The sequence below is a fragment of the Rissa tridactyla genome, chromosome 4, assembly GCF_028500815.1.
Source record: "Rissa tridactyla isolate bRisTri1 chromosome 4, bRisTri1.patW.cur.20221130, whole genome shotgun sequence".
NCBI lineage: Eukaryota > Metazoa > Chordata > Aves > Charadriiformes > Laridae > Rissa > Rissa tridactyla.
The window spans coordinates 17,496,189-17,627,094 of NC_071469.1; the positions used below are offsets into that span (position 1 = coordinate 17,496,189).

The 130,906-nt window shown below is 48.7% G+C and overlaps 3 protein-coding genes across 3 annotated transcripts; 2 read left to right on the top strand and 1 right to left on the bottom strand.

Moving 5' to 3' along the window:
- The first annotated feature begins 15,015 nt into the window (after window positions 1-15,015).
- On the top strand, window positions 15,016-16,496 carry PHLDA2 (pleckstrin homology like domain family A member 2). Its single transcript, XM_054199941.1, has 2 exons — window positions 15,016-15,529; window positions 16,063-16,496. Exon 1 carries the CDS (start codon window positions 15,096-15,098, stop codon window positions 15,492-15,494), a length of 399 nt encoding a protein of 132 aa, XP_054055916.1. The 5' UTR covers window positions 15,016-15,095; the 3' UTR covers window positions 15,495-15,529; window positions 16,063-16,496.
- A 1,431-nt stretch (window positions 16,497-17,927) lies between these two features.
- Window positions 17,928-80,881, bottom strand: SLC22A18 (solute carrier family 22 member 18). Its single transcript, XM_054200270.1, has 10 exons — window positions 80,386-80,881; window positions 78,771-78,868; window positions 75,936-76,081; window positions 74,389-74,521; window positions 43,468-43,583; window positions 42,865-42,975; window positions 37,350-37,450; window positions 27,229-27,330; window positions 23,312-23,432; window positions 17,928-18,250 (listed from the first exon to the last, which is right to left on the bottom strand). Exons 1-10 carry the CDS (start codon window positions 80,566-80,568, stop codon window positions 18,063-18,065), a joined length of 1,299 nt encoding a protein of 432 aa, XP_054056245.1. The 5' UTR covers window positions 80,569-80,881; the 3' UTR covers window positions 17,928-18,062.
- Window positions 80,882-100,537: 19,656 nt separating this feature from the next.
- On the top strand, window positions 100,538-102,231 carry CDKN1C (cyclin dependent kinase inhibitor 1C). The gene is made up of 3 exons (XM_054200036.1): window positions 100,538-101,118; window positions 101,240-101,366; window positions 101,498-102,231. Exons 1-2 carry the CDS (start codon window positions 100,668-100,670, stop codon window positions 101,359-101,361), a joined length of 573 nt encoding a protein of 190 aa, XP_054056011.1. The 5' UTR covers window positions 100,538-100,667; the 3' UTR covers window positions 101,362-101,366; window positions 101,498-102,231.
- The last annotated feature ends 28,675 nt before the right edge of the window (window positions 102,232-130,906 follow it).

Sequence of the window (130,906 nt, forward strand, 5' to 3'; positions counted from 1 at the left end):
AAAAAAAAAATTAAAAAAAAATAATTCGCCCCTCTGCTCGGGGCAGAAACCAAACAGCAGAGGATATGCTGGAAAAGAAGGCCCCTTGGTCTGTCACCGCTGCAAATCTTTGCGCCATGCAAATATTCCTTGTGAGCTATTAAACTGATCTTTTCGCAAAGGAAATTCACTCCTGGCGGTTCTTGAGTCCACTTCATCCACATTTTAGGGGTAAAGGAAGAACTTGTCTCGGTGTTTTAGCATTAATGTCTAATTGACCAAGAGTGGTAAGGTCACACTTAGGAAAAAAAGAACAACAAACCCTTCCTTTTTTTGTATTATTTTTTATTTCATCCAATTATCTAGTCTTCCTTCTTCCTTTTCATGCTCATGACTTAAGGCACATTTCAAACTCTTTGATTTGCCTGGACAGAAAGAGCACGAGGAGGGTTGGGTACAAAATTAGTATCGGAGGCACTACCAAAGCAAACTCCTGAAGTCGGCGATGGGATGTAACTTGTTAGGGGAGTTAAAGCACTTGCTGTAAAGGTCACGTAGAGCTCCTGCACGCAAGTGAATAGTTCAAGGCGTTTTGATGCAGAGAAAACCAATTAAGATATAACTGCTGCTGACATTCCCCTAAGCCGTTTCATCTCTTACCGCTTCAAAAAAGTAGGGAAAAACAAATTATGTACTTTCAATCTGAGATTTATATAGGATGAATTGTTGCTTAGCCTATGAAAAGATCAAAAAGGAGATCTTTGAAGGCAGATCGCCTACAAAGAACGCTGGACTGTTATTATACCCAAAAAAAAAAAAAAGAGGTTAATAAGCACGGTTCAGGTCAAAATGTAGGCAAGTGCGGTGTGTGCAACAAAGCGTTCGCAAGGGCTGCTTGCTCAGGTGTTTCAAAGCCGGACAGCAAGAGGGTAAATCCCTGAGCCGGCACCTCGAGCAGCAACGCTGCGCGTGTATTCAGCTCTGCGCTCGTAGACTTGGTAGAGCTTCTTTGGCTGGAAACTCCTGCAGTCACGGAGATGGCGTGGCTCGCGTCAGGATCTCCTGGCCAAGGAGAAGACGGGATGGAGCCCTCCTCCTGCCACCCCCAGCTTCACCTTGTGCCTTCTGTGAACCAGGATTTTTGGTCCCTTTCGCCCAGTGAGGCTGAAGAGGCTGAAAATACCCTGTTCTGTTTGGGACTGAACCCCCTGTGAACTCATTTTTCTCGTGCCTATGGACAGCAAACGAGGCGCCCTCCGAACCGGCACCTCGCAGGGTGAGGTCAGTGCGGTTCCCAAAACCAAGCAGGGGTGGGGACCGCTCCTGCGGGCACTCCTGGCCCCGGTAAAGAACTGCTGCCAGCTTTGAAGCATCCCTGAGAGATGGAGACCGAAAGGCAGAGCTGCAGTAGCCATCCCAGCTCCAGTCCGGCGAGATCCCAGCGCAGGGCGTTCCTCTGCCAGGCATGGGGAGCGCTGCCCCCAGGTCTCGTTCTCCATCCCTCATCCCCTTGAGCATCCCTCCCCTGCAATTCGCCCTGTCTGCAGGCACAGGGCAGGAGGAGGAGGAGGAGGAGGAGGAGGAGGAGGGGGAGGAGGAGGCAGCGTGGCCTCCCTTTCCCACCGCAGCGTGCGGCGGCCTCTCCCAGCACCCGGCCCAACCAGTACGCGGGGTTTGCTGGGCACGAGGAACCCGCCAGCGCCGTTTCACCCAGGGTCCGATTTCAAAGCCAGCCCTGATGAAGACGTTGGGTGAAGGCAAAGCAAACAGACACCGTAATTGCGGTGTGCTCTTTCTCATCTCCGCGGCAAGTTGCAAAATGTGCCGCCTCCTCCCTTGTCAGCCGGGCTTTAATTGGCTTTAATGAAGAGGCAATTACGTGATTTCAATTTTTAATTAAAGGGGGTGGCGGTGCAGGGGAGGGGGGGACCGGCCCCCTTTGAGCATGTCGGTGGTACCATGGGAGATCTCTGGGCACGGTGTGCAGCAGGGGCTGGGGGGGGTCCCCTGTCCTCCCCCTGGGCTGGGAGGGTTCGTGGGGGGCTCTGGGGCGACTGGTGGGGGCAGATAGAAGCTGGCTGCCTCCCGGCCATGCTGCTGGCACTCTCGGATCCTGCCCCGGCACCCCCAGGCAAAGCTGCAATCGGCTTTTTTGGTGTCAGAGCCAGCACATCAAAGGGACAGCGAAGAGCTTAAAAAAACCCCAAGCCCCAAAACCCTCCGAAGCCAAACCAAGCCCTCCCCACACACTGCACCAGCCAGAAATGCCTCCTGGATAAAATACTGGGTGGTTGTTGGCAGGGGAAGGAGCTGCTGGGACGGGATGGGTGTCTGAAAGCAGCAGCAGGGCCACAATTAGGAACTCAAAAAGTAATTATTTTATTTATTTTATTTTAGCCAAGCAGTAGGCAGCTGTACCCTGACAGCGACACCTTCCCTGTGACCCCGCAGAGAGAGCACCAGGGTGGGACTGACCCACCCAGCCCCCATGTGCACCTTTCCTGTAGGCACCGCTTTGTCCGTCTGTCCTAATGTGTGACCAGGGAGGGAAAAAAGGAGGCACGTGGTAGAAATCTCCCTTGGGAAACAGTGATAATTGCAGGGACGCAACTGCCGGCTTAGTCCCACGGTGTCTCTGCCTTTTATTGCTCTCTCTGGCAGCCGGGAGGCCAGAGCTTTGGCCCTGACTTGGTCCCATGCACTGGGATGTCCTTCCTCCCCGTGTTTCAATGAGACGTAATCGCTTTACGACTTCGTCCTGCCAGAGATAAAAGAAATAATTAAGAAAAAAAGCCGGCAGCTTTGTGGCTGCACCGTGCCCTCGGCGTTTCCTCCAACCCGGACGGCACTGCTGGCCTTGCCCTCCATGGCAGCGGCTGGCAGGGGCAAGTGGCCCCAGGACCACTGGGCTGTTGGCTGTGGGCAACCTGGCTGGGTGGCCAACGCCTCGCCGCCCCGCAGGGCACTGGCCTCCGGCAGGCAGGGAAGCCGGGGCTGCTGCCCAGCTGGTGCCGCTGATGGGAGCGTGGCTCCAGTGAGGGGAAGGGAGAAAAAAAAAAAAGGGGGGGGGGGGGGGAGGGAAAGGAGTCAAGGTCCAAGGTCTTTCTGTGCAATGACTGATTCACCTGCTCGGCAAATATAGCTGGGGCTGGATGGCAGGCTGGCGTGGGTGGGCTGAGTCACCCCGCTGCTGCTGGCCGCCCCAGCCCCAGCCCCGCGCCAGATGGAAGAACAAGGTCGCCTTTAACCAAAGAGAAGTGAAACCTGCTTTTTATAAACGCCCGGATGGGAGTAACGTGCAAGAGCTGGGCTGGGTCCAGCAGTCAATGCCAAGCCAGCAGCCTCCTCCCTTTGAAGGTTGGGGTTGAGATCCCGCTCCAGGCTCCCCGCCAGCCCCCCACCGACACGAACCTCCCCCTGCCTTCCCGCTCCCCCTGCCCCGGCGTCCCAGGTGATCCACAAGAGCTCGCCGGCCTCCACACCCGCAGCAATCATCCATCCCAGCCTGGCTTTGCGGAGGGGACTTTTTCGCAGTGACCCACAACCTGTTGATCTCCCAGGAAATTGCAGTCCTGCTCCCGCAGGGATGGATGGCTGCATCCCCACCCCAGTTCCCAGCTTTCTCACGAGGCTAAGGCCTTTTTCAGGATGATTTGCAGCAACCGCTTGTGGGGAATGAAAATAAAATCGCCCTCCTGCATTTTAGGCTGGGGAGCAGGGTCCTGTGTGTCAGTGTCACTGAGCAGCCACCCTTCCCTCGGGGCTGCCCCATCCTCATCCTCATCCTCCTCATCTTCATCCGTGCATGGCCATCACCTGTGGCTAGTGTAGGTAAGGGGGTCCTGGGCTCCTGCCTTGGTACCTCGTGTGCACAGCACCTGCACATATGTAATGTGTGCGTGTGCGGAAATAAAAAGCCTTGCGTAGAAGACATGGCTGTAAGAAACCAGGGGGAAATATAAAATCTCCCCCCACTGCCCATCATGGTGGCAGCGCGGGGCGGTGACTAACCGGAAGGGTGTTTCTCCTCTGTGGCAGCACAACACCCCACACCTCCGGTGGGGCTGTGGAGCTCCCAAGCATCCCATCCCTTGCTGGAAAAAAAGTCTCCAGCGCCACTCAGATGCGTGTCCAGAGGTCCCCATTCCCAAACTGGGGGCAGCATGGGGACAAGCGGCCCCGCAGCACTAGGGAACCTGGAGATGCCTTTCAGGGACTGGGAAAGATGTGATGACTTTGCCCACTCAAGATCTTGGTCACCTGGCGATGGCGTGTGGCATGAATAAGAGAGGATTTTTATTTTTAATTAATAATTGTGCTGATGATCATTGCCACTCAGTTCTGAGCAGGGGTAAAGCTAACTGTCCCACGGCACTACTGTTACAGCCTTGCTTTATGCCGTGAGAGGAGCAGCAGAAGCAGCGAGTGAGGCACCGCAGGGCGATAAGCAACTGAATGACCGTGGCTAAAGGGGATTTCTGGGGGCGGTGTGATTCTGCTCCTCCTGCCCCCGATCAACGATCAACGCTTCAGAGCTTTCCCATGGAGGAGGCAACTGGCCCTTGACGCGCAAGTGAAGCAGGAGCAGCCATGAGTCACCAAAGATAAAGGTCAACTCCTTCTCTTATCAGCCGCGGGAGAGGCCGGGCTGAGGGCTGGGCGTGCTGTAAAGAAATGTGCTCAGAGGGCAGCAGGAGCCAAAAATCTTGGGAGACCTCCACCCAGGGGACCAGCCCGGGGGATGCTGGGGGCAACCGCCTGGTTGTCTTCTTCCATTGCCCGTTTCCCAGCAGCGCCTGATGATGATGATGATGGTTTTTGGTGGTGCTGTGAGCAGAGTGGCGCCGACAGGGCAGTTAAATAAGCCGTGGGCGGTGAAGCACCCTCACAGCTCCCCACAGGGTGCTTGGCTGCTGTCGCACATTGCTGGAGTGGCCGCAGGTCAGTCTCGCCTGGAAGGAAAGGGAATAAGTGATCCTGGCAACAGCCGAGAAAACAGTGGCTGCTGCCGCATCCCTCCTCCTTGGCCGGAGCAGGAGAAGGAAGAAAGGAGATGGACTCACTGAAATCAAACATTTCTCCTGCTCTCACATAGCTTTGCACTTCAGGGTCTTTTAAGAAAAGCTGAGGATGGAGAGGTGTCTGTGTGAGCCCTAAGAGGCTTTTCGAAAGACCTTAGCAATGAAACCAGACTGGCAGTGTCCATGTCGGAAACTCCGGCCTCGTTTGCCACTATTTTGGCCAAATGTGTGATTTGCCCTTTCTGTTCATTGGTTTCTTTTTTGCGAAGCAGACACACTCACGGATGTACGTCTCCCCTCTGGGGCTGCCCTGCCCGTGGCCCCTCTGGCCGCTCACAGCCTGCCACAGCTTTTGCTGTAGCCCTGGATCCCATGGTTCTGGCCAAGGGTTTCCAATTACGGGAAATGTGTCCAGCTCCGTCACTTTGACTCCTGCTCCAGTAAGGCTGGAAGAAATGACTTAGTCATCCCGGATGCCTGCCAAAGCATTTAACTCGTTTTGCTCTGTTTGAAGGTTATTTCCTGGCTCCAAAGGGTAGCCATACAGCAGGACTCAATACTTTAAGTATCCATTAGTTGAGGAAACAAGGCATTTAAAGCATTTTATCCCTGCTGCAGCAACCCCTTTGGTTACAGAACTTCCATAAAAGCTGGGGTGGTAAACACAAGTCAGTGCTACCTGTCTTTACTCACAGAAGGGACCCCTCTTCTAAAGGACACCAGTAAATTGGGGTTAGTAGCTAAGCTTTTATGACATTTGGCCCAGCGAGCCCTCAGCAATTACACCAGAGTAAGGAGGTTTCAGTGTTTTAAGCTATTACGCAGAATTAGGAGGGTTCCTGTGTTTTCAGCTCAATGAGAATAACTTTCCCCCCCACCGCTGCACCGGGCATCGGGCTGGAGCCCCACTGAGCTGATGGAGGGCATGCGAAGGGGAAAGCGTGGGCGCCAAGCTACTGAGGAAAACGCTGGGAAGGGGGGACAAAGCCACGCCCAGTAAAGCTATGGGATGCCCTTGGCCAAGCAATACATCTCTGGCTCCTCTCATCCCCTGTCTGTGCCGTGGCTGCTTCCCCCATCTCATCGAGCAGCAACTTTAACCTGGGCACTGGCTGGTCTGGTTCCAGGGAAATTTATTTTTGGCTCGTCCCCTGGGAGGAGAGCCCGGCCAAGGTTACGTGCCAAGCACTCTCATTTCCTCCCTTTAACTGCCTCCCTGCTTTATCACAAACTTTCTCCCTTCATCTTTTTTTCCACTCGTAAAGGCTGCAGTCACTGCTGCCTCCAGCAGCACTGGCAAAGCCTGCCCCTGGGCCACCGGGCCACTGGACCACCAGACCACTGGGCCACCAGACCACTGGGCCACTGGCTCGTGCCCATTTCCAAAAGCGACGGCTTTTGGTCTCTGCACAAAACACACAGAGGTTTCTGCAAACCCATTTTTCCCTGCCACCGAACTCTTTCCACTCTTTAACAGAGTGGGAAAAAAGCGAGTCCTCAGCTTTTGGTGACTTAGGATTTCCCCTTCCCGCCTCCTGGTTCAGCCGAGCAGCTCGGGGACCATCAGGAGGAGAATAACGGCATCACTGATGCTCGCTGCTCGCCCCAGCCCTCAGCCCAGCCCGAGTTCCCGCAGGACACCTGGGCTTGGCCCCAGGACCCAGGGCTGGGACATGTCCTGAGCCACTGACTGCAAATATTTGCCGAGGTGGGGCCGGGTGTTCGAACATGAGACAGGCTGAGTAACCGGCAGGAAAAAAGAAAGTTTGGCTCTTACATCAGCAAATATTATCTTGGGTACTGCAGAGCAAGCGGGCTGCCGCTATCCCCCTGCCGTACGACCCAAAAGGCAAAGGACAGGCACAAATTGGGTGGCACCTGGAGTTTATACACACCACATTCTACAGCTCAGGGCTGTTGAACACACCCCATACCCTTTTAATTGGTAGTTGGAGTGGGGAAATAAATCAACGACAGGTTAGATTTGGGAGAGTCGCTCAAAACTGGAAAAATACACAATGCTGATTCCCCTTCTACTTTTTACCCCATAGTTTTAGGATTTTTCATAGAATCATAGAATGTGTTGGATTGGAAGGGACCTTTAAAGGTCATCTAGTCCAGCCCCCCTGCAGTGAGCAGGGACATCTTTGACTAGATCAGGTTGCTCAGAGCCTCATCAAGCCTGGCCTTGAATGTCTCCAGGGATGGGGCCTCCACCACCTCTCTGGGCAACCTGGGCCAATGTCTCACCACCCTCATTGTAAAGAACTTCTTCCTAATGTCTAATCTAAACCTGCCCTGCTCTAGTTTAAAAACACTCCCCCTCGTCCTATCACTGTTGTTTCTTTCCCATGGTTTTTGGATTTCATTGAAGCACTTGAAACTGAGGTAGGAAGAGTATTTTTGGTTTTTTAATCCATTTCCCTCCAACCTTCCCCAGGCACTGCCAGCAAGGCAACGTGGCATCCTCAGCTCCTGCTGGCCTTCCAGGCGGAGAGCTGGCCACAGGTTGCAGGTTTAGGGGGGAGCAGCAGGGTAACGGTAGTAGGTAAAGGTCATGGCAGCGGGAACATTGTTAAGGAGGCAGAAAGCCTTGGGAGAGGACAGACAGTGCCAAAACCTGCTTCCCTTCGCACCTACCACGTTGCAGTGTCCCAGCTTCAGACAGAAAATGTGGTGGCCAAAGGACAATGTGAAACACAACATCAGGGCTACCACCTGTCCTGCTGTGCGTGCCGGCTGCCCAGGAGGGAAAGGATGCTCTTCCTCCCCACAGACCAGCCCTGGCCACTGCTGGGAATGTTGCGCTGGAGGGTTTTGTTTGGTTTTGGCTCTCCAGGCCGCCTGGAGACAGGAAACATCCCAAATCTGGACAGTACCATGACTTCATTCTGGACCCCAGCTCCCTCGTTTGCTGATGTTGTGGTTAGGCGGTCCTGCGACGCCTGTCAATGTTTACTCTAAAAGTTTACACACTGTTAGTTCATCAAAAAAAAAATAATGTGGAAAGCAGGAAGCAGGGCCAGGAGGATGCGCCAAGCGGGAAGCTCAATGATCCGCCGTCGGGACAGCTGGGACAGGAGGCTGGGACATGCGCCACGCTGACGCCAGGCAGCGCAGCCCAGCGATGCGCTCGGAGGTGACGCAGGACATCCCGCGCCTATGTGCTTGTCAGCGCTGGACCTGCCGGAGTCTCCACACACAGATAAAAATGGGAAATATATGGTTAAAAGCCACTTAACTGATCTCTGCAGATTTTGAAAGAGCAGGTTATCCGGAGCACTGACCTTAAATTTGGCATGTAGTGTCAACATATTACTATAAGGCCTGGCCCTTCATAATCTCTGGTAAATGTTATTGCTGTAGCACACCAGGGTAATAAAAGGTTGTCTGGTAGCAGACAGGCAACGTCAGGCTGAATGGCATGAGCTGTAATCACCGGAGACTTCAAATTGAAAGAGCACATCAACATCAGTCAGGACTGAGGTCTCACCCATTTGTTACTGCTGCTGCAAAATAAAGATATCCCAAATATTTAACCCAACAGATTTGGTTTGGAAGGGGGATGTCCCATCATTTTAAAATCTTGAGCTGCAGTCTAAACCATCTCCTGAGCTCACTAGACATGAAAAAATGTTGACAGCGTTCAAAGGGACCAGCAAATAACTGTGCTTGGCAAGATGCTGGTCTCTCCATGCTCTCAGCAGAAGGGGAAGGACTGACTCAGCACGGGTCCCACGGCAGCCATGCGATGGGGCGCTCTCCTCCCCGCTGACGTAAGTCTCAAGGTATTTGTGGATCCCCCCGTGATGCTCAACAAGCTGCTTCATGAAGATAATCATGAGAACAGGCTGTACCCAGGTCTGCCAGCGTTTAGACAGCAGTCCTGCACCAAACCCACCCAGGTGGGTCAATATCCTCTTTGCCCATGTGAGGATGCATCCAGGCACCTCCGAGCAGGGAACCAAGCTGTGCCCAGCTACACATGGGCCTTGCAGCAACTTTCCGCTTGTTGAAATTCTGCCATATGGGCTTGAAATTGGGCCGAGAGGCTCAAAGTTATGTATATAACATGGGCGACCACAGCAGGGAACTGAATGACCAACAGCTCAAGAGACCAGATAACACAAACCTCATTTTTCCCTTTTTTTTTTTTTTTGTAACCAAACTAAGCACCTACACAGTGTCCAAGAGTGGGGAACACACGGTTGTACTCAGGCTGCTGGGGAGAAACAGAGCAAAACAGCACCCCCACCCCCAATTTTTAACCCCAATGTTGAATTTAAGTGCCTGAAGCCCTCCTAAGCAGGTTCGAGTTGTCACATACCCACCCTTATTTGGAGATCTCCTTCAGAGCACAACCAAGGACCGGCTTACTGGAAATGACATCTTTATTCCCCAGCCCCTCACGCCTGCTCCATGACTGTCTGCAGTGGTTTACAACAGATAATGGTAACACACTGAGTCAGTGGGATGAGACGTTTCAAGTTGCTTAGGAAAAAAAGAGCCTTAGTCAGATAAATATTAGTAAATTGAGCAAGCGGGGCTACGTGATATTGCTGATTAATACATGGCTTGCGTACAGTACGAAAAAAATTCTCACCGATTGAGCAAAGATGCTTCCGCTGCTGCCCTTGTTTAAATTAACCCAAAAGCTGCTGCCCTTGTTTAAATTAACCCAAAAGCTCTAGCCTTGCTGCATTTCATTTGCTGTAATCATTAAACAACCTTGGTGGCCTTCATCTCTCTGGCCGAGACCTTCCCCAGTGAGCTGCCCCTAAGAGAAGAGCTTCTTCACCTCAACTTGGCCATCTCGGAGTGAAGTACCCGAGCTCCCTCTGTGCTCATGGAAAGACCTGGACACCCCCAAAGTGAGATTGAGCCCCCTCACAGGGTGTCTCCATCTCGGGCAGCTGCCCCTGATGGGCTCCACATGCCTCCAAGAGGTCCTGCCTGCAGAGGGACCGGCAACCCCCTCACAGGGTGTCTCCATCTCGGGCAGCTGCCCCTGATGGGCTCCACATGCCTCCAAGAGGTCCTGCCTGCGGAGGGACCGGCAACCACCACTTAACCAGTGGGGTTTGGGGAGAATCCAATGGCACCAGTTTGTCCCAGGACATTTCTGAAGGAAAATATTCTGAAAATAACAAGGAGAATAATAAAAACTTCCCAGAGATATTCTGTAATAGTCTAATTAAAAAAAAAAAAAGAAATACATTTTAAGGAGTATGAAAATGGGGAAAAATGGGGAAAAAAGTGAAAAGCATGGAAAAAAAGTGAAAAGCATGGAAAAAACCCACTCCTCCTCACAACCTTTCTGCAGTAGCAACCCACACCCTTTGATTACGGCTATTTAGGATATTTTTGAGTACAAGTTTCCTAGGAGACCTGGTGGTCACTATACTGAGCTCTAGCTAGACGTGCCTGAGGATACAGCTGCGCCCTAATATAAGCTTGGAGGGCAGCAATTTACAATGCAGGAGCGTATGTTCCTCTGTTACTGATCGACTTCAGCTGGCAGGGTTACAATGTCAGTCCTATAAACCAGCTTTTTTCCCTACAGATGTCATGTTTAAATCATTATAATACAAGAAGTTGTACGGCCTTGAGTCTCCACTTTCCTCTGCTGCCGAGAGGCTGGCATAACGCCGGGGTCCTTCTCCAGGGACAGACCCCTCGGAGAGGAGATGAACTGGGATGTCTCTGGGATTACAGAGCAACAACAGGAATAAAACCACAACGGCAGTGTGGATGCTGGTTACCCTGCAATGGCTGATAGCTGCAGTGTGAGCTCCTGCATCTCTTGGGAGGGAGATGCGATGTCGGGGCCAGCCGGAGAGCTCAGCTGGCTAAATGCGTTGCTGAATCCTGCAGGAAAGCTAGTAGGTCCCGCCGATGGGCATGTGGGGAGAGCTGCCGAGGAGGTAAATCACCAGCCCCCTTTTTTTTTTTCATTTTTTTCTGAGCCGTGACCTCAGACTGTGGGCTCCTCCTGGCAGCGCCTGTGTGGCTGCCGTGCTGTGTTACTGTGACTCACGTAGCTAAGGCAACCCGATGTTGCCAGCAGCAGGGTACATGACGCCTCAGACTCTGAAACGATGATCAAACCCCTTCTCCAGAGCAGGCATTCACTTAAGCGACATGTGCCGTGGCAGAGCCAGCGACCCAGCCTGCAAAAGCTGGTGCCGCCAGCACATCCATCGAGGCTGAGTGTGGCCACCCCACCCCACATCCATAGAAAGAATCCCTACACACAACACACACGTTACAAGCACCTCCCCACCGAGACCCAATGCTATTCCCTTTGCCGAGGAGGGGCCTGAAGCCATGCTTTCATGCCAAATTGCCACACAGGCTTTTAAAAACACCCTTACTATACTAGAAATTGCTTTGGGGCGAAGTGGAGTTATGGTACCAGCATCCCTCGTGAGCGCGGGAAGAGGGAGATGGCCACATGGGATGAGGCTCCAGTGAATGGTTGTCAGTGCATGTCCCATCACCTCCCTCCGGTTAACACTCCCCATTGCGTTATTTTCCCCCCTTTTCTAAGAATAGAGTCAAATTCCTAATTTTTCACATTCCTGCAGATTTCTTGTATTTTGGGGGGGTAGCAAAGGGCTGGTGACTGACAACCTTTTTTAATGGCAGCCACAGTAGTTGTATTTGGGAGCTCACACACTGCTGAGGCACAGGCGTCATGATGTGGTGGGCTGCAAGAAAAAAGTCTCTTCTCTTGCTCCTAGAATCACAGAATCATAGAACCATCTAGGTTAGAAGGCACCTTTCAGATCATCAAGATCATCAACCTAACACTGAGAAAAACCAGCACTAAACCATATCACTAAGCACTACATCTACCCCTTTTTTAAATGCCTCCACAGATGACAATTCCACCACTTCCTTGGGCAGCCTGTTCCAAGGCTTGATAACCCTTTCAGTGTAAAACTCTTTGCTGGTAACACGACGCAACCAAACTAAACTAAACCCGAACTAAAGGCAGTGTCAGGATTCTCCCAGCCACCAGCCCCAGCCGGGACAGAGACAGCAGCAGCCACCTGAACTGCAATCACCCAGCGCTCTTATTAGTCACAGCTGCGTCACGGCCCTTCATTAGCAAAGGCACCCACTACCTACATGTACTCAAACCTCCCTGTGACACTTGTCCCATGCTTGTCCCAGGCTTTGGTGCCAGGGTATGGTGCAGGGCTGCGTTGCATCTCTTACCCCACTCCACAAGCACTGGAGATGAAATTAGCACTCTGCTGTCACCTCCTCATGTAAGTTATTAACCCTTATTATTTAAAAAATAAGGCAATATACGTGTTTTTTTCTTTTTCCAAGCAAAGCTAATGCTACATACCTGTAACAGTAGTGACCAGCTACCACAGCATGCACTAGGACTGGGGCTGGGCTCTTTACCTGTAACCAATTGCCATGTTTCCCAGGTCCGATTGCTCTGAGCTCCTTGAACCTCTCTGTTCTTTCCTGAGACATGTTCCTATAGGAGATTGCCCATGATTCAACTTTGCTGCCCAGAGTCATCTTTGCTTTCTATCTCAGTAAAGGTAAATAGGCTTTAAAACCTACTTTATGGAATTTTTGCCTGGTCACAATGCCAGAGTCCTAAAATGATGCTATTTTAATGCACTGGACTTTCCTTTTATGAGGTTATCCTCTTAACAAGCCCGTGCTATTTAAAAAAGTGGAGCCTTCCTACAATGGACATACATTGGAAAGCAGGGTCCCCGAACCTACCTTTTTCTACACTGTGAGCATTTTTTTTTTCACATCTTTTTCCTAATAATGTCTTTTTCTAGCAGTTTTGTAATTTGGCCAGTGCTAAGACAAGTTGACTGCGGTGACAGCTGGGGGAGGCTTTGAATTTTTCAAAATGATGTTTAAATGTGTAAGAAAAATCACTCAGATGAAAGCAAAAGCGGAAAGACAGAGACCAAAGCGGGCTGTTGACCCCGCATCCACAGATGCGAGTTTCATTTAAAAGTGAATTCACTTTTTTTTAACCGGACCTTTTGAAGCAAGGTGTGCACAAACATGCCAAGTCCTGCAGCCTTTCCACACCGGGAGCCTTCCTCCAGATGTTCCTTGTATGCTCCTGACTTGCTGCCTTGTTTTTTTTGCTCTTTTTTGAAGTGGTGTCCCATTTCCTGTGCACAAAGACCATTCCCTGTTGTATTTTGGAGCCCCATTAAAAATATCATAACGATTTCTGCTTAAGATCCAGCTCTGCTCCTGGCTGGCTCTAGCTCCCTTGTTCTTACAGGGCCTTTTGGACAGGAACTTGCTGTTTTACAGAGCAGACCAGCATTTCGTCCAGAAAACGTAGCTGTGCAGCCTGATGGCTAGTCAATCAAAACAAACTGTATCACACTAAAAAGTGAGCTGTAGTGAAGGGAAAAGCCCGCAGCTCTTCACACCGGGACACAGCCACCCATATGGTCTGCGGCTGCTCCCCCACTCCCCGAGCAGTGATGGCCAGCGTGGTCTTCCCAGAGCGATCCCCGGCCCGTCCCACCCCGAGAGACTCAGTCAAACCGTTCCCGGCTCATTCATCAACCCCGAGAGCATCTTACAGACCCCCGCTTTGTTCTGGCCCTCCCCACAGATGTGCACGCTGCTGCGAATTATCAAAGCGTGGCTGTAAACGCCAGCCAATGAGTGATTTGCAGCAGAAACGGGTTTGGCTGTAGGTCTAATTTGTTCCCGGGAATGGGCTTCTGACCCTGCTGAAGTCCCCGGGAACGCCGCCAAGCTCTTCAAAGGGGCCAGGCCATGCTTTGTAAATTCACCTCTGGGGTTTGGCTTGCAAACACCTATAGAGGTGTCGGTCATTCATGAAAAATGATGGAGGGGAAGAGGGCTCAAAGTCCAAAAGGCGATGCTGAACAAAGTACGTAGCTGTGCAAATACTGCTTTGGAAACAGTGTGAATAAGTTCATTAAGTGCAGCCCTGCCCTTGGCAGCAGCATGGAGGCAATGGCTAGGAAGCTGGATCAGCCTTGTGTCAACTATCATAAAAGGGTGACAAAATGAATGGTGTACAAGAGGAAGGGACTGCAGGCTTGCACGTGCTTCTTAAATATCACTTCCAACCGCCACAGGCTTTACTGATTTCCCTGTGGCGCTGGGCTCTGGCCAGACTATAACAAACCATGGTGCCTTCCCTGGGAGGAGGGAGTGGGATGTGGGGAAGAAATGGGATAAATCTGGTGATTGCAGGGGACAAAAAGAAGATAAGGGGGAGCAGCGTTAATGCAAAACTGGAGTGGTGAGGTGCCCTGAGGAAAGGATGCAGGAAGGTCTGATGGTGGTGGCATGGAGCTGGCTGGATGCGAGACTTCAAATGAAGCTGGTGGGCTTGGCCAAGCCCTGGGGCAAGCAGGGGCTAGGGCCCAAGCCAGATGCCCATGGGGTGCCCGTGGGAGATGGCAGTGGCCTGCCACAGGCTGGGCTCAGGTCCCTCTGTGTCAGGTGGAGCTGGTGCCAGGGCAGACCCAGTGTGACAGAGGTGCCCGTGCCCAGGACCACAGGGATGTGGTTTTGGGAGCATCGTATAGCCCAGAGTGGACCTGAGATGCAGCGGGGAGCGCTCAGAGGGGAAAAATGGGGGCGCATCAGGTCACAGTGGCCCCATCCTCACCTCTGCTGGGCAGAGGAAACACATGGGGGGGCCAGAATTGGGGTCCCCTAACGGGGTGGCCGCTGTCCCCCAGCCCACTGCGGCAGCTGAGATGGGGGCCCTCGGGCAGGCACCCAGCCCCCGCGCTGAGGCGGGGCAGCACCCAGCATCCTCCCCTTTGCTCCCGGGGGACGCCCCCCCGCCGACCCCTCCCCGCCTCCCCGCAGCCCAGCGCCAACGGGCGGCGGCGGGCGGGGAGCGCGGCCCGGGGGGGCGGGCGGGAGGCGGGGCGGCGAGGGGGCGGCGGGCCGGGCTCCCCGGGGGAGGCACCGGAAGGCGCCCGGCGCTGATTCATTGCAATAAATTGTTCCCGTCGCGGCGAGGCTCGGTCATCGCCGCCCGAGACGGAGCCGGGGCCGCAGCCGGAGCCGCAGCGGAGCCGCCGCCGAGGAGGGAGGATGAAGATGCAAGCCGAGGTGATCCGCGAGGGCGAGCTGGAGAAGCGGAGCGACAGCCTTTTCCAGCTGTGGAAGAAGAAGCTGGTGGTGCTGACCAAGGACAGCCTCAGCCTCTTCCCCGACGGGCACAAGCGGGCCAAGGGCAAGGAGCTGGGCTTCGGCTCCATCCTCAAGGTGGACTGCGTGGAGCGCACGGGCAAGTACATCTACTTCACCATCGTCACCAAGGACCGCAAGGAGATTGACTTTCGGTGCCCGGACCAGAGCTGCTGGAACGCCTCCATCACCATGGCCCTCATCGACTTCCAGAACAAGCGGGCCATCCAGGACTTCAAGAGCCGCCAGGAGATGGAGCAGGCGGCGGGCGCCCAGGAGCGGCGGCTGGCCCGGGCGCCCTGAACCGCCGCCCCCCGCCCCGGCCGCACCGGCCCCAGGTGAGCCCCTCCGCCGCCCCCAACGCGCTCCTGCCTGGGCTTTTAATTTTTTAAAAAATTTTTTATTATTCTCCTCCCGCCCGTTTTGGGAAATCAGACGGGGACGGGTGGCGGGGGCTTCCATGGCACCGCTCACCCTTTTTTTTTTTTTTTTTTTTTTTTTTTTTTTTTAACCGGAGGGACCCCCCCCGGCCCCGCCGCCGCCTCTCCGGCCCGTCAGGGTGCCCGGCCGCACCCCGAAACCGGGTCATGCTGCCCGGCCGCTTCAGCACAGGAGTTTCGGGGCACGCTCCCCCTTTCCTGATGCGGTGCTGGGAATTTCTGGTGGGAGCCGAGCTTATGCCGGGCCCTGAGAATTGCGGCTACTGGGTGCGGAAATAGGAAATGGCAGTGCTTTCCTCACAGAATTTGCTAAAAATACACTATCAGCAGAAATAAATGCTGAATGCTTATTCTGCCTTTAAAGCCCCCCCTTTTTTTCTGCCCCGCTGTCCCGTTCATTTAACTAACCTGCTTTCTCTTGCTGCCTTTAGAGTATACCACTGGATGATAAACCAGATCAAGTGTCTTGGACTGAAATGGGACAGGGTACCAATGAAGGAAAGCGAAGAAGTGAGCTGGAAGCAGCTTGGTTTTCTCCAAGCCCGTTGAGGCTGCTGAGCAAAGAGCCCCGAGCTTTGCCTGAGATGCATTTAAAGAAAAACCAAAGACTTTCTTAAAGGACTTCTAGCGAAGCGTCCACGTGTTTGGAGTGGCACAGCTTTGCGAACAATTATCTTCTATTTATGAGACGCGAGGAAGATTGAACACTGACTGGTGGTGTTAAACACAACTTAAATTATTTGTAGTATCTATATTTGTATTTATTTTCATGAATGTCTTTTAGCAGTTACTGGTCTTAATATTGCTTTTGCATTAATATGTCCATTCCAAATAAATTACTTGAAATGTTCACTTTTTATTAGTATACTCTGGACTAGTGTAACTTTTGTTGATGCATGTTTGTGGAGTAGGCAGTGGTGTAGTGGCTTTAAAAGAGTGGGTAAGCTCAGCTTTTTGGTGCCTTGGACTGGGCAGCGGGAGGTGGCGAAAGCCCAGATAACCCCTTTGTGTTTGACCTCGTCTCCCAACCGGGGTTGAGGTCTGTCCAATTCTGGTTAGTGGTGGAAACAGAAAAGCCTACCACAACTTGGATAAGTGAGCTTTTGAAGCGTTTTCCCATATAATTGAGTAATGGCGGCTACAGAAGGCGCAAGAGCTCCCCGTGACGATAAAACGCTGCTGTCTGCTAACGCCCTGGCCCCCATAGCTTAGCGCTGTTCTAAGGCAGAAAACTCCATTCTTGATTTCAGACTAACACAGCGCTGACGCTCCATGGGATTCCTCAGCTTTGCAACAAAGCAAGCTGAACTCCTCGCTCCCTTCTCTTCCTCCACCTCTGCGCTCTCTAGATTGAGTTAAATTTCTACAGGATAACTGGGAAGAATGGAGACCGTCTTTTCTCTGATAGCACCTGGACCAAGAAGTTTGGAGAAAAAAGCAGCTTTTTTTTTTTTATAAAACTATTTTTTTTAAAAAAAAAAAGTTTTATCTTGTGGGGCTCAACTAGTTATCGCTAACTAACCTGGGCTTCCTCGAGAGTAATGCTGCAGCACATAACTCAGCTCCAGCAGGCAAAGTACTCACTACTAATGCTCCAGAGTTGGTAACGTCAATCAGGTAATTTCCCCCTCCCAATATCAGCGCAATCCTTGCAGGAGACTTTGTACTAGAGGAAGCTGCAAAGTACGTCATTCCAAGTAGCCTGTAGTAAGAGCAAGAGAGACTCAGTACAAGGCAAAAAAAAAAAAAAAAACCAACCTGGAAGGAGGGCTGGCCCCAGTTTCTGGAAGCAGCAGGGAGACTCTGGCACTGCAGTGTGCTATCGGGGCCTTGCATCCTCCTCGCACGCTGCTGGCGGCGGCTCTGTCAGGGGCAGGTTCTACATGAGTGAGCTGTGGATGTAGCAAACGCTTGGCCACGGCATTTGAAAGCCTTTGGCTTCAATTCTTCTCTAGCACAAGAAGGCCAGAGAGGCATCTAATGGAGCAAATTGACACTCTAAAGCAGATACGTTTTACCTTGATTTTCCTCAGTACCATTGCAGGGGGGTGAACTAAAAGGCCAAACCAGAACAGGGGCACTGGCTCCCAATCCCCTTAGTTTTGGTGACTCCAAGCAGGAATGCTGCCTGCCAACAGCTGAGGATCTGGAGCTATTGCCTAAAATGACAGCCACTGCTGCAGGGGGGAGAGGGGGGGAACCTGATAGCTCCCGGGGTCCCGCAGCCACCAGCTGCTCCAGCATGGCTCCAGGGCCTTTGCAAACCAATTTGTCCCTTACTCTAGATGCAAATGTTGATGAAAGGCAAGACATTGTTCAAACAGTTTTATTCCAGGTTGACCACGGCACAGGTTTATAGAATCAAAAATATGACTCAACAACATCTTTAGTTCTATGGAAAAAGTAAGGAGGTTACTTTCTTGAAGCTGAGTTATTCGCTTTTCATCTCTCTCAGTGGGATTTTACTCTTTAAGAGGTAAACAAACAACCCTATATTGACAATTAGCTGTAAATAGCCAAAGGAGGAGACTCCAAAATGTCTGTATAAAACTCCACCGATGGTGGGGCCCACGGTCCGGGTCAAGGGCTGCACCGAGGCACAAATCCCGAGCATGGTACCTAGGAGAGATGGCAGAGACAAGCAGACATCAGGGTGAGGGCAAGTCTTGGGATGGGAAAGTGGAGAAGAGCATATGGGATCCCCTTTGGCCCTGATGGCATTCCACTGCAGTAGTAGCAAATCACTTCAAATAATCTCTTGCATTAATTTATAGAGGTCCAATTAAGGTTTGTTAAGGCCAGGGACTCCTGGAGGCATGGGGACTAGTTTCCACCATGAGCCAGCTCAGCTCTTCACCGTGGTCCAAGGATGCTGTTGGCCCCAGAAGATCCATCTGAATGTTGCACACAGCAGGGCTGGTAACTACTGCATGGGGTAAGGGATGGAGAGCTAATTTCTAGGGTCATGTTCAAGACTTCCAAGCAAATTACACAGATTCTTCCAATATCATAATTACCCAAGCTGCTATTGCCATTTATTCTCTAGCGTGGGACAGAGGAACAGCTCTTGAGGGCTTAGCAGGAGTGAGAGGCTTAGGTCTAACTAGGTCTTTAAGAATAAATAAATAAAACCACAGATAAAGACTGAACCACCTTGAGATACTCCCCCCACCTCCCCCCTTGCAAAAAGAACGGATATTTCAATTTGGATGGAAATGCGAGCCCTTCACCTGGCTGGGCCGGTTTCCCCTCCAGCAGCTCTCCCATTTGCATCATTAACAGGAACCTGGTGGATGGGGAAGCACCTCCAGTTTGGCAAAGGCAGTCTTTTTTCCACGCGCAGTCGGATGGCCAGGACGTCCCATGAGATGCAAAAAGCTGTCCCCCATGCACTCGTCGCGCTCTTTGTCTTGCAGCCTTTGTGCAGGATGGCTATCGCTCAGGGGAGCAGAAAATACCCGGCTGGCCAGAAAATCATTAGACCCCAAAACTGAGAGGAAGGGCAAGCTGGCAGCGTAAGCAGGAAACTTGTGCCCTGCTCTGAAATGATATTTGCAATTATTTTTTTATTTATTTTAATATCAGTATAATTACTTGGGCTGTTGGCATCAATCTTCCACCAAGACATGCGTTGAGGCACTGTTACTGCACAAGGCCAACAGTGTCTGGGAAGGATGAGGAGGATGCTCTCCCGCATGTAAGAAGTTGTGGAGCCGAGTGCGGTATCTACCGTGGATAGCCATGGGGAAATGATCTCCGGCTCCAGGAGAGAAGAGGTAGCCAGGTGTTTGCGTAGTGCCGGCCAGCAACTGCTGGGCTTTTATCAGCATGCTTAAAATACTTGTGCAATGGGCCCGAGCTGAGGGCGTAGCCATGCGGAGAGGGAAATCTCCCGGGAAGCGCTGCCGAGCGCTCCTCCCGCGCATGGGAACACAAAGGTGATGGGTGGGACCTCGCCTTGACCCTTTGCCAATGGGAACCATCCCACAACCACCAAACTTTCTGGGCAGGTTTTGCAATTATTTTTTCCCCTCTAGGTATTTGAATTAAACTAATTACTACGTACAATTGTCAAACTGGCTCTTATGATTGAGAAGGCATTTTTTTTTCCTTTCCTTTTTCTTTTTTTTTTTCTTCTGGAGCAGAAATCCATCCTCTTAAAAGACTGGTCTCTCTCTCTGCACTTCTCCAACATGTTGCTGAGAAAGATAATTTCTATTTAATGGGCTTAAATTAGATCCCTCGTGTCAGACACCCTCGAGCTTTGGGACGTTGTAAATCTCGTCTCTGCAGCGTGGCCCCAGCTCTGTTTCAAAGCTGCACATGTGATGGGTCTTATTTGAGGCAAGACCTTTAACTGGGACAAAGTCACCACGTCAGCAGAAAAATTCCTGCGTGGCTTTGTGCAGCTCTGCCAACGAACATGCTCACCTTCCTCATCACGGCTATCCCACTTGCTGAACCTTCCCCGCCCTTTTTTTTCTCCCTCCCCAGCTTTTTTCCCCCCTTTTCGCATACCTGGCATGACCCGTCCCAGCTGGGCGCCCATCCTCCCCTCCTCTCTTCCCGCAGGTTTCAGGGTTGGGTGCTGGCATCTGCCCAAGCCGGGCGGCTCCATCCCTCCTCCCACCCTGCGCTGTGCCGGAGCGCCCCGGCTCGCCCTCCTTTCCAGCTCACATCCTGTTGCCGGGCTCAGATCATGGTGCTGGCCCAGATCAGCCCCGCGCCTGCAGGGCAATCGCGGGGCTTAATTTAACAATTAGGTCATCTCCGCCAGCGGCCCCCTTCAAAACCAGCAAAGCTGGAGCAAAGGTGGGGGGGTACAATGCTCCAAGAAGCCCTGCCTGGCTGCAAGCTCTCCTCCTAAGGTTTTGCCTCTGACATGCAAATAAAATCACAAAACGTGGGCCCGTTACGCAGGGAGGCTCCACAGGGCTTCCTCCCTCCCTCCATCCCCCGAGGGCGGGGGGCTCTGAGCAGGAACAAGACCTCCGTTCCTGGGGAGGGAGCGGGGTTGACAAGGAGTGCTTGTGTGGATGGAAGTCCCCCTGGGCTCGGGGCCACCCTCCCACCAGCTCGCACACCCCCAGCTGAACAGCACGTGCGCGTGGGGCGGAATTTTCCCTTCCTGCCTTTGAAGATGAGGAGAAGGGTGGGGGGGAAATATCAAAGGGAAACGAATTAAATCATTTCCGCTCTCTTGCCTTCAGTGCAAGGCCCCAGCCATAAGCAAAGAGCAAGTGACAAACTCATCAGTCTCGGTAGGAAGCGACCTTGGATCGATCCTGACAGCAGGATGATGGGTGCAAGGGAAGGTGCCACCCTACGTCCCACTGCTCCCTTTCTGAGACACCTATTTAAAAGGCAAGGATGAGTGACTCAGTGTCTAGCAAGGGCGGACAGGTTATCCCTCCTGCAACGCCCCATCCGCTCCAGCCCCACAATGAGACGGACATCTGAGCTCGGCCCAACCTCCAGCTCCTCGGAAAGCCTCTCCCTGGCCCAAAGAAAAACCTCCACGGGCTCTGCTGGCCCCAGGCTCGCAAAAACATCAAGAAAAGACAGCAGCGAGGCTCAGAAGTCGTGTTTCCAAAGGCAAATTCCCAACGTGTGATTTCCTTGCATTAACTAAAAGTTGTTACAAGCCAGCACTCAGGTTTTTTGACGCGGAGACAGCGGGGCTTTTTCACGAAGCCATAGTTTCACACTCTTACAAAAGTGTGGATTTCTAACGCACCACCAAAATGCTCGCTTTGCAGAGCCGGTCTTGGGCTCGCATAGGAAGGAGCAGCTTTTTAGGCTGCTGCACGGGTGGAGCAGCCGTTGCGGGGTGCCACCCACGGCCAGAGACGGATGGCAGGCATTTTAATAGCCGCATTTCTCTGCGAGACACCCACGCCACCACTGCCGCAGCTGCTGCGGAGAGGCAGCTCGCCGGGACGTGGCTCTGCTGTGTCAGGCATTCCTGCCTTCGCCCCGGTCCCTGCCCGGGTGCATTCAAAACAAGCACAAACCCATCGGATGCCTCTTCCCTCAGCAACATTGCAAGGAGGAAGCGGGATTTGAAAGCAAAGGGCCAGGGGGAAGCGGTGGAGACAAAGTTTTCCCCCAGCACCACGATCCCCCGTGCCAGCAGCATCCCTCCTCGGCATGCCCAGTTTTGAGCCAGCCGTAACTCTGCAATTTGTAGTAGCGCTTGTCATGGCATCAGCCCAGGATGGATGGGCAGAAGAAAGCCCTGCATAGCCCATGGCTCTCCCAATGTCCCGTGACCCCCTCCTGACTGTCCCCACCACCCCGCAGGCTGCCTCCGTCCTGCCCTGCTGTCCTGCCCTGCCATCCTGCCTGCCATGCGGAGACATCCGTCCCACCGAGGTGCAGGCTGACCTAACAACATACGCAAGCTGGGAGCAGGGTGAGGCAACTGAATCCATTTTCCTCTCTGACCGAATCTTGCCTCCGGGCTTTAAAAGCCAAGCAACGCTCTGGTTTTCCTCACAAAGCCCCTTTGAGAAGAGCCTGGATGAATTCCAGCTTGGCTATACATCGCAAAGCTGCTTGGTGCCCTTCCCCCCTGGCTCTCCCTCCTCACATGAACATCTCTCCAACTCATGAAACAGCAGATTTTCTTCCCATCTGAGCAGAGGGGCTGGGACATCCCCAGTCCTCACCTCCCCGGCACCTCACCGAAGTGGTCCTCCCAGGTAGAAGTGTCACACTCAGAAATCATGGGCTCCCAGCATTTGTAGGAGATACGGTCTTCAGCTCTACAAATAAACCACTGAAGTGACATTTAGAAAAGCTCTTCATCCAGAAGCATCTCAAAAGTGCTTTATAAACTTCACTAATGGGCTGTGCAAACTATAATTCCCATGCGTCTATGCAGAGGTATCTGCTGAGACGGCAGCTAGCGAAGATGAAGGGGGCTAGAGCAGAGACACTCTCAGATACCTGGTGAACGTGGCTTCGGGACCAAACCCTGAAAGAGCTTGAGCAAAAGCCACCAAACTGGGTCAACCCAGCTCCACTCTGGGACAAACTCAGCAAGGCTCCCGTGACAGTAACACAGGCATATTTCCTTTGTCGCCAGAAGAAAAAAACCCAGGTATAAAGATTTCTGCGTCTACCACTGCATCTCAGCCCCTTTGTATGGAGAAATACAGTAACTCTATGACTGAAATGGCCAAAATGTAGAGAGGGGGCCAATTACCGCATCAGGCAAAACGTTGTTTCCAAAGAGTGATCCAGAATACCTTCCTGAGATGCCCTAAGTTAAAAGGCGTGAATAAACAGCCCCCTCAGTCACCCCCACGGGTGGAAAAGCAGCTTCTTCTATTTTTTTTTCTTGAACTTATCTTGGGTTCATATGGAAAGGAGGGTTTGGGAGAGGCTTCCCTTAATGCGTCCAGCGCTATGGAGGTCAGCACAGGACTGGAAGACCCGGGTCGCGGGATGCCTGCTCAATGTTGTTCAAGCACATCCTGTATTAGCCCCACTGGTCCCCGTTCATCCGCTCTGCTGACACCCACTGCATGCAACTTGCCAAGTCAGATTTGCTGGGCAATTGGGCATTGGCCATGAATGTGCCCCAGTGCTCGATAGCAGTGGCGTGAGCTGGGAAGTACCCGGCGGACTCAAAAATGGGAAAAGACCAGCCTGATCTTTTTTGATGAGTCTTACCGGTGTCGGAGGAGGGGACGGCCTTGGTGAGGATGCTGTCGGTGATGGTGCCCAGCGTGCTGAAGGCGAACACCAGCGGCACCGCAACAATGCAGTAGTGCCACACGGTCCTCATCAGGGCCTAAGGGACAAGACAAAATGGACCGCAGATCATTAGAGAGCACAAGTGGTGGCTTTGTGGCAAGAAACAACCTAGAGAAACATCACGAGCCAAACCCATGACTTAGGTAAACTGTGGGAGCCACAACTTATGCATGATGGTGCAGCCCTGGCCATCGCAGGGTCTTTCATAGCCCACCATTTGTCTGCAGCAAATTATTCCGAGCATGCAGTGCAAGTAGCAAACGATACCCTACAATCTGGCAGCACGTTTCTCCGGCACTGCTGAGGGTATTTTTAGCGTCTGCGAATTAGTGACGTCCCCGCACCCTTCCCCCCCGTCTTCTGTCTCTTGTCCTGACTCCTGAGGAAACGTTGAACAGCAGATGCATGTGGTGTACTTCAGGAAGCCTCCATTACTTATACAAAACAGCCTAGAGAAGGCATTTCAGTTCATTATCATAAATAATTAAAGCTAAACTGAGCTTGTCAAAATAAATGAGCGCGGTGCATTGTGTAACGCCGTACCTTTGGGATTTCTAATCCTGTTCTGCTGCTTCCTTCCTAATAAATTCACCAAATTCAGTAATCTGGAATAGGTCTTCTGGCCATAAGTGCACATTAGCGAGCATAATTAGGGAGAGTAATGATTTTGTTATTGCACATATTCTTAGCGGAGACATCCCTCCAGCTGTTTAATACTGAAACAAAAGCGGTGAAGCTCCCTAAGCCGTGGGGCTAGAGCGGCTCTCGGCTCATTCACAAGCCCTGCTGGTCAAATGAATGGATTTCTCTGGGGCATGGAAAGGAAATTCCCCCTTTCTTGCAAGTCTCCTGCCCTCACCCATGTCTCAAGGTGTGTTATTGCGGCTGGAAAACATTTCTGTCGCTGGTTTAGCCAGAAGTTTCATTCTCCGGAGTTCTCTCTCCTAAGATCTGGTCCCTGCCTCTCGGCTACAGAAGATGGAGAAGCCCAGAGACATTCGCTCACTAATGACTTGGAAATACTGAGGTTTGTTTCTAGCTCCCCTCTAGACTCACACACAGCCAGGTTTCTCTCCTCGGAGGGGCTCTTTGCCTACGTTTTGGTTAAGACCTAGGCACTTCTGATTAAGGAACCGGAGAACAAAGTCAGAGGAACAGGTATTTGGTACATAAACATTTAGGCAGAGGGAGAATAATTCCTTGCTAGGGCAAATGTCATCACAGGATAACTTTTCAATGCTCATAGGAAAGAACAGCTTTAACTCTCCCCTGCCTTGTACGAGTTCCCTCATGGGCTGAAGCAAGTGGTCAGAAAAGAGCTGAGCCACATCTGTGCCTCCTGTAAAACCAGGGGAAACGGCTCCTCGCTCCTCTGGGACTCGGAAAGGACGGAGCCAGGCAGATCCCGGTCTCTGCTACTCCTCAGCCGGTGGGTAGGTAGCAGTCTTTTTGACCTGAGCAGATCTGATGGCATCTTTCAGGCGAGGGAGGCAGAACCAGGAGTTTCAGCAGACAGGCTCAAAAAGCAAACGCCTGGGAAACGCAGGCAGCGAGGCAGGAGGAGGCACAGCCGAGCCTTCAGACAAAGAGAAAAACTTCCCCGTCGCAACCGCCAAGCCCTCCTACACCCCTGCCCACGCGCTCCCGGCTTGCATCTGCACATCAGACACTGGCTCTCCCCTCCTCTCCTTTTCCAGGTGTTATTGTGAAGCTCCCAGCCCACTCCTTCCCTTCTCCAGCTGCCGATCGCTGGGAACATCCTGCAACCTCTTCCCAGCTGCACCGTCGTCTGTCTGTCTGTCTGCTGCCACTGGTGCCCACCTTCCAAAAACACCTCAGCCCACCTCCCAATGATATGAAGTTATGTTTCAGAGTGTCTTTTATTAACAGCTAGCTTTTCTCCGTACTTCCACCCTTTGGGGAGGGGAACTGCCTCGTTTGGAGGCCAGATGCAGCAAGGGCACAGCAGGCGGGATGCTCCGTCACCAGTGGCTGTGCAGGATTAAAAGCTTCATGCATTAATGTCTGCATTTGGGGCCTGCCGCTGTGACAGCAGTCATCCCCACCAAGACAGAAAGCCACCCCAGAAACGGATGTTTTCTCGGCAGCTGCTCAAACAGAGCGCTTTTTAATAAGGCGTCCCCGGTAAAGAGGATCACAGCTGCATTTGCCTATGAATAGTTCTCGTGGGAAGTCATCGCTGACCCTTGTCCCCAGGCCTGTGCTGCCAGGATGTCCATAGCCCTCCGGGCTTGGCGTAATTGCCAACTCTAAAATGATTTCCCTTCCCGGCTTCCCTCCCCGCAGAGCCGATGTGAGCCTCCCCGTGCTGAGGCACTAGGCACTGCAAGCAGGGCTGCCCCGTGTGTCTCTCCTCTGCCTTCGAGGTTTTCTCTCCTACGTCCATCCCCTCCAGCTTTCCCTTTCAGTGAGAGCTCAGTGCACAAAAGCCATTTATTTATTCCGTGTTGTCCCTCTGCCTGATCCCCATGGGACTGGGCTTCGGCGCAGGGAGCCAGTCCCAGCGGCACCTTGCTCTGCACCTGGTCGGGGGTGTTCCAGATGGGCCAGGTCCACCTTGGTCCCCCCTAATTGCTTCCACCTGTGACCAAAGAACAATGGCGAGACCTTCAAAGCCCTTCTTGCGCCATGCTCAGGAGCACCAAGCCCTGAGCAGATGTCCCATGCTAAGGTGGCACATGGATGTCAGCCAAAAACACATGACACCAGCCAGGAAGGACCCTTCCTGAGCATCCCACCGCCTGGTAGCACCTCCATGAGCCTCAGAGTCCCAGAGAGGGGGACCGCGTTCCATCTGCAAAGCCAATCGTTTCTATGCATCTACCCTCCCTTCCCAGTCTCGTTTCGGACACGTGATTTAGCCTCAGATTAGCAAAGGTGTGTAGTTGCCTCATCTCATCCATGTAGCTGGGAACCACGAGCCTCAATACCCTCCAGGATTTGTCCCTGACCTCCCCGTGGCTGTAGTGTGGTTGTGGGAATGACATCCATCCTACCCACACCGGTGGGAGCACTGGTGCCCTGGTAGCAAGGCTTGAGGCCAAATCCTGCAAGGAACGTCAAAAGGCTGACACAGCTCGGTTGTCCTTTGGGCCCATCTCACTGACGGGGACCGGTGTGCACCCTTCCCCTGTACCCATTGCCTGGGCAGAGCTATTGGTTCCCCAAATGTGGCTTATCTGAGCAAACACAATTACCGGCAGAGCTGCCTACGTCAACTTGGTTTTCCAATTACCATTTGAGATTGGCATCAACTGTCGCCCATGCAGACACAACTGGCAACGGGTAACATCACTCATCCCAAAAGGGAGGAACAAGATTATTGCCTTGCTACCTCCTTCCCCAAATACTCTCAGCTTGGGGGAATTAGGCAAAAATAAAGCCCCAGAAGAAAAGCACACAACTTCTTCTGTCTCGCAGCAGCGTACAACCGCAATGATTTTCCCCCCATAATCTTCATTTACTTTCTGGGTAGTTCAGGAAATGCAGTCACTGACAAGACTGAGGGCAGGATTTCTATGCAAATCCAGTGACTCAGGAGGGACTTAACGAGTTTCTGTGCGAGATTAATTTTTTTTTTAAAATCCCTTTAACTATTACTCACGTGGCTTTTTGTCGTTATTTGGCGTGGTGCTTACGCTGAGCGCCGCTCTGTTTGCACAGAGGCCCAGGAGAGCTGGTTTCCCCTGCAAGGACCACCCAGCAAAGCTGGTGGTGGCTTTTCAAGGGGTAGAGCTTGCAGCCAGGTCTCATGGACCTCATGTCGCTGTGTTGTTAAAAGGCACCATGGATGATTGGATGCCAAGCCTTACCATGCCTAGGCCCACACCGGCGAAGACGAAGACGCTGAGCCTGAGCAGGGTCCTCTCTGTGCAGTGGTTAGTGAGTTTTCCAATAACCAGACCCTGGATAACCTGGGAAAGAAGAACAGGAGCACACAATGAGGGTGGTGAGACATTGGCACAGGTTGCCCAGAGAGGTGGTGGAGGCCCCATCCCTGGAGACATTCAAGGCCAGGCTTGATGAGGCTCTGGGCAACCTGATCTAGTCAAAGATGTCCCTGCTCACTGCAGGGGGGCTGGACTAGATGACCTTTAAAGGTCCCTTCCAACCCAACAGATTCTATGATTCTATTATGCTATGATTAAGCCCAATGTATAACAGTTCAAACAAGCTCAGAAGAGAACTGCTAGAGTGCTTCAAGCAAAGGAAAGGCTGCAAATGGGTTATTCCTTTGCTTTTTTGGGGAGAAAAAGGGACCTCACTGTCACAGTAAATGACTGGAAGACACAATCCTTTATTTCAAGCATTTTGCATCCTAGGGATAGATCCATCCCATCAACTGAAAGTCTTTACTCAGGGTGCGTGCCTGAGTTTACCATCACTGCCTACTCACCAGTGGTGATTGAAACTTTCTAAAGATGCTTGCAGATACAAATGAATCTTTCTAACTAACTCGGCATGTTTTGTGAAATACAATTAATACTAAGGTCTTCATTCTTGGCAAGACCTGCCAAAGAAAAACTGTACATTTGTATGCAGAGGAGGAAAACGCCGCCTTTGCTGCACCTTCTCTTGCCATTATTTTAAACTATGAATATACAAATTGGGTGGTTCATCTTTTTTAGACAGGAAACAGTATGACGGAGATGTTAATACCCAGCCCCAGCAGTATGCGCAGATGTGAGGGACGGGGAACTGGTTTTACAGATTTTAAATAAAAACTGGGGGAGAGGGGGAGGGAAGGAGGAGCTGGAAAACATTAAAACCCAGGAAGTATTTGGCTTTTCCAGCGCTTTGTAGAGCTAAGATTCCCTTTTATTGCTCCGTTCAGCATCTCCCATACTTCAGGTGACACCAGCCCAAGCAGACATGAGAGGACAGAGGCTGGAAGAGGTCACTGTAAAAGAAGCCCAACAGACTGCATTTCACAGGAGGGACAGATAGGAATCTACCAAGTTTTCTCTGCCTTGAAAGGGTTTGTTTGATCCAAGTGAAAACCCCTCCAACATGAAAGAAGAGTTCTGGTTCAAAATGCTTTGTTTCGCACGATGGCTTCATTTCAATGGCAGTCCAGCCTGCAGAAAACCTCGGTGCTCCGCTGGGACCTGGAATGAAGCTACACCACGCTCAACCTTGCTGTGTTAGTCCTAAGGGTGAAATCCAAACTCAACTGAAAGGAAATGAGTGTATAATGAATAAGAAAATTATTAAAAAAGGAAGAAACATTAATCTATGACAAGCAGTCCAGAAAAAGCAATTTAATTATTAAAATAAAAAAGCAAAAAGTAAATAGTGATTGATAGAGTGAAAATAAAATAAAGTTGACATAAAGAATAGCTACAAATTGAATGTATCTCCAACAAGCTACAACTTAATGGAAAGCATCAAAATTTGACTTTTCACTTTGCTTCAGAGCACAAGCCATTTTTGACACAAGGGCACATTGCGCCAAGCAGACATTTTGGTTCCCAGTAAATGCTTTTACTGCCTCCTTTTTCTTCCCATCCCCACCCTCGGGCAGGGCTTGAGAGCTAGGCTCACGTGTGCCTGGCCACTGTGTCATGGTGGCACAGGCCTCACATGTCTCTCCTGTGTCGTGTCACCTGCTGAGTGTTGCTGGGGACACCGGTGGACCTGCTGTTATGCGATGCTTGGACAATGCATGGGGTGACACGAGTCATCCCAGCTGAAAGCCCTGCTGTGGACACAGGAGGAGGCTGATACCAGCCCCAGCGGTTCCTACTCGGGAGGTGGGTGGAGGAGCCGCTGAGTAACGCTTCATTAAGCTGAGCGCTCCTAAAACGAAGAATCGTCATTAACTTTTTGCAACTTCCCAGTCCCTCCCGCTGGCTCGCCCCAGCCAAGGCTGTGCTGAGTCACGCGGGACGGGGGCTGAGCCCCGTCGCAGGGCATGGCTTGACTCAGCGGTGGCATCACCCGAACCCCAGTTCGGCTCTGCTGAGCCACGGGAGGAAAGGAAACGTTTCTCAATTTGCCCGGGCTTGAATGGCATATTTAATCGGGATACACTGTGCAGGCACAGCCTGGTCCCTGCCCTTCCTTGAGTCATTGGGGTATATCATCAGCAACGTCCCAAAGCAGCCCGATCTGATTGCCACAGGAGTGGCATACCCAAAAATGGCTCTGTCACTATGTGCAAGCACTTAAGCATGGGGAACAAGCGCCGCCGCAGCAAAGCCAGGCTCAGAGCAGGCAGGACCTGGAGATAGGCAGACCACAGGCCACCAGGGCTGTCCCTAGAGTGAGTGGAGCAGGGGATGGTTCTTGTGCCAAAGCTGGTATTCAGCATGGGTTTCCCTGTCACTCGGGCTGTGGCAACATGAGCAGGAGGTAAAAAAAACACTGCTGAACCAACCAACTCGGCAATGGGACTTTTTCCGAGGGCAAGCCCAAGTCACCTGTTTTCCCTTTGGGGATCATCAGCCGTCCTTGGGTTGTACAGACTGAAGTCTCCCTACCGCTTATCTGGGCTGCCGGACTCCCTCCCCAGCATGGCCGTTGCCAATCCAGCCATGAGCCACAGGCAGGCAAGGCCCATCATCAGGATTTTGGACATTACCAAACACCAGCGCTTTCATTTATGCACTGGATAATGTTTCCAGTCACCGGGAACTCCGGCCTCCCTTCCAGTCTGATTTGAGACCTGAAACCCCATTACTTCCAGCCTGCAATTTTCCCTGGGCGCGCAGTCCCCTGGTTTGCATGAGCGGCAGCCTCCTGCACAGGCACATTTGGGAAGGAGGAAGCGAAAGGTGGTTCATGTGCACTCTCCCATGTAAGGGTTTGGACCTGCGTTGCCATTGCCAGGAGGCAGCAAGGACATCCTGGATGACCTGACCGTTGCCTCTCCCATGGACAAGCCCTGGTGGTACCAAAGTGGCAGCAATGGGATTTATCCTTATTTTTATTCCTGCTGGTGTGTTCTGGGCTCTTCCCTTGCACAAAACCTCCCCTTGAGAGTGACTGCGATGGGCCTTCCCCTCCCGCATCTCATTTTGCCTGGATGGTGCTTGCCTTTGTAACCTGACCTCCTTTGAAGTCGGGGAAGAGCCAGTGTACCTGGCTGGAATGCCTTCTGTCATCAATAAACAAAAGAGAGAGGAAATTGTTTGCAAGTGAAATAACACACACTGCCCGTGGCTGTGTACACATGTCACAGGATAAACCAACTCATCTTTTTTTCTCCTTCCCCCTCTCCTTCTTTAAAGGCAAATAAGTCTCCCAATAAATGCCAAATCTCTCCTCGTCGTTATGCTGGATTCGCCAAACTGAGGGTTTGTTACACTAGTTCAGCTGATCACGTAGAAAAATACTCTTTATCTCTATCACTGTATTTGATTTCTGGGAAGGCAGCAGCTCTCATCTGCTTACAGGAGCCAATCGCCCATTTTATTGCTAACCTCGCTAACAAATTTCAGGAATCCCTTGCAGGATGGCAAAGACTGTTGCTGTTTGAAGGTTTAAGGTGCTAGTTTTTGGAAGACTTTTGAACGATGAAGCACTAGCCTTGCTGCATGGAGCCGCTGCTGAGCAGGACTGGCACCCGCAAGCATCTAACCTTATCGGTGGAGGTTAGTGGAGTGACACAGACGTTCAGCTGATCCTCCATGCTCAATGGACACAGGACTCTCTCTACAAATTCTTCCATCAGCACCTATCAACAGCCTGACAGGGCCCAGCAACCAAATAAATTCCCTTTCACCCAACAGCCTGGAAATGAAAAGACGCGAGAAGGTTGGAGAGGCAGGCGCAGCGGGCCAGATAGATAAGCTGGTACAGCCTAGCAGAGAAGATGCAGGGCCCCATCCCTAGCACAGATAGCATGATTCACATCAGAGGCAGCCTCCCACGCACCGGACCCGTATCTCTTGCCTTTGAAATGCTGCCCGGCTGGCAGTTCCCAGAGGGAGCGCAGCCGGCGGGGGTGGGACGCGCGGGTGGGCACCGGCTGGGGCAGACCGCAGGGGGCAACCAAAATCACGGGGCTTTTCTGCATGGGCTGAAGGTGGTGCAAAACCTTGGGGCGGGAGCAAAGGGAGTTGTTTTACTGACACGGCGGTGCCAGAAAGCGCTCGGGAAGTAGTTGAGGTCTTGCAGAGGAGCAGGAGGGTGGCGGGACTGGGCAGCGAGGACCAAACTGCTGAAGGCAGCACTTTGCCAAAAAGGGGGAAGAGGATGGTGTGTTTTGCAAACTCCAGCCAAATCACTTTCTTACCCCCTCCAACCCGCCCCCCTCCACAGTTTTAAATCCTTCAAAGCGAGGAAACTGGAGAACTTTCTGTTTGTTGTTGCAAGGTCCTTTCACCGAGTGGGTTTTCCCCCTAGGCATACCTGGCTGTAATTAAATCCCTAGCTCTTTAATCATCTCTTTTGCTGTGCAAGGGGAAAAAAAAAAAAAGCAAGAGGGACAGACTGGTGATAAGATGATACGCAATGTAAATCTCTCCTCCAGGAATCTCTCTCATCTTTTCAGGATCACCCCGTACCAACTTGTCCCTCCAGAAGCTGCACAGCTAGAGGTGGAGTTTGTATAACAATATGAATTTAAATGCAGTAAATAGAACAGATGTCTTATGATTTCTTGATCCTCAGGGTAATAAATATCTACCCCTTTGTCCCACACAGAGTTTTTGTTTGGTACATTTTGCTTTGGGTTTTTTTGAGAAAAAGTTTTTAAAGGAAAGCTTCCCCCACCCCCTCCCGCGGTTTGAAATCTAAGCATCAGATGTGACTTCAGATACCAACCAGGGACTCCATGTATTTCACTTGCCTAATCCTCCGGCGGCATTTTCCAAGTCAGACACTATGCCTGGAAGTTCTCCATGCTATTGTGCTCACAACTCCAAAAAAAGTCAGAGCCTAGGCCCGTTTCTGCCCATTATGCAAAGTTAAATGATTTTAAATTATTATGAAATTAATTATTCTCTGAAGGGAGATTGAATGGCATCTCACACTCCCAGGCATTCAATATGAGGGAAATTCTGTTTGCATGGCTTCTGAGATGAGAGGACTCTGGAAGCCCAGCCCTGGAGGACAGAGGGATTGCGTCCCTGATGGGCTCTCAAACCTCTTGCCTGGAGACCTACCAGTGATCAGATAAAGATGCTTCGAACATATCATGAGCAAGGGAATCTGCAACACAAGACGCCCGGTGCAGAGGTACCCCTCCTGCTGACTGCCTCCCCTCCTCACTTCCTTATCTCCAACTCGGCTCCTCCTCCTGGACTTACACTGAGACAGCTTCAAGTACCACTGCAGAGCCCTGAACTGCTTGAGTTACCCCTGAACATGCTATTTTCACTTCATCATCAGACCTCTGCCTGCTCCAGCCTCAGTCATATTCCATATTCTAAGCAATGACTTTTCCTCATCAAACAGCTCTTTGTCCCGATGCTACAACATTGCCTTCCTGCACACCCTTTCCTTCTCTGACCTCGTTGGGTTCAGTCCCAACTCAGAAGCGAGTCCCCCTCCCACCCTTACTGTGCTTAAGCCTGTCCACACTTTCTAATATCTTCTGCTATTAGATGCTTTGCTCTTTGCCCAACCACAATCGGTAAATTGGTGCCTGCTCCTGGCCCACTGTTTCATCCAGAGAGCTGGGAAGCCCACATTCCCCATGGACAGGTACTCCCACCAGAACTTTTACAACAAGACATCATTAGACCTACTACTTTTGGCCACTAAGGTCTCCACGAGACAGGTTTGGAGCAGCAGCAAGGCAACCTGTGTCCCTTCATGCAAGGACACAAGTGGCAGAGAGGAGATGTACTGCCAGCGTGGGGGTGAGGGATGACCGTGTCATAGATAGCCAGCTTGGCAAAGGGAAGAGGGTGCTGAGGATGCCCTGTGCCGTAAGCGGTGGTCATTGGTGCTCCAGGCACAGTGCTTGTGAGGACAAAACCCATCTCTAGCACCATCTGAGCCACTTCGCTGCTGGCAAATGCCATAAACCGTTCCCCTGTGGACAGAGCTGAAGCTCAGCAAGTGAGCAACCAAGAGAGGTGCTCTGGGGAGCAGCCAGCCAAAGCCCACCAGGCTCCCAGGTTCCACAAACCAGCCTTCCTTGAATCTGCCTTCCCAAATCTCAGGGATCCTCTTGGACTGGCCACAGGGCACCCCCAACCCTGTCATCATGTCCGTCCCATCTCTCCACCCGGCAAAATGCTGGGAGGCTTGCAGGGTCATCAAGTGACAAAAGAGGATCAAGCATGACAAGGTGAGGCTGGGGAGCTCTGGATGGGATCCCTCAGGAGGGCTGCCTGAATGACCCAGGCTGCTAATGACCTAACTAACGTTCCCCGCCTGCAATGGTGAGAAACGCCTCACCTCTCACAGGGTTGGTGTTTCTGTGCTGATCTCCCTATGCAAAGAGTTTTTTGAGATATTGATGACAAAGTACTTGAGTTGCCTACTTAAAATTAGCTGGACTGACCCAAAGGCATTCCAAATCTCCTCTCTAGGTGCTCGGCAGCTGGCTTGAATGGGAGGAACAGTGAGACGCAGAGATGTTGACAGTGCATTGGCTGCTTCTCACCACAGTAGGTTAAATGAGGCCAAGAAGTTGAAAAATTAGGTTAAGCAATTGGAGCGTAATATCCTTGGGGCGGTAGAGGAAAGTGGGAAGAGACCATCGCTATTCAAGTCCTCCTGGGATTACTGGTCGGGCTGGGAAAGGAGGCTGCAACATCACCTTCTGTGCCAGAGGAAGATGTTAATTTTTAGAAGATAACATTAAAAAAATAGGAACTACAGTAACACAAAGCAATGGTGCTACTAAAAGTTGTCAAGAATTGGTGGACCGGGCAATGCTTTTCTTGGTGCTTGACTTTTGTGGAAGAGGTAAGCAAAGGGCTCAGCCGAGCCTTGCTGCTCGCTGTGCCGGTCCTGGGGAGCCTCTGAGGCGGCTTAGTGCAACCAACGTGTGCTGGGAGCCGGTGAGACCCTGGGACACGGCACTGGGAGTATCAGCCAGCCGTGCTGTGCAACGACCCAGGCACTGTGTTCAGTGACTACAGGGAGGTTTAAAGTAAACAGGACATGACTCGATTTTTATTTTCCCCTTCATTTCTGTGACATCTCCTCCCATCGATAAAAGTCCTTAAATGTGACCCATTTTCAGGTTCAGGGAGGGATGCAAACAGGAGGGGGATGTTTCCTCTAATAGGAAGACTCAGAGCAAGCCCAGGAGAATGGGAAAAGGCCCACAATACTTTATGTAAAGGCAAACTAAGGGATGAGAAATCAAAGCTAAGGATCTGGCTGATGAAATTCATTGAAAAGGACATTATATTCCTTATGAATAAAGCCATAATTTACTCAGTGAAGTGGGGAAGCCAGTCAGCAGATATTAATCACTGTTCACCCATCCAGACTGGTGGAATTTGCTTGCACCTAAATCTGCATTTATATCTCCAGCAGTATCAATTCACTGTACAACAGAAACAAATGCATCTGAAATGCCAGCTGAGGCAAGATGAAGGCACACAGGCAGCTCTGGGGCTCGGCAGGACAGAGCCAGCACTCGTCGCATTCCCTGCGTACATCTTCCGCTGGAGGAACCCCAACAGAAAACAGCCGTAAAACATTAACCCAATCACTACGTGCGAGAGGTATCTTTTGGTGGCTCTAGCCATAGAACTGTTTGGAAAGTAAAGACACAAATTCTCATGTTTTACAATGATTTAAAAGCCAGATGGTGAGAGTATCGTTTGAATCGGTTGAGGACCTGGTCCTGCATAAGCCAGACCAGAGCTTGGAACTGCCAGTGCTAAGGTGGAAAGAACAAGTGGCAAAGCAGAAAGCAGTGCTTTGCAAGTGCATCGCTCTCAGGCGATGTGGATTTGCCGCCACCAGGAATCAGGTGTCCTGGGCTTTAAAAAAAAAAAACATGCTTTTTCCCCCCCCCCCCTTCCTTTTTGGTGTTCTTACAGCAAACCCCAATGCGGCATCATGAAGAGAAGTTTCTTTACTGTATGGCCACTTCACTCCTATTTTTCTGATGTCCAGAGTCACGCGCTGTAGAGTAGGTGTAGCAACGTGGACAGAAACTGCACAGATAGATGAAAGAAAACTGCCAGCCTGACAAAAGCTAGTTTCTGTGCCAAATGTCCTCAGGCAAAGGCTCCCCAGCAAAGTAGATGCTGCACCTGAGCCCGTAGGCCACTGCTGGGTTAGAGCGTGGTAATAGGAACGATTGCGGGATGAAACCCCGTGACTATGGGAAGGGTCAGGTCCCTGGGTAGCACTGACATCTGATTCTTCATTAGGAAGCAGAATGAACGCTATAATTCCCGTATCTTCCAGGGCTGTTTCTATTTGTAGGGTGCACTGGCACGGCGGCACAGGTAGCCTTATCTACAGCAGTTTCAACCAAACTAACCTGGAAAACAATAGCAGTGAAGGCAGACAGATATTCCAGACATAACAGCAGTGTCCAAGCTCCATCTAGCAACATGAAGCCACTCCTGCCCTGGCTGCCCACGTTAGCTGGTTTGAAACAAGCACACCATAGGCACGCCACAACCCCAAATTTTATTTCAGTGTAGACATACATAACAAGGATTTAAGTGATGAGTCTAAGTTAAGAACATAGCTGTTGGGAAGTCATTCAAAGCGGGAAGAAGATACAAGAAGGCAACTCGTCACCTCTAAAGCCCGAGTGATTCCTGCAGACCCTGGTCTAGGAGGAAACACACAAAGACTAACGCAGGGAAAGCCTCTGTTAGCTGTGGAGTTTGGGTCAGAAGGGTGCTTTGAAAAGCAGCTGCCGATCACCCCATTTGTCATGCTCTTTCCATGCTGTACAGCACCAAACTGGTTTTTTTTCTGACAGGAGTGGGTGGGGGGACCCATCCAGCTGGTAGCAGATGTTGAGCTCACAGGACCAAGCGACAGGTAGCCCAAAGCCACCCTCCCAGAGTGGCCATGGCGAAGGCGCCAGCTCCTCAGGTCCAGCCGTTTTACTCTGCAGATCCCACTTGCTGACGCACGGCCATGCTCCTCAGCTGCTTTTGGTGAGACGAGGGCAGAGCCCAGGCAACTGGTAACTCTAATTCAAATCCAAATCACAAGGGAAGAAACTAAAGCTGCCATTTCCCAGATGAGAACCTCCTCCAGATCCCACAGGAACTCTGCGGCGGCAGTGCCCAGGAAATGAAGGCGGATTTAATAACAAGACCACCCTCCTTCAGGATATTGCTTGACTTGCATTCCTACCTTGAGGCTTCCTTATAACCATCTGTTGGTCTGTCTGCAAAATTATTAGCCTCTTCCTCTTTCTCCAAAAGGAAAAATACTGCTACAATACGGCATCTTATTTTTTTGTCCCTCCTACTGCCTAATTCATCTGACTTTTCCCTTTTACCCATTTTGCAAGTCTCCTACTTGTGTATCATTGCCTATTTTTAATATTTATTTTTGAAAGTGCAAGCTTGCTGTGCTCATTTCCATGCAGCAGAAATGAGTCCTTCTTCAACACTGGTATCTGTGAAAGCACCAGTAAAGCTGTCTACTTACATAAATTTACAGGGTGCTACTAAGTAAATGTACAACAGCTAACCTTCACCAGGGAAAACCTTAGTCAAGGCACTTTAGCTTTAATGTAAGTTTTATTTTGAAAAAACAGGGCAACATATCAGTCCAAGGAAAGTTTAGCTCCTTTTAGCAGCTTAAAGATCTGCAAGGAGGGACAAGGGGAAGAAAGCTTTCAGGACATTCCTTGCTCTGATTTCTTCCCATTCCAAGGAACAGATAAATTTGGAGACACTTCTATGTTTTGAAGCCAAGTGCTACGTGGCAGAGTTAGGATTTGCCCGTCAATATTACACCTGGATTTGGGAGAGCATGTGTCAAAAAGGTAGCAAATTAGATAGTGGTATGGCAAGAGGGGGACTTCCACTTCACTTACCATTTGAAGGACACCAAAATATGACATCAGGTATCCAGACTCCACTGCTTCCAAGCCAAAGAAATCCATAGAGATGATGGAAAACATAACCAGGAACAAACCTAGAGGGAGAGTTAATGAAAAGCATATATCAATATACTTGCGCTGCGTATAGTGGCCCAGACCCTGCTCCCAGCCACCTCCAGTATGAGTCAGTAGCTCTCCCTGGGGTTACTGGGACTGGATATAAACACGAGCAGAATCCTACTCAAAGCCAGCGTAGTAATTTAATCTTTAAATGTTAACTTTTTTATCCCCCTTACTTTCATCTTTAAAATAATGTGACTATGTAGGCTGTAGATTCAGCTGTTTATTATAAACTGGTAAATATTTTTATCACCCAAGCCAGACTAACCATTAAGGCAGCAAGAAAACATTTGTTCAGACAAGACTGTAACCATAAAAATAATCTGATTGGATTCCTCGCCCCTTTTGCCTGACTTTAGATTTTTCACCATGGGGAACGCTGCCTGGGAAACAACCTGTCAACATCAGCCTAAATACAGTGGTTTCACTGCTGCCCTCGGCAGTGACGTTGGTGGTACGTGAAACCTCTTGCTCTCCTGGACCGATAGCCGTGTCGACACGAGGAGTCGGGAAAGTACGGACAGAAACAGCACAGGCTGGGTCTGCTTTTCAGTTAAGGCAATTTCTGGAAAGCATAACGGAAAATGCCCACTCACTTAATCTCACATGAAAATACAATAGTGCGTGTTTCCCCCACCACCAAACGTACACAAAACCAGACACGCGTACACATGCTCCCATCACACACAAAGAGCCATCAAATTAAAAATATTATGACAAAACATTGCTCTCAAACAGTGGTATGGGGTAGGAGGCTGCTGCCTCCTCTAGTGTCTTGTGCACCTCAGATGGACCAAGACAGTAGGAAATTGGGACTCTCTGTGTGTGAAAATCCTCACAGCGCCCATTGGAGAGCACTGATCCTGCTGGGGAGAGGAGAAGAGAGCAGACGACCATTAGGAGTTCTGTCCTTCCTCGTAGGATCCTCCAAGGTACGAAGATGGTAAATAGGGAGCTGCGGTCCTCTCTTTCGTGAAGAAAACACAGCCCAGGAGGCAACGTGTGAGGACTGAGAAGACAGCTTGTGGCCTGGCAAAGTGAGTCACTAATCCCTCAGCATGGGAAGGATCTTGCCAGCATTTCCTGGAAGCATGAGGAGAGTGATCCCAAATTGCTGACTAAAGCACCATGGAAGACTCCCACCCTAACAAACCAGCGCAACTCCACCGCATCCAAGCAGCCCAGCAGCACTGCTACCAGAGGAGAATCTGCAGCAGCGAGGACCTCCCTCCCAGCACCCCTAGCCTTTGCCGTGAGGGACCACCACCCAGGACCTGTCACAAAGCCTTCCTGAACCCCACAGCTCACTAGAGACACCTCTTCCCCCCTTAACAGGGATACCTGGCACCCTAGCTGGCCCCACAGCACTGGGGGAAAGGGATGAGGGGCAGGAAGGGCGTCCCGCTCTGCTACTCTCCGGATACTTGGAGAAGGTGCCAGGGAGCTAGGGCTTGTGAAGATTTATGGCTTCACCACACCCCTCCATGGAGAGCACCCCGTCGTTATCCAGTTACTTTGAAATCGTTCTTAGCTCAAGCCAGCTTAAGGTAACATGCAAATAGCAGTATTTACTCACAACACCCAAACCAGGCAACAGAGTTGCACATGTTTATAAAAGGCACACGTGAAGAAATGAAAGAAAAACCACACTTCATTTCACTTGCAGGAAGATTAGATCGAAGTGGGCGCTCGCCCTTCATCCTTCTACCCGGCTGCAGGTACCACCTAGGAGGGGCTCGACCTTCCTACATACCTGATGCTTCTTCCCGGTGCCACGCGCCAGCTTCTACAGCTCCTCTCCCCTTTGAACTCCCTCACCAAGTTAAGGCAGATTTGGATCTTTCTCCTCCAAATGAGCTGATTTCTTTCGCAGCAGGGGGATAGGCTGTGCTCTTCAATCAGCGTTACACATTGCACAGCTCCCCTGGAGATGCAAAGGTCTCTTCTTTAGATGGGTGTCACCCCCTGTGCCTGCATGGTCACTTAAAGCTGTCTGGACAAGGGAGACCCCCCCTGCTCCCTCCTCTTTCAGCAACTAAGGGCGTCTCTCCCACTGGCAACACATTTCTTGGTGACACCTGCAGGGCGAGCCCTAGATTGAACTCAGGGGATTTTATGTCCCTTGGAACAATCATTTCTTACAAAGATCTCATCAGGTCCCATCTAGGCAGGCTGCAGGTCAGCTGAATGCAGCCACATGAATAAGGTGTGCCCCCCCGGGGAGGGCTCGCTGGGGTGGCAGGTCCCCAGGCTCTTCTGGGGACACCAAAAGCCCACGCAGGAGCTGCCTGGATCAGCCTCAACCCACGCTGTGAGGCTCAGGTTTTCAGCAGGAAAAAAAAATGGAAAATAGCAAAAAATATCCCCAGAAACTTTACTTTTTGGGTGGGGGGGATGGTGGTGGTAGTGTGCATGTATGTGTGTGTGTGTAAATAAAGGGGTGAACTCCTTAGAAAACCTGGCACCAGAGAGATGAGTAACTAGGATTGTGCAGCAAAAGGCAGGTAAATGTTTTCCGAGATGTGATAAAGATGAGGAAAAGCACCAAAGACACAGGAGTACAAATAATATTTAAAAAAAAATAAATAAAGACATGACATTTCTAAAAGCAGCCTGTGGCTTTGGGAGGGCCAGCATAGCAAACCTTGCCAAGAGCTGGTATGAAAAGGCAAGCACGGGCTCTGGGAGCCTGTCTCAGCCCTCCTATGCTGGATTGCAAATGCGATGGGATGCAGAGCCCAGGAGCCCACGGCAAAATCCTGCTCCACGCGTGACAGAAAAGTCCCTTTAAAAATGGGACGGAGGTGCTAAAGTGATTGCATTAAACCCAGGTTTTCCAAAAGGATTAAGCAGCCAAAGATTCACACAAGCAGCTCTTTATCAGTATTTTCAAGGCTCTGGTGATTTGTGGTCAGTAAAAGCTATGTTTGTCATTTTTATCCTCGTGTTTTCTTTTCTGTCTCTTATCTGCCACAATGCAACGAGACTTGCCTTTCCCAGGTCAGTCAAGGATGTAATTTGGGCGCGCTGGAGCGGTCCGCTGCCCATCCATCCCTTGGCAGCTGCCCTCCTGCGAGAGGCACAGAGCCCGTGTCTCTGCTTTTATGCAACACAGGGAGGAGGTTCCCAGTCCCGCAGTGCTCTCCCAGATGCTCTTTTGGTCTCAAACAAGCTAATTTTAGACAACAATCCGTAAGGAGATCCGTAAGGAACAGAAGATTTTCTTCTGTGTATATCACAAACTTGTTTACCAAGTAAATAGAGAAAGGTCTGTAATTTGGGTGATCTAATTAATTACACAGTTGCAGCCGGGAGATGAAAGGTAAATGAGCTCATGAGGAGCTCAGCCTCCAGCTGTGAGCTGCAGAGAAGTAGGTGGTGGCCAAATCCCCTTTCAGCTGCCATCGTATGGTCAGTAACCTGAAGAGAGACCTGCAAATAGAAGTCATGGGGATTTTAATCCCTCCCCACTATAATTCAGGAGTGCCTCAGGGGAACCCATTCCTACTCTCACTGAAATACTCCCAGCCGTTTCAATGACAGACCGTCAGCCCATGTCCTGCCTTAAATCTCAGCTTCACTGCCTCCATTCTCTTTGCCTAGAAGTCCCCTTGCAGTTTTGGGCAGGAGTTGGGTGCGCTTTTTTGCTGGGCACAGGAAAAGAAGAACGTCTTCTGCAACGGGGAGGAATTTGCGTTTCATCAGCGATGACTATGACAAAGTGCATCTTCCCTGGCTTTTGGAAAAAGGAGAGTGCACAGGAAATTACTGTGCAGATTGCACATGGATGTGGTCTCAGGATGGCATTTTTAAGCAGAGAAATGAATGCTACTTTAGGCTGAGAAATGAGCCAGAATCAGCAAAGAAAACCCTCTTAAAACATCGCTTGACTATCTCTTCCTATGACATGCTGTCATTTTATAAACACTTTTTAAAAATACAGTTTTAAAAGTTTAGTTTCGGAAGAACCTAAAAAGTGCACTACTAGGGCAAGCCAGCAGTCCTTCGACACTGTATCCTGTCTCCGGTGGTGGGGGTAAGACCAACTGCCATTCTTGATCTCAGCCAATGCCAACTACGCACAAAAAGAAAAAAACAAACCAAACAAACAGAAATCCTTTACACTTCCCTGCATGTTATTCTGCAGCTCCAGATGGACTTGTTCCCCCAGAGCCTTAGCAAGGAATAACAGATGAACCTGGCCGAGCCCAGAAATGCCACCCCCTTCCGATTCAGCCGCTCTCCACAGCCAAATCTACTTTCATTTGTAAACTGAATTTACAGTTTACAAATTAGAATTTAATTTGTAAATTATGTTTCATGTTATTTAAACTTCAAGGGCTTCTCCAGACATAGATGAATTAGCAAAAGATGCAGAGTATAAAAGCTAAGGTGCCTTAAGTCCTCTCTTAAGATCCTTAGTCGGAAGGGAATTGCCTTACTTTGTTCAGATCCATGATGTGCACGTGTACAAAATTCAATCCTTGAAGCTCTAATCAAGAGAAACTGCATTTTTAGGTTTGACTGGGAAAAGAGCCGCGAAGGGTCTCTGTGTGGAAGGGCAGAGAACATCAACCTTTCCTTACACCACCGCTAACAAGGCTGACATGATGGATTAATCTCTAGACAATCGGGTGGGGGAGGTGCGGAGAAGACAGAGGGTAGGCAAAATTAAAGATGATTAAATTGTGAGCAAGGACATGTATAACCAGGCCAATCGGGTGACATGGACCATGCCAGCGCAGCAACTGACTGTAAGGGAGCAGGGAAACGGGCAGGTTTGGGATGGGTTTGAGGTAGCAGCAGGTTCCTGCCGTGACACAAAAAACCCGAGCAGAATACATAAAGTAGAGAAAACAAGCACCACCATCAACGTGCAAAGGAAAAAACATGCTGTGGCTCTGCTGCATGCAGCCGGCAGCTAGAACAGCCACAGCCTCTCGTCCAGCAATAGTTTTTAGTTGTTGGGAAAAAGGTTAGGGTACATACCCCTTAAAATCATTAAGTAAAATCAGGAAGAACCTCAGTGTTTCTGGCAGAGTACAAATGATTTCCCTCTGCTCTGAAGAGGTTACAGCCTAAACAGAAATGACAGACAAGCGGAAAAAAACATTTACAGCCAGCTGAATGGGGTAGGGAGATGAAGTGATTTGCCACAAGTCGCAGAAGCAGCCTGTGGCGAGTAGTCTGTTTTACATTAAGTCGCAGGTTTTTGACCCTGTGTAGCTGAGAGCATTTGAAAGCATCCAGCATCGAGTTAGGAGCTGAACCCTCACTGCTCTGTGATCAAATGCAACATGCTTTCAGTAACTTGAGACAAGCCTGGTCTACAGTGTACGTCGTCTTATTTTAAATACATCAGCAATCACGGGTAATGGGTGAGATTTACCTATGGGAAGTCCAGCAAAGACCTTGACCATGAAAATTTCCATTACTCCTGGAAACTTCATCAGGCGTAGGATTTCTCTGACGCTAAACACGCTGCCAGACTGTGATGTGCCTACAGAAGATGACATATTGATTAATACTCTATTTATACAGGTTAGAGGCAGGAAGGAAGAGACTCTGAGATGGTCTGCACCGGTTCACCGCCACCTTTCTGAAAAGGTGAGTCTCTGCAGCACCAGCTTTCTGCCGACAGCAGGAGGTTGGGAGCCGGTGCTGGGTCTGCATGCAGAGGACCCCTGGGAGACAGCGGGACTGCCTCCCATGCTGGGACAAAATAACCCCCAGTAAGGGGTCCACGTGAACCTTTTCTGGGATGTACGGCAAGCACTGGGCTGTAAACCTGCTATTCTGCACGGCAGAGTGGTCGGCAGGTAGGGAATAATATTCTTCCACAAGCACAGCTTAGGTATTGAAGTGTCAGTGTTTCAAGGTTGGCACCTTTTTGCCCTTAAATGAAACCTCAAGTCCTTTAGCAGAGTCCTTGCAGCACGTCAATGCCCCATCCCTATTCACATGCTATTTATCAGAAATACTAAATACTTACTGTTCTCCGTCACATGATGATCTGACTTTGGTTTAGCCTGCAAAGGGATCCAAATCATTGCTATCATGGTATTTATGAGATTTCCCACCAGCCCGACATACATAGGAACAAAAATGCTGCAAACAGAAAAAATACAGGTAAGCGGATAGATAGCATAAACAAGACATTTATATCTCCATCCTGCAATGGCTTGCCCACTTGGATGAGGAACAACCCCCTGGAAGTCATGGTACATAAGGCTACGAAAGAGCTCACATCCTTTCACGGGGGCTTTGAATATGACCACAATTTGAAATTTCAACAAAAGACGACTATTGCCATCAAGGTACTTTATCATTTGTATAATTGTAGGTTATAATACAATGCTTTCAAAACTGTAAGTGTCAGGGGAAAAGAGCTCGCCTTGGTTTAATGAAGCTTAGAAATCTTCCCACGGAAAGCACAGCATCTGCTTGTTAGGATCCATCTAATCCCTCATTTAATCCCCAATTTCATTCATCTAAGTTTCATCTCACTCTTTGAAATTTCTTAGCGAAAGCAAATGAGTTAAGGAAAGTGAAGAAAGCACTCGAGATGATTAAGGATGGTAGAATACAGCCCAGCCTACAACCAGAACCGAAGCCACCGGAGATACAATGCCACTTGAAAAGGAGCCGCTAAAAATAACAAACATGATTTACAAAACTTTCTGAGGAGATGAGTAAACACCAGGTTGACTGATGCACCTACTTTTCTCCAAAAGTGCCCCAAACCAAATCAACTCCCCTTCAACTGTCCATCAGAGCCCCAGATGTTGGGCCTTTAACAGAAGTGGGGCCACATCCTTAGATGTAGACACAGTGAGCAGCAATTATTAATAGTAGTTGTACAATGATAAAAAGGAACAATTACAATTTATCTAAAAAACCCAAACACAAACCATGTTAAAGTCAATAGAGTCAATAATAAGTCCTCAATTATCACTGTCCTCTTGAAAGAGATTAGGAAATGACTCCTCCTAGTCTTTAAGGGCATGTGGGAAGATTTCAGATTCTGAAGGGCTTTAACTCTGCCAAACACAGGTGGAGCAAAGGCCAGGGCTGGAAGACTGAAACTCAGGAGAGTTGAACCAAAAACAAAGGGAGAAGCACGTTTTGTTTTTAACAGTGACAGCAATTATCCACTAAACCAGCTCATTAAAAGTCTCCCCCATCATGGGAACTCTGTTAGTCAAAGGGTTTCATAAAACGTCCTTGAAACCTACTGCATGACACAGGTTTGGGGTGGGAACGCCCAGCAGAAACACCAAAGGCTGGTGTCATGGAGGGCGCAAGACTAAGTGACCACCATAGTTCCTTGGGGGCATCAAAATTTAAGCACCTTGGATTTCAGCAAAGTAATGCCTGGATTTCACCAGGGAAGGCTTTGGCGCCCTGTGGGTCCATGCAGAGTTAGAGGTGACAGCGCCGTCCCCACATTGCCGGCAACCTGTGCTGCAAAAACTGGATGTAAAAGCGAGCTGCGAGCCGCCAGCTGATGCTCCTTCTGAGCCTGCTGATAAAGGCCTGCGTATTCCTGACTTTTTACTGCTGCTTTCCTTGTCAGACCATGGAATCACCCATGGTTTTTCATGGAATAACCAGCAGCACTAATTGTAAAAGCCTCAAGTTTCCTCTGTGCTAGACAAAGGTGCGGTCTGAATAATTCCTGGAGTATTATTAAAGTCCCAGAGCAAGACAGTCAAGGATTGAGAGGCAACCAACCAAGAAAAGCATCAAAGAGTAAATACATATATATATACACACATGTATGCCCGCTAATAGCAACGGCAAAAATCCCAGCTGAATATTTTAATTCTCATTAATTCTTATTAATAACAACAAAGTCAGATAATATCTTCCTGCAAATGGACTTAGTGCAGTAATTTAGACCTGCTGCCTTCCATCTGCCAAGCTGTTTCGCTAATTACCCGGGACCACAAAATTAGTCATTTACTGGATCGTTATTTTTTATTTTTAGTGAAGCAGATCACCACTTTCTGATACAAAATTGTCTGTTGAACAGTTCCCAAACTACTGAAATCAACTTTGTGGACCCAGACTTTTATGCAAGAAATCCGGAATTTCTACTTTGCATTGCAACATAAAGTAAATTTACTAACAAAATAGAAAGGATAATATAATCAAAATAAGTATCTGCAGCTGGCTTAATGTTTTTTTGGGGTTTCTCTACTTCAAGCTTTCATTCTGATATGGAAAAAACACATCACAAAAATTTTCCTTGGACAGAAAAACTTCCTTTCCAGTCCTATTTTTTCCTGAGGTTTTCCAGAATCCCACATGCCAATGTAAATATGTTTTACTCTTCAGATCCAAGAAGAATTACAGCAAGCAACATGGGAAGGATCCCCGTATAAAAATAGTAAGCAAATGGTGCACTACTTCACTGCAAGCATATGACTGATAATTCACCGCTGTGAAAGGGAAAGGGCAACCTTGACATTTTACATATTTGGGAAAACCTGGTCTTGCCATAGTGGATTTATGGCATTTTGTACGGCTGGATTCTGAAGTCAGAAAAATCCAGTAAAATATGGAGCTCAAAATCGTGTTTCCCAGCGAGCCTGAAGCGTTCAAAATCATTTGAAAATCACTCTTTTTAACGACAGGCTTCTGTAAGTGCTTTATATTTTCCCACATATCAAATGTTACCATTCCTTGACAGAAACGTGATGAAGGTACACCCTCGGGTTGCTGCTCCGCTACCTTGTCCTTCGGCAGTGACAAACTCTGGGATTAGAGATAACGCATCTGTGTCCAGGAAACCACCTCTTGCATTTGTTTGCTCATTTAAGAAGGATGAAGTGAAACCGAGGGCCATAAAAATATCATATCAACACAGTGGGTCATTAATTTTTTTCTGGTATACTTTCGCTTCCTTTTTTCTGACATTTCCATTACAACGCATGAATTATGCACCATGACACCTCCTGGCCCGCACCACCTCTCCAGTATGGCATCAGTGGGACACATTGTCCTACTCCTACAGTGAAAGGCAACTGTTTGAGAAAGCAGCAGCGCAGGGTGGCTTTCCTGACACATCAGCACCTCTGAACACCCCACGGGGGCTTGGGTAGGTGAGGGACTGCACTGCACACATTGTCTTTCCCTGTTATACAAAGACCCACAAATATTTACGCTGTCACGTAAAGGGACACAAGAGCTAAAACCAGCATGTGCTGAATCATGAATTCTGGCAGCAGGAAAGACAAACGCTAGTGCTTTGAGCTGACAGTATTCTTGCAATGATGCTGACTGGAGATCAGAGGCCACCGAATTTGCTGGGGAAACTGGTGAAGTTGCAATGATGCTGCTGGATCCTCAACTGCAGCTGCCCCGTGTCACCACCGACAGGGAAAACACTACCCACATCCTGGGATGTCGCTGCAGGGGGAGCGTGGCCTGGGGAGGCGGGTGGGAAGGAGGCAGTGGTGGTTTGGAGAAGTCCCGCAAGCAGCAGAAGGGCAGGGGAGGGTTTGCACCCCACAACAGCACTGAGGAACAGGCTTTAGCAAGGGGTCTGGTGATGCTATTGCCACCAGCAGAGAAAAGAGCCAGGGGTTGGCACTGATAACCCCTCTGCTGTGCTTGCTGGACCCTCTTCTGCACGCTAAGTAAGTGGAGGACCCAGGGCTAAGCGGTTGCTCTTATTTCTTACTGGTCTGATGAGGAAAAAGCGGTACAAACCAGAACAGCCAGGCTAAAGTTGAGACACCCCAACCCCTCGGCGGAGCCGAAGGCCGGCGGTAGGAATGATCGCTGGGTTGGCAGCTCGTGCTGCGCCAGACTTGGCTCGCAGGCGCTCGTCTTTTTTGGTTTTGAGATTTAAGCATGAAATCTCGTCTCTGCTGAAACCAGTGGGAGTCCTTCTGCCTTCAATTTTGCCTGATTGGCTTATCAGGAGGAAGTTTCACCAGGAAGGGATGCAGTGGCACTATTAAGACAAATGAGGCACATTAAGCAGGTTGCTCCCACAGGACCTTTTCCCATCCTCTTCCTCTTCCTGCCCTCCCTCTCGTCCCTCCTGGCTGTCCGCAAACCAGCCGTGTGGAGCCAGAGCGAGCCCTGCCAAAACCAGCAGCAGATTTCCTGAGTGGGGCGGAAGAACAAAGGACGCGGGAAGGACTAATACAATTAAATTAAAGGGAGCAAAAGGGCGCAGCAGCTTCAGCAGCTGAGATCATTGTGTGGCCTCTTCCAGCTTCTTGCTGATTAATAAGAGGTTAAGAGCCTTTACCATGCTGGGCTTTATGGTCAAAATAACTTGGGTAACTTTATCTGTGTACTTCAGCTTGTTACTTCTAATTCCTTTGCTTCTCTTGCATCTGGAGAGAGAGTCCCTTGCTGACTTTTGCCAGCCTCCTTGCTCTCCCCTGGGATATCCTGCAGGGAGCAAACAGCCGAACTCAGAAGAGGACTAGTTTTTGCTAGTTTTTCCAACAGGAGCAGCTGCGGCTTGCCCTGACTTAAAGCTTTCAGAGAAATAAGAAGAAAACACGAGCGGAGGGACCTGGAGGCCAGGAGCCCACAACATCAGCCAAACGCCGCTTGACAACATAATGAAAGCCTCTCATTTTAATTTTCCTGAGGCCATTAGGCAAGTGTGGCAGATGCATTAAAAGCATCCCTTAAAAGAGTTTTCAAGGGTTTCAAAAAGCAGGATGGCTGGCCCCGGGCACACTCACCACGGGATAGATGGTGTGGCCAGGCACAGGGCTCACTTGGTAGCCCGTGGTCATGGATAAGGGACAAGTGGCTGACAGCGAGGATCGTCCATCTGGAAACTCCATCCTTAATGTTGGTGGGAAAGCAGAACTGATGATGAAACCATTAAGAGTAATGCCATGGTAAACAGATCAAACCCAAAGAATATATTAGCATTCAAAGCCAGCTGGAGGAGGGCTGCATTTCTTCCCATCTAACGCTTAACCAGCCTCTGAATTTACTTGCAGGTAACGGTAAATCCCAGTGTGCACCGTGCTTCCCTGGAGAGGCGAAGCGAGGACGTGCTCTACGTTACTTCGCAACCTGCTCCCATCAGGGCCAATTATTATGAGGCAAACGAGCACAATCAGGGTTCAGTTTCTGAACCAAGACATGATGCAGTAACGCAGGTGACAGCAAGGGCTCCCAGAGGCTCCCCAAACCCTGGAAGTGATCTTTTGTGGCTCTGCCCTGAGTGTCTCACGCCTCTGAAGTCAGAGATGGCACACGTGAAGCATCAGAAAAATCTGGCGAAGTTTACAGCAAATGCAGCTCTTGGAAAGCGGGCCCTGGCCAAACAAGCATGAGTGGGTGTATACACATACATATATATGTACAAACACATGTGCAGAGCATTTCCCAGTAGCTCTGAAGCAATGCTTTCAGCAAAACTTCCATGAAAAATTCAATCCCACAAAGGCGTGTGCACCATGTGGAGATCAGGCAGTGGCACAGGAGCAGGAGAGAGGCCACTGACCAGGCATTTGCAGACAGGGAATATTTTTGCTGGTACCTGCCAGCTGCAGCCCCCCAGGGCAGCGCCAAGAAGCGATGGGTGCTGGAGCCTCCCGCTTCCACCAGGGAAGGCTACAACAAACCAATACAGGATACAGTTTTGGGCTCCGGCCCAAATTCCAGTCCTTGCTTGGCTGTGATTCCTATCTTTGGTTTCCTGCCTAAAAAGGCTGGGACAGTGAAGGTGCCTAGGGGCTGATGCCAGCCGGGAGGCTGCATTCAGGCTGTGTGTGCCCCGAGATGGTATCAGTCGCTTTCTGATTAGCATTCCAGCCACAGAGCCCTGCTCTGCAAAGCCCAGGAGAAAAAATGCGTGTGTGTAATTGCACAATTAGATGTTGCGTCAATACAGCGATTCTTTCAAGGAGGAAGCAGTTCCCAACGATTCCCTGAGGATTAAAGGATCAATGTGTATTTCAGCAGTGAATGGGACTGAGTTTGTTTTCTTTCTCTTTTTCTTAATAAAGTCAAAGTTGAACATGGAGAGAGCGCAAATTGTTTTTTAGTGACTCACTCCCACTTCAAAACAGCGCTGCATAAAGCCGTCATTCATTGCCGGCCCAGATTCCTTAAAGAGCTCTGAAAGGACTCTCAAAATATTTCTTTGATTGCAGTCCGGCCACACTATCCACTCATCCCCTCACACCCTTAGAGGGGCAGCTACGGGTGAAAAACAGCTGGTGAGTTAAAAAGAGAAGAAAAGCAAAAAACTGAGGTGACAAAAAAAAGTTCAGGTGAAACCACGACACCAAACCATGCTCTCCTGTAAACAGCTTTGGCTTCGTAAGGAAGTGAGCAGTGGCCACGGTGTTAACGATAACATGGTGATACATAAACTTAGCACATAACTTATTATAAATTAGTGATGGTTTCATTCAAGGAACTCTGTTTTACTGCCTTGAAAATTCTTGCGGAATGTATTTCATCTTTGACCCGTTGTGGTCTGGTCTATGTTGTTGAGATTCCTCCTAAAGACAAAAAAAGCAAGCACAACATTTCACCAAAGCTTCTTAAAGAAACAGAACCACAAAAGCCTCAATGAAAAATAGATTCCTTGAGCCTCCAAAAATTTCACACGTTTCCTAGGATGTTCATGCAAATGTACAGAAATAGTCCGGCTTCCACAGCCCAGGGCAAGAAACAGCACAATAACACAAATAAACCCAGACAGCCCAGCGCTCAGCAGGCTTCAGGGCAGCTCTGCTGGTGAAGGGTGGCCAGTACCACCCATCACGTTATCTGTGCCTTTGACAGGAAAACAAAAAAAACCCCAAACCTTCCTTTCTGCAGTTCCTACTCCCTGTCCTCATAGAAAAAAACATCACACAAAGGCATCGATAAGCGTGGCACGAGTCTTTCCCCCTGGCTCTCCTGTCCAAGCAAATGCCGATGTGAAAACAGTATGTGAAGCGAGCGCAGCTGAAGGAATATTAAATCCCAAGTGGGAACAAATGCAGCCTCCAAGGGACACGTGCCAGAGAAAGATGCCCTTTTGCAGTTGCTTCCTCATGGTCAGGTAGAAGGTACTTCACAAATCACCTGGGATAAATCACCTGTATTTCACTGTAGGCCTTCAACTCCTTTGGTTGCAATTTTTCCATTATTTCACTGCGAGCCTGGGATTTCTCTAGAGCCAGACCGTAAAACGTGAGCGGACACCCATCCCCACCCATGCATCAGCAGGAAAAGGAGGGAGTTCACTGCCCTGATGCAACTGGAAACCATGACCAGGGTGTCCTTTTTGCCGCATATGTTTTAGATGAGGAGCAGCAGCTGCTGCTGCTGCTTCGGGGAGAGCTGGAGGCTCTTTTTCACTCCGGTGAATTTGACATCATTGCAGGCTGTCCAAGGAGGTGGTGAGACTTTGCGTCTGCATCCTTTGCAGAGCCCCTCACAAGGCGAGAATGAGTCACCCGCAGACAAGTGCTCATTCAACTGCTTATTTCTAGTGACAGCCACATCTGGAAAATTTGGGTGGCGGGAAAGGAGAAAAAGATGAAGGAGAGTACGTGCTTCCTGCATCACCCGTTTCTGTCAGAACTGAGCAAGGGGGGGGATGCTGAGGTTTGGCACTGGTGCTTTAGCAGGGCAAAGAGCCAAAAGTACAATGGCAGAGCCACTGTGTGCTGGGGACACCAGATGTGGGACAGGGCCAGGAGTTCCCAGCCATTCCCAAAGTCATCAGAGCTACCTGTGGCTTAACTGCTCTTAAGGGACATTAGTGTGTGTCACCAGCCCAGCACAAGGAGTGTTGCTGGTGGGACTTGACACTTGCAAAAACACACGTTAGGTCAGTGCAGGGCATTAAATAAAAACAACTTGGGCTCCTTCCACAGGGAAAATCCTCCTTTGGCAGAGCTCCCTAAGTAAGCGCTGCTCTGATCAGCCTGGCTGTCCGTCAGAGGCTCCGCAGCAACAAAACTATCTGTCTCCCGCCAGCGCCTGCCGCACAGAAAATCCCAGCAATGAAAAGCAGCTCAAACTAACCGTCCCCTGCCGCAGCCCCTGCTCAAGCAGGGCAGCTCCCGCCGCTGGGGCGCGAAGGGGGTGGCTGCGGCAGGATGCGAATCCCCAGGCAGCTGGAGCAGCCTGCCTGCGCCAGCCCATCCTGCTGCCTGATCCAAGGCAGTGCTCTTCTGAGGAACTTGACTAATTGCCGGAAGAGGCATATCAGTTAACGCTTCAATAAGCCGTGGGCGGATTTGCATGCTTTGCCCATAATCCACCACTAATTTCAAGTATCATTTATTCTCGTGTGCTCTTTTCTGGTGAAACATCCTATTTCAAAATACTGCACTCTGCTAATTCAAAGCTTGCGTTTGTACGTGTGATTATTGCTTTTCCCTATCGCACAATGTGGGCCGTCCCACTGGCATCTCGGTGCACCAAACACCTGCACATTTACATGCATTTAGAACAAATGGGGGAATAAGCTGCGCTCCCCAAAAGGTTTTAGCCAGCTGGCTGGCAAAGGCGTTGCTTGCCTCATGCTCCGCAGTATCACCCTGTATGTCTAGAAACTGAGGAGTCTAGACAAGGACCAGGTATGAGCTGCACTCCCTGAATGGGGGCTTGCAACACCTGGCTTTGATCCCAGCGACGCTAATACTGGATGAGCTGGGGCAGGTCAAGATAGGCATCTGCAAGGAGGTGTAAGCGGTCAGTTCTCACAAGAGAGGCATCCCACCGGTGAGGCCGGGACATGTGCTGGTCGATCTATCTGCAAATGATCTGGAGCAGCAGCGAGGTAAGAAAGCTTGCTGAGGATACGCAACTAAAAGAGTACTGGGGAAAAGAGCCCTCGGTGGGGAATTGCATATGGTCCTTGCAGGGCTGAGGGATTGCGCAATAAGACGGCACCTGAAAGCCAGTGCAGATTAAATTTAAAGTGATGCAGGCAGGGAAAAGAAATCTTAAATTCACATCTGAAATGATGGTTTCTGAACTGCTCATTATTACTCAGGAGTGAGACCTTTGGACTATCACAGACTATTCCACAAAACCATCGTCTCAGTACTCAGCTAATCAAACTAGGGATTACCATGAAAGAAACAGCAAGCAAACAGAGAAGAGAACCGCATTAGACCACTGTACAAAATGGTTCACCGTCACTTTGAACAGTGCATGCAATCCTGGTTCCCTCCTCTCAAAAAGCTATTGAAGAGGTGGGAAAGCCTCAGAGGATGGCAATGACAACAATTCATGGTAGCTGGTTTTATACCTGAGGAGGCTGACAGCCTTCACCCCGGGAAGATGATGTCCGCAGGACATCTAATAAAGGTCCACAAGTTAGTGAGGGACTTGGAGCAGGGGGTTAGGAAGTGACTGACACCGTCGTTTACACCACAAGAACTGGGAAGCACCAAATGAAGCTGTCGGAGACTGGTTCAAAACAAAGAGAAAGACCTAATTCTTCCCATAACATGCAGAAGGTTGGTGGAGTTTGTTGCTACCTGTGCTGTAGAAGCAAAAGGTTTAGACAGGTACAAGGGAGACTGGACAGGCACTTGGAAGAACAATCCATAGAAGATTACTAAAGAGTCACAAACCATACTCATTCATCTCAGGAAATCCCCTGAGCTGAAAATAGTTGGAGGCTGGAAAAGTAATTGGTGAAGTATTATGCAAGTTTGTCCCACTCTTTCTCTTTCCTAGGCTTCTTGCTATGATTTTTATTGGAAAAAGGATACCAGGTCAGACGCAAGTGCAACTTCCTCTACAGCAGGAATCAAAACCACGTCTCCCACCACCATCTCATAAACCAGACAGGCTCGTTTCTGCTCATTCCCTGGAAAATGCTGCTTTTTTCCTACAATCCTTAAACATTCCAGATAATAAATAAGAATGACCACCGCTCTCACTTTGCACTTGGGACACACTCAGTTGGGAAAGTGTAAGGCTACATTTCAGTCCAAGAAATGATCATGTATCTTCTCAAGTGACTGTTTAATAAAACAAAAAGATGCAATCCCCCATCTCTTAAACATAGATTTTTCCCAGTCTTTGTCTCAGATACTACAACCATACAAAGTAATAATAGCTTTTGGGGGTTCCCCCCACCTTCTTCTTCATGGAGGAGTTTTGTTCCATAACGGGTGGCAAAGCCTTTAAGTATTTTTTTTTGTTTTATTTTAATTAAGCAACAATAAAACTGCTCTTCCAAGCTCAGAATGTGGTAAATCATTAAAACGCTCGGTTTGGGCGTGTCGCTAGGTAAGGACTCCCACGCACAGACTGGTTAGAAGGTGAGCAGCGCTTGCTAGACTACCCGGTGACTCACCACCGAACGCATCGTTAATCATATGTTACAGCATGTCTGACTTCATAGAGTACCGTAGGTGGTGTGAAATAATCTTTGAATGAGTTCAAGCTTTTATGAGGTTACAACGCTTCAGACTCCAAGAGACTCAGCTGGGCAGGAAACTGTTGAGGATTTGCTATAGTAACCTGGGCTGCACTCCCAGCACGTCAGGTCTCGGGCTCACGGCAGTGGCTTTGGAGGCCCCACGAGTTTGGCATGGGCTGGAGTTGTTACCTCTCACTGATCATGAATGTACTCGCTTACTTAAAGCAACATGTGGGCAGAGCTGAATTTTGCTGCCCAAGGATGAGGGGTGGGGTCCGGGTAGTTCCTGCGAAGGGAAGGAGTAGGATTTGGCTGGGAAAGAAAGCATGAAGAGAGCTCTGGCAAGCCAGGACCACTGCCTTTGCTGGCACTAAGGAGACAGGGGATGACTGCTACTTCTAAGAAGACCTCTCCCACCTTCCAGAAAAAGACACAGATGCCAGATGCTCTGGCTTTCCTCAAGGAGCACGCCTTCTCGTCACTCTGGCACAGGCAAGCAGACAACAGGACTGTGGGCAGACAGTCCCGTGCCGCAGGCAACTACCTATTTTGCCAGTGCTTGGAGATGTCCCAGCATCAGCCCACCAAAGGACTTGAGCTTCTTCCTCTGCCAGTCCCTTTTGCAAGCAGAGCACTGGCAAGGCTACTTCAGTGATCCAAGAGAGCGATCCATGTGTCATGCAAAATGAAGGGCTCCCTCCACACCCCACACCCAAAGGCTAACGAGTTGACTAGCCAAGTCTGACACTTAAATTTCATCTCTTACCAGGACCGCATTCACGTGAATGACGTTTTTAAGCTATGTAATCCTTGGCAAAACAAGTTACTTTACCTTGAGGTAAGTAACTGTAAATGCAGCATCCTACCAAAGGTAGAGCACAGGCTGATCTTGCCTTGGAACAAGTAGTGGCAGCCAACACCTCGTACCTCGAGGTGTGGAAAATCTTGCCGTGCTGCATTAAGGGCCCCAGCACCTTTTGTCTAGTAAGACCTTTTAATGAAATAGGACACGTTAAGGCTAATTTTGCACAGGAAGCAATGTTGGAACGCTAATACCCAAAAGTCACAAATAAAAAACCCTTTCACACGTCGGGCGGATCACACTTTCCAGCATCCCACCCCAACCTCTTTGGTTGCGCAACAGGCCCCTTGAAAACAACCCTTTCTCCAGCAAAGACAGAGCCCCAGGGCTGTGGTGCAGCTGATCTGATTTCATGAAGAGTTTGACCCCAGAAGGAGGCATCTGCATGAGAAGAGTGAGTCATGCCATTTCAATAATGGGTGAAACCATTAATTAAAGGTGCACAGTTTGCTTGCTTGGGCAGGCTTCGTACACTCAAACCAGGAGTGGTCTCACTGTTACCATATTTACTGAACTCCCCCAATTAAGTACTTTGTTTCCCTCGCCCCATAATGACAATGGTTTCTGCACATTAAATATATTCAGAAAGGAGGTTGTTCTGCGTTGCATATTTGCAAACTGTAGTGTTCCCCCCTACACAGATTGTAGGACAAACACTAGCCGAGGAATAGCTAAGAAACTTTGCACCGAATGATCTATTTTTCAACTACTTTGTTTAGCATAGTAGAAAATAATTTATTCAGGTTAAAAAGCACATTCAGTAATAACTGAAGTTGCTTGCACTTTTGGAGCAATGAATTAAAAACAGATTTAATGTACTTCACACCAGTCAAATGCAACGTCTTCTACGCATCTTACACATTTCAGTGGATTCCAGTATTGCCAAAGCCCTGAACGAGAACATCCTTTACCTGCAGACCCGGTGCAGCGGTTGCATTTCGAGCTCTGCCTAACACACCTTTGCTCTCAGTTGGAGGCGCTCCCCTTAGGGAGAAAAAGCGCTTTGTTGGCTCCCCGCACCGCTTTTCATCTTGGCCCCACTACTGAGACCACCTACAGGGATGCCAGTTAGTATCGGCTGCGTTATGCTGAACTGGTATTTACAGCAGCGTTTGGTGGGAACCACATCTTAGGCAGCCTCACGGGCAGCCTCCCCACCCAGCCACACGCTGACGGCAGGAGCCTGCTCCGCTCACCACCAAACGACGGCAACTGCAAGCCACCCCACGGACTCGCATGGAAAATCGCGAGCAGAGCGCTTGCCATATTTTTAGTTGTGTTTAATTGCAAATTAGCAGCTGGAAACAAGGAGGGGTGAGCAGCGTGCGAGCGGCCAGCTGTCTGCAGAGGAGTTTGGAAACCTCCGGTTGTACATTTCTGCAGCTCCAATGAGAGAAGCCCTCGCCCTCTCCACACTTGGGGTTTGCTGTACCTAGAAAATTTACATTTCAAGCCATCTCCTGCTGCAAGAGCCAGAGGCCACACACTTCTCTGGCAGGACATCTTAGGGCACACATGTACAAGCTACAACAAGGTAACTCAAGGCAGCAATGGGCCGTGTTCTTTAGTGGCTGGCAGCAACAATGATTTTAGACTGGTGCTTGTGATATCCTGGAGCCTTGCGGAAGCTGGCTGCTTTCAGTGCATCAAATGTGTCTGCATAAACAGACAAACTAGTTGATGAAGAAATTAATTACCTTTTGGGGTGACTAGTGGGTTGTTGTTGTATTTTTGCTTTTCAGTGCACAATGAAAATGAACTATGTGTTTTTGTTTCACTTCAATTTTATTTTTAGCAGGGAAAAAAACATATAAACATGGACTTCAAAGCGCTGCCAAGCCTGTTGGATGTACATCTCTGCAGCACCAGGGAAATACCGGGGTGTCCAGAGTACAAGCATCTCCAGACATGGATCTGTATGAGTCCTTGTAATAGTCCTTATCTAAAGTTTTCCTTTCTTACATACAGAGAGAGACCTGATAGCAGCAGCAGCTGAAAAACTCACACTTCAGATGTCACAACTTATCTTCATAACATCCCCACATGGGTGACAGTGGTGCAAACGCCCCATGGGCACTCACCGGGAAACACAGCACTGAAAACCTAAGCGCCCCAGTAAGGTTGCATAAGGTTCATGGTGGAAAAAAAAGCCTTAAAAATCAGGTCTTTAAGCAGTTTGCTTCATGCAAGTTTACTGCTCAGACCAGTGGACCACACTTTTCCTCTCCCCTTTCTTTTCCCTGGATCCCTGCCAAAGCCTTTTTCTGCTGCCCCAGCCCCAACACCGATGCAAGGGGAACCCAGAACTCGCTGCGTCTTGCAGCACCCTGACAAAAAAACACAGCACTGTGTATTACAGCGCCATTGATGGGGGAAGCACACGTATGTAGATTTTGTAAGTGTGTGACATCCCTCATGACGTGTTTCAAGAATTCCTCCCTAGGAGCCTGGCCATCGCGTGCCAGTGTCGGCAGGCCCAGCTCCACAGGAACCAGCTGCCCCAGGAACGGGCTTCGCCCTGGAGACACATTCTGGAGCCCTGACTCAATTAAAACACAGATTTGAGTCAGTGGAAACTTGTCTGAGAAAGGACTGAGTAAAAACCACAGGGTCAAAGTAAAGTAAGCCACGCGGATCCTGAGGAATTAGCAAGAAACACTGCAAGCCCAGCTGCACCAGGGGCATCATGGAAAAGATCAAGCGGGGGCATCATGGGAAAGACGCAAAGTCAGTAAGAGCTGAAAACGGTTTGCGGGATCAGGCCCAACATCAGCGGTGGTAGATACGGTGGCTGCCAAAAGCCATCAAAATGGCAGCATCCAGTACAAAGAACCCAGGCACAGAACAGAAGTATGGTTTAACAGCAGGAAAGGACTTGAAATTAATTTCTCTTTAGTATGTCTTTGGGTAGCCGCAGTTGAGCAAAAAAGATGGTATGGGTTCAGTACCAACACCTTTAGCTTTATCCCTGCTTCAGACTAAGGCTAGTAGTTAAACTAGCCTCAGACAAAGGCAATTTTTTACTAAATGGCACAAACTAGGCACAACTTACTGTATTTACAGATATAGCCAACAAACCCTGCATTTCAACTACGCTGATAATGAGGTTTCCTAAAAGCAAAACACCACAGCAGTTGAAGGCATTAGGGATGTTCTTTTTTTGTTGCTTTAAGTCTGGTTAATAATTTTCTTCCACAGACCTATTTCTCGTAAAATCCAAACATGACCAAAAGAGAAAAGAGAGTACTGAAAGATCACTAAGCATGTGGAAAAAATTATCCCAGAGGGAACATGAAAGCCATCTGCCCAAGACTCCTTCTGCAGTCATCCTGCAGACGTGAACAGCAGGAGATTGATGCTTTGGTGGCAAACACAAATAAAGTGGCGAACCTTGGTCTTGGCTGGCATCAAAAGAAACCGCATATCCAGCCGTCCAGAGCTCATTCAGCTAAGAGCATATTAACCCCTAGGCTAGCCAAGACTTTATCGGTTGGAAAATCCCAATCATGAGTGCTAGCTCCAAGGGGAAAGAAAAAAAAAAAAAAGAAAAAAAAAGAAACATGGAAAGATCAGGCAGGACAAGCCTGAACATGTTCAATTTGTCCTTCCTACGTTACAATTACATCCTCATTCCTCAGAGCAAAAGCAGTTCAAAGAGACAATAAACCCCTTTTTAGTCTTATGCTTTGCAGGAACGTCACTGAAACGGAACTGAGGTGGTTCCCAGAGATAAGGCGACAAAAGAAATTAAACCCTTCCCTACAGCTATCCTTTGGTAAAATATCAGCCAATACAGGCACCGCTTCAGAGGTAACTACAGCATTCATCTGAGGAAATGGGACTTAGTGGTTTCAAACTGAGATGAATTTAGTACACCGCTCCTCAAAGCCTGCAGCTGCTTCCTTCCTTCGCATTGCAGGAATATGAGCCTCTATGGCTTGTACTAAACTTCATATTGTGGGATGGATAGTATTTCATTGTCAGGAAATGTGTCTGCCTTTTGGGGTACAAGTTAATACATGCTTCAGTGTAGATCCCAAGAAATTTGGAGGGAAGCACTGTAGACCACAGGATGGGTTTGGAGTGGGCAAAGTGCGAGGGACCAGCTAGAGCAGCCACCAAACGGGGAGGGGGGGGGGGGGGGCGGTTTGACTGCTTTGCTTTAACCCCCTCATCTGGGCACAAACAACTAGGCCAACAGAGGGTCAGCTTAGCACGACAAAGAAAAGAAATAGAGCTAAAAGCAGGGCAGGGAACACACTCAGGATGGACCCGGGAGGTCTCCGAGGGCACACCCACCCCACCCTGTCTCCCTCCAAACCAAACCAAAGGCATGGGGCATAACGATGCCACAGGGAACAATTAAGTGGCAAGGGAAAAATAACTGGATTTGCAAATAAAACCATGAGATACTAAACAGCCCTAGGCAGTGAAACAGCTGCAATCCTAGACATGGATGGGACAGGCAGAAATAAAAGGCCCATCATCTGCTACCAAACTGCCCAGCAACCATCAAGCACTTACGTTGAATGGTTACTATAAAGTGAAACAACACCTTTTTTTAAAAATAATTTTTAATCTACTTCACCAAGACTTTTGTAGAGCATGGAAATAGCCCTGCCCATCACCCCAGCTCTGGGGTCTCATTTCCAGTGTACATTGGTGTAACGGTAACAAACTTCAACCCGGTGTAGGACCTTTTCTAACCATAACTGGGCTGCATGAGAACCTAATTACCCAATTGGAAAGCCATAAATACTTCAGACTGACTCAGTTTGGGTGCGCTGGATTTTTTCCTGCCTTTCATTGCGTCAGGGAATTTCTTTCCACCCTACAGCCCTTCGTAAAGGGGCACATGGCTGAAGGAGTCAGCGATCATGAATAATCAGGGAGGGACTTCTCCAGAACAAGTCAGTAATGTGAAAAAGTCTTTCTTCTGGAGCGACATTTGCATGACCGAGGCATGACATAATAAGTCCACAAACAAAAAAGCCTTTATACCCTTATTGCAGCTTTCAAAACCTCTCCATGCTGGCTTGATCCTTCCCTTCTGTGCAGAAGCATTGCATTTTGGGGGTAGGAATTTAAGCCCCATGTGCACCAAGCCAATTGCCGTCTTCACAGCCGTGGCTTTATCTCATTCTTTCTAGCTAACGCAATCCTACGACCCACGTTAATGATGTTATTTTACGGGGCACGACGCTTTGCTGTAGTACTGGAGGGATTTATTTCTGCTCTGGGAGGAGGGTCTAAGAACCGAGCAGAGCCCAGGGAGACAAACCTGTTTGCATAGGAGTTCCATCAGCATATGGCTGGAGGCACCGGCGTATAGCTACAGAGCAGAAAGAAAAGTTTCAAATAGTATTGCCAGAGAGTGAAAAAGCAGCAGCATGCCAAGACACCCCCCTGCAAAAAAATCAAGCCCCTGTTTGACACTTGGGAGATGCTGAAGCGCAGCCAAAGGAGCTGCATGCCAGGACGCAACCTTGCAAAGGCAGCTCAAGTGCTGCGGGTACCACTGGGGCACCGAACTGGGGCTGGAAACCCAGTCAGGGTGTAAAAACACAGTGCGGATGCTCACATTGAGGCAGAACTAATGTTTCACTTCCAGCATGGGCAGTTCGCCAGATGTGGACCTCTGCTGTGAGTTAACTGAAATACCTTTGAAACTCTGGACAAAACCCTTTATTTGGCAGGTCATTTGTTTTTAAGGAGAGAGCAGAGCGGTGAGTCAGAATCAGGTAGGTTCAGACCCCCACAGAAAAGTGTCTGGGGACTTTCAGAGCTGTGAAGCAGGCGCTACAAGAAGGACAGATGCTGGACCAAGCCCAGCCTCCCAAGCCTAAGGGCATTTGCTCAAGCCGCTGGGAGCAGGAAAACGGTTTCTCACCAGCATAGGAAGTCAAGCACTTGGCAACAAGGGAGGCAGCTCTCCCACAACTCCGGTTACGCAAACAGCTGCCTTCTGCTGGGTTTCAACATGCTCCACTGCTCCAAAAATAATTTCCTGCTTGATTTGATACCATTAGCAGGAGCAGAGTGCAGCACAAATGGTCATGCCGCTTCACGCTGGATCCAGCTAGCCACTGGTTTCTAGCAAAAGCCCCGATTCCTTTTTTTGGCAGAGGGGCACGATTGTGCAGGAGGAAAAGGTAAGCGGGCTGATGGCATAAGACCTCTCCTTTTCCGCTGCAAAGGGTTTTGACGCAAGCCTGGATGAAAGCACCTGCCACCGTCGTCCTTCTGGGCCTCTTTCCAGAGCTGAGATTTCCCAGCCCTTACAGCTCGTAACACTTATGGCATATAACCAACACTCAGCAGCCAAGCAGGAATTGACGCCAACACAAAGTTCAACGCCGAAGTCACTGCTTGCTGGGCGATCAGGAGCTGTGCCGATCCCGGACACAGTTGCTGGAGTTCCACCACAGCACAAGCACCTGAAAACTAATATCACGCCTTCTTTCATTCCCCACTGGGTATCTTTGTGTCCCCTTTAGGGGCTTGTTGGAATAATCCCAGTCCAGTCTAGTGCTTTGGGAACAGCAGCACTTTCCATTTCTATCTGGACTGGAATTTGGATAGCAAATTTTGCCCTAAGGTGCATCTGATTTCCTGTTCCCTATTCCCAGCCCAGGCATCTGCATGCCCCTTCCTAAGGGCCTGCCTTGGGGGGACTCCTCCAGGGGCCTTCACCAACAGCGCTTTGGAAACCTCAAGAAGTACAGAAAGTTAAAGAAGCCAAGGCCCAGCACATTTGCATCACACTCCATAGCCTGTGGACCACCAACAGCACAGTTGCGTGTTGGGTGTACCCAACCCTCCCAACTCATGGCCTTACATGGAGGTTAGCTGGTATCTTCCAGACGAAGTTCAAGTAACGTTTAGCAAAGAAATGAAGCAGCAAAGTAGAACTTAATGTCACCCAATAAAACAATGGCTGCAAAGTGGGATTCAGGAACTGACAGCATGTCTGCAAAATCAGCGTATTTTAAGGCAGTATAGAGTGCATACTGGTGTGAAAGGGAACTCCCCAGCAGAGTCTGAAGGTCTGTTTTAGCATCTGAGGAAGCGCTGTGGAGTTTTCCAATACTACTTGGCTCAGAAGAAGAAATCCTTGACAGTATCCACCAGATGATTTTGTGCTGCCTTTCTCCTTCTCCTACACCTTGAAATCAAAGTTGTGCAATTGCACTTGTTTATCCTTATATGTTTTAAGCCCAAAGACAACATGAGGGACCATTTCATCTGTGCTGCACCACACAAGCCTTACCAACCTTCTCTTTCCACAATCATTCTTTGAGACGCACAACAGGTTATAAAAGATACCCCTCAGCCATGATTAGAAGAGTATAAAGGGTGATGAACCCACCACTGCTTTTGGGGAGCTTGGACAGAAACTAACCTTGCAAGGTAAAGCCATGAAAAGAGAGGAAAAGTCCCATCAGCAGCCCTGCACAGGACATAATGCCAGGATGACACCCACAGCTTTCATACACGAGGCAAAATATGCATCTGAGCTGACCCAAATGCCAGGTGGGGCCCCCTCCTGTCACCATCACAATAAAAGGGAATAACCCTGTGGAGAAGGTGGTTCCTCAGCTGCTGGAGGAACTGAGCTGAGTGGGAGGACAGGACTGGTGGGAAGAGCATGCAAGCTGGTTTCCATGCTTAACTGACCCATGTCTGCAGCTGCTGCTGCTCCCACAGCCCAAGGGAGTGCAGATAAGCAGCAGTTCGGCTTTTCCAGACATAGCACAATTCCTGTTTACAGCCTCTGGGCTAGACTTTTCAAAAGAAGGAGCTAGGTGTCTATTCTTGCAGGAAACCAGGTGTGTAAACAGTTCAATTAATATACCCAGCAAACTGTGCTCTAGCACAGCAAGGAGGGCTAGTGGAGACAAGCCAAGAGCACAGGAGCTGAGGAAGGAAAATACTTTTAAAGAATATGCCTAATTAGAGATGGGCCTGGGCCAACAGTTCATATTTGAACACCTGGAATAGCCCTGGGGAGCACAACTGTAACCTGAACCCAGATCCAGATTTTGTAACTCGCTCCCCTCCCCAATGAACTAAAACCCAGCCCCAGATCCAACCATCATGCAGTCCGAGCTGCAGGTCTCCAACAGCCGAAGCCTGGAGAGTAGAATCCTCTCAACCAGGTTTATGGCCAAGCCATCACACTCGGTGGCGGGTGCCCTCTGTCCCTCTTGCCCCACAGCTCTCAGTGTCCCCCCTGGTGGCTCTGTCCCACTCCAGAGCTAGCTATTGCTGCTTGGCAGCCCCTGGATCCCTGACTCAAGGTGGAGATGCCCGTTGAGTGTCTGATGGCACATCCCCATTTGCTCCAGTGGTCATGGCATCCCAAGTGCTGTGACCAAGCTCTACTTTTCACTGCACCGCCTTCTCCCTGCCCTTGCAGGCTACAGCTGCAGCTCCCGACCAAAGCAAGAAGCCCACCCCAACACAAAGCCAAGTGGCTCCACTCATGCCTGCAAGCCAAATATTGACAGCGATCCTCAGTTTTGTGCCAAAGGGGCAGAACCAGGGCTTGTTTTGAAGGGCACAACCTCCACGGCAGGAAAAGTCCCCCATGCCCTTTATGAGTCCTTGCAGATATGGCAGACTCCCTTTCCCCCTTACAGCTCAGTTCTCTAGGACAGAAAATTAAACGTCACCCACACCTTGCCGTCCCTTTTCAATGTAGATTTTCTTTATAGCAGAATCACGTTTGGCAAAGAAAGGTCAGCCCCATCCCCATAAAACCACCCTGTCGCAGGCACGTCATGCATTTCAGACAGCTTGCAAGGCTGACTAAACATTTACTTTCGGATGGCTCGTTTCCAAAGCCCAGAAATAGATCATCGTCCACAATAAAAGAGTGCCCGGGTGTGCCATCAGATGGCTTCATTGCCCTGTTACAGCATGCCATTTGCATTCCTGCGCTTTCCCCCTCACCAGCTGATGGTGCCAAGGCTGCCCGGCACTAAGCTCGCTGCCGCATCCCCCTCCCAGGGCAGACCTGCAGATAGGCGAGGCCTTATCTCCTCAGTGGATTATTCTTGGTAGTCATTTTTGCATCATCTGACCTTGGGTTCTGTTAAGCTGAAGTAGGTGACTAACGCACGTGGCCCTTGATTGCTTTCTCTTTCCTGGTGGGCACCCAGCCTCTCACCAGCACAGAAAGGGATGAATTGGCACAGCTGGAGGAAGGCAAATGGGATTTGCTCACACTGGATGCTGTAATGGTTGAGGCAGTGTTTGTGTTTTAGAAACTTTTCGAACAATTTAGCTCCATGGCTATTCAGAGCAGCTTTGCGCCGTGGATGTACTTTTCTAGCTACCGCGGATTCTTCCCTGCCACAGCTGAACCTCCATCCCCAAGAAATAAAATAATTAAAAAAATAAAAATAATCATGCTTTATACAACAGCACAGGAAAAACTTTACAAATCCTTCAAGGGCCAAGAGACTCCGCCTGAGAAGTGCTTGCCACAGAGCACCCAGGCAAAATCAAGATGATGCAACTTTTGGGAGGGTGGGCAGATTACAATCAGGCAATTAGACATCCCAGACCGTGTAATCGCATGCAATGAGAACACACGTGGGTGTAGTGTGAGGCATGAGCCTGGTGTCACCAACCACAGGCTCCTCCGGTTACCCTGAGGGAATTCTTCAACAAATGGTTTCAAAATTTCTTTTCCAAACATTAATAGGTCCATCTAGAAGTAGGTCTCCTTCTGCCATGAAAAGTAATTCCTGGAAGACTGGGAAACATCCAGGACTACACTGGAAAACACAAGCCAGCAGAATTGATCCATCATCCGTCTCATATCCAACTGTGTCTGGACTGTCAGAACGGGGAGGGGAAGAAACCCACCTCACACAATACGGGTAATCTGTTAGACAGCTTTACATCAGGGAAGAGCCTTTCTAAGCTTCTGTAGGAAGTAAGCTTAAACATCTGATGCATGAGCATATTCAGCTTTAATAACCATTACTGTCTTTCATCCCCCATTTTTAAATCTGAGAACAGCATTTAAGACCCTGGCCTCCTGTAAGCATTGCTCAGATGCTCCCCAGATGGCTTTTCCAAGGGGATTTCTAATTATTTGGGGTTTTAAAAGAAATATCCTGCAGGAATACTTTACGTTTCTGGAGGTTTCCTTCCTTCCTCTACAAATTTCTTTACCCAGGGCTTGATTTAAAACCAAACTCAAAGGAAACACTTCCAATGACTTCAATACGTCTCAGATCACGTACCCTGCGGTAAAAGAGAAACGAACCAAATCCCATAAAAATAAAGAAGGTGCAGATTTCAAAAGGATTCACAGTGAAGTTTTATAAAGAAGTAATTAGTCCAAAAGTTTCAGCCTAGAAAAATCAGGGAATAAAGAAACATTTAGCAAGACTGAGAAAGTTAATACTGCGTACAGACCACAAAGGATTAGATGTATAATCCCCTCTCCACCAAGAAAAATAAATTAAAATCGAAGCAACAATTGCGGTAATAACAAGCAAACGAGAAAAACTCAGATGCTCAAAAATATTCAAAGTTTTCAGATCCTGAACTACCCTAAACAGACCAGATTTACAAAAGTGCTAAATTCCTATCCTCTGAAAATCCACATTAGACATGCCCAAGTTGGGAACTGAAAGAAAATCCCCGTCATCTCTGGAAAGCCTGACCACTGCGCTTCTGCTTTAGAGGACAGCTGGTGAGCAGAGCAGAGCCCCTTATGTGTTTGTAAAGCAAAGCAAATTATTCTAATGAACCCATAGGGTTTGTTTCTCTCCCAAGCCATCCAAGCCACTTCCCAAGTGATGAGACTTCTCCAGAGCTGCTGCTCCGTATCCCCCAAAATGGGACACAACCCCACAGGGCATGTTGCCCTGCCTCCTGCAAATGCCAGCTGGGCAAACTGGGAGTGCTTCTGCACGTGCTATGGCACAGACCCACTGCTGGCTTAACGCACGACGCTGTGTGCTGTGCACTGATAGACCCTCACCACGGTGTCTGGTCTCTCAGGTCACACCATTAGCATTGCCCTCCTCCTGGACCAGCATCTCTGCTTGCCAGCGGTGCTTCGGGCATTTGCTGCATCGCTCGGCACAGCATAGGGCTCAGCCCGAGTGGCTGGGGGCTTGCAATTTGAACGCTGCAGAGAACGTTTCTGATGCTGGAAATACCTTTCTCCCTGGGTTGTGATAACCCATGATTTGTCAGGTTAGAGAGACAAGCCCCAACAAGCGCTGGGGTTAGCCTGGAGATGGCCATTCAGAAACTCCGTTGCCCTCTGGCTGCATTCACGGCCAGGATGCCTCACATACCTTTGGCTCTCACAGGCTGGTGGAATGGCTGTGAGCAGGGTTTCATAAAGAGACTGCAATGAAATGAAAACCCTGGGTGGGGCCACAGAAGCTGGTATGGTTCACGGAAAGGTCACACCCTTTTATTTCCCTCTGAGCATCCCATTCAAGCAGCCTGGCCTTCACCCAGGGCCACGGTGAATCAACACCCTGTGACAACGGGGTATTGCATCTCCCCATCCACCCACCGGCCTCCTGCTCATCCCATGAATCCAGCAGCAATGGCCAAGAGAAGCACCGGGAAGGATTTAATACCCAACCCGAAACTCCTCCAAAAGGGCTGCTTTTCCAACCATCCTTTACTGCAGCCATATATCAGGCAGGAGGCAAACAGGGGAGAGCACCAGCAGTGGATGTGCTGTCCCTTTCTCCCCTGTGGCAAACGAAGGTCCATTTTGGAAATACTACTTCCTTCCAGCACAAGCCACTTGATGCCCCAATACACCTAAAAGCACTAAGCCTTTCTCCTGCAGAGCTTCACTCCTCAGCTCCCCAAGTCCTAACTCCTCCCAGTTCACCCGTCACGTGCCAAATCCACACATTTCCGTTCATCCCAACCTTCCTTCTCTCCCTTGCCTGATAGTCCTTCCCACACAAGCACCACATCCTTCCTGCCCAACCTGACCACAAGGCTGGGTTTGTTCACTGAAGCAGATCAGAATGAAACGTAAGCATGACCCTTTGAATCTAAAGGATTAGGAGATGTAAAGGAGAGAGCTGACCATACAACCATGTGCAGGCATGAATGGAGGGAGGCTGTGCCACCCCACGTTGCCCTCCTGGATCCCTCTGCTAGCTCTTGCTGGGCTCAGGTCTGCAGCCCCACACTTCAGCCCCCAACCTCTGGGTCTCCCCCAACCACTGAGCTCTATGGCTGGCTGAGCTCAGTTGTTTCTGCTCCTTTTCTGAAAAAGAAAAAGGCTGGCACTTGCTTTTAATAAACAATTAAAAAAAAAAAGAAAATAAGAAAAAAAAAAAAAAAAAGTCCAAAAAATGGGATGCTAGCTGGGCTCATGAAGACTCTGCCTGCCCAGGACACCAGGGGATGAAGAAGAGGATACATCCAGGAAAACTGGATGCATTCCCCCAAGGCGGTAGATATTTGCACGCACACACCTCATAACAGAGAGAGTCTGCATCCTGAAGGCTCTGTAATCTAAATAGCAATATTGTAAATGTACTGGGAGAGGGAAGGAAAAAACATCTCATTGCCCCATATTATGCATGAGGGACACCAATGCAGAGGGATGGGACCACTTACATCACAGGAAAATTGCGGCAGAGCCAACTCCCAAATCCCAATTCAGGAACTTAACCACAGCCTATTCTGTGCTTTCTATTTTCTGCTAACAAAGAAAGCAGTATTTCCCTGGATTTCAGTCCCCAGTGATACTGCTGGATTTGCTGCCCAGTCATGAAATATTCCAGGAGTGGGAAGAGCAAATGAAGCTCCAGTGAGTCACGAGCAGACGCTGCCCCCACCCTTTTTTTTTTTTTTTTTTTTTTTTTTTTTTTTTTTTTTTACACTTATTACTTGGAACTGTTAAGCCAGGCTTAACAAGAAAAATCAGCCACCACCTCGTCGCAACCGTGCAGAAACACAGCGAATCACCAACCAGGGCACCGCGCCACACAGAAATCCAGCACTTTCAAAGCACCGGCCGAGGGGAGTGGTGTTCAAACATCCATAATTGTTTAGCAGAAGTAACTTCACAAACACACACGCTTTTGATTGCGATCTAGCCACCACGCGCGCAAAACAGGGTTTCGCTCACCCGCCGCCCCCTCACTTTCTGACTCCAGGCATGGGGCGGCGAGGCAGGGCAGCCTCCCCCGGTGCACGGGCGCAATGAAAGCTGGAGGAAGGCAGCAGGGTAATTTCCTTACCACCCCACAGATTTTTTTTTATTTTTTTTTTTCCGCCCTTTGTCTGTCTGTCTGCTGGGGTAACCACTGTCAGCCCACAGAGGGACACCAGGCAAACCACGCCAGGAGTCCCTCTTCCCATGGCTCTGGTGCAAGTCGATTCCCAGCAGCCCCCAAACCTCGTCTCTCTCTGTCTAAGCAGCACAAACCAGCCACACAAGGAAGTTCTGGATACTTTCTCCCTTTCTTTTTCTTTTTTTTTTTTTTTAAATGCCTTTTCATTATGGTTTCCCCGGGTAGATGAAGCAGGTAACCCAAAAGGGCAGAGATGCCTGGGAGGAATGAGGGTGCTGTGGGGAGAAGGGGCTGGTGGACATCCCCTGTGAGCTTGCACAGCCACACTCACAGCCCTCCCACCAAATTCCTGCATAAAGCCAAGTGGGAACGAAGGTTTTGAAGGAAAATGGGGAGCTCCCAACAAGGCTGAGGAAGGGGCTGCCAAGCAGCATCCCGTTAGCTCAACCCAAGCCCAGCCCTCCTCAGCCATGCCCCATGCCCTTGAGAGCAGCCACAAGGCACCGGCTCTCCCTCCCATGAGCTGCTGGATCCTGCCCTGCACCCCATTCTTCCTCCCTTGGGAGAGGGCCCCACCTATGGGTGATGGACTAAAGGGGAACTCTCAGTCCCACCATCATGCCTCCCTCCACGGAAGTTAAGACCAGGGACTGTAGTGAGACAATGGAAAAGCCAGGTTTACTGAAGGTCTGAAGGGGAACAAGGGCACCTTTGCAGCGCCAGGGTGATTTTCCAATATGTAAATAGGAGAAAGACAGTAGACCCAAATCTAAAATGGGTGGCCTAGAAATGGTAGGTGGAATGGAGGTTTACAGGAAGGAAAGGCTGGGGATGAGCTTAGTGCAGACCTGTCTGTCACACGAAGGCAGCACTGACAGGGGAAACTGCCCAGGACCTGCATCCTGGTGACTTCTGGTATGTTCACAACCCAGCATCCAACTCCAGGACTGTGACTGCAGGCACAATGTGTTGATGGCCAGAGCTAGTGGTTTGGGACACAGGTGCTAAGCAAGCAGAAAGCTTGTGAAGCAGACCGCTCCCCGAGCTGTTTTGGGCCTGCTTCATGAGGAGGCAAATGGCGCTAGAGAAGTGCCTGTGCCTTTCCATCAACCACGCAGAGTCTGAACAGCAAATTTAGGTGTAGCTGTCTCCACTATAGATGTCTAAGATTAGGTGAACTCCACCCAAAGTGCACTGAGGCATTTGTCAGGTTCAAGAATAGGTTAAACTAGTCATCAGAACTAGAAAGCTCTGGTGCTGGGAACAGAGGAAAGGAGAGAAGTGCCCTAGACCTGAACTCTAAACCAACAAGTTGTTGAGGGATGGTGTGCATGATCCTCTATCCAGACCCTTTATCCAGAGCATACAGACAATATGTGGGACCATGGCTTCCAAAACTGAGATTGGTGTCATGCAGAGTAAATGAGAAAAAGAATCTCTGGATCCTGTTTTGTTTTGGTTTGTTTTTCACAGAAGGCGGCAGCTGAGGTCCTCTGTGCCTTCCCCAAGCCATCAGCTCCTTGACAAACTGTCCATTCGCCGTTCCCCCCCATCTCTCCCAAGGCACCACAGAGCTCGACGGACAGTGACAGACCACGTTGCAGCTCGTGGATGACTTTCTGGCAAGCAGACACCACCTTCCTCTCCCCAGAGTCCCTTGATACAAAGGACAAAGCAATGCCTGTACCAGCATCACCAGTCCATGCTGCTCGGCCGATCGACATCATCCCAGCCAGAGAAATACCACAGTTTCTACTGGAAGGGAGCAGGAGCAGCTCCCAGCAGCAGAATGCCCTTCTTTGTCCAGAACGGGGTGCAACCCTCTCACCCCTTGCCATGTTCCCACTCGCCTTCCCAGCTCCCAGCCTTCAGCCCTTTCAACACCCACAGTTTTTCCACTCTGCTGCAAAGCGATGAGAAATTCCCTGCCAGAGGACATTGTTCAAATGGGTTATTGAAAAGAAATGCAATTCCCTACTCCGGGCGAACAAGCGGCTTCTTTTTCCCTTGAGGAAGAACGATAATAGCACAGCCAGGGAAAAAAAAAAAAACTATCCCCAAAGCCTGTTGTAATAATATTAAATAAGAAACCAAATGGGTTTGGCCAGGAAAATCCCAAGTTCAAAAGAATAATTGCTCGAAGAGATTTAAGCCTACAGCTGAGTCACTAAAATGAAGAAATCTCTCCTTGTCCATAGAAAGCAAACAAATCTTGGGTCATGCAGCAAAGCTTCTGTATGTCCTTGTTAGAAAGAAAGAAGAAAGAAGCCAAATGCAATTAATCATAGTCTCAGAAGAAAGGATGAGATCTTTGTAATTAGCTACCTAGGCTCATCTTTCCACTTTTGAAGACTAACCCAACCTTCTTCTTTCACCCTTCACTCACAGCGCTGCCACAGAAGTCTGCTACAAACGCCAAATCACTTCTCTCCAGGGTACAGGCTCACCTGCAGCCTGCAGTCCTCTAACAGCTTTGCAGTAGGCGTACAGGGAGGGAGGAACATTTGCAGAGAGCAAACAGAGCTCCTTTTCTTCATCACCTTTTGTGGATGAGCTGTCATGGAGTTTGCAGACTCTCCAAGAACCTGGAGACTTTGGCTGAACTGCAGGAGTTATTTTCAAGCTAGGTATTTTATATCCCCAATCCTGATCCAACTGAACGATGACCAGAAAACACCAATTTAAAAAAAAAAAAAAGCATACAAGCATGAAAACGCTTTCCAAATGGTTAAGATTACAACAGCTTGTGTTAAGAAATCGGCTTATACCTCATCCTCAGGTGGTGTAAATTTGCCTGACCATCATCCTGCCCATAGAAACCATGTTCTTCATGTACGCAGTGTTTATACTGAGGTGAGTGGAGAGGGCTATATATTAAGAGCAAGGTCTCCAGCAATTAAATTCAATAGGGCGAAGCCAGCTGGTGAGCAGCTCCTTTAATTGCAAAAGGCGAAGCCACATTCCACAGATGACATGTGCCTAGGTTTGACTGAAAGTCACAATTCCTTCGCTACAGCTTCATTCGAAATTTTGGAAAACATGGGGAAAAATGTGGTACTTTAGAGAGAGGAAGAGCTGGAGCTGGTGGCTACAGCTTAGAAGAGGAGGTCATGATCTGACATCCAAAAAAATCCTATGCAAATTGAAACAAGCCATTCAACTTCCCTGGGGGTCCCTTAATAAATAAGCGTTGACAAATATTATTCCAACAACAAAAACAACAACAGACCAGCTCTTTAGGTCAAGTACATCAATGGTAAATACAATGCAACGGAATAATACCAAAATGACATCAGCTGAAGAACTGAGAACGATGTCTACCCCCTCTCTTGTATACAAACCACTGCTAACATATGAATAATGCTGTCAACAACAGACGGGGAACTCTGGCCAGCTTTGTGGTAAGGGAGAGCAAAGAATGCAGAGTGGACAGAAATCTCCAGTTTTGCAGAAATGCTTATTTTCCAAGGAAGGAGATTGGGTCATTCTTCTCCAAAAAAAAAAAAAAAAAAAAAAAATAATGTCAGTGATTACACAGCTCCAAGTACAGCTGGAGCCTTCCTGTACAAATGTGGGAAACAGGGAGGGATGATTAACAGATAATCTGTGGGATATGGCAGCAGAGCCAAGGAGCCTCAGATACGTCCATAATGCGACACCCACTCCTTTCCCTCCAGGTCAGTGCCGCAGACACAGCCAGAGGTGCTGGGGATGCTCTGGGGGCTGTTCCGTGGCAGAGAGCTGCCTTCATCTGCTCTCAGGGCTGAATTCCCACCCACCGCCAGTATCAGCCAAAACACTAAAAATCAGTAGATTGCTCCTCCAAGCTTTGCACAGAAATCTGCCAGAGAAGCTAAGCATGCCGTCAGAGCAAAGGTGGGATGTGACTGCGGCAAAGGTGGCTACCAAACAGCCAGGGTGGCCTCCCTGCCAAATCAACTCTCTGCACAAGAGCGGTCAGAAAGGTCCTGTCAGCAGGCTGGGGTTTGTTCCTTGTTAATGGGAATTCCTGCCATCCTTCCAGGGCGATGCACAGATCCTGAATGGAGAAAACCAAGCGCCGCCGGCAGCCGGGCTGCTTTCCCCAGTCCTGCCACGGCACAGAAGAGCAGCCCCGAAACCACTGCGATGGGAGGCTCCGGCGGCCAGGAGCAACTGCGAGGCGAAGCTGCCCTCCTCCGGATGGAAGGGAAACAACCCCCCTGCGATGGGGAAGTCAAAAGCTATGTAGTTTTTCAGGTGCGGGTCCCTTACTTTTACATAATTACGAGCAACATTCACCTTTCTCAGGGTTATGTTGCAGGCACAAAACGTTAAGGATCAGAAACTTTCCAAATAAGCCCGGGGAGTCTGGAAGCATCCTGCTGTCTGACAGGACCGAGCCCTGACATCCAAAAGCCAGACTGCATTCAAATGCCTCGAACTAATTAACGGAAACAGGGGATTCTCTCCCACTGCTGATTTTCCTATAAACCAGTGACTGATGCACACGCAGGAAAGTGAAACCCCATGAATTTTTGCTAGACAACAATGTTACTTGAATGTTGATGTTTAAATATGGACACATAACCACAGATTAATCTGAGAATTGAGGTAATCTTTACTTTCAGACAGTTAACCCACAGAAGGGATACAATCACTGTATTTGATTAAAAATAATACTTACTAAAACCCCACTCAACCATCAACCTCTATAAATCCTGAATTAATTAATATTATGTACATCCCCAATTCTCATTTTATGTAACTCTATAACAACTACAAAACGAATCCTCCTAGCCAGCCTTATGTCAACTGGCCAACACAGAACAGGCACCAACCTCAAAAGGATCAAGGAAAACCTTTTCAGGTTTCAGGTGAGAGGAAGAAAACTCCAGAGATTGTCTGCAGCAGGTAATTTGGCCCAACATTACCAAGGTACAGCAGCAAACAGAGTTTTCAGGGGCTACTCCTTGAGGCAGCAAGGTTAAAGTCTTCCTTTCAATTAACCTCTGCAAGGATTTTAGACGCAAAGTAGCATCACTGCAGCACCCGAACGCGTGCAGACGCACAACAGGGTTCAGAGAGCAAGGAATGACGCCTAACACCAAAACCGAGTGCACCCTATGCAAAATGCCCAGGTGACGTATCGCCATATACAGGGTACACCGGGTATGTAAGCGCAGTGTTTATGGCGCTAGGACAAGGATCATGAAAAAAAAAACCAAACCCAACAATGACATTCAACTTAGCTACCTGAAGTTCATGAAAATTGATTTTTAATGAGATAGCATCACTATACAGATGAGGTTAGGCGGGTCCCATGCTGATAAGGCAGCCTGAGATCACCATAAGGGTGAGAATGAGTGACAGGCAGCACAGACGGACAAACCGACAGGGACACCCAGACAACACTGACACTTGCCAACAACACTGATCCTTTCCAGGACAAGCCCAGTTCCTGAAAACCAGAGCTTCCCCTAATGATCTTTAACCTCTATCCTAGGCTGTATACAGCTCTAATGCTCACAAAAGCTGAAAAAAAAAAAAAAAAATTATTTCCATGCTAACCTGAACCTGCAGAAGCAAGTGTCCATAATAAAAGAAGTAGACCAAAATAAACACTCAAAAGTTCACAAGGTGTTTTGTTTTTTTTCCCCCACTGGGAACCTGCCAGGAAGATTACAGCGATGTGCACTTCCCTGCCTGCAAAGTTCTCTGACACACCGCAGCTTTTGAGCTTCCTTTACTAGTAATGAACAGAGACAGGTAAATTCAGCAAAAATCAGGCATTTCTTGCCTACTGCAGCACATAAGAGAAGGTGGCAGCCCACTACGACGGGCCAGGCTGCAGAAAGCAAACAGGGAAGCGGCAGGCATATGCTTCGTCTTGCCGTGACAGAGCTAGACCTCCTCACTCTTTTCCCCCCACTGTCCCAAGCTTGCTTTCCCCTTTCCCAAGGTCTTGCTCTATATTGAGCACCCCCCAAGCACACCAATTTTCCCACGAGTCTCACAGTGCTACAGATTTCCATTTCTCAGTTGAACAACACCATTTCTTAAAAGCAGGCTATGCGGCGCGTGCTGCTTTTCAGCACACTCAGCTCCAAAGAGAAGACAACCAGGAGACAGACCCCCATTTCTCACTTCAACTTGTTTTTTTAAATTATTTTAAGTAGACAGAAGATGAGATTTTCAACAAAGTCTCCTTAAAAACAGCAGGAGTAGTTCTTTGTAGCAGTACGGAAAGCAAAATTTTGAGTTCTGGTACAATCCTCTACTGCCACCAGCAGTAAGATATCATCAAAAGCTGGGGGGAAAGCTAAATACCTCTTAGCAACTCCCTCAACGGTTGCCACAAAGCCAACACTGAACAAGTGAGCCACTCACCCGAATTTGGTGGAGACAACACCTCCCAGGGCAGAGCCGACGATGATACCAATCCCAAAGCAAAGACCCAGCTTCCCCAAAGCATCAGCACGTTGGGAAGGAGCAGTCAGGTCTGTAATAACTTTCTGAGCACCTGCAGGGAAAAACAATCCCATGAAAGAAGCTTGCCACGGGCTCTAAGCAGCGACTATACAAATTTGTAGGCCACAGAAACAGTGCCTGACACAAAATGGTCCTCGCAAGCCCAGGGCAAATGCTTGTGCACACCACTGAGTGGAATTGGTTCAGACCATCAGTTGTAAGAAACAAAAAACACTGAAACCACTCAAATAAGCCACTTCACAAGTGGTAAGGAAAGGCTTAACAGGCTATGAACTTGAGTCCTCTTGTACAAGTTACATGCATAAAAGTTGTTTATGGTTCTTACTAGAAATATCTAGGAAAGGCCAACTAAAGCAGAACAGCTTGGTGGGTAATGGAAGGTATTTTTGTAATCACATTTCATTTTGACCAATATGCTCATTTTATGAGGAGAGAGGCAAAAGCTGTCCTACACAACATCCTGGTTGCAAGAAGGCAGCTGAGAAGTTTGGGGTAGCACTGCTGCCCACAAGTATTCGTCACCCGTGTCCAAGCAATTTCCTCAAGATGATACGGGAGGATGGGTCTGGGACTACGGGCTACTAGCCTTGTTTTCCTGCTCCTTTCCATAACCAATACACCTGCTGCTTCAGAGTCACAGAATCACAGGATCATTCAGGTTGGAAAAGACTCTTGGGATCATTGAGTCCAACCATCAACCCCACTCTACAAAGTTCTCCCCTACACCATATCCCCCAACACCACTTCTAAATGACTCTTAAACACATTCAGGGATGGTGACTCCACCACCTCCCTGGGCAGCCTATTCCAGTGTCTGACCACTCTTTCTGTGAAGAATTTTTTCCTAATGTCCAGCCTAAACCTACCCTGTTGCAGCTTGAAGTCACTCCCTCTTGTTCTATCGTTAATTACCTGTGAGAAGAGACCAGCACCAACCTCTCTACAATGGCCTTTTAAGTAGTTGTAGAAAGTGATGAGGGCTCCCCTCAGCCTCCTCTTCCTCAAACTAAACAGTCCCAGCTCCTTCAATCGCTCCTCATAAGATTTATTCTCCAGGCCCTTCACCAGCTTCGTTCCCCTCCTCTGCACTCACTCCAGCACCTCAATATCTCTCTTGCATTGGGGTGTCCAAAACTGGACACAATACTCAAGATGTGGCCTCACCAGTGCTGAGTACAGGGGGACAATCACCTCCCTACTTCTGCTGGTCACACTATTTCTCATACAAGTCAGGATGCCATTGGCTTTCTTGGCCACCTGGCACACTGCTGGCTCATATTCAGCCCCTTGTCAGTTCTCACCATTTCATCCCTGATGACCATCAAATGTCCCTCCTTCCTTCCTTCATGCTGTTGAGCTTGTTGACTTCCAGCAACATGAGCAAAAAGAGAAGAGTTGGGCAATAAAAGCAATTTGGAAAGTCACTCAGCCCTGACTGAGCTCACCTGGTAGCCCATGCATGAACACTGCTGGCAGCCTGGAGAGGAAAAGGAGGGGGATGCTGGTGGACATGGACATGAGCAGGAAGAAGGCACTTCCAGATGCACAGGAGAGAATTAAGGCTGCTCGTGTGCCAAATTGATCTGCAAACCTGGTAAAGAAATTGTACAAGGTTGTCAGAAGTGGAACCGTGCAGGTCATTACAAGCGTGACGCACACAGATGGGTGGAGTTGCATGGCCATCTCACTCTCATTTATCTGCCATGGAAAGTACTGATCAGATTCCCAGAAGTGCCCAGTTCCCAGAAGAGGACTAGATATTCAAGAGGAGCTCAGCTCACTGGGTCTGTGAGCTGAACAACCTCTCTTCATTGCTGACTACTAGCAATACAAAACTTTGCCTTGAAAAAAAAAACAAACAACAAAAACCCAACAACCACAAATAATCAAAACCAAACCACCAACCCCACCCCACCCCCTGCAAAACTGGAAGCCTTGCCTGGAGGAAGAGTGCAAGGACCACTGCTGAAGCACCAGCTGCCCACCTGGGAATGCTGGCACAGACACGTTGGTGTAACAGGGGAATGCACCAGCAACTGCCACCACTCAGCCCATTTCCAGACTCCTCGTAAAAGCACAAGATAATGTGCTTGCTTAAGTCTCCTCCCCTGGTGTTTCAATGAATAATGTGGTTTATCTCAGAGCTGCTAAAGACCAGAGGCAGTTTCAGCAGCTTAGCTCAGTAAGTCCTTCAATATTATCACTTCAGAGCGCATGGCACCCTCAAATTTCACTTTGTGACTCTTAGACTTGGTTCAGACCAGGGAATCACAGTCACTAGTTTTTTAGTTCAGGTTCAATGGCAATTGAAGCTATTCCAATTTCTTTCCAGAGGATGTTCAAAGCAACGTTGCTCATTCAGTATCACTTAAATAAAATAAATAGATCATTTTCTATTTTGATTTGATAAAGGCTTCGTGATAGTGACTCAAATTTGCCTCTATGCAAGGAAGAAAACCCAAATCAGACAGATTAGCTTTTTAAAGTACCTTGGAGCTGAATAAAACCTGAACCAAAACCTGAATTGGACAAAGTCTGAGAGTACCGCAGAAACGGTTCTGAGCAACTGGGACTAAGATGACCATAAAACGCACCTTAGATCGTGTTTTTCACTCCAATTCCTCCTTCCTTCATTGTATTGAAGTTGCATATTACAGTTAGCAGATGAACGTTACCTTGCATAGCAGTTAGTTGTGCTTGCACCAAAAGAAACAACTCCCTCAAAAAACGCCAAGACTGGTCTACAAACAAAGCTAAGCATAAGTAATTAAAGGTTTTCATGTTGAGGAAGAGGTGCAGGTCAAAACTTCATTGTTTACATGAAAACCAGGAAAATTTATATCATGTGTTTGTAACCTAAAGTCCACAACTCACTACACAGTTCAGGGCATTTTTAGTTTAGTTACTAAGATTAAATTCATCTTCTCATGGCTGTTTAGGAGCATCAAGCAAGAAGAACAAGGAAAACTGACCTAAGCTACACATTTTTTTCTCTCTTACCCTTCTCCTTCACATTTTCTCTTTTCAAAGCAGTCTCACATCTAGGAAAATCCTTTTTAATCTCAGACCTACATTGCAAGTTTTGGCTTCAATTTGGCAATATACACCTTCAGTCCCATCTACACCGGTGGGAGTCCAGACCCAGATGGATTCTGGTTTGCCATTTTCCTTCCCTTCAACATCTCTTCTGGACATCAGTGAATGACGTGCACAGAGGAAAACCAGATTTCAGATGGCACCAGATCCGGAACAGAAATATTACTTGAGTTTTGTAGATTAATAGAAAAAGCATTCAAATTGGGCCCTTTGCACCGTCTCTCTTCTTAGGAACGCATTTTCTTCCAGGCTGCACTGGAGAATTTAATGTTATTGTTATTAATTTTAAAATGTGTATTATAGTAGTGTCCAAGGGCTTTTAGAGATCAGATTCTTGAAGTGCCACACACCATGTGCCAAGTTCACAGTCTACATCAACCAGAATGGCAAATCCCATGTAGGAAAACCAAGGCACGTGCCAGCTCCGTATCCATTTATTACTTTGTTGATCAGTAGCAGGACTGGGAAGAAAAGCTAGATTTTTTTCAGCCTCATTTTAGTTTCCTATCACTGGATTATGTTGCTTTTTCAAATTTTTTTTCTGCTTTTTGGGAATGCATTCCCCCACCACTCGAATTTTTTTGGGCTCTTTACATTTCATTAGGAACAGGAGTGTGTGTCCCATGGGGTAGAGAGGCAGAAAACCCGAGTCTTTTCCACTCTTTTCTTGTTTTGATAGATGAGTTTACAGATGCATCAGTTCTTAAAGATTCATACAAGTCTAGTTTTGTATTCAACACCGATGTAGATACAGTGAGATTCAGCTGTAGAAATAACATGACCCTTATTTGTTTTCTTTGACAGCTCTACTTAACATCAATAAATATCCTCTTTTTTAGATTTCCCAGTCGCAAGACATTTCTAAGGTTACACATGGCCATAAAATGTTTGCAGGATTAAGCTGTTAGGACTTGGGCTCTGAGGACTCTGATGGTTTAAGCCTGTTCCCAGTATATTGTTACTCTTAAACGTGTGTCATTAAAACATAGTTAAGTTAATATAAAGGCTGCTTCTATGTTGCAGTATTTCTAATAGTAGTATTTATTTTCCCCTTGCCCATTTATGAAATCTTCAAACATTTCAACAGGATCATGAACCAGAACTAAATTATTTTTTATTAAAGTATAAAAAACGTCTGGCCTTTTTCAGCTATGAAAAGGGTCATGAGAATCGTTCTCACTTACCTTCCGAAAATAGGACCTCCCACAAGCTGGAGGACACCAAAGGTTGTCTGGAGGTAGCCAAACCCCACTGAATCCAAACCTAGGCTCTTTGCCAAGTACTAAAAAAAAAAAAAAAAACACAAAAAACCCCCAAAACAACAGGTCAGGGGAAATGAAGTATGCCATATTTCTGAATAAAAAGAGCTTGATGTCTGTGTTAGAGAGGACTACAGCTCCAAAAAAGAACTTTCTTCAGATCCCCATACCTACGGATGAAATCTATCAGACACAGGCTGATTAATAAAGACCAAAAGTCTTCATCCCACATCACCCACTGAAGAAGATCAGGGAGATGTGACTAAAACCATCAGTTTTGCACCAGGTGACAAACCTGAATCACCCTTTACCTTTGCAGCCCAACACAGCTGAACATATTCAGCTACTGCTAAGGGGGATGAGCTAGATTTTAAGTAGCCTTCCTGCCTCTGGAGCCTGTGCCTGGGGCAGCCCAAGCACCACCTGGGAGATGAATGTGGCAAGGTCTTGGAGCTGTTGTTTAATTGAGCAAGCCGGAATCAGTGCAAATATAACATGGGCAAAATATCGCCTTTACTTATAATCTGGATGGTACACCCACAACCTGATACCACAGATTCACACCTTGAAGAGCCACGATCCTTTGGGTTTTTTTTGTTTAAAAGTCGTATGCTCAAGGGACAGCTATTTCTGATTCCTGTTGTTGTTTTCTGCCATCTGCTAAGAGTTGTTTAAAACTCTCAGCCTAGTTCAGCTCCCAGAAGGTGTGGAGGTGCCCCAATCTTGCCTACTTCCCCAGTACATGCTCTGCACCCAGGTCCCCAAAGCCCCTGTCACTGATCAGTGATCAACTACACCGATCTCCCATAAATAAATTGCCTCTCAGCCTTCGGGCTCAGGGAATCCCAGGCTGGTTTAGTCCCAGAAGGAGGGAGCAGTTTGCGCCTGGAGGCACAAAACCAGCAGAGAGATCTCCTAGAAGGCACGGGCTCACCAGAGACAGAGGTGGACAGGCGTATTATAGATCCAGGAGCTCACGAGAGCAGGAAACCTGACTGGCAGAAAAGGATCACCATCCCTGGACGTATTTAAAAGCTGTGTAGATGTGTCACTTAAGAATATGGTTTAGTGGTAGACTTGGCAGTGTTAGATTTATGGTTGGACTCAATGATCTTAAGGGTCTTTTCCAACCTAAATATTTTTATGAAACCAGACAGAAGAGTCCAGTAAGTGAGAAGCAATGATTCCCACTCACAGCTGGTTTATTCAATCCTCAGAAAAACCCACCTCTGATCTGAAATCTCAGATTTCTGCAGCCTGCTTGTTGGGTCAGTCTCCTACTGCAAGCAGGAAGATACAAACTACACCAGCTTCACCCAGGGCTACCAGGCCAGGGAAGGGCTCTAGGTGCTACTGCGGTACAAATAATAAACCAGCTTTCACTGCCTGGGCGTACCCTGAACACAGTCACAGCTTGGCTGCTAGGTAGGAATACATTTCCCTCTCTCCTGCTAAAAATGCTCTTCTGACTTTACTGGAAAACTACATAGCCAGGCATTGAAGGCAAGACATGCTGTGAAGCAGGACAACCCATACTCACGGGCATGACTCCCATCTGCATGAAGAGGAACGTCAGCTCCAGGGTTGCAATCAGGTAGGCAATAAAGATCACTTGTCCCCTCTTGACCTCTCCTCGGTATCCGCTTTCCCCCAGGATCTCGGTCCTCATTCCTGAGGCTTCTTCCTCACCTCCAGAGCTTGCTTTTGCATTCATAGCACTCATGGAATGGCTTACTGCAGGCTGACAGGCCAAAAATTGACACAAAGGTGCTTTCTAGCTAGGAGTACAGAGCATAGGTAAGGCGCAGAAGCTGTGTGTGCAGTTCAAAGCTTACGGATGTGAAAGGTGTTGAGTCAGCATGACAGGAATTTACTTTTTCTTTCTTTTTTCCTTCCCTTCCTTGCCAGGCAGGATCAAAGGCAACCACGCATCAAACCACAGATCCCATTCTTCAGCCTTGTCCCAGGTGGGCTCGTTGCTTCAAGGACCATCACAACAAAGACCAGCTTGAGAGCCCCAGCAAAGTGAAAGCGGACATTGCCCCAAGCAAGAGCACGTGATAAACTCTTCAGCTCTTTAACTGTTTCACTTCTTTCACTTTTATTGCCTCTGGTGGCAATGAAAAGATGACTGTTTTAATTCTTCTTCAGAGACACTTCGATTTTATTTTTGAAGGTTGCAAGCGAAGCTTGCAGTAGATTTATAGAGAATCTTGCAGCAGATTTATAGAGATTCTGGAACAAAGCTAGGTCTCAATGAAGTTAGATTGACTCTCATCAACACCTCTAGCTGAGCCATTTTCCCTCCTTTACCAGGTGCTGCAAATTTATAGAAAGACTGAGCTAGCAAATGTTCACATGTGACTCCACTCAGACTACAAATTACCAGTCAATCCCAAAATTTTAAAAAAAAAGAAAGCATTAAATCCACAAAAATTGTGAGGCTGACTGCAAACTGGGGAATTAAATAAACAAGACTCATTTTTCCTTTGGGGGTTTTGTTTGTTTGCTTGCTTGCTTGCTTACTTACTTAGGATTTTATCTGTTTGTCTGCCTGCTTGTTTGCTTGGGGGTTCATCTGTTTGTCTTCTTACTTGTTGAAGCCTGGATGTCTGGTTGAGCATATCTTTGTCTTAAAGAGAAAAAGAAAGCAGAGATCCCAATGCCCTGATTTTGTAGGATCACAGGACTTTTGGTAGGAAGGGACCTCAAGAGATCTCACCTACCCTCCTACTTGAACACATCAGGTCAGCTTTGGCTTTTTCGAGACAAGCTTTAGAAAATCTCCAAGAGATTTGCCCCCTCCCTGAGTATCTGGGAAATAAGTTTTTTCTAATGTCCAATCAGAATTTCTCAAGCTGTGACTTCTGGATGTTGTCCCTCATGGTATCAGCTGCCACTACCAAGAAAAGTCTGGCTGCATCAGCTCTGGAGCTTCCCTTCAAGTAGTTGCAGGGGGCTGTTAGATCAGCCCAGCCTCCTCTTTGCCAGGCTGAACAAGCCCAATTCCCTCCACCTCTGTCAAAGATGATGTACTCTAGACCCCTGACCTTCTTGGTAGCCCTCCCCTGGGTCCAATCTAATTTGTCCACAATCCTCTTGAACTGGGAGGCCCAACACTGGGTCAGCCTCTCGAGCACTAAGCAAAGGGGAATAACGACTTCCCTGGAAGTCGTGGCCATGCTCCTCAAATGGCACGTTACATGGTCTGCCTTATTCCTGGGGAGCACGCACCATTGACTCACACAGCATCACCATCATCCACGGTCCTCAGGCTAGGATTGCTACGTGTCCAGTCGGTCCCCAGCCAGCATTGATGCAGGTGGATATTCTGCTCCGGGCTAGTGGCAAATTGTCACCACTTTCAACTTGTTGAAAACTTTGATTGGTTGATCCATCTCTCACATTTCATGCAGACCCTCCAGCCTGAGGCTCCGCCATTGGCCATGTCAGTCAGTCCCTCTAATTTAGTAACACCTCCGTCCAGAAATGGAGGCTTGACTCACGGTGAAGGCTGACACAGACGCAGCAACACAGGGACACAGATGTTTGCTGGTTTGGATCCCAAGTGGTTGTCAGGGCTCCCAGATTTCCAACGAAGCCCAGGGAGACAGAACTCTCAGATCTCTGGGCACACCTTTTTATTCAACGCATGTCACCACAGAGCCCCGGGATTTGGTGAGGGCTGCCAGGGTCTACCTCCTGGCGAAGGAGGGGGAAGACCAAAGCTTTAATATTTCACCAGGGGTGGGTACTGTATCGCTGGAGGCTGCACAGAAACAACCTTTTGTAAACTCAGCCAGAGCATGAGTAAAAAAAGCACCTTTAAAGAATGACATTCCTACAGCAATACCAGCACTCGGACAGACCCAACTCACAATGCCCTAGAAATCGTATTTGTTACCGAAGAAGGAAGATTACCCAGCGTGTATCCCAATTTAGCAAAGGATCAGTGCTCAAAGTTTGGTTCATCTCAGCGTGAAACAATGGATTTGCTCACACTTTGAATGTCCTGCAGCACAGCACCAGCATTGTCACTCCCTGGTTTGCTATGGACAGGCACAATGTACAAATTACCAGCACTGAATAGAAGAGTAAAATTAATGACAGAACTCTGTTTATGGAGGTTTCGAGACAATCAAAAAAGCAACTCATGCAAATGCAATGTAAAACACTGCTTACGGGAAACGCTGCTGACTTGGACTTGAAAAGTGTCAATATTTTGACTGGTGATTTTGTCTCAGCAGCAACTGAAAACAGATCCCAGCAAGGCGACCGAGGGAAGCAATGACTTGCAGATGCAGCTGCTCTCCACCAGATACGTGCCTCATCCTGCCCAGGGCATGCAGCACAGACAGCTAACCAGCCACATGCTCTCACTCAGATTTAGCTTCTTTTTACTGGCATTGACAAGGGAAACAGAGTGAAAAAAACCTTGGAGTTTTATTTTCAGCCTCTGGGGCAAAAGACATAGTTCTGAGAAGCAGGGACCTAAACTCAGTGCGTAGTGTGGAGGTGACCATGGAGAATGAGCTACAATCACCAGACACGGGTCCTGTACATCACTGGATGCCTCTTGATGGCTTGGTACCCAAGCCTGCTCCTCAGCATCCCAGATCAGGCTGCAAGTACAAAAGTGCCCTGGGCCCAACTCAGCAATCCTCTTCTAGCAATAATCTCTTTGGGCAGGATCATTTATATTCCCATCCCTGCACTTTGGCATGGATGGGACAAAGGGAAGAGGGTGGCAGTTTTAAGCCACCTTTACAAGCCATGAGCCAAGCCATGTCCACGCTGCCCTGGCCCCAAGGACACCGGGGTGAGCTGTATTCTCCAAACTTGGCCAGGACGTTGGCAGTGGCGCATCATCTCAATGTCCTTCCGAAAGGTCTTCTGTGCAGGAACTTGGACTTTCCTGACCTTCGGCGCCTGATTTTTAAAATCTCGCCCCATGAATCAGTCGATCTAGGGGCTAAACGTGGCAACACGAGCACTGATGGAAAAACAGCCAGTGAGATCGACACAAAGCAGATCCTCCTCCTCCCCTGAGTGAGAAGCCTGTTGGAAAATGTCTGCAGGAGCCAAAGTATAACGCAGATTAACTTTGTTCCCAGCTACCCTCACTGGACATCCATTTGCAGCCAGCCAGCCAGGGGCCAGTTCATCTATACCTGTAGCGATAACGCACCATTAATGACAGATGGCATAGGCTGGCATTGCATTTTTACCTAAAGGCTCCTTCTGGCTCATTTATAGACTACACCACACGTAGCACTCAGTCGCTGAAAAGCCATCTTTAAAAAAGAAAGATTAATTTAAAAAACTGGGGAGGAATAGGTTATAAATAGGAAATGAATCTTCTTGGGTAGGATGAACAAACTTTAAATGGGCAGATATTCCAGGGAGACTACGGTGAAAGCAAGCAAGCAAATAAATGTCTTGTGATGAAACTGTAGATTAGGCCATTAGCTTTTAGCTTGCTGCAAGCTAAAAGCTAGCAAGCATTTAGCCTTGATACTTATTCTCAACATTTTTGGAGTATTTATAGTTGCCTTCCTTGTTATATCTTTCCTAAGGCCTGCTTATTTGGTAAACTCTGGAAAAACATAGTGGGAAACCTGAGAACACCTTTACCAAAAAAAAATAAATTATAAAGACTTACTATTTATATTACTTGGGCAGAAATCTTTTCTTAAATCACTGGAAGTGGGAAGCAACACCAGCATATGCATGAGGAGGGGAAATCCACCCACATCAATACCAGCAGTTGAAAATGCTGGTTGAAAAAGCATAAATTGTGGAGAAATAAATCACAAATCCTTCTCTCGACTTGTATTTTTTCACAGAAGAATGTTAATATGATCTGTAGCAACACGAGGTATCCTGGGTGGCATTCACCTGTCTGGAGAGGGTCAAAACAAGCTTTACAGCCCCAAAAGAGCCTTGAAGAGGGATGGAAGAGCAGACGTGCTGCCCAGCAATGAACGGCACCTCTCAGGCCTCAAATCCTCTCTGAATATGAGCTGGCCAGTCTCTCCAGCTACACAAAAAAAAACAGTCGGATGAACCAAATCCTGCTCCAGCGCAAACCGATCACAAATCTTTGCTCTTTTGTGTATGCACCCTTACATATGGCAAGCGTGAGAGCTGGCTGGGAATGCCGGGGAGGGAATCGCTGCCTCTGGGGTCCAGCAAAGCTTTCATTTCTTCTTGCAAAGAGAAACTGCATTTCTATAGGCTGTGTGCTGGAGGGTGCCACGAGGGACATGAGGTGTGAGAGGAAAAGTTATGAGCATACCCCATCTCCCTGCCCAAGAGGCAGCAAAGGTAACCCTTCCCCTCCTTGCAAGAGCATCGTGAGGCCACTGCATCAAAACCAGGGAGGCATACAGATATTCGGACAAAGAGGGACACAAAAACCCTTTACGGAGACATAGCCCTCAAGGAGCTATCGTCCTGGTGGTGTTTCTTAAGTTCTGCAATATGGGAGAGGAAATGGAAGAAATATCTCAAAGCAATACCCCAGGAGTGGGAATGCTGAATTGCCGTAATGAGGGAAACCGCTAACACCAGCCATGGTTGGCAGGAGCCGTCAAATCCACAGGACCTGGCCCGATCCCTCTATTCCCCTGACCCTGACACTGAGGGAACTGGTCTTATTTGTACTCTGGTGAAAGATTTATACAGTTAAGCAAATAAGAGCATAGACAGCCCGGTATTGCCAAAATTATGTCCCGTGTTTGTTGACGGATTTATTCTTTTGTCTAATTGTGTTCATGAAAAAAGCAGCTCACTAATGAATGGAAAAAGACTCTACATGGCCAGCAAAAAAAAAGCCATGTTTAGTTTACAAAATAGCACAGTCTTCAGGGATTTTCATAAAAACTACAGAGACAGTCCAAATCGGCAATGAAATCAGATTCCCGGTGGCTGCTGAACTCTTTTGGCTCTTTCTATGTGTGTATTAAATTGCAAAAAGCAATTATTTATAATTTGTTTTTATAAAAATGCTGGTGAACTTATTCTGCCTGGCAAATTATTTTGTGAAATGGAAAAGGCTATTGTTCGTTCTTTTGGTAAAGTCTTTGTTACTTAGCATATTAAACTGCAAATCACATTTTATCTGAAATATGGCTGGTTATTATTAACTTTTTAAATGGTAAAGCCCCAAAGCTCCAGCTAATATTGAGACCCTGGTTGGTGCCCTGCAAACACAAAAAGAGGCTGAGACTCAGACGAGGGAAAAGAATTAGATCCTCCTTGTCTTGCAGATGGGACCCTAACAGACAGAGGGGTTTAATGACTTCCCTGAAATCACAGAGGAAGTCTGTGGAAGAGGCTGGAGTCAGACTTGATCATCCTTTGGATGCCAGTCTCATTGTTTAACCACAGGGCAGTTTCTCCTCTCTAATATTCTGGAAAAATTAAACCAAAAGAGAACATTTCTGAATGCTGGAATTTGACAACAAAATATGCAGATGGGGCAGAGGCTGTGTCAATTGTAAAAGAGTTTTGGAAAAATCCCGTGGCCTGAATTCAGGAGAGTTACACCACGAATAACATGACCAAAAAGGAAGAAAAAGCTCAGTTCTTTGTACCCACCCAGTCTCAACGGCTCCAGCAGGACCTCACTGGGGCAGGGGCCTCTCGTGCCTGCTCACACCGAGTGGCACCTTGATGATTTCAGCTCAGCCAGAGGACTCACCTCCGGAGTCATCTCCCAGGTGCTGTCATGGCCGTGGCCCACTCCTACCCCAAAATCTCTCCTGAGCCAACAGAAACACCCTCACATTTCAATGAGCTGCTGCCACGCGGTGGAGAAGGGCTGCTGGGCTGCCTGGAGAGCGGCCACCAACCTTCTCCTTCAAGCGAAGACATCAAAAGACAGCAAATGCTGCCAGCCACTAGTGGTCTGCTACGCTAGGACATTGAAGAATTGGCAAAAAAAAAAATATTAGTCTTCCTTTAGTGAAAGCCCAGGTCTGCTGGTGAGCTCTCTCCTGGGCGAGGGATGATTTCCCCCAGACTTGCCATTCTTCTTCTTAATGCTCAAGCCGCACTTGTTTTAAGCAAGTGTGACGTGGACATCTATGTAGGAAACTGTGATTAAAGCAGTCGTTATACCATCGGCTGCTGAGCAGGGTTCAGGCAAAACTGCACACCCTAATAAGCGATGGTGACGGCCCAGAAGCGGTGGATAGTTCTGCTGCTTCTGTGGTTGCGTCTTCAGCTTACTGGCATGTTGGCGTGACCGACCTTCAGACAACTTGCTGCTGGGTAACGGATGAACCCTGGGCTCCAAGATACACACAGTGCATTGGAAGTCCAAGGTTTATAGCCAAAGAATATGCTAGATGTGACAAGAGCGGATACACACACAAATAAAGCCTCATACTTAGCCTGCAATATGCAGTATTTCATTCAGCTGGTATTAGGCAGCCACCTTCTGGAATTGCAGCAATGTCTGGAATGCAAAAGCTGTTTATTATTTAAATAACATTTAAGCCATTATAATTTATATGAGAATTGTAACTGATTGGGGCTGTATGGAGCTTCTTGTTGTGGTTTGCCATAGGAATGCTGCAGATTTCCTCTGCACACATTGCATTCTGCACACAATGGGAGCCCCAGACATTTTCAGCTAGTCTCGAGCCTCCTGCATTTACCAAAACATTTTCCTGTGTGAGAATCAAACAATTGCCTGATTTATAACTCTCGAGCATTCAGGAGACCACCAGCAACACAATATAACAAGAATCTCTCTGTCGGTTAGCCTTCTGATGAAGCTATACACAGCACCAACAAAATGTGGATGTGTATTCAGTGTTTCTGCTAATCTCTGTTTCTGCCTAAAGCAATTAGAGAAGGACAAAGCATGTGTCTGTAAAACCTTGCACATCCCGGACACAGCTTCCCTGCACAGAGCAGGGTCTGTGTTACATCCTCAGACAAATCCTTACCTGCTCAGGGCCAGGGGAGACACGTTCCCTCCCAGCCTTGCTCCATTTGTCCGTCTGGTTTCTCCACGTGGACTCGGGACCAACACGGAGCCAATGTGGGATGTAGAGGAAAGGGAACGGCTGCCCCCGTGCCCAGCTGGCTCCATCCACTATGTGGGTGGGGGACAACCCTACGTTGCAGATATTTGCTGCCTATGAATGGAAGAGATGGAATGAAAGTATCCATAGTCACGCAGGCCTGGATTTATCAGCAGCTCAGAAGCGGTGAAATGTGCAAACATGGCTACACACCCCTTGATGTGCCTGGGCTCTAAATGTCTTCCAAAGCCTCACCCAAGGCTTTTCTCCCTCTAAGCAAACACCTATATTTCAGCTGAAGGCTTGAATGGGATGTATAAAGTCAGAGCAAAGCCCGAAGTTCGCTATGTTGCAAGTTGGAGCAGAGCACGCACTCCTGCCTGTCATCCAACTCACCCAGGAAAAACGGAGTTTTTAAAGCTCTAGAAAACACCAACTCTTGGAGGTATCTGCTCTGCCAGTCAGGTCTGCATCTCCTGCATTGGCAACAGAGGCTGGAGCCAGGGCTACTTGGGGAGAACGATTACAATCTTGATTTTAGGTAGGAATACGAGAGGGATGACAGCCCCAAGACTGCTGATTTTTTTGTTCAAACCACCAGAAAGCTTTGGAGATCCTTCACTGCTTCCTCCTGGCCTTCCCATCCATCCTCAGCTTGAATTCGCTTGAGACAAAAAGAAAGCAAACCTTTTTTGCTGGAGGTAGAATTTCCTTGCAGGCTTCTTAGTGCTGAGATTGTAGGGGGGGCCCACTAATGGCTCTCCAGTGGGATATCAGGATTCTTCACAGCAGTTTGGGGAAAATTTTCAAGGTAATTCAGTTAAACCAATGTTGAACACTGACTACAACTCCAGCATGGACGGACAGATAAGAGGTGGAAAAGTTTAGAAGACATATCCTTACAGTCAATCTGCTTTATCATACAAATAAGTGCCACTTCAAATACAACCAAAACTTCACTGTTAAGAGGCCAGCACCTGCATGGTACCATTTGCTTCTCTTCTTTCCACTTCAGTATCTATAGGCATGGCATTTCTTCAGAGCAAATGATGAGGATGCATTCCTAAGATGTTGCAGGTATGTCTGACACACAAAAAAGAGCCACAATCCTGCTCAATTGTGTCTTTAAAGCACACTCTCGCAAGCTCCTTGCTTACAATAATTCTTCAGAACTATTTTGGAACAACACCAGGAGCTATGAACAAAATTTGTCTCTCTGTAAAGAATGAGAGCAAACTTTGCACACTGTTAGGATACAATCCTGGCATCAGGAGTAATTTAAAGTGGAACATGAGTGGCACACAGAAGTTTTCCTAAGATAAAACCCCTAAGCGCTATTTATTTTTTAAAAAGACTTTCAAATAACTTTTAAAGCTTGTCCCCAAGACGATCACAGGCTTACAATCCGCCTGACTCTGTCATTGAGCAAAGGTAGTAGCACTTGCCATGGAATTGCCAACAGAGAAGGAGAAAGACCCAGACCCTTCTGCAGGGAGTGACAAAAGCTTTTATGCCCTGGACAGAGCACACAGAGGGATTTAGTGCTTCCAAACATGCCAAAGGACAAGAGTTTGCCAGCCCCAACCGGAGCTGTCTGCTGCTCATGGGAGGGCTGGATGATGGCTGTGGCCAGGATGCGCTAAACATTTTCTGTTGCAATATTTGTTTCTGAGCCTTTCTGCTTTGATATTGCTGCCTAATTCTAAGCCATTCCTAAGGCCAAATGCAAGGTTGGCATAAACCAGCAATGCCTGTGTAGTCTTGAGCTGGACTTGCCACTGCGGTACCATTTGGCATTCATTAGCCTTTTCACACCCTGGAGAGGGTGGAAATAACCCAAGCAGAGCTCACTTGGAGCGCTGCTCCCTAGTTCACGCATTCCCTTTCTGGAACACTCAACTCCCTACATCAAAGTCTTTATGCACTAAAACCAGGACCCACCATCTGGCTTTTCCAGAAATCAAGCACGTCCTGCAAATTTTCAATCCAAACTGGTTGAGAACCAGTCCTGACAGAGCAGTGATTGGACTTGAGCATTTTGCAAGCTAGGACATTTGAAACAGAGAAAAAGTGCTGCTAGAAAAAGAGGGCTATCCCAGCTCGTTTTCCTACCACCCAACCAGACATCAACAGGATTACCTCTGTAAAACCACCCCAGGGAGGGTGATAGGAAGAAATTCCTCTGACTTCCTACATTGGCTGGGTCCTGGAGACTCCTATTAAAACCAAGGTCAATCTACTCAGCAGCTCTGCCCAGGCTCTCTCCTCATTACCTTCAAGGCAAAACAATAAGAATTTATTCCTTCTATTTATTGCACAGCACGGCCAGGGGAGTGGTGGGTTATATTCCTCCTGAGCCTCGGCAAGTAAATCATTTGCCAAATTCGGCCAGCTCTGCATAGGTGAGGTGACAATCACCCCAAATCTCACCAGACGTGCCCTCAGAAGCCTTGGGACTGCAGGGGCAGGTCAACAGAAAACCTTGCTTAACAGTAGTGGTGCACGAAAAAGAAAGGATCTAGATAAAATTTGCAGGCTGGCAGCTAAAAAAAAAAACCAACCAATTCTGCCATCTGCAAAGCAAGTGCACTTGATCTAGAAAGCAGTAAGACTCCATAAACATAGCACCTCCAGATAAATACTTTTTTAATTCCAGAGCAAACTCACTACCACTTGGGCACTGTCAGCTTAAATGATTTCACCTGTTTTATATTTTCCCATTGAATACCAACGATGACCAGCTGACTCATTTTTACTTTGAGAAGAGTGGCAAGATCTTAGAGCTGCTTGGCTCTAAGCTGAAACCCTGACCCCAATTCACTGGGAATTTTGCCTCTGATTTGTCTGGAGAAAAGAAGGCTCCAAGGAGACCTTAGAGTGGCCTACCAGTATCTTAAGGGGGCCTACAAGAAAGCTGGTGAGGGACTTTTAGGATGTCGGCTAATGGTAGGACTAGAGGGAATGGATTAAAACTAGAGATGGGTCGATTCAGACTGGACGTTAGGAAGAAGTCCTTCACCATGAGGGTGGTGAGACACTGGAACAGGTTGCCCAGAGAGGTGGTGGAAGCCCCATCCCTGGAAGTTTTTAAGGCCAGGCTGGACCGGGCTCTGAGCAACTTGATCTAGTGGGAGATGTCCCTGCCCATGGCAGGGGGGTTGGAACTAGATGATCTTTAAGGTCCCTTCCAACCCTAACAATTCTATCATTTCCATGCTGCCAGGATTTAATCTTCAGGTCTTTCATCCAGCTCCTCTTCTACTTTTACTATTAGGAAAACATTTGTTTCAGACTCGCTTTGTCATGACTCTGAGAATGTGACTCACGGTTCACTCTAGATGAATTTGTACCACATAATTTTGAAATGCCTTCATGTGTGACTGCATGCTCGCTGGGAGACAGTGAGATACCTGCTATCCTGCACAGCATCAGCACGTGTCTTTGACCACATCATTATGAAATTAAAGTTTAATCAAGAGTCAGGTACAAGTGCATCGCTTCGTGCCTGATCCTCCTCCTGTCCTCACTCAGTTCAAAGCTCATCCTACTTGCAGCTGAGGGTCTGGCACCTGGAGCTCGCTGCCCTACAAACTTGTTTTAACAATAGCTCCTGCAAGAAGTGGTCTGAGGATTTTTCAACCTGGTCACTGCACAGGAAAAAATGTAGCTTTCTCCTGGTCTCCACCATCTACCAAAGGACATCACAATCGCGTGTAATCAGAGCAAAGGCCCAAGGTAGCAGGTCCTTTCAGCTTCTGCCCAAAACTCGAGAACTGGCTCATTAAGAAATAGCTATGTTGGTGGATGTAATGCAAACCATTAAAAAACTTTAAGCCAGTGTTACCCATGGTCTTCCACCTCCTCTGCTCTGTTAGGGCATATGGCACTTAGTTTCTCTTTGGATCTGCGGAATGCTGAGCGCTAGTGGGATTTGTGCTGGCTGCCGTTGCGGATGGCACACACAAATACTTAAATGCTGCCCCGTATATAACATATCGGCTTAAATGCGGCCCCGTATATAACATCCCAGCAACGAGTCACAGCACTATTTGTTCTGCATGACATAAACATGTTTATAGTGCGCTACTGGACCCAGGTACAATGAAGTCTCTGCTCTGTAGGAATGCATACGGTATTGTGGGCAGGGCTGCCTTATTATAGTTAAACTGCTGTAAAACGAATGTGATGGACTCTCCCAAAGGAGCTCATCAAACCACTCCCTTTGCAGTTCACCACCGGCTGGGTTATGTTTGGTCCACATTCAAAGCTTGCAGCAAAATTAATGCTATGAATCTAGCAGGGAGATTATAAAACGATTGCTTTTCAAGACTAAGAGCAAATAAAATTTTAGTGCTGTGTCTTCAGAAAGTTACTACGCTAAAAGCACATTTAAAGCTGTAGGCAAGAAGATAAATTAATTGAAGAATACAAACAAGAAGCCAGGGGGTGGGGAGGGGGGAGAAATTATCTCATCGTGCTGCGTCACCGCATGATATCTCAACACCCCATCGCAGGGAAAGAAGGGAGCAAGCCCCAAGGGAGAGGCAAATAGAAGAGGAGGGAATCCAACTTGGGGAGCGAGAGAAGGAACAGCCAGAGCCCACAGCACCGCTCCTAGGGAGGGAACCAGCCACAGAAAGATGTAGAGGAGACAAAGCTCCTGGGGCTCCCCAAGGCATGCCAGCCCTGCACGAAACCAGCTATGTGTCTCAAGGTCTGCATCCTCCACAACTGAATCTCCTTCTCTTGGACTTCAAGGGTTTGAGCTACCATTGAGCTAAGTCACTCTCCATCATATCTGAAAAGTTATGGCAGACTGGTGAAGATCCCAGTGACTGGAAAGGGGGAAACAAAACACCCATTTTTAAAAAGGGCAAAAAGGAAGACCCAGGAAACTACAGGTCGACTGGTCTCTCACCTCTGTGCCCGGCAAGATCATGGAGCAGATCCTCCTGGAAATTATGCTAAGGCACATGGAAAACAGAGAGGTGATTGGTGACTGTCCTGGTTTGATAGCTTCACTAAGTGCACATTGTACCCGAAAAATTTGGTGGCCTTCTAAGACAGGGTTACAGCACTGACAGATAAGGGAAGAACGACTGACGTCATCTACCTGGACTTGTGCAAAGCATCTGACACCATCCCAAAAAACATCCTTGCCTCTAAAATGGACAGACATGGATTTGACAGGTGGACAGCTCAGTGGATAAGGAATTGGCTGAATGGTTGCACTCAAAGAGGTTCAGTCAACATCTCAATGCCTAGGCGGAGACCAGTGACAAGTGGTGTCTCTCAGGGGTCCATATTAGGATGAGTATTTAACAGCTTTGTCGGGGACCTGGACAGTGGGACTCAGTGCGACCTCAGCAAGTTTGCTGATGACACCAAGCTGTGTGGTGCAGTCAACACACCAAAGGGAAGGGATGACATCCAGATGACAGCCAAGCCTGTCAAGCTGGACAGGCTTGAGAGGTGGGCCCATGCAAATTTCATGACATTCAACAAGGTCAAGTGCAAGATCCTGCATCTGGGTTGGGGCAATCCCAAGCACAAATACAGGCTGGGCAGAAAATGGACTGAGAGCAGCCCTGCAGAGAAGGACTTGAGGGTGTTGGTTGATGAGGAGCTCAACATGACCCAGCAATGCATGCTCACAGCCCAGCAAGCCAGCCACATCCTGGGCTGCATCAGAAGAAGCGTGGCCAGTGTATGAAAGATATGGACCTGCTTGAGTGGGTCCAGAGGAGGGCCACAAATATGTTCAGAGACATGGAACACCCCTCCTATGAGGAGAGGTTGAGAGAGTTAGTGTTCAGCCTGGAGAAGAGAAGGCTCTGGGGAGACCTTATAGCAGCCTTCCAGTACTTAAAGGGGGCCTACAGGAAAGATGAGGACTGTAGCGATAGGACAAGGGGTAACAGTTTTCAACTGAAAGATTTAGATTAGATATTAGGAAGAAATTTTTTACTGTGAGGGTGGTGAGACACTGGAACAGGTTTCCCAGAGAAGTTGTGGATGCCCCATTCCTGGAAGTTGTCAAGGCCAGGCTGGATGAAGATTTGAGCAACCTTATGTAGTGGACGGTATCCCTTCCCATGGCACGGAAGTTGGACTAGATGACCCTTAAAAGACCCTTTCAACCCAAACCATTCTATGATTCTTTGATTGCCAAGCTATACCCTAACCCTAATTTTCACAGAATAAAGCGAATGTAATATTCTATTCATAAATCTTGTCAAAGAATCATACGGACTCAGAGCAACTTGAAAAATCTAGAGGATGGTGAATATAGCTACCGTATATTTTATCACTCTCCTGTGCACACCATGTAGATTTAAAATCAGCGCGTTTCAATAACCTGCTCTCACTTGAGCTGCAAGGGGCTGGAGAGCGTCTCCCCTGGCAAACCTTACCCAGAGCTCTCTCGGGGAGCGAGCGGGCAGCGTGTTTTATCAGTCACGGCCCGGCCGAGAGCTCCTGCGATGCATCGAAGGGCATCCGAAGTCCCCGGCTCAAACGCTGACATCCCCGGGAGCTGGATCACGGGAGAAGACGCCAACAAGCCAGGGGACCTCCGAGGTGCGGGAAGACAACGGGGGGAGGGCTGGGGGGGTGGGGCTGGGGGGGGCGTGGGTCGTGCTGGAAACCCACCCCTGCCGCGGGGCGGTGGCGAGCGGGGGGACCGGGGCGAGCGCCCGCCTCTCCCGGGCCCAGCCGACATTAGAGGGCACCATTGCCCCACACATGGCGAACGTCCCGCGGGCAGCTCCGCCGCCACAGCCCGGCTTCAAATCCGACCCCCGGCTTGCGGGGAGCGGGGGGGGCACGCCGTGCTGCTTCTCCCTGATTTTGGAGCCAGGCCGGGCAGGCAGAGGCGAGCAGAGGGTGCCCGACGGCTGCGGCTGAGCCCCCAGCTCCCCTGCCCGAGCGCCGGCCGGACCGCCCCGCCGAGCGGTGAGGGGCGGAAGGGTGCAGAAATGGGGAGGGAGGGCAAGGGCAGAGCACAAACATTTGTCGCCTGGGTCAGTTTTGGGTCAGGTCGGCTGCCTGCACCAGGGCCGTACGCCCAGGGCTTCAGCCAGCACGGGAGCGGGCAGGGGTGGTGAAGAGAACGTGACTGGGGCAATTAAGGCTCAGATTCATTTACTCTCCCTTGAAACTGTTTTTAAGGTCTTTAGCATCGAGTTTCTTTAGACACCCTGCACTTCTTGCAAGCCTGTCACAGTCAGATTTCAAGAATCTGCTAGCGGTTTGGTTTTTTTTTTTTTTCATACTCTTAGATTTTGTTTCCTCTAGATGTGCGCTAGGACCCATCTGAAGGTAACTCTGATGCACTTACCGCTGCTCTTGGGCTTGTTTTTGGACCAGGCATCTCCCCTCTGCAACAGTCCAGGCCATGAACAAGTCATGACTCCCGCAAGACTACCAGCATTAAAAAAATTGTTTACTTAAGAAACATGAAACCAAAAATAAAACCTGTGTAATGGCCCCTTCACCACCACCCCTCCCCTATAGAAAGTAGAAATAACCCATGAAAAGCTACTCCAAAAATAATATTATCATGGATCAAGACGAAAGGCAAGGGGAATGTCAAAACAAGCAAAATGCAAACCTCTCGTTTGATATAAAGCGTGGCAACGAACAGTACCTATGAGCATAGATCATGACTTTCACAGAAACGATACCAACAGCAAAGCAGGGAGTATAAATAAATGGAGTAGTTAATGGCTTCTCAAATACGACTACGCAGTTAGTTAGCAAAAAAGATACACCCTCCACAGGTACGTACTGCGAGCCCAAAATGCTGTTTGCTAGCCGCTGTTCCCAGCCTGCTTTCCAAGTTAACAGCACGGTGTCGATAAGGCTCGCCACGCCGCGGTTCACAGAGAGCATGCCGCAAACCAGTCAGGATTCCAATCAGTCACGAAGGGCCAGATGGCGAGTGGACTTCATCTAGTAAAACCACATGATGGAAAGAGAAAAAGAAGATTGTGAAGAGAGAATGCGATGGCCCCCAGTGCAGTGGCAGGTCCATCAATAGATTAGGCTAAATTCACTGCTACCTTTGTGCTACCCTAATGATGCACAGCAGCTGGACAGCAAGGCTAGCTCTTCTTTTAACAACCAAGAACAGAAAGAATAATAAAAAAAAATAAATAAAGGAAACTAAATGAAATAAAGCATTTTTCTGAGATGTTAGCTTTTCTTTTGCGTATTTTTGAGAACGCAACAAAAAGAAATTCAAATTGAATTAAAACTACCAGAATTTTTTCAGGGTTCTGTTCAGATTATCTTTTCCCATTTCAACCCCTGAACCAGTGTGGTTTTGCCTAGCTATCAAATCAAATAATATGACTTTTTATGACCATGTCAAGAAGTGGATAATTCTGAATACACACCAGTTTGAATAATTCTAAGCATCACTTTGCTGGTGAAAGCTCCTCGATGAGAAATTTGAACAATCTGCGCTAACTTGAACTTTAATTGCAATCGGTTTGTTTAAGCGGGATTCCAAAGTACCAGGCAAAATTGCCACTGGTGTAAATGCAAAACTGCAAATTGCCGGTGATCACATGCATAATAAAAGAGAAGTGCGTGGGAGATAAAGTACCGATGTTTATTGGTCTGTGTCTCTGCTAAAGCAACTATGGAATATAACATGTTCTGAAATGAAGCAATCACATGTGGATCACACAGCATTTGAAGAATCCTGAGTTAAACATTGTTAAGCAGGTATGATAACGGTGTATTAAAGGAAACGAGAAGGGAGCAAAGCACAAACCTTCAAGCGTCAGGGACCCAACAACAGGTTTGCTTGTCTGGCAACACACTGAGGACAATTCCTGCAGGAGATGTTCACCTGAGACTCTCCAGAATATGGAAGAGTGCTCCTCTGTGGCACCATGTCATGGGGACCCGTTCGCCTCCATCCACAAACATCTCAGCGAACCCTCTCTTCTGAAGAAGTTACCCTGGAGCTCTGCAACAACCATCCCCATTAGAACGACAGCGCTGAGGCGCATTCTTTTGATACCTTCATAACTTCTTATCAAATTACCTCGGTTACTCCTCGCTTGGTTTAAGTGCAAGGACCTCTCTTCCCCTATCTGCCAAGCCATCAGACTCAGCCCTGGCTCTGACGGTCAACCTGGACTCTTTCCAAACAGGAATAATCAAACGCAATAAACCTCCTGCAATGACCATCCCTTTGCAATGATGCACAAGCCATAAAGGAGTTTGCTTTCCCTCCCCTCCCCCTTTCAAAGCAGAGCAGCCAGCAGGAATACACGCTAGTTAAAGTCATTGTTTCTTCTGACATAAGCAGATATGACTTGGATATTTTGAGCAAAAATGTCTCATTCTTATGGGGCATTGTTCTAACCATAGCGGTAATTACTCCGCTCAGTATTCTGGAGCAGGAATTTCTAAAGAAGCTAATGGGCTTGGTGGTGGGAGCTCTTGGGTAAGATTTTGTGGCTCGTGTTAGGCAAACTGCTGGTTTAGAGGATCGTAACATACCCCTCTGGCCTTAGAGTTCACGGATTCACTAAATTAAAAACATCTCTCCGTGCAGGCAGTATTTCCTCCTCAAATGGGCTGGATGCTCTCTATCTCCACATAGAAGAGAAGAACAGACACTGCTAGAACTGGCGACTGTGAGCGGGAAGTCTCCAGGATTGTCACCACCAGCTTAAAACGTAAGCGTATAATGGGACCAAAAAAAAAAAAAAAAAAAAAAGTCAAAGAGATGGGGAGCATTGGCAGTGAGGAAGATGAGCTGGTAACCTCAAACTCGAGCTGCTTTACCTCCCAGGTGCCTCAAACACGAGGCAACCCCTGAAAATACTTCCTCGTCCGCTCAAACCATAGTTCCTAGCATCCCTCAAGCACTGCGTAAATATTGGCTAACCTCTGAAAACAGTTTGGAAGGACCAGGCTGTGGATTTTGCAGAGGGCACGCCCACGTCTTGCAAATAGCAGGGAAGTTTGCTCGCTCGGCTAGCGTCGCAGGAATGTATAAAACCGAGGAGGCAGAAAACAGGAAAGGCGGCCGCTGGCCTCTCCCGGCGCTGGGGGAGGACGGCAGCAGGTTCGCGAGGGCTCCTCACAAAGAGCCCCTGTCTGCGGGGACCCGGCCATTGCCATTTAGCTCGCGTCTTGAATAGAGGGCACTTTTTCAGCAGGTTTCTTGGGGAACTCGAGGCATTTTCTCCACATAGCACATTTCTTTCTAAAACCACCCCATCCGACATCCCGAGACGTGCGTCTGATGGCTGCTCAGAGAAGTCCCAGCTGAATACTGTGCCATGTTCAACATGTTCCCCAACCGTCACAACTTGGTCTGGGACCCACCCCTTCTCTCCCTGGCTGAACCCTTGCTAACTGATGCTCACCTCCTGCTTTTCAAGATGATGTGCTTTTAGGATGAGGAACCAGGAGAGCCTTCTCGTGACCTGCTCCCTGAATGACCTTCTAGTGGGAGGTGTCCCTGCCCATGGCAGGGGGGTTGGAGCTAGATGATCTTTAAGGTCCCTTCCAACCCAAACCATTCTATGATTCTGTGATATCCTTTAGACCTCTGCATGGCCACCCTCAAGGGCCATTTTGGGAAGGAAAGGACAGTGTGGTAATACTTACCTAAAATCGCCACATGGGTAGGGTTGTGGTCCAGCTCATGTGGGAAACCAAGAATATCTGTTGAGAACACCACATTCAACAGGGATCTTTAAAAAAACAAATGCCTTCACATATCCTAAAATGCCTGTGCTACCACTGGTTGTGAAATGAGAATGGTCTGTCTGTACCATTGCTCAGCAAAGTCTTCTGCCAGGCATGACTCTATGCCTGGCCTGGAAGCAAACAGGGATCTGCACCCTGAAGACATTTGCTGTGTCTTCTTCTTTCAATCACAAAGCTACAGACCTTTTCCGCTGAGCAGCCCACCTGCTCCCACGGACGTCAGAAAATTATTTTGGTAGAGCAAACCTGCTGTGGCATCTCGTTGCTCATCAACATCAGCACGAAAAGACCCTTCCCACGCAGTGAGCCAGGCTGCAACCCCCTCTCTGCACCAGCCATGGCCAACCCCAGGTCCACGTGTCCAAAACCATGGGTGCTGCCGGTCTCTTCTGGTGCGGACAGTTTTTGTGAGCGCTGTTGAAGGTGCAGAACCTGGGAGCGTATGGAAGCTGTCCCAGCTGCCCCAGCCTCCTCACCAGCGTGGCAAGAGCAGGAGCGAGTGCCCTCAGCAGTGCTGGAGGGCTGCTCCGTCACAGACGTGGGGTGACTGTGGAAACAGCACGTAGGAAGAGGACTTATTTTTGGCCCAGCTGGGGGAAAGGAAGGGCTTCCCATGGGTGCAAAGACCATCGCCCCTCTTCTTGATGCTGACACCTGCCTGCGGTCACCATTGTCCTAAGGGGCCTAAAGCTGTGACCTCTCCAGCCCTGCAGTAAGCCAGCACCTGGGCAGTCTCTGCACAGGCAGCATCACCCTAGGAATTAAAATTAATTTTATTCCCTCCTGGAAATAAAACCATCCAAGTTGTCTTTGCTCAAGGGTTCGAGTTTCCCAAAGGCAAGAGCCGTAGGCACGCGGAGAGCCAGGGTGTCCCCAAATTCGCAGAGTGATAAAGGTCTATCTTTTCCCTTGTTGTTTGCAGATGAAAAGCTCACTGTAGTAACAAGCCCCCGAGGCGCGCATCAAAATTATGATGATGTTCTGGGCCCAATTTTAGCACCGTGTCAATTATGCTCCCCCTCCCTTCCCTTTCATACTCCTCCATCCCAAAACAACAAAAGGCAATGATTGCAGTGACCTGCAGAAAATGTAAAGCACAAGCCAGCTGATCCCTGGCAATACAATAGCGAGATTAGTTCATCTGCAGTGAACAAACACGTATTATGTGGGTTTAAAAGTTAGGAGAGGAAAATGCTGTGGTTTTCATGTATTTCTATTCAGCAAGGCTGCAACTTATTACTTCCATGCAGCTGAGAAGCCCTATTTTTAAAAATAGCCTTCAGCTTGTTTTGAAATCTGCAAGCATCTCGCTTTGTTTTGCAGCAGCGTAATAAAAAAAAAAAAAAATCCCCGAGCCAGAAACGATCGCGTTTTCCTCCACACGCATCTCCTCCCCCGCCCCAAACCCCCGCGCCCCCACGGATGCTGAAAAACCTCCCGGCGACACCCCTCGGGGAAAAAAAAAAAAGAAAAAAAAAAGTCATAATAACGCAAACACACACCCCCCCTACACGCTGAAAAGGCAGCATGGAGCGGGGAAAATAACCAACGCCGAACGCGGCCGGGGAGGAAGCAGCGGCGGAGCCGCAGCCGCCGGCAGACAAAGGGAGCGGGCCCGTCGGCGGGCGGGGAGCGCGGCGGCCGCCCCCCGGGGCCGGGCCAGCGCCGGGGCCGCCCCCCCCGGTCCGCGGCGGGGCCGGGCCGGGCCAATGCGGCCGGCGGCGGCGCGGCGCTGCCCGGCGCAGCCAATGGAGGGCGCGGGCAGGAGGGCTGCCGCCGGGGGCCGGGGGGCGGCGGGGGGGTCCCCGCCAATCGCGGCGGGCCGATGGCAGGGAAATACTATTATGCTAATGGTTGTTTTGCTCGCACTCGCGGGGAGCGGGGTTTAAAAGCCAGGCGGCCGGGGGCAGGGGCTCAGAGGCGGGAGGCAGGGCCGGCCGGAGCGCGCAGGGGACGGGAGGCAAGGAGAGGAGCGGCGGGGGGGGGCACCCACCCCGTCCCAGCCCAGCCCACCACATCCCACCCCGCGTCCTGCCCGGCGGCGATGTCTAACGTGCACCTCTCCGGCGCCGCCGCCCTGGAGCGCCTCTCCGCCCGGCGAGCCCTGGCCGGGCACGGCCGCAGCCCCGTCTGCAGGAGCCTCTTCGGGCCGGTGGACCACGAGGAGCTGGGCCGGGAGCTGCGGAACCGCCTGCGGGAGATGGGAGAGGACGACCAGCGCCGCTGGGACTACAACTTCCACACCGACACGCCGCTGCCGGGGCCCGGCCGCCTGCGCTGGGAGGAGGTGGAGGGTGCCGCCGTCCCCGCTTTCTACCGGGAGACGCTACAGGTGGGGCGGCACCGAGTCCCCCTCCGCCGGGCGCCCCCCTCGCCGCCGCCGCCCCCCGCCGCCGGCAAGGGGCCCGGGGGGCGACTGAGCCGGGAGAACCGCGCCGCGCCCCGCCGCCGCGGCATGCGGCTCCGCCGGAGGGGCCCGACGGCCCGCATCACAGGTGCGTGGGGGGGGGGGTGTGTGCAGGGGGGCGTGGGGGGCCGTGGGCGTCCCGCCGCAGCGGCTGACGGACCCCCTCCCTCCCTCCCTCTCCCCTTTCTCCCTCTCCGTCCCTCATCCAGATTTCTTCGCGAGGAGGAAAAGGCCGGCGGAGCCCAAGGCGGCGGCGGAGCGCCCCGCCGGCTGCCCGCCGCCCCCCGCCGCCGTGCCGGCTGAGCAGACCCCCCGCAAGCGGCTCCGGTGAGCCAGGTGAGGCGCGCCTTGGGGTGCCCGGGCGCTTTCTGCGTGGCTCTGTATTTATTTCCCCCACCCACCCACCCACTTTTTTTTTCCTCCCTTGATTATTTTTGTTTTCCTTCTCCTTTTTTGTTCCTCTCCAGATTTTTGCACTACGGCACCCACGGGAGAGGCGCGCCGCCCCCGGAGGCGCGGCGCCCCGAAGGCGCGGGGGGCCGGGGGGGGGCGGCGCGGCGAGCCGGGACCCCCTCTCTCTGCGCCCGCCCGGACCGGGAGCGGGAGCCGGAGCGGAGCCGGAGCCGGAGCGCCTGCCCGCCGGCCGCGGCCGCGCACGGAGCAGTGTTAACGTACAACTGTGCAATGTATTAACGTTTTATATAGAAATGTATTATGCCTAATGTGAGTACACTGGCCAGAAGTGTAAAGCTTTAAAAGTCATTTATATGAAATGTTTAATCTCTGCTGAGCTCTCAGTGCAAAAAAAAAAAAGAAAGGAAAAAAGGAAAAAGAAAAAAATGAAAAAAGCAAGTGTATATTTGTACAAAACTTTTTTTAAGAGTTATACTAACTTATATTTTCTATTTATGTCAGAAATGTGGATAACTTTGACATCCAATAGTCTTTTTTTTTTCTTTTGGTTAAGCCAAAGGGCACTATATTTGCTTTTGTTATTTACAAAATGTAAATTTATTTTTATAGTGGGAATTTTTTTTTTTTTTGCATTCACAAGATGTAGCTATGAATCAAAATATTTTTTAGACTTTACTTGAAGACAAATCTGTTTCAATGGTTCCTGAGCCGGTCTGTACCACTGCCATTGCAAATAATGCCACAACTTCAATAATAATAAATAAAAAAAAAAAAACTAAAAAAGAAAGCGAGGAAACCTCAGCAAGGCTGTTTTGGTGTGTGTTGTGCAGACGCCCTGGGGGGGGGGGGGGGGAGAGCCCGAAGGGGGGTGGCTGGGCCAGCCCCCGTGGCTCGGGCGGTGGAGCCCAGCCCAGCTCCGCGCCTTGCGGGGGCGGGGGGGGGGACGGGACACGACACCCGGCGCGACCCCGCTTCCACCTCCGCGCCCCGCGGCGCAAACCTTGCGTGCAATTTGGAGGGGAGAGGAGGTGGTGGGTTTTTTTTTTTTTCTCCCTTAAAAACAAGCGTTCCCGAATCCTGCTGGACTTAACCAAGCGTGAGGGGAGCACACAGCCCTCATCACACCCTGAATTGGGCCTTTCAGCACATTTTATGATTATTTATCATTTTTAACCGTTTCCCACTTTTTTTTTCTTAACAAGGCTGTATCTGCCCCTCTTTGAGGAGCTGGCTGTGCTGGGGCAGCCCCTCCCGCCCCCTGCACAGCATCGCGGCTGAGGCCGCTGACTCCCTTGTTTAGGGACAGCCTTGGGGGGGGGTGACTGGTGGGGGCAGACCACAGCCCCACAGCGCCCTCCGTGGGCTCGGCAGTGGGGGGACGCCCCTGCCTTGGGGGAACATGGAAAGACACACGCCCCCTTCCCCCTCCCTTTCCAGCCGTGGGCTCTCAAACCCTGACCCGGAGCTCAAAGCCATGGCTACTGCAGGGAAAGGCTTCCTGGTACCTCTTGCCCAAGCCCAGCAATGATTTACAGGGCAAACACACAACAGTGCTGGGAAAGGCAGCAATTCCAGCTTGCCATAAAAGACGGGAAAAAAAGAAAAGCAACAAACAGACAAAATAAACCATCCCAACAGACAAAATACCCAGCATTTTGGCATTAACGCATTGGTGGCAGTGCAGTCATAACCGCGCACCCAAGGCACTTGGTGGGGGGCATCCCGACCCCTTGGCCTGGGAGCAGGTTAAAGCCATAGGATCTGCACAGAGCCAGCCCGATGGGGTGAGGACACGTGCCCCGCTCAGGGTCCCAAACCCAGCGCCGCCCAGGGATAGGGGGACAGGTCAGGTCTGGTCCCAGCTTCAGGTGGTGCAAGGATTGGGGTGCTGGAGAGTATGGATGGGGAGCAGGGATGCGGGAGGGGGATGGGAGTCCTGGAGGCGCGAGGACCAGCTGGATGGATTTTTCCCTTTCAGACCCTGCTCCCCACCCTGTCACCTTCGTGGAGCTCTGGATAAAGCGGGTTGGGGAGGGGGGTGGAACGACACACGAGGGCATCACTCCCTGGCCCTATGAGCTCAGTAATGATGCTCTTTCACGGAGGGGGAGGGAGCCGAGAGAATAAGGCTCAGGGTGAATAAGACTTGGGGTTTATCCGCATCGTCTTCCCCCGGCCCCTGCAGCGCTCCTCTCTGCCCCCCCGTCACGGCCGCCAAACGCTCCTGGCTGTAAAAGTAACATTGATTACCTCCAGCTCCGTGATCGCTTAATCAGAACGGGATTATTTTACGCGCCCGCATCAGTGGCCGCTGACTCAATACGATTTTCCCCCCCTTTGAAAAGAAAAATAGCTTTTCCCTTTCCTTATGAAAGCCAACAATACCCGGAGTGAGGCAGCTGGATCCTCCAGGATTTATGGGCTTTTCTCTCGCTTTCATGAAAGCAGGTGCCTTTGGGACCTCCATTGTCCCAGCCCCCAACTAATAATAGGACTTTCTGCAATGAAAGATCCCTGCTCCGAGCTCCCAAATACCTCGGCTGGAGGAGCCGCCGCCTGCCCCGAGGTGTGCCCAGCCTGGATGGGGAGGAAAGCTCTCACCCCGGGGAGAGTTCAGGCACAGGGCTCTTTATTAAAGCCAGTAATTCCAGCTCTTGGGCATCGTCCGAGAGGAGCCGGCGGGTCTCCAGCCCACCGCGTGGAGGGTTGCATCCTGCAGCCCCCTGGGCTCCGCTCTCCCGGAGGGTCCGGGGGTGCGGGAAGGTGTGCGGCCGCCCGCCCGCCCGCTGCCCCCCCCGGGCCCTGCCCCACCCAGCCCGGCCGGCCCTCCTCGCCCCGGCACAAAGCACACTGCCCCTATTCTTTCGGCCTTTGTAGCCATATGGCAAATCCATGTAGACACAGCCAACATCCATTTATTCAGGCACATAATGTCCCGCAACAGGGAACAATTGGAACTTTGTTTGCTTCTATTATTGATGCGAATGGGCGACAGAGAGAGAGAGAGAGAGAAAAAAAATCATTTAACTATAAGAGATATCCAGCTAATTATGAACCATATGTGCCTATAGTTTCAAAGCAATCCAATGAAGTTCATTTTAAATCTAGACTACTTTATTAGTACGGAAGACAGATGTCTCAACAGTACATGCATCAGAGGAAACCATGTAAAGAAGTTCTTGAAATATTTAACTAGGACTCATTCATTGTCCGAGGGGCTTTAAAGTGCCCTTTATCATGAGAATGCATAGGCAGAAGCGGAGGGAGGCTGCCGGTTGTTACCGCCAACCCACTTACTCCTTAGCGGTAAATCCCAAATTCCACTTTGGATTTGAGGACAGGAATATTTTTGGAAAGGATTCAAAATATCAGGGGTCTGGACGGACCGAGCTTGCCGCTCATTACAGCTGCAAAAAGTCAGGTCGTTATTTGAGCCGCCTTAATCCCAGGCTGAAGCCAGCTACGCAATTAGAGCAATAATCTACCCCAAATCACCACCGCTCCCTCTCCCCAGGAGCAGAGCCGCGCTTTTGAGGGACAGCTACCATGGTTCCTCCACTGCCCCGGGAGAGACCGAGGCAGGAGCGTTAACGTTGCCGGACCTCCAGAGATTTGTTTCACAAAGAGCATCTCTCGTTGTGGATCCTGCGATTCCTAAAGGAAAAGGACACTGCAGGAAGACTGGAAGGGAAGCTTTGGCGGGAGAAAGTCTTTCAGATTTTTTTTTTTTTTTTTAAATGCAATTATCAGCAAACAATCTTGGCAAAAAGGTTAGCTCTATCTTTATGAGCATGGCAACATCTACCAGTAATTAAGCCACTTCAGTTAGATGAATGCAACATATGGTTGACACTGGGAATCATTCTCCTTCCGAGCCCCAACTTTTCTTTCCGTGCCAAAACTTGTTCTATTATCGCTTAAAATAAACAAAAAGCTGCTTTCCACTTCTTGGGCAAATATTTGTCACTAATGAGCAGGAGGCGTAGGTAACAGGATGGGGAAAAAAACATCATTTTTAAGGAATAATTTCCTACGATTGTGTACAGAAATGAAATAAATTTACTAAATGCCTGATTCGCTTGCAATGAGTTGCGATTGCTTGGTAGGATGGCTACACAGGGAGATCCGTGCAAAGGATGCACGTGAGGAGATGTAAAATTGAATTGACCATGTTTAAGCAGAGAAACAGATATAAAGAGTGCATGCGCATATACAAGCATACACCTATATATACATGAAATAACTAATCAGGGAGTATAAAATAATTAATCAGGGAACTGGATTTTTTGGGTTTTTTAGCCACCTTGTCACCTATTGCTACAGGATAAACTCACAGTGGTTTTCCAATGCCTTCCCCTCTGCCAGCCTGTACCCTCTCAGAAATGTTCTTCCTGACAAGCATTTTTGGAACAAAACAGGCCAAAACACAAACCAAAAGTCTTTTTGTACGATGAAAGGATGGGATTATATGTGTTATTCTGACTCACAGAGAAAGGAGGAGAATCAAGTATCTCCTCTCCCATCACACGGTATCTAGTACTAAAGATCACACAATCTCTTTTGGTGTCAGTGGTGAAATTCCCAACAAAAAGAACTTAATGGTTTTGTTTGGTTCTTTTGCCTTTTTAAACCAAGGGGGATTTTTAGCCATGTATTTCCAAGAAACTTTTGTTGGGACAGATTTTGGGGGGAAAAGGGAGAAAGAAAGACGCTAGTTAGGTGAGCTGTACAAAACGTAAAAGCCCTAAAGCAGGCCCTGCTATGAGATTAAAAATAATAAATAACTTGAACTCTTTTAAACACAGGACAAGCTAAATTTTGGAGCCACTTTCCCCAGTCTGCATGACCAAGCCTCTGCTCCAGGAAAACTGGTGGCCAGTGTGGGCTGTGCAGCCTCACGTCTGCATCCATGGTGTCACAGGGTCCCAATCTATAAGACGGGGACGTGGATGCAGAGAGAGGGAACAGGAGGCAGGGATGAGGGGGGCAGCACCAGAAAACACCTAGGATAGGGATAACAGGGCACGGGTGGAGCAGAAGCATGGCTGAGGCTGGGGTATGATGGAAGAGGCTGGGCAGAGAGCACCAAACTCTTCCGTTGTGCATGAGGGGAGGGAGAGAGGGGAAGAGGCCACCACATTTGTATTCTGCATTATATATTCATTTATATTTATAGTTTATGCATTCCTTCAGAGGCTGCCTGGCCCCGACACACCTCTTCGGCCAGCAAACACCCGTGAAACTCGTGTGGTAACGTTCTGTCTCTCCCCTCAACTCATCTACGGATGGGTGCTAGTGATAATCTGCTATTTTTTATCCCTGTGGCCCAGGCCAGTGTGGGATCTAAAATGCCCCAGCCCTGCTGAGGAGCCACTAGGATACGCATCACCCAAGATTACTCACTCTCCCCTACCAAATTTGCTTTGGCATACTCGATGCTCTCTCTCATACATGCACTCCACTTCTGTTACATGCAGAATGAGGACTGGGAAGGAAACACTCGAGTTGTGGAGATGCTGGAGCTGTCTGTAGGATTTCAGCCCGGATCCTTTGCTCACGGTGCATTTTCACATGTGTGCACACCGTTTCTTCCCCCAGGACACAAGCTACCCACTTCACGTGGCGCTTTCTCTTGCAGAATGAGCCTGGGCTGTGTGGCAAGGGGGAAATTGCTGGATAAACTCCTGCCAGAGAAGTTGGGAAGTGAAGCAAGGGCCTGCAGGATGCTTCCATGCTTAATCCAACGCCAACAGTTGGATGCAGGCTCTTATTCTTCTGAGGACAATTGGCTCCACCTGACCCGTTCCTGTAACAGAGGCTTTGTGCAGTCCTGGCCAAGGTGCTTGAAGTTTTCACGAGCAGCCACTCATTGTGCCCACCTCTGTTGGGCATCTGATAGGAGACCCTTGCGTTTGACTTGAGAAGGTGCCGAGCATCCCCAGCTGCAGCCAGGGCTGCCGAGCACCAGGCTCTGCATGTGTTTTCGGCCAGACGAAGCCTGGGGCTTGGAAGGTGATGACTATGGGGCACCTTGGACAAGCAGTCTGAATTAATTATTATCTCCCGTTTCTTTTTATGTTGGTTCCCTGTCATTAAACGGGGATAATAACACTCACCATTTATTTTTTAATCCATTAATGTTTGGAAAGCGCTCGGATGCTACCATGAGCAGCACTGTATAAATTTCCTCGGTGGGGAAATTAATAATGTCTTTGAGCAGAGTTTGAATAGTGCGCAGTTAATAAGACATAGCACCATCCATTGAATGGCGAGAAAAACAAAATTGAGCAACTGCTCATTAAGCGAGCACCGTTCACTCTGTGCACTCAATGCGATCATTTAATTAAAAGATTTTATCATCGTGCACAGACACAAGGGGGCAGAGCCAGGGCCCTGTCTTCCCTCATCCTCCCCTGCTCCACATCAAACACTCCGGAGTATTTTTGGATGTAACCTACAACAGGAACCTAAAATACCTTTTTTTTTTTTTTTTTTTTTTTTTAGCCCCTACACTAACAGAAATCACTACCTGAGCTTTGACAAGTCTTTTCACCTCGCCACATCTCTTTTCACCTGCCTGTCACCCATCGGTCCCACCCTCACCCCGCTGTCTCTCCAGGAAGGAGGAGACAGGACGACCTCCCAAACTGCAGCAGGCACAGCACCTCCACCCCAGACCGTGCTTCTCACCACCTTTGCCATTACAGCAAGCCTAGGAAATCACCGCCGTGCCTGGCGACGAGGTGGGGGAAAGGAGCTGGAAGATGCTTCGATTGGAAGAAGCTTCAGAGGTGGAAGATGCTTTGATTGGGACCGTTTTCACATGCTGTTGGATTAGAGGGACATGAGCACGCAGCTCCTCTTGCACGCCCCCCTCTGCAAGGGCTGGTGGCAACGCGCGTGCAAACCAGCCACCTTAAAAACAGACAAAGGAAACCCAAACCACCCCCCCCTCAAGAATACACCACTGCCATCGCATCTGTTTTCACATGAAAAGAGTGAGGAAAAGTCCCTGTTTGGGTCACCTTAAGCAGCTGGATACATCCTGGGACCTGAGATTTACAGCAATTTACTCTGGAAAACAATAGGTACGAATTAATTTTTTTTTCATACATCCAGCGTAATTGGTTTAATAAAACCTGGTTTTACTAGGACCTTCATTCAAGAAGTTTTCAAACATGGCTCTAGTTAACATAGCTTCAGTTTTCCTGGGGCTGTACAACATCCCATCCACCAGCTGGTGGTCCCAAAAGCTTTGGATCTCTTTTTTTTTTTTTCGTTTTGCTTTCACACACATGAGTAAACAGGACTGGGAATACCAGTACCTGGTTCTCCATTTTCTTCCACACATCGTTAGGCCAAACCTGTTTCCTTGTCCCACTGACCAAGGGTATCCCTCCAAAGGAGGAAGCCCACCTTTCATGCCAAGACCAAACCTTTTGGAGCTGCTACGACCAGGCTTTTCTGCCTGGAGATCTGCTGGAGAGGGTGCGGTGGTACCCAAAACCCACCTCTGCACTCCCAGACTCTCACCCCTCCTTTCCGCCGGCCAGGATTGCCATCCCGTGCCGCGGGGGTGAGGAGCCCAGGGAGTGCAGCAGGTTACTGAATGTTACAGGGGTTCGGCAGCACCGGGGCACGGGCGTGTTTAATTTGCGCTGGGATGGTAAAAGGCACCTCCCTGACATAAAGTCCATCCCCTTGCCAAATTTCACATTCCCCCTCCAGCACCCGGGGGCAGGAGCAGGGCAGCAGTGCACGGCTGGAGGGGGGGGCGGACAGGGGGAACCCCTTCTCCCCATCAACTGGGACGCTCCTCTCAGAAATGGCCAGGCACAGCCTTTCTGCAGCGTAAATAAAGTAAAAGCAGCCGTTTGTGTTTGCTATTGGACACGCAACGCAGGACAGCACAGCTCCAAGCAGCAGCAGCCACCTCTGCAGGGGGATACAGCAGGAGATTTTGGAATAATTTCCATAATAATCACTGTTACCAAAAACCCGCAAAACACCGCGCAAAGACACCTTAGCAAATGGAATTAGCTGCAAATTAAAAGATGGGCTTGTTGGTTTTATTTTTGTGCCTGTCTGCCGGATCTCGAGGACTTGCTGCAAAAATTCTGTTTAACCATATTAAATTAAAAAAAATAATAATCCTAATTTAACCATATTAAATTAAAAAAATAATAATCCTAATTTTATTTGAGAGTTATTAACAAGCAGAGAGAAAATACAGAATTTATATTTGAAGCTTGATCTGTGCTCACTGAACTATTCTGGCAGAGGAAGGACAACAGGGGGGAGGAAAAAAAAAAAGGGAGAGAATAAAAACATTCCCAATTACCATATTTCCCTGAAATTCGGCTATACAGAACCAGGATAATTACAGGCGGAGGAGAAATATTGCAAAACGTCAGCACGGAAGGGGTTTTTTCTTGACCCTGCGGACTATAATGGGAGATAAAGAGATTGACCATTTTGGGAGGAGGATGCCTTCATTTCTCGACGTGACTGTAGATTATTTCGGCTTCAGGAGACAAGAATGTCCCTTTAACATCTGACCTGGCCTTTATTTAAGAGCAGCACTTCACGGTTCAGGAAAGACAGACAATTTTCTAATTCCCAGCTCTGCTGGAGGCTGAGGCAGCAACTTCCAGACAGGACACCTGCTAACACTAGAGAAATGGCATTATTATGTCTACAAGTTTACAAATCTGAGGATCAAAAAGCCTTTGCTTCTGCTGCTACTCCACAGGCCAAGGACTACGACTTCTTCAAAACAGAGTTTCACAGAGGTTTTTCTTCCCCCCTCCAAGAAATGGTTTCTTTTCACTTTCAGCAGATCGGTTTCCACGTGAAAAAGTCAATAGTCAAAGAGTTTCCTAAGTTTCATTGGTGTGTAGCAGAAAGGGGATTAGACCTGGGGCCTTTTTACTGGCAAGCCTTTAAGCAAATAAATGTTCTTGAATTCTTAGAGAAACAAACCTAATTTAAACAAAAATCCAGAATATATGGGATTTGCCCCTCCCTGAATGTAAAAAAAAAAAAAAAAAAGGAGAGAGGGAGAGAAATAATTACTAAAGATTTAAGGGATAGTAGGGTTAAATCTTTGTCTACTGTAATTTTGCTTTTATTTTTGCTAGTTATCCCAAAGGGAATGGCTGTTTCTGCATTAGACCGTATTCACAATGAGTTACTAAGCCCTAATATCCAGTGTAACGCAATGGTTCATTTTTAACAGATCAATTCAATCCAGAGCTGTGACTCCCCAGCAGTGAGAGCGGCAAAAAGCGTACTGCACACACGCGCAAACCACACACCCCCTTCCCAATTCGGAGACCTACCTGGTAGGCAAAGGCATCGCTTCATTCCTTGCTACCCACCAGTCCCAAAGCTGAAGCCTGCAGTTTCTCTCTTAGGGGACAATCAAATCGCAAAGGACGAAGGTTTTTTTTTTTTTTTTTTAGTGGGTGCTTTTCTTAAGCTCTGAAAAATCACAACAGATCATTCAAAACCCAAAAGCTTAAAGTGTATATGCACATATATACATATATATACATTTTGTAGTACCTGACAGCCAACCCTTGCCCCAGAGCAGCTCTCCCAGCCTGCAGACATGGATCCAGGTGTCTGTGCCAGCAACTTGTGTTCATGCAGAACACCTGGGTCAGCGTTGCAGGCTGGCTTTAATTAAGCCAGAAGGCTAAGGAGAACTCAGGCAAAGCAGTTGGCTAACATGCTCCGAAGTCTGCAAGAAAGCATCAGCATCTTGCTCTAACAAAAAGAACCATACAGGAAAAATAAAATGTAGATTTGCGACTGAAGAGAAAGTGATAAGCTGTCTGATAAATTTGTCTCTCTGCACTGCTAAATAGTTTTAAAGACTTTTCTGTCTGACATTAATATACGTTTTCCACTTCCCCTCCACCATGGGAACAGACTTTTAGCTTTTTTAAGAGGCCCGTGTACCTCTGTGAGCCCAGATTACAGCTTTCCCCTGTCAAACTACTATTGCTCTGTGAAGGTGCCATCCTACAGCTCTGCCTGCCTGTGTCCCCAGCCTTGCTCCACCCGAAGAGCTTGGTGGTGCCTTATCCATGTCCTGGGGACTGGGGCAGGTCCCTGGGCCTTTCCTACCGCTGAGGGATTATACTGTAGGGCCCACTTCCAAACCCGGTGCCACACAAAATGCACAAACTCATTCTAGTGAAAACTGAGCGAGACCGTGGAGATCCTGGAGGAGGAGGGCACAGCTCTCTTAGCATCTCTTCCCAACCTGTCTTGGTGGCTCCCCACTCTGCAACACACGTATGGAGGTTGCTGGGCTCCCACCGGAGAGGTTTGCATGCTGCGGTGCTGGCAGCTGCCCACGGCTGCCCTTCTGTAAACCCTGCTCCCCATCCCCACCCTCAGATACCCAGACCTACGGTGGCACCCGCTCCCCTCTTCCCATCAACACCAACACTTGCCTTTTGGAATGGAAGTTTTAAAAAGAGAGAAAACTCTTATTTTCATGCCAAAAAATTCATGCTTTATGACCCTAGTGATGGCAAGATGCTAGCTAAGGGAAGCTTATTTTCCCATTGCCCCAAGAAGATGAATTTTCCCTGGAATCCTGCCTGGATTCAGGCAAAATCCACCCTGCCTCTCACCCCAAATTGCTCGCGCCAGCTCAGGAAAGAGAAGGATTTGCCTTTTTTCTGGGAGGAAAGCGGCGGGTGAGGCGGGGAAGTAGGAGAGGTTTAAAGGGAGGGAGCGAGGAGGCCGAGCTCAGGCACGGATTTTAATCTGATCACTTCCCTGTCAAACTAATCCCTGCCTGACTCAGATCGGACTTTTAGAAACGTGCCTGGAAACCAAAAAGCAAACCTCATTTGAATGAAGCACACACTCCACAGCCCCCATCTGCAAAGGGCCGCAATTAAATGCAAAAAAAAAAAAAAAAAAAAAAAAAAAAAGAAAAAAGGGGGGGGCGAGAGAGAAAATTAGCATTTTCCGCGGCCATCTGGCATGAGGAGCAGGCGATGGGGAACAAAAGGAGATTTAGGCAAAGGGGAGAGGCGAGTGTGCCATGGCATTGACCTGCAAATGAGCCTTTGTGAGCGAATTAAAGCTTCCCGGACCCCCCGGGACACCCCAAAACAGGCACCATTACAAACCATCCGGACAAAAACCCACTCATCAAAATTGTCTGCCTTTGAAGGGGGGGGGGAAGAGACCATTTAAATCTGCACCTTCCCTGCCCCCCAACCCCGGTAATAGGCGGTTAATAGGGGCTTGGGCGGGGGGGGGGGGGGTCGGGGATGGCCCCGCTGCACCCCCAGCTCTGCACCCCGCTCTGACAGTGTAACGGGGGGGAGACACCTTAGAAACGTGTCTCGTCCATAAAAATCCAACCGAAACGTTATTTATAGCCCTAGGCCTAAACAATAGTGAAGGAAAAAAATAAGAGGAGGGGGGCATTTGGTGATATATTAGCTTCCAGATGCTGTTTATTTAATTCCGGGGGGTGGGTGGTGTGGTTTGAAAATGTATTTCTAAAGCAAATATTAGTTTATTTGATTTTTCTTAGAGAGGACAGGATAATCAGGGATGCTATGGCCCGAAAAGAAATAGAAAACCGTGAGGGTTAGAGCTTTTGTCTTCTACCCCCCCTTCCCCCCATGACTCTTGCCTTTAAACTGGGAAAGCTTGAGGATTTTGAAGTGAAAGCGAAGATTTTGGCCTGGGGTAGATACATGAAAAGGAAGGGGGGAGGAGGGGGGGGGAAGCCATCTCCCCCCATCCCCTCTCCAAAAAGGGAATAAGGCCGAAAGTCGGGGGGCCAGCTGGGGGGAAACTTGTAAATGAAACGTGTTTCTTTTATGGTCCTCCCCCCCTCCCCGGGGGACAGCCCCATTATAACCCACCAGCTATATAGACTCAGCTGCCGCCTCCCCGGCCTGCGGCAGGTACACGGGGGAGGGCCGGGGGGGGGGGGGGGTGCAGCCAGCCGGACCCCCCGACCCGGGCCGGGGCTGCACGGCCCCCCCGCCTTGGCCGGGTCGGGCTGGGCTGGGCTTGGCTTGGCTTGGCAAGGAGACCCTTTCGGGGGGTGGGGGGGGAGTTGGGGGGGGTGTGTGTGGATGTGCATGCGTGTGCGTGCGTGCATGCGTGCCCGCGCCCCGCAGCAGATGAGAGCGCTTCCCCCCCCACCCCCTCCCCGCCATGCCCCGCAGGCTGAGGGGAGGGGAAGGGGAAGGGGGGGCCGGGGCTCGCAGCCCCCCAGGTGCCGCTCCCCCGGGGTTTGTTTGCAGTCAATATTCATGTGTTTCTGTCACCGGGGCGGCTCTTTTCACAGTGATCAGCCGGGCAGAAGGCTGAATGACAGGAGACTCGTGGCTCGGCTGCTTTCGGGGAGGGGGGAGGGATGGATTCAAGCCGCCCAACCCGCTGCCTTCGGTTTTGTTTGTTTTTTTTTTCTCTTTTTTTTTTTTTTGGGGGGGGGGGTGGTGGTTTGTCCCCAGCCCCTGGGGGAGGGGTTGCCCTGCTGGGGGCTGTCACCCTGCCCTGGGCGGGGGCACCGTGCGACTCCCCCTGTGAGGAAACAGCTGGGGCTTCAGGGGGACCCCCCCACCCCAAGATGCACACACACGGGGCCTGTGGGCTACAAGGGCTGTGGGCCCTGTTGGTGGCCCCCCCATATGGTGGGGCGTGGGTGACCCATGGGTGCCCAGGTATGGGGTCCTCCGTGGTGGCCGCAGTAGGGTGGCTGGAGGCTGGCGGGGGCCTGCAGACCCACAGTGTGGGCAACCCCAGGATGGCCACAAGTCGGGCTAGCCTGAGCAGGTAGAGTGGCACAAGGGCTGGAGAGTGGGCTACTAAAACCTTTTGGGTTTTTCTGGGCACCAAGCACCAGGAGACTAGCAGCAGCCTGCACCTCGCACCCCTCTTGCTCAGGGCCCTGCAGTGGGGCGCAGTGGGGTGCACGGCTCTCCTTGCCCCCCAGGTTATTCCCAGGCTGTGCCGGTAGCGAGGGGTGAGGGAAGAAAGTCTGCTCCCAGTTGGGCATGGCGGGGGCTGCCCACCGTGTTGGTGGAGGAGCCACGTTTTGTTCTTTCCCGCTTGCCCAGGCGCCTTCCCCTCGCCTCGCAGCGCTGCTCTGTGTGCCTGTGTTTGGTTTGGGTTTGTTTCTTTTTTTTTTTTTTTTTTTTTTTTTTATAAAGTCCACAAACTTGTGATTTTCCGTGCAACTTGCGGGGGGCAAATCAGTATGAGGGAGCGCCCTTCTCATTGAAACCGGAGGTGAATAAATTATGAACAGGCGAAAATTGGAACAATGTCTTTGAGCGAGTGTTTTCTAGAGAGTTACTATTCCAGGCTTTGAAATCAATTGATACATAATTAGATTCCTCAAGAGAGGACAAACAAGGGCTGCCATTCACCCCCTCCTTCTCCCACATGCATCCCAAAGAGAGACCGGAGGCTTTAGCAGAAACCAGACAGCCAGCATTCTCCAGCACTAAAAACATATTCTGGCTTTGGGTGTTCATTTAACAAACAGATCCTTGAACCTTGCTTCTGTTTTCAGTTTATTTCGACCATGTTTCTTTGTGCTCAGTTCATTAAAACATGTCTCTTTTGAGATCTATTTTTACATTTCAAGAATCCAGTATTGTACTTTTGCGGTGGCAGATGGCCCTAGACATCCAAGCATAAGCTCTTTCCTGCTTTTTTCCTCTCTTTCTTAGGTCCTTTCTGCGCCGCACTTGAAGCTGTTTGCAGCTACCATTCCCCTTTGCAACGTCTGGGGCCGGCGCGCGGCTCAGCACTGGGGTACAAATGTGTGACAGTCCCCACTGAACCGCTCAAGGTGTATTTTAAGCAGAGCGGATGCTGCTTTCTGTGAGATAAGAGCCCTCCACAGCCAGATAGATCCAGGTCTCGTGGGTGGCATGCTAAGTAACTTCGCATCTTCACCTTGTGTTTACCTCGTGTTAATGTTCCACAATCCCCCAAATGACTTCAGTAGCTGTTAAGGTTGAGTTTCATTTTTGAGGGAGAGCAAAGCCAGGCACAGTAACAAGGGCACACAATAGAATGCCTTAAAATAAAGATTTGGGTTTGTGAAAGCGCTCTGAAGGAATGAGAAAAAGCATACAGTGATTAGAAAAGACATTTTAAGGGTTATTGAACAAAACAGCAGCACCCCTGGCCAAGTGGGCCACCTAACTGAAGGCAATGGCTTATGTCCTCTGTCTACCCTCACGACTGATGTACTCGCAACAACCACTTCAAAAACTGGTATCACACATGGATCAGAGTACTGCCGCCATTAGCACAATTTATGTCAGATATTAATAGGATTAAAAAAACCCACCTGTACCAGCCATGAGAAAAAAAAGGTGCCTGAGCTGACACAGACGCATCTCTTGGGTAAGGTGCCAGTACCATAGCCTACAATAAGTTGGGTGTCTTAAAGACATTACAAAGAGAATGTCAAATTCTTACATCTTATTAAATAGCATAATCTTTAGGAAGGGGTAAAGTAAATCTGACATAGGTGGTGTTTGTAAACTTAGCCAAGGGTAAATCTGTGACCTCTGTAGTAAAAAGAAGCAAAGGCTGAGAAGTTTTCCAACAAAGATGTTTGGTTGGATAATAGCCAAAGCAGAAGAGCTCAAATGTATACAAGAGGAGACTATTTTGTTTATGTTTGGTACAGAGATGGTACATATTTATATCTGCATGTGTGTACGTGTGCATTTCAGTATCTGATTTTGTGTGGTTCACTGTTTTACCTGGGTTAAGCAACAGGCTCCGGGCAGAGCCAGATGGAAGATCTTGGTCAGCGCAGGCAAGACTGGATTTTGCTGCTCCACAATGGTGCACACACTTGGTGACACAGTTTGCTCCCTGATGGGAAGAGGGACAGGCTCAGGAGCACACAGTGCTTCCTCTGCAAGGTGATGCTCTTCCCTGATGCCTGCTCCTGTATCCCAGCCTTAACCACAGCAGTCACGGTGCTCTGGCATTGGTGAAACAGCCTGCTGTTTGCTGTCTTGAGCAGTCCATTGCTCAGTGCAGTCTAGAAATCCCAGCATACATCTTTTTGACATTCTGATGTATTGGGACAGGAGATTTTTATACATACATACATACATACATGTATCTCTATATACCTCGTGGTGGAATAGGTTTCCATTGCTGCTGCAATTTGTCTTGTGCTGCTGTCCCCAGCCACAACATGGAGTGCAGCTGGGATGCCCAGCCACTCCTGGTTGGATATACAGAATGCTTCAGCTGCTCCAGGAGAATATAACCCAGGCTGGGCACAGCAGCAGGACCTGTACTGGCAATCGCAGGCTCCTCCGGGATGAGCCTATTTCAGGTTTGCCTTGTGTCGGACTCCAAAGACTCCCAGGTTTCTGGGAGCGTGCAGGAGGGGAAGCAGCAACACAAGTTCCTTCCTTTCCCCTCCACTTGGCTTCCCTCAACCTTCTTTTGATGGGACCACACTCAGAAGTGAGATGTGGCAGAAGAAATCTCTGTCCTAGAAGTTATTTCCACCTGATAAACCCCCTTGGACTTCTGCAGGCCAGAAACCATTCTTTATTACCTCCTTTCAGTTGCCTCCACCCTCCCAGTTCAGGAGGAGCGTGCAGGCGGAGACCGTTTGTGAATGGAACAATCCACAGACTTACAGCCTGGACAGAGGGGACCTTGGCAGCTGAGAGTCTTAGAGAGGCCGGAGAAAGGCAGTAAGAAGACACAAGTAGTGAGCTGGAAGTGCTCACGGGGCAGGGAGTGTTTTGGGCTTGTCAGGAGAGGAAAGGAGAAAAAAAACAAAGCAAGCTCTGCAGATCCAAGCTTGATTACTCTTAATCCTTCTCGAAAATATCCAGGTCCTTCCAACATTTGCTTTTTTTCTTCCCCATCAGCTTTGTTATTGCTTGTCTTGATGATTTGCTTAAGGTGTATTAGACAACTGCAGACCTTTTACTGGTAGAAGCATCGAAATAGAGGATAGATAGTATATATCCACTGCAAACTCTCCCACACTTAGCACAGTCCTCCAGAGAGACCTGCCAGATAATGGCTTTTGAGAAGAGCCTAGAGACATCTGGAGTGGCCTTTTCCCCCCATTGTACATAGAAAATACAGATTAGATAGATAGGGCATGGGGATGGGCTAAGAATATAAGCAAGGACAATGGACAAACTGATGTCACGTCACCTATCTGTGTTGCTGACTTCAGGTCTACTCCCGCAAAATGGTTTGTACAGACTCCCCTGAAGTCAGTGGGTTTCTGCGCAGGTGGAGGAGTTCCCCATCAAGCACTGGTTTGTGAGTCTGGTGTCTCAGATCACGTTTTGTGGTGGGTTTTGTCTATAAAGCAGCTGGGCCTTTCTGAGTGCTCGTTGCAGGAGTAAGTTTTTTCAATGCACAGGTCTTTTCACGAGTCTTTTCTTTGTATGACCTGGTTTTCTTTTAAAATTTTGATCATTTTCATGCAAAAGACGTATTCAAACCAGTCCTGCGTCAAGGACCACTACAGGTTGGGACTGAGGCCAGTTGTTAGCACCATTTGGGCCCTGTCCCCCATCAGAGCATGATAGCTCTGGCACCTGTAATCAGGGATGTTGACGGCGACCACAGAGGTGATAGGTCACCACATCAACGCGTCAACGTTGATGTGCAGCAACAGCGTATTGGAGATGGCGTTCCCAGAAGCAGTGTCTGCTTAAAAAGGAAAGTGTCTATTTGCAGATTTTTTAGCATGGTTAAAGAGATGCTCTGCCGGACCAAGCACAGCCTTGCAATTCTTAGTGCGACATTTCAGCCCCGCAGCAGGAGCTGCCCAAATCACGCCGCAACGTGAAATGATGGAAAAATCACACCGCGCTGGCTACAGCCGCGGTGGCGAAAGGGCCAGACTTGGCGGTTTCGGAAATACCTTCCTTTTCCCCAAACCCACCCAACTCCCGCCGGGAACGGGAACGGGAGCGGGAGAGAAGCCGCAACAGCACCGCGTCGTGTGCGCTCCCTCTGCTGGCCCCGCCGCGGCAGCGCGCCCCTCCGCGCCCCCGCGGAGCGCTGGGCTGGGGACGAAGGGCCCTTCCGAAGGGTCCCCCAGCCGCTCTGCCGGGCAGCGGAGCGGCTGAAGGCAAACGCCGCAGTCAAATAATAATCATCGTAATGAAAAGAACCCAGAAAATTTCTTCTGGGGAGGGATGGAAATCCCCAGGGCAGCCCTCGCCCTCAGCCCCCAGCGTGGCACCCAGGGATGGGAGAGGGTGGGATTCTTGGTGCCCAGCTCCCCTGTATCTAGGCATGCCAGATAAAAAGTAGTTTGAGCCATTTTCCAAAATCTACATTGCAGTCAACTCACACAAGGCATTCCCTCCCCAAGACTGCCAAGCATCCGCCTGGAAAAGGAGAGCAGAGGAAAAACCATGTTAAACTCACACCATGTCTTGCTGCAACCTCGCCTCCCACCTTGGCTGGATAATGGAGTGAGGGGGAAGACGTACAGAGGCGCTATGGTACACGTTCCCATGGGTTGCCATGGGAAGCCCCACTTTTGCTTCTGTTTTGGTGGCCTTACCATAGAGCAAGAAATGAAGCTGCGACTCCGGACTAGCTAAACTGGGCTGCGAAGGCAACTGGGCTGTCTCTGGTTACAAGGGAAGCAAAAGAGTAACAGGTGAAAAAGGGCTAAAAGTAAGCACGTCCATGGTGGGACTGAGACACCTGTCCAAAGCCGCCCACCAGGAGCTCAACCCCAGTGAGATACAACTCCAGTGTCAGCGCTAAGCTTAATGCAGCTGATTTTAGTAACAACTCCAAGATGGTAAGGGGGAGAGCTAATGATACTGGAGTGAAAAAACTTAGATGTTTGTACTGCTCCTGTTCTCATAACAGTTGGACTTTTCAAGCAAGATGTTTGGCACTGGAACTGTTCATATCTAATAATACCTTTTCAATGCAGCACTTCAGAATTACCCCGTCTTTGAGATAAAGGAGGCAAATTGCATTGACTTTAAAAGTACCAGTTGAGATCATCAGGTGCACTTTCAAAACCTTCACAGTTTTGTCTGTCTTCTCAGACCAAAGAAGGCAATAAAAAAAGCTTCTGACTCAGTTGACATTTAAGATGTTTATCCACGTGGTAGGGCTAGAAGTTTTAGTTTCTTAAAATTTTATTTGTATTTCACGGAAATGTACGCCAGTATATTATGCAGGAGTAAAGAGAGAAATTTTTGCCCTTGTTGCCATCCCGCTTCCCACGTGCTCCACCCAGCCCAAACCACTCCAAACCCAGACTCCAATCTAACTGCTGCAATTAGAACAGAAATCACAGAGCAGTGAGTGTTTTAATTGGCCACAGAGTATGTGGCACGTTTAAATCTCTAGTGATAACACAGAGAACATAATGAGTAACCTTGATGATTTTTTTTTTAAGATGAGTATGTACAGTTTTAATTTTATTGCACAAAGAAAACACCTGAAGTGATTTTAAAATGAAGATAATGCTTTTTCACAATAGCCAGGTGAGTGATGGTAAAATTAAAGCATTTAAATGTTGATTTTTGGACAGATTTTAAATACTGTAAGTGTCATGTTAGATAATGTTTTGTTAATAAAACTGATGCACATGTAATTTGGCCAAAGAGAGGTGGCAGAGTTGTTCCAGGAGCAAAACCTACCATTATACAAACCCAAATGTGGTATTTTTAATAGGAGTATTTAGTCAATGGAAGAGGTAACAAAACATACAGAATCCCAGACAGGCAAATGTGAAAAAAACAAGGATGGGAGGAGTATTCAAACAGGGGAGACAAAGCTCAAACAGTAACAAAAGCTACTGGAATAAACATATTAGAGATCTAAAAAAATATAAGACAACTAGTGAGGCCAACACTAGGAGTGTAGACAAAAAATTTTAATCAAAGTAGTGGAGAACTGAAGGGCAGAATTGTGACAGTGTTCGGAAAATTTGGGGGCCTCATGGTGGGGAATCTCAACTGGTCTCAATTTTCATCTGGCCGGTGCTTTGTTCTTGCCTAAATCCATCTTCAAGACGGTTCAGGCTAGGTTCATTGAAACACAGGAACCTAACATTGCTGATTAGGTATGGAAAACTTGCCTTAACTTGTTTTTGTGATGTTGAATATGGAAAGGGAGGAAAAATAAGCAAATGGAATTGCAGTGAATAGAGCTGTGGAAGAGGCAGCAGCCCCAGGGGAGCGCGGAGTCCTGATCTGGAGAAGGAGCACGCAGGTTATCAAAGGACAGATTGGGGATCAGGTCATTGCGTTGTGAAGGACGCATCTCTCAAAAACTGGCCCGATCTGGTCTGCCTTGGCTCTTTGCTAGAGGACAGCCACCCTCAGCTGAGCAACTGCTGAGAGCCTGTCTAACACCTGAGGTGTTTCTCCATCAGTAGCAGCTTGCAGCAGTTGTATACGTGCCAAACGGCATATTGCACGATTCCCCTATACAATGTCCCTGGTTAAAACACAAATGTATATCTGTGGGTAACACCAGAGACGGCAGCGCTTTTTTTAACAGCTCAGTGCGTGTTTTCTGCTCTTGATTTTTGCTTGATAAAACAGCACGGAGTTAGTTTCTCAACTAGGGGCAAACCTACTTAGCTGACAATTCCAAAATACACCAAAAGGAAAACACCAGCCTAAACTCCCCTTGCTTGTGGTTCTCAGGAAAAGGAGCCATGAGGTGTTTTCTAGACTCTATATAGGTAAATACAGAAAGATTAAAACAATAACATTCCCCTGTCCCAATAGTTGTCCCTCCATCCTTCTTGGGAACAGCTTAGCAGTGCTACCACTCACCTAGGACATGGTCTTTCCAAAGGCTCCCTGCAGAGGGAATTAGGTAAGCAGGATCAGCAGGGAGAATGGGAGCTTTATTCATGTAGCTATTCCTGCTGCGCAAATTGCTGGCCATCCCACATCCACGAGCATCCCGGATCGAGCAAAGGACGCAGCAGTGCTCAGAGACTGCAAGCTGAAGTCAACTACGTGCCAGGTGCATACAATTCAGTTTTTGCTGGCTTTCGGGGTGCTCTGCAGTCTGACCACACTTCCTAGCTTTTCCCCCAAATAGAGAGCTAAGAAGCTACTTTTTGTAACAAAAGACTTAAGACTTTCGTGTACTCCTATGGCTTCAGAAGCTGTGACTCTCGGAAAACAAGTCACCAGATGATCACCGGTCACAAGTAATGGCGATGTTGCCATTTTAAGCAGCTATGTCTTCCCTGGGCGTAGCCTAAATAGCATTCATTTCAAGCTGTAGCGTGATATCTCGCAGTGAATTGATGCGGCAGGCTGGTTTCCTGGGAGACATCGGCCTTCATCCTACAATCTGTGTAACCAGAAGAAGGCTAAGCCTGACTCAGCTCCCACTGCAGCCCCTCACAGTATCTTCACCAACCCCAGCAGCAGGTCCATTAGGCCTGGACGAACAGTGCCTTTGTGCAATCTCAAGGAATCCTCATTGTGAGGAGAGTAGAAAACGCCGTTACATTTTTACCTGCGAGCAGCGAATGTGTCAGGAGGGAGGCACAAGGCAGCTGGAGGAGAAACAGTTCTCTTCGTTTTGCAGACAGCATGTTGTCTAACAGGAGCTACCAACATGCTCAGGAGCTTTCTATCCTAACCCCGAAGGCAGGGTAAAGCTGGAAGTGCCACAAATACTCTCAGAAGTTCAGAGGAAACCACCATCTGGACAGTCCTTGTATCTGGCATTTTCTCCGCACACTTAGTAAAAACCAAGACATTTTGCTATAGGTGGGGCCCAGAGTTTGGCATAAGCGAGTTGCAGAAAGTCCATCTTTTACATTTAGATTTATAAGATATGTTAAGCAAAGACTTTTCAGGGAAAAAAAATATTAAATACAGAAGGTGCTGACAGGAGCCATTGGCATCACTCTCACCCTGTGCAGAGGACAGGAATGGTGCACTCGCTACCTGCCCCCCCCATAACGTTTGGAAGAAATACAAATCGTTGTCCTGACAAACCTGCATGTTCCCATGCACAACTGGCTTTGAAGGAATCCTACCCCTATCAGTTGGTTACTCAGCAGCTTCTCAAGAACCCAAAACAGTATTAGTCCATAAAACACTTTCTTCTGCTTTTTTTTTCTGATGACAAGAGCTTAGAAGAGGAGGGACTGGACACTTCTATTTTGAGTTACAGTTCAGTAGGCCGATAATTCTCCTAAAGACAGGAAAGGACATTAACCAACACAGAAATAAGAAATTCTTATGGGCTTATTCTCCAGTCAGAAACTGTAGGGTTTTGTATGATTTTTTTTTTCCTAAATATAGGCCATTGTCTACTGCAGAGATGATGGACAACAGTCTGACCCCTCTTGGCAATTAACCGTTTTTCTATAGAGAGGTTTTCACAGGCTGGAGCCTGATCCATTCACCATCGGCCGCTGGATTTTACACTGTATTAAATGTTCTCTTTTGCAGAGCTCACTCTTACACAAGCTTCACTGGCACAGTGAAACTGCTACCCTAAAATTCAGATTAAAACCAGTTTCCAGGAATCATCTCTTCAAATAATTTTACCGCTAGCATGATCTTAGCTCTCCCCTACAAACTGTAGAGCCAAACTCCTGTCGATGTAAGCCATCCAAATCCGTGCTGCATTTCAGATCTGTCCAGGGGTTTATCTCCCAGTGCACGCGATGCACGTCTGCTCACTTCATAAAACTCCTTTTCATTCCTGGAATTGTGAAACAAACTCCATCCTTTCCTGGAATACCTGTATTGGCAGCCTTACCCAACAACTTTAAAGAAATACCTTTATTTTGGTTACTAGGCAACTTACTCCTCAACAACGGGGCAAACCTCATCCCTTTTTCAGTTGTTTTTCTTCTTTAGGTCTCTGGGTTACCTTGTCGTAACTTGTTGCTTATGACAGCTAGCCACAAGGAGAGGAAACCTGTGATTCTCATTTTTTGTGTATATTAATTAAAGCCAGGCTTTTGATCGGTAATTTAGACAGAATGCGGATTTACTAGCCTGCGCAGCCAAGGGTGGGAGGATGCTGGGAGCGGGCGGTGGGAGGAGGGCTGCTGCTGCTGCGGTGGGGACCTCAGCTCCTTCTGCAGGTAAAATCTCTCCCAAACTCTATCTGAAACTGCCCGGGTAAACATAGCTACATTAAATACAAAAATCTAAGTTAAATCAATGTCAAGGCTTCTACGATTCAGAACAGATTTTATGCTTGCTGTATAATTTACAGGCTTGGCTGCATGCTTTCTAAAGCAATTGAAGACACTTGCTCTGCGCATCTCACTTTCTGCTCGTTTGTCTCTTTGCCTGGCCCAGAGTGCCACAATCCATATTTCAACTTGGACCCTTAAAGAGTTATTTTTAAGCAAATGCCCTGCCTTGGCCCCATTTCCACACCAGCCAGCAGCTGTTTCCGGAGGTGTTGCAATCGAGGCCCCACTTAGGCTGCGACAAGTTGGTCCCAAACTCTGTACCAGGCTTCCTGGATTTCTTTTGGTCTGGAGGAAACAACATTCTGCAAGGGGGTTTCTGCCAGCTCGAGATGAAAAAAAAGAATAAAATCATTTACAACCTCTGCCGGTGGCTTTGATACGAAACTCTGTGCCTTACTCTGCCTCCTCTCCTCCAGCGTCCCGGAGAGCTGCTCGGTTTTGCAGCATCGGCACCTGGGCGTGCAGCAGGAGGAGGTCCGGGCGGCGGAGCAGGGACTGTTGGGGCATGCAGCACAGGGCGAAGCCCAGGGCTTGGGTCACAAGCACGTTAGTTCAGTAATCCTGGTATTATGATTGGCCTCAGAATTGTTAACGTTGGTATTATTCTGGGCGCACAGTACCGCTGGGAGACGCCATGTATAAGCGCTCATAGACAGGTATGATGTGGAGACCACTCAACACCTAATGAGGAAAAAAAATCCCCAAAGGATGCACCAGATGATTGTTTACAAATGACATATTTCAGCTTCTGTGTTTTCCCTCTAGCTTATAAGGCTGTTTTATACAGTGTCGACACCATACCATAGTCCGACAGCAGAAGTGCACACTGTCATAGTTATTTATTAGTTACCAAACATTTCCTCCCCTGCCTCCCCCTTTCCCCCATTTGCTGCTCATTTTCTTACCCAGCCTGGCTCGCATCTTGTGAATGGCATCTCATTTGGTGGGACACCCGCTCGGAGTGAATCCAGACACGTTCGGCCAGTCACACAGATGTCAGACTTTACAAGAGCATCCATAGTGATGCAATAATATAATAATTAAATATAATAACGATTACAAGCCCAATCCAAACCTCCCTTGATGTGAGGGGAGCTGTATCAAGTCCAACAGCACTTGCCAGTGCCAATAGTCTGCATGAGACGATGTGTAATTAAAGAGTAAGAGGATGCTGGCTGCAGCTGTGGAGGTGACAAGGCTGATGTAGTTCAGGCTGCTGGAGTTTTCTTTCTACAAACCTAGAAACAGAACTTTGGAGAAACTATCAAGTTTTGGAGCATTCTGTAATGGCCTGCAGAAACATCCATCATTAACTGCCACAAAAATGTCACCCACGGCTCCCCTCTTACACATTAGTGTTGCACACAGGTTGTTACAGCGTCTGTGTGGGCTTTGAAGGACCTAAGCGTGTCATCTGGCACACATTGGCTAGAGAGTGATGAAAGATGGTGGGAACTGGAGATCGGACCCCAGCCCCGAGTGCAGCTGGACATGGTGCTCTGCAATTTCACAGGCTGTAGGTGCTGTTTTGCCGCGGAGGTTGACTGCAGGAAAACACACGCAAATTGTATATGACAAATGTTGCTGGATTTAAAAGTTTCCTGGAGAAGCAATGCAAGTTTGCAAATCCGGCAAGAATATTGTTGGGGCTTGTTGAAGTGCTCAATATAAACTGTAACATGCAAGCCATTAAAATGAAGATATTTGGCATTCGCAGTCACACATATGGGCCTTTCAAAACCATTCTTCTGGTTTGGCAGCTCCTATGCTCCTTGAATGATGCACAACCTACTTTTATATGTGCCTGTAAGATGCTTTGGCAAAGTTGGCATTTTTTAAAAAACTTGTGGAAAAGAATCTGATGAAGAAACACGGATCCGATCTGACAGAAACTTTGGAAACCTACTTCATTTGCATGATTCCTTTTGCAAATCCTAGGCGATATCAGTGCTTTGTGTTGGGTTTTTCGTTTGGCTGCTGCTAGATGCACAAATCTGGAAGCAGACTTTTCAAAGCAGCCCTGAGCCAGGCTTTGCAAACGAAATGTCAGCGGTGTCCGAGGCCGGGACACTTTCTGTGCTGATAAGCAACTCCTCTGAGTGGCCAAACTGATCCATCTCCTGCTCTGACAGTGCCATTGTCTAACCTGACTGTTGAGCGAGGCTTTAAGGCTAAGCAGAGGATAAAACCCTACAATTGACCATGTCCAATGACTGCCTCCATCATGTGACATTTCCTCCACGTACATAAAGGCATAATTGACACTTTGGACCTTGCAGATGTTTTGCAATTCATTTGGTTCCCACAAAGATACCAGAAAGTAAGTCTCGTGAACTGGCAATACTCTGTTTTCCTCTGAACACGTTCTTATCTCTACAACGTATTTAGATGCAAATTGCATCATGTCTCATGGCCCCACTTGTTTTGTTTTGCTTTTTCCTCTAAACAGACTGTGCCATTATTTTTTTTTAAAGTATGAAAATATTCAGAGGTTCCTGAAAAAACGGAGTACATTTGACTTCTTAGCAAGTGATCTGCTTCACATGTGAATGGCAGTATATTCTGCCCTCTGCTCATGGCACTCTGCTTTATGTTTCCTAATTTAATTTGCCGTTCAGACTCTTCATCGATCCTTCCCAAAGAGAAACTCTTTGCCGGGAAGCCATTTGCTGTGCTGTCAACAGAAGCAGATGTTATGAACAACTGGTTGGCCTCATCTGGGTCTCGGAGGTCTGGACAAAGGCATAGCAGCATGGTCAAGTGTGGCCCTCACACAGTATAGGGATGTCTTAGCACAAACCCAGCAAAATGATCACCCCTTCACGTAACTGAGCAAAGCTTTATCCTCTGTGGCTTGTCCTTCCTCTCTGTAAAATGGGAAAGAAGGTCATTCCCTCCTGATTCAGTTAAGATTTTTCCTATAAGCAGCCTTTGCTCTCCCAGATGGAGACCCCTTGTGCTTAGCCTTACGATCACAACTCTTTTGGCCCCTGTTGGCTCCTAAATAGCTGCCCTGAAGTGACAGGGCAGTAAAGGCAGGGATATTGCTAGATGCAGTGTCTGCCTGGTTTACCTTCCTCACTCTGGATTTATCTGAGGCAAGAAAATGGCAGCTCCTTTTTTTCTACAAGAGAAATAAAACCAGCTCTTTTGGACAAACCGTTCTAGGCTGAGTCTGCAGGTGATAATTTCTTCTAGAAATGAAGTGAGTTCTGTGATGTCTTTCCATATGGCATGTGTCACGTGTACCTCTGCCTGTGTGGCTTCATATTTCTCTAAATCATGATCATCAATAATATACATATATATATATATAATCTTTCCTTCTCTGGTGATGGATACTACATGCGCACACATACGTCCATATACACACTCTCTCCTCACTTTCTCAGATGATGAAGCATCTGAGATGTCAGATGTCGGACATGTCAGCCAGTCTGACTGACACCCGTTAAAAGAGCTTGGATCAACACAGGACAGGGAACTTCCCCTAATATTGTACAGGAAAGAAAGCCGGGCCAGTCTTGCCCATTGGGCAGCACTGTGCTCTGCCCAGTGGAAAACGAAGGAAAGCACAGATTCCACTTCATTTTTCTTTAAAAAGATGCAGGGACTCCTCATTCAGGAGTCCAAACCTATGTCTTATTGTCCTGCATATTTTCCTTTCCTAAGTATTTTAAAAATAATTTCAAATACACCTGGTGCTGTTGTAGGTATGAACCAACAAGCCAAGGTAATTGAGGTCCTCTGGTCACTGCCTGCAGATAACCTGGGCAGCTGGCATGTCTCGAGATACCGCAGCATCTCCTTTCCTACCTGCCCATCCCTCTCCCCTGCCCCCACAACGCACGTGAAGAATATTTAAGGATCCCAAAGCCTTACCACTGGGTTGTGCAAAACCCCAGTGTCACCAAGGCAAACCTGGGTGCTTCCGCTGCAACAAGGCACTGAGGCAATTTTATTGCATTCAAACAAGCGTCTAAAAACCAAGGTACAAGGTCAGAAGGATGACTAAACATGGAAGGTACAGCACACAAGGAATGACTAAAAACCTCCACTTTTCTGGGTCTGTTAGTGTATTTACTCCAGTCTTTGCTCACAGACTAAGCTTGCTGTATCTTTGCTCAGGCAGGATCATTTCCTATGCTAGAAGGCTTTTTAATTTGTCTGTGGAAAGCCTAATAAGATTCAAAGATATTGGTGAACAAATTCAGACCAAAAGAAGAAAAGCTGTGCATTTTAATAGTGGGGGGATTAAGGCTGTGACAAACCTCAGGGAAAGGAATGGATCCTGCTGTCTTGGGGTCAAGATTGAATGACTTCCTGTAAGATAACAAGATAACAATTGCTGGGCTCAGCAACAAGTAACTGGGTGAGATCTCTGGCCTGTGTCGTAGAGAAGTTCAGACCAGATGCTCTAATGGGCTCTTCTGCCTTTAAAGCCCATGAAATTCTGGAGCAGCAGGGATGTCCTGAGTCACGGGGACCAGTTCCCTGCCTTTGTAGGCAATCATGTCTATGATCTCTTTGACAAATTGAACAAGTGGCATCTTAAAGCTGGCAGTTTTGGCCCACCATATTTACACTCGGGTGCTGTTGTCCCCTCTCTGATGTTTAGAAACCTTCGGGCACGTATTAATAGACAACTTACATATCTTGTTTTGTGGTGACATTGTTCTTTGGGTGAAATAGCACTTCTCCTTCCTGTATATATTTATGGAGAGCAACCTTAGCCTTTTGCTTTGCCAGGTTAGACAGAGAAATTCCTAATACAGGCTCTCAATTCCTCTGACCGCCCTCATTACCTTTCTTCTGCTCCACGCCACTTTCAGGAAAGACTCATCCAGCTCAAGCAACCAGACTACTACACAGTGCTCCATCCCTAGGTGTGCACCTCCCACAATTTCTAAAGAAATACCTCACCTGATACTGTTCTCAGACAGGGAGTACCTTTTGCAGGAGGGGACTGCTCGCTCTGGGTCACTTTCAGATGTTCTCATGCTCTGAAGCTGGAGAGATGCTGAGGGACCTCGGGGCTGCAGCCCCTCATCTCTGAGGTTAGAAGAGGGGAGGCAGGGAGGGCTGCGAGAGGGGGAGAAGGGTTGCACGACTGAGACCCAGTGTCCAATCTATGCGATATCAGTGTATGGACCTTTCTTGTGCACTCACGAACACCACAAGCCCAGGTGTTTTGCCTGCACCTTCCCAGCTGGCCCCGCTCTGTTGGCCAGGACGGAGGGCTTCGCACCTACAAAGATAACGCAGAGACTCTGGTGGGGCAAATTGCTGAAAACTTTCAATAGTTAGATGGAAAAAATAGGAACTCTGTCCAAATCCATAACAAAGCGAGGGTATTTCCAGCCCCTCCTCCTGGCTCTTGAAAGCTGCCAAGCAAAACACAGCTAAGAAAGCCTTGCCCATGATCAGCTCTATCTCCTCTTCCATATGCACTCTAGCATGGGCTCTGCTGTTACGATCACGTGCCACCTCAAGCGTGTGATGCAGTAAACACACTTACCACCTAACGAACAGGTCAGGGCAAAGCGTGCTGCAAATCAAAACTGAATTTCATGAGAATATTGGAAACCAGTCTTCTGGCTCAGGGTTACATCTCGTCGTCATTTTCTGCCACCAGCTCTGAGGTCTACAAAACAAAGGTTGTTTCATGCTGGGAAAATGCTAATTTTTCCCCCCCTCTTTTCCTCATAGTAGATCTGAAACATTTCAGGCAAACCTTTTTAAAAATTGCCTTTAGTTTGTAAATACATATTTTGCAAGTGTGACTTTGAAAGTAAAATCTCCAGAAAGTTATAAATGAGTGAAAACAATGAATCGGACTTAACATTGTAACAAACTTACCACAATATCAACATAGAGATCTATGTTATTATTATTTGTTACATAGATACAGAACCTTTCTTAACTGTTATTGCTGGTTTGCTAATACTTGACCTTAACCTGAGACACGATGCAATATTTTGAAGTTACTCATACCTTGACTGAGGAAAGCACTTAGGCCTGCAGTTCAGCATAGTTGTGCTTAGACATCGCTGGTATATCCTTAATTGTGTGGTGTTAGTACTTATTTAAACCTCATGCTCGAAGTTTTAATTCTTTAAACAAGTATTTTCAACTCCATTGAATGAACAGTCTGCTCCGTGCAGATATGAGATGAATCTGGGGGGATTTTGTCTAGTTGTGACAATTACAGATACTTGAGGAAGGTAACACCGCTAATATAATTGTTCTGCAACAGAGCAAAGGATTCGGTGGGACATGCGTCTTTTACTGGTGGAGAAAACATCTATCTACTACTTCTGTTTGCTGATTAAACTATCTGATTTACGTTGCTAAAACTGAATTTCCGAGTTCTATGCATAGTCCCTGTGCTTGATTGTGGTTAATATTCCAGACTTTGGCTCTTTGAGTAAGAAGAGAATACCAGCACTCAAAAAACAAAGTCACTTCAGAAGAAACCCCTTAGAAATCCAAAAGGAAAGCGAAACCCATTTTGTTTTTCACAGCAAGGGAAAATCCAGAGACGTCCAGCCAATGAGCAGACCTACTTCTTTGAGGGCTTACTTATCTATGGAGGCTTTGAGCTTTTCTTGGGTCTGGGTTGAAAGATGCGAACACCTAAAAAAACTGAGGCAAACAAATAAATAAAGTCACCTCAGTGCTTCACGGATACCCTGGCTTTTGCAAAGGCTTGTCCAACCACAACCTAAATAATTCAAACCATCATTGTCAGGCAGCAGCGCAGTCCTCCTCAATAGGCACTTGCCTTATCACTCTCCAGCAGATGCTTCAGCCAACCATTGGATATTGAAAACATAAATAATGAAACAAAATTTGGAGACAATGGTTTCTGGGCCGGGGACAAAATACTGATGGATATTGTCAGTCTCGGAGTAACCAAGCAGCAAAAGCTCAAGTGACAACAATAGGGAGGAGAAGAATAGGGACAAGTGAGGAGCCCTGAATCTCAATAAGGCCTGGAGCTGCACATGCTGCTGTTACCCTAGAAACTAACCTCTCCCCTGAAGAGGTTTGCCGGGGCATTGTCCGGGGGACACAAGATGTGTCATACACCAGATGGTCGTGTGCTGTATAACTCAGTTATCTGAGCGGCGGAGTGGAGGAATGCACGCCGCGGAGCGCTCCGGAGGGCCGCCCAGGGCACCATCTGTTCTTTCAGACCCAAGGCACTGCTTTGGCTTTT

Coding starts and splice junctions, on each gene's coding strand:
- SLC22A18 (XM_054200270.1), bottom strand. CDS start 80,568: ATGAGTGCTATGAATGCAAAAGCAAGCTCTGGAGGTGAGGAAGAAGCC. Junction 43,584..74,388: donor GTTGTCTCCACCAAATTCGG/GTGAGTGGCTCA, acceptor TTCTGTTTGCAG/CATTTTTGTTCCTATGTATG. Junction 18,251..23,311: donor CGTCCCCTCCTCCGACACCG/GTAAGACTCATC, acceptor CATCTCTCCTAG/GTACCATGCTCGGGATTTGT.
- CDKN1C (XM_054200036.1), top strand. CDS start 100,668: ATGTCTAACGTGCACCTCTCCGGCGCCGCCGCCCTGGAGCGCCTCTCC. Junction 101,119..101,239: donor CCCGACGGCCCGCATCACAG/GTGCGTGGGGGG, acceptor TCCCTCATCCAG/ATTTCTTCGCGAGGAGGAAA.
- PHLDA2 (XM_054199941.1), top strand. CDS start 15,096: ATGAAGATGCAAGCCGAGGTGATCCGCGAGGGCGAGCTGGAGAAGCGG.